At 40.4% G+C, this 141531-nt stretch overlaps 7 protein-coding genes across 21 annotated transcripts in view; 2 read left to right on the top strand and 5 right to left on the bottom strand.

Annotated features, from left to right (window-relative positions):
- lrp2b (low density lipoprotein receptor-related protein 2b) overlaps positions 1-30447 on the top strand; it is a 43481-nt gene extending 13034 nt beyond the window's left edge. Inside the window, exons 29-78 of the mRNA XM_085417324.1 lie at positions 1-23; positions 291-468; positions 1020-1148; positions 1330-1496; positions 1746-1889; positions 2388-2497; positions 2986-3163; positions 3250-3463; positions 4266-4502; positions 4622-4813; positions 4924-5396; positions 5802-6249; positions 6341-6506; positions 6631-6789; positions 6883-7172; positions 7305-7508; positions 7634-7876; positions 8183-8308; positions 8403-8522; positions 8718-8849; positions 8991-9192; positions 9296-9591; positions 10637-11153; positions 11478-11633; positions 11816-11986; positions 12120-12343; positions 12433-12610; positions 12702-12898; positions 13128-13373; positions 13820-13948; positions 14803-14922; positions 15072-15188; positions 15310-15426; positions 18209-18346; positions 18505-18627; positions 22336-22464; positions 24033-24164; positions 24272-24397; positions 24861-25004; positions 25247-25412; positions 25570-25698; positions 26233-26453; positions 26549-26731; positions 27081-27200; positions 28422-28509; positions 28670-28734; positions 28859-29021; positions 29654-29717; positions 29843-29974; positions 30292-30447. The exon at positions 1-23 is cut by the window's left edge and continues 206 nt beyond it. Of these exons, the coding sequence (XP_085273450.1) occupies positions 1-23; positions 291-468; positions 1020-1148; positions 1330-1496; positions 1746-1889; positions 2388-2497; positions 2986-3163; positions 3250-3463; positions 4266-4502; positions 4622-4813; positions 4924-5396; positions 5802-6249; positions 6341-6506; positions 6631-6789; positions 6883-7172; positions 7305-7508; positions 7634-7876; positions 8183-8308; positions 8403-8522; positions 8718-8849; positions 8991-9192; positions 9296-9591; positions 10637-11153; positions 11478-11633; positions 11816-11986; positions 12120-12343; positions 12433-12610; positions 12702-12898; positions 13128-13373; positions 13820-13948; positions 14803-14922; positions 15072-15188; positions 15310-15426; positions 18209-18346; positions 18505-18627; positions 22336-22464; positions 24033-24164; positions 24272-24397; positions 24861-25004; positions 25247-25412; positions 25570-25698; positions 26233-26453; positions 26549-26731; positions 27081-27200; positions 28422-28509; positions 28670-28734; positions 28859-29021; positions 29654-29717; positions 29843-29974; positions 30292-30447 (8882 nt within the window). The remainder of the gene's footprint in view (positions 24-290; positions 469-1019; positions 1149-1329; positions 1497-1745; positions 1890-2387; positions 2498-2985; positions 3164-3249; positions 3464-4265; positions 4503-4621; positions 4814-4923; positions 5397-5801; positions 6250-6340; positions 6507-6630; positions 6790-6882; positions 7173-7304; positions 7509-7633; positions 7877-8182; positions 8309-8402; positions 8523-8717; positions 8850-8990; positions 9193-9295; positions 9592-10636; positions 11154-11477; positions 11634-11815; positions 11987-12119; positions 12344-12432; positions 12611-12701; positions 12899-13127; positions 13374-13819; positions 13949-14802; positions 14923-15071; positions 15189-15309; positions 15427-18208; positions 18347-18504; positions 18628-22335; positions 22465-24032; positions 24165-24271; positions 24398-24860; positions 25005-25246; positions 25413-25569; positions 25699-26232; positions 26454-26548; positions 26732-27080; positions 27201-28421; positions 28510-28669; positions 28735-28858; positions 29022-29653; positions 29718-29842; positions 29975-30291) is intronic.
- Positions 30448-32795: 2348 nt separating this feature from the next.
- LOC146663580 (MAGUK p55 subfamily member 3-like) lies at positions 32796-61160 on the top strand. Of its 4 annotated transcripts, XM_085416406.1 has the most exons (20): positions 32796-33025; positions 48307-48468; positions 48757-48875; positions 49715-49792; positions 49888-49968; positions 50415-50552; positions 51997-52078; positions 52493-52578; positions 52669-52743; positions 53442-53638; positions 53747-53811; positions 54297-54314; positions 54600-54658; positions 56383-56437; positions 56660-56818; positions 57876-57956; positions 58719-58812; positions 58942-59050; positions 59622-59741; positions 60490-61160. In XM_085416406.1, the coding sequence occupies exons 2-20, from the start codon at positions 48432-48434 to the stop codon at positions 60667-60669; spliced, it is 1833 nt and encodes a 610-aa protein (XP_085272532.1). In that variant the 5' UTR covers positions 32796-33025; positions 48307-48431; the 3' UTR covers positions 60670-61160. The 4 variants fall into 4 exon arrangements, with proteins under 4 accessions (XP_085272532.1, XP_085272530.1, XP_085272529.1 ...); XM_085416404.1 differs by lacking the exon at positions 56383-56437 and having other exon boundaries at positions 48415-48468; positions 54600-54641; XM_085416403.1 differs by lacking the exon at positions 56383-56437 and having other exon boundaries at positions 54600-54641.
- Positions 61159-65710, bottom strand: psmc5 (proteasome 26S subunit, ATPase 5). 4 transcript variants are annotated; one of them, XM_085416407.1, is made up of 12 exons: positions 65634-65710; positions 63717-63791; positions 63566-63635; positions 63378-63475; positions 63235-63291; positions 62851-63081; positions 62493-62619; positions 62209-62399; positions 61766-61864; positions 61578-61688; positions 61405-61491; positions 61159-61327 (listed from the first exon to the last, which is right to left on the bottom strand). In XM_085416407.1, exons 1-12 carry the CDS (start codon positions 65655-65657, stop codon positions 61274-61276), a joined length of 1224 nt encoding a protein of 407 aa, XP_085272533.1. In that variant the 5' UTR covers positions 65658-65710; the 3' UTR covers positions 61159-61273. The 4 variants fall into 4 exon arrangements, with proteins under 4 accessions (XP_085272533.1, XP_085272534.1, XP_085272536.1 ...); XM_085416408.1 differs by having other exon boundaries at positions 63717-63788; positions 65634-65699; XM_085416410.1 differs by lacking the exon at positions 65634-65710 and adding an exon at positions 65403-65598.
- Positions 65711-66817: 1107 nt separating this feature from the next.
- On the bottom strand, positions 66818-77494 carry smarcd2 (SWI/SNF related BAF chromatin remodeling complex subunit D2). The gene is made up of 13 exons (XM_085416397.1): positions 76894-77494; positions 74311-74510; positions 72068-72110; positions 71861-71983; positions 71143-71262; positions 70356-70451; positions 69830-69931; positions 69570-69731; positions 69250-69347; positions 68899-69034; positions 68674-68796; positions 68023-68124; positions 66818-67818 (listed from the first exon to the last, which is right to left on the bottom strand). The coding sequence occupies exons 1-13, from the start codon at positions 77044-77046 to the stop codon at positions 67765-67767; spliced, it is 1512 nt and encodes a 503-aa protein (XP_085272523.1). The 5' UTR covers positions 77047-77494; the 3' UTR covers positions 66818-67764.
- Positions 77495-79630: 2136 nt separating this feature from the next.
- atxn7l3b (ataxin 7 like 3b) lies at positions 79631-86145 on the bottom strand. 3 transcript variants are annotated; one of them, XM_085416400.1, is made up of 9 exons: positions 86028-86145; positions 85351-85399; positions 85142-85265; positions 84873-85005; positions 84566-84737; positions 82891-82991; positions 82766-82788; positions 82591-82636; positions 79631-80549 (listed from the first exon to the last, which is right to left on the bottom strand). In XM_085416400.1, exons 3-9 carry the CDS (start codon positions 85190-85192, stop codon positions 80470-80472), a joined length of 606 nt encoding a protein of 201 aa, XP_085272526.1. In that variant the 5' UTR covers positions 85193-85265; positions 85351-85399; positions 86028-86145; the 3' UTR covers positions 79631-80469. The 3 variants fall into 3 exon arrangements, with proteins under 3 accessions (XP_085272526.1, XP_085272527.1, XP_085272528.1); XM_085416401.1 differs by lacking the exon at positions 86028-86145 and adding an exon at positions 85553-85875; XM_085416402.1 differs by lacking the exon at positions 86028-86145 and adding an exon at positions 85581-85875.
- Positions 86146-86532: 387 nt separating this feature from the next.
- LOC146663576 (nucleolar transcription factor 1-like) lies at positions 86533-95746 on the bottom strand. Its single transcript, XM_085416398.1, has 15 exons — positions 95475-95746; positions 95187-95362; positions 94927-95004; positions 91203-91358; positions 91046-91110; positions 90829-90936; positions 90195-90333; positions 90026-90067; positions 89868-89936; positions 89342-89397; positions 89054-89243; positions 88925-88972; positions 88776-88847; positions 88424-88492; positions 86533-88327 (listed from the first exon to the last, which is right to left on the bottom strand). The coding sequence occupies exons 1-15, from the start codon at positions 95506-95508 to the stop codon at positions 88277-88279; spliced, it is 1353 nt and encodes a 450-aa protein (XP_085272524.1). The 5' UTR covers positions 95509-95746; the 3' UTR covers positions 86533-88276.
- Positions 95747-96306: 560 nt separating this feature from the next.
- slc4a1b (solute carrier family 4 member 1b (Diego blood group)) lies at positions 96307-126285 on the bottom strand. Of its 7 annotated transcripts, none has more exons than XM_085416394.1 (18): positions 126147-126285; positions 106301-106347; positions 104077-104248; positions 103513-103648; positions 102617-102686; positions 102448-102490; positions 101411-101595; positions 100566-100770; positions 100218-100421; positions 99981-100129; positions 99657-99851; positions 99001-99249; positions 98776-98865; positions 98286-98452; positions 97947-98188; positions 97656-97825; positions 97106-97279; positions 96307-97013 (listed from the first exon to the last, which is right to left on the bottom strand). In XM_085416394.1, exons 3-18 carry the CDS (start codon positions 104231-104233, stop codon positions 96933-96935), a joined length of 2517 nt encoding a protein of 838 aa, XP_085272520.1. In that variant the 5' UTR covers positions 104234-104248; positions 106301-106347; positions 126147-126285; the 3' UTR covers positions 96307-96932. The 7 variants fall into 7 exon arrangements, with proteins under 7 accessions (XP_085272520.1, XP_085272519.1, XP_085272522.1 ...); XM_085416393.1 differs by having other exon boundaries at positions 104077-104245; XM_085416396.1 differs by lacking the exon at positions 126147-126285 and adding an exon at positions 120242-120341.
- Between the last annotated feature and the right edge of the window lie 15246 nt (positions 126286-141531).

Raw genomic sequence — 141531 nt, 5'->3', positions numbered from 1 at the left:
ATCAGGTTATGGCAAGCGATGTGGTAAGTTTAGTTTTTCCTGTTTTTCATTATAAGGAGGAAATATTTACTACTTGTTTAAAGTTTATACCCTTTTAATCATTTTTCAACACTGTTTAGAGAACTGAGACAATTTGGTGTCACTCCTCACCACATGCATTAAAGCCAGGGGTGTTATCATGTCTGTTATTGGAGGTTACTGGCATAAACCATTCAAATACAATGAGTGTTACGTTTAAAATATAATCATTGTTCACAAAAAGTTTTTATCCTTTGTGTGTCTAACACCAGGTTCTCCAGCACCCATATGGTATGACCATCTTTGAAGACACCATATACTGGTCAGAACATTATACCAGCAAGGTGATGAGTACCAACAAGTTCCATGGTGGCAACATCACTACTCACATGAACAATGTCTACCAGCCCATGGGCATTGTGATGGCTCATCCCATCAAACAACCCACAGGTAGTTTTCAAATAAAAAACAAATCTTACTTGGATACTTGTAGCTTTAAGAAGTGTATTAAAATGTGTTGATGTCTATAATAACTGAGTACATGAGTTTCACACACACACTACAGTGATGCTCTACTGTAATAGTTAAACAAAGTTTAACTCTTCACAGAGAATGTTCTTTTTTCCTTTCTATTGTGAACCCACTATAAAAGTAGAAATTTATATTGTAAATAGTGAATAAACAACAACTTTCTGTCATGTAAATGTTTATGTATTACTTGGTTACTTTGGGGTAGTATGAATGGATATGGAGGAGGTCCTTATCAGTTCTGGTCCCCTGGGGCACAATTTTGATACCCTAAAGAAAATAGGTGGATCAAATCATGCCAGCAAAATGCTCCCAGAGGCACCAGATCCCTTCACTGTGAGCGTGGAAGGCTCAGCTTGTTCCTTTCATTTGTCATCTGTTTGTTCACTAAATTCTTATTTTAATGATACCAGTGTGATAGTTTAATGAATCCGATTTCAAGGCTGAAAGTGACTCTGCGCTTTTGTGTTTAGCCATCAACCCATGCAGCGAACACCTGTGCACTCAGCTGTGCCTGCTGTCAACACTGAGACCCAGGTACTACACCTGCCACTGCCAATCAGGTTGGAAGCTGGATGCTGACAAGCGCACCTGTGTTAAAGGTAATTTTGGTTTTACACCTTTCTCTGACTCACTGTTCGCAGAATTTAACAGTGCTGAATACAAATCAGTGTCAGTAATGAGTTTTCTGCTCATGGTTAATATTCCTTTTGTAAATGTTTTGCTAAAAAACAATCTCTCCTACAACTGTGCATCTCTTTGTTCTTCTCCATTCATTTCTAGATGAGACTCCCTTCTTAATGGTGGTTAGGGATACTGTGATTTTTGGCATTCCCCTGGATCCCACAGACCCTTCCAACAATGCAATGACCCCAGTGTCTGGCATCAGCCAGGGGCAGGATATTGACTTTGATGATCAGGAGCAGTTTGTCTATTGGGTGCAGAGCACTGTGAGTGGAGGTCTTAAACTGAAGAGGCGGAAAGAGTTTTATAACATGCAATAGATTTGAGTGTGAAACATGCATAGATTCTAAGATGTCTTATTACAATCAATTCATTATATTAGGAAGGAAATTGTATTTCATTTTAAATTTGAATAAGTTTAAAACAGAAGAAAAATGAGATCAGTGCACATCAATAGTACCTGCAGATTCTGAATAATTATTTTAAATTAATTGACTCTTTTGTTCTCATGCTAGGATTCGATTTGGAGAGTGAAAACCGACGGAACAAACAAAACTCAGTTTGCTCCAGCTGCTTTCATGGGCTCACCGGCCGGTCTGGCTTTTGACTGGATAGGCCGAATAATGTATTACACCAATCCCACTGCCAAAACCATTGAAGTAAGCATAGTGAGACACAGAATCATTTGATTATCAATTACTGATAAGATGCTGTCATGCCTAGGCTCACTTGTACCTGCAAACAAGTAAACAACACTTGAATTAGAAGAGATCAGAAAACACCGTGGCAAAAAAGATTAAATACAGATGTCGTCATGATGTTGTGTTTAATTACCAAAAATACCCCAAATCAAATATACTCATTTCCTTTTTTTTCCTTTTTTGTTGGATATTATTGTGGTATATTACTATTTTATTTTATTTTTATTTTTATTATTTATTAAATTGATATATTTTCAAATTTTTGTTACTTGAAGAAGTTTAGTTTAGCAAATTATTACAACAACCTACAATTAAAAATGCTATGCATGGTTAACTCAGAGGTTTTGTATCTTTTTGATTGCAGGTTATGATTTGCCTTTTGTTCTTTTGCATTTATTATTTATTGGGGGATTTTTTTTTTTAGTAGACGTAAATAAAATACAATGTCGCACTTAGGTTATCCGTGTTGATGGAAGTGAGCATTACAGGAAGATCCTTATCACCTCTAACGGAAAACCAGAGGGAGTAGGAGAGCCCATTGGAATTGTGCTGGATCCAGCCCGAGGGTAAATCACATGTTCATAAAAATTAATAAATACATATAATTACCTTGATCAGCGCTATTTAGTTTTAGTTAGTGTAGATAGTACACAGCACACAGCACCCTCATTACCATTAAGAAGACAATAGTTGGCTGGTGAATATGTTGGCAATATATTCCCCTCACTTTTGCTTCCTGTGACATATATAACCCAATTAAAACAGTAACTTGGTCCAAGACGTCATTTAACTGAATGTCTACATGATTTTTTTATTTCATGATATTAGAATATTTTTCCATTTTAGTGAAACTAACCTAATGTAACTTTTTTAGCGTAAAATCTAAGAAATCTCTGTTTTTTGGACTTTAACATCCTGTTACCTATCAGCATTAGTGTGGCACCAGCAGCAAATCTTGCGCATAGGTGTGACGTTTGACTGAATGGGAGGAGAAGTTGGCGGTATGACTCGCTGAGATCACATCACTTGTCATGTTTAACCTTTCCATCCACAGAAAGTTATTTTGGTCAGACAAGGGGTCGGACAGTGGAGTTCCTCCAAAGGTCGCCAGCGCTGACATGGATGGCAGCAACCTTGTGAACCTCTACACAGGCAGCATGGCTAACATAGGGTTCATCACTGCTGACATCTCCACCATGAAACTGTACTGGGGCGTGGCTGGCACAGGGGTGGTGAGTACAAGTTACCTGTTTAATATGTAGACTTTAACTAGAAATGTGATCACTTTAATATTTTCAGTTCGTTCTTATTTTCCCAGATTGAGCGTGGCACTATGGACGGGGCAAGCCGTGTGACAGTGGTCAGCAGTCTGTCCCATCCATGGGGGCTGACTATTTACCAAAATTACCTCTACTACACTGACCTGGACTATGAGGTCATTGAGAGGGTGGAGAAGGACACTGGCGCCAATATGGTGGTGATGAGGAGCGGCATGTCTGGCCTCCATGGTCTCAAAGTGCATGCAAGAGACAGTATGTGAATCAAGTGTCTTTCAAATAACTACAGAAGTGTCCGTTCTTTGGGTTTTTGGTGTTCTCATGCAGACTGGTTAGATTATATAACAATTAATACCAGCCAGTGACTGAGGGAATGATATTTAGGGCTAATTTTATTTCTTTTTCTGAATCTAGCTTTTTGTGTTTTGCTCATAACATTTTCTTGTTTTTCACAAAAAGTAAATGATCTTTCATTTTGGGAGATTTCACTTGTGTGTGCATACTAGAATATACAATACTGTCTATGTTTGTGGGGTTTTTTTTATTGAACATATCTGTACGTAGTACTATATTTTGGCCTTTTTTCTATTCTCTTACTCATTTTTTTTTTTCACTTTTCACTTTTTCTAATATATCTCTAATTCACTTTTTGTTCCTGTTCTTTGTGCTGCTGGAACAAGTGAATTTCCCCACTGTGTAAATCAAGTCTACATCTATGTCTTTGTCTATGTTAAGATGCATTTAAGTCTAGGACTCCTGACAAAAAAGGGTGCGTCACCTCTGTGTTTGAGATAGATCGCAGAATACGAAGAAGACAAGTATGTGAGGATATTGGGAAGCAGGTTTAATTAAAAGAAAAAAAAAGTCCAAACTTAGTTTATATGATCAAAGATTTTCTCTTGCTGAAAGTCACAGATTCGGCACAACACAAAAATTACTTGTATAATATCAGTCAAACCCTTTTCATGTCAGGAGATCTGGTATAAATTCTTATTCTCCAGTCAAATATGGGCATCCAGTAACGCTGGCCTTCGCCACCCTGTCTTTTCCACCTCAGACTCAGCAGGAACCACTAATGCCTGCAGCTCCAACAACGGCGGCTGTCCGCACCTCTGTTTGCCCAAACCCGACAATAAGAAGACCTGTGCCTGCACTACAGGGTTTCACCCATCTCCAGATGGCTCCAGCTGCCAAGAGTATGAATCTTTCGCCGTTGTCTCCACTCGCTCATATATCCGTGGCTTCCACGTAAACAGCTCTGACCACTCTGAAGCTATGGTGCCTGTTGGCGGATGTATGTTGGCTTCTTATTGTTGTGAAATATGAAGTTCAAACCTGTTTTCATATTATATAGCATAGATTATAATCATCAACTTTCCGTTAACCCAAGTTCCTCTCTGATATTTTTCTCAGCATCATATGTCATTCATGATAAGGTGGATGCCCACATTAAATCTGGCTATGTGTACTGGACTGAGAACAGCACCTACTCCACATACAAGGGTATTTTCAAAGCCAGAACTGATGGAGGGCATTACACCAGAATTCTCCCTACAGGAGTTGGCGTAAGAGGCATTCAGGGTCTGGCTGTTGACTGGATTGCAAGTATGTGGCAACATCCACCAACAATTTTATCCATCCACCTCCACTAGCATTAATGTAAAATGTAAAGAATCTACAAAAATAATGTAGAATTTCTCTATTTACTTTTTCAGATAACTTGTATTTCACCAATGCTCATAAAACCGAAACCTACCTGGAGGTGATGGCCATCAACACGACCTTCCGAATGATTCTCATTAAGTCCTCTGAGGATCAGCCCCGGGATGTGGCTGTCAGCCCTAAACTTCGCTACCTCTTTTGGACTGATGCTGGTCAGACACCGAAGATTGAGCGGGCCTTGCTGGATGGCACAAACCGCACAGTGTTGGCATCAGAGAGCTTAGCGTCACCTCGTGGCCTAACAGTTGATTACAGTAATAACTTCCTCTACTGGACAGATGATGTTCTTGATATGATCTCACGCATGGCCATAGACGGCACAGAGAGGCAGATTATTCGGTATGGGAGCCGGTATCCATCTCCAATGGGACTAGCTATATTAGGAAACTACATTCTGTGGGTGGATAAAAGGCTTGGAAAGCTCTTCCAAGCCAGTAAGGACCCAGCCAATACCGACCAGCCAGAGGTGAACATTGAATTTGCCTAATTTAGCACACAGTTGTAGTTTTAGCTGTCATTCTCTCCAGTGATAGCTTACAATAATATAAAGTACAGGTAAACAGAAAATCCTCTTTTAAGAATCTGGAAATTAAATACATCTGATGTCAGTTTTTGGTTTACTTGCTTAATAGTTAAGCTATAATATAACATAATATAATATAATAGTGCTCGTCAAATTTAGCTTGGGTACATAAGAACCGTTTTTCTGTCTGTAGTATTGTAAGAGAAAGTTTGAGCTAACAGCGAGCAAAAAATTGGCATACTTTTTGTGATAGCAGTTGGAATTAGTTGTGGGCATTTAACAATCATTCTTCACTTGTGCTATGCCTATGCTATCTGACAAAGAAATAACAACTTTTGGTGTTACCAGGTAATCCGAGACAATCTCGATGAGCTGATGGACGTCACCATCTTTGACGCACATGTCCAGCCTACATCTGCCAATCTGGTAGGATTTAACCCATGCCACGAAGACAACGGACGCTGCCAGCAGCTCTGCTTTGCCATTCCAGACAAGCAAGGACCTAAATGCGCTTGTGCCCACGGGACACTTCTTGGTAATGGAGTATCATGTGGTTATGAACCGGATGAGTTCTTAGTTTTCTCCACAGGCTACACGCTAAATAGCCAGAGGTTAGACCCAACGGATCATAGTCTACCCTATCCAACTGTGACCTTGGGCAATGGCGTAATGGGCCTGGATTATGACTTCCGAGAGAAACAAATTTTCTTCATGCAGTATGTCGGGATAGGTCGGAGCAGGATTGGCTACATCACCACAACATCTGTCACCAGCCCCCCTGTCACTATCATCTCAAGTGAGTTAAGCATTATCACTCTTCACATTCATCATTTCATTTTTCTCATTTGTGACTTTATTTAATTTCAAATCCTCTAAATGCTGCTTAGATTTGGACAATCCAGAGGGTTTGGCATTTGACTGGATAAACAAGCGTCTTTACTTCACCGACTACTTTAAACGTAATGTCCAGTCGATCGGAGTAGATGGAGGTAACCGGTCAATCATAGCCCCTGCAAACTGGCCCAAAGGCATCGTTGTTGATCCATGCTATGGGTAAAAGCAAACTAATATTCTCAAATGTCCAAAGATTGAAGATGACTTTCAGATATTAAACATGCTATCAAGTATAGCTTTGAGCTCCCTCTTATTACTCTGTCTGATGCTTCTCACTTTCCAGTTACTTATATTGGACTGACTGGGGATCTCCAGCTAAGATTGAGAGGGCAACACTGGGTGGAAGCTTCCGGACTGTCATCATCAGCACGGGTCTGACATCACCCAACGGACTGTCTATAGACTATGAGGAGAGGATGCTCTACTGGGTCGATGTTTCACAGTATGTCTAGTTATTCTCATATAAATTAAAAATTAGGAGAGAGACAGATTATGCAGCAGATTTTCTTTTCTTTTTTTAAATTTCTTTCTACAGAGACAAGATTGAGCGGTCGACCCTGACTGGTGAGAATCGAGAAGTGATCATGCAAGGGCTCAGCTATCCATTTGGTATAACTGTCTACAAGCAGGATATCTTCTGGACCGACTGGACTGAAAGAGGTGTCTTCAGGGCTAGTAAGAATGATGGCTCTGGCTTTACAGTGCTAGCCCAGAATCTGGAGTACCTACCAAAAGACATTCACGTTCATGCTGAATCAAAGCAGGAGATTTGCTCCAGCTTCTGTCAGCAGTTCAACGGTGGCTGCAGTCATGTCTGTGTTTCTGGTAAGAGCAGGCTTTTTGATGCACAAAAAGGCACCAAATCCCACCTTAAGTTGTGTAATAGACAACAGGAAAAAGACAGCAAATATACAAGGAATCTTACCTCAGGTATCTGTGTTACCTGTGGTTTTTCAGGTCCCGTCGGCCCTGAGTGCCAGTGTCCTCATGAGGGGAACTGGTATCTGGCAAACAATGGCAAAGACTGTATACAAGACACGGGGAAACGCTGTCAGGCAGATCAGTTTACCTGTCTCAATGGTAACTGTATCTTAGCACGCTGGAAGTGTGATGGCTACAATGACTGCCACGATAACAGTGATGAGCTCGAGAGAGTTTGTGGTGAGAAATCCGGACATTTTTTTTTCAAATTGTCTTATTTAAACAGACAAACTTAGCCAGCCAAGAAGCAAACAGCTATACCAACATCTGCAAAAGCCTTCATGTTTCTTTTAACCCTTCCCCAGCCTTTCACACCTGCTCAGCCACAGACTTCACCTGCGACAATGGGCGCTGCGTCCCACTCAGCTACACCTGTGACTACACAAATGACTGTGGTGACAACAGTGATGAACAGGGCTGCCCCTTCCCCACATGTAACCCTGCTACCGAGTTCACCTGCGCTAACGGACGCTGCATCAGCGCCAGCTTTGTCTGTGATGGCTACAACGACTGTCGGGACAACGCTACCTCCGACGAAATCAACTGCCGTGAGTAATGACGAGACTAATTGTTGGGCTTAAGATTTGATTATGTTAAACAATGAGATGGTTACTGCAAACACAGAAAAAAATAAAAAAAAGATGAGATTGAAGTCACTGTTTTCTCCATCCGTTCCTCCCCAGAAACTAAAGTTGGACAATTTCAAGTCAAATACTGTGCCCGTACTCACACCTAAAATGATTCTATATTGCTAAATAATAATGTTATAAATAATGTTACGTATGTAGTGTCAAAGGGCTGCCAGTGGCCTTGGGTGAATGATCCGATCTGGTGTCTTTACAACATCTCTCCAGCTGATCGTACATGTCCCAATGGCCAGATCAAGTGTGACAACACCAACATCTGCATGTACCCTGGAAACCTATGTGACGGCTTTAACAACTGTGGAGACAACAGTGATGAGAATCCTCTCTTCTGTGGTGAGCTGAGTCAAAGAATGTAGCTTCAGCTGATTTGAACTGCACATCAATAAAGATGTAAATCTATGCAAACTTGCGCTTATGTGTGTTACAGCGGGGCGTACATGTGCTCCCGATCAGTTCCGTTGTGATGTAGGAAAGTGTATCCCTCAGACTTGGGTATGTGACTCCATCAAAGACTGCACTGATGGGACAGATGAACCTCCCTCTTGTGGTGAGTGCTCAACATTAGTGCAGCTAACTTAAATTCAAAGACTTTTATACTTTAGGTTTGATGTGAGTTTCCATAGTGACTCGTGTTTTGCATAAGGAAGACACACTTGTATGAAGCAAGCCAGCCCTTTTTTTCTCTTTCAGTTCACACTTCCCATCGTCATTAAAATGTGATTCTGTGTTTTCTACTGTGCAGAAGATATAATCAGAACATGCAGTCCAAACCATTTCACTTGTACCAATGGAAACTGCGTCCCTGAGTCACTGGTGTGCGATGGCAACAATGACTGCTGGGATAACAGTGACGAGGCTCCTGAGCTGGAGTGTGGTGAGACACCAGTTAGATATGTCGTCATTATTTGTGCAGCGTTAGGCTTCTCAATATTTTGATTCGTTTATATAATCTCAGGTTAGCATTCTCACACACTTTCATCAATTTTGCTTTTTAATATCATATTGTCACCTGGAGGCCAACGAACCTGTAGTTCTGACCAGTTCACCTGTCCGACCTGGTACCCGGGCCATCCACGCTGTGTGCCTTTAAGCTTTGTGTGTGATGGGGAGAAAGACTGTGCCAATGCAGCTGATGAGCTCCAGAACTGTCCCAACCGGACCTGCCACATGAATGAGTTTGCCTGCGCCAACGGGCTTTGCATCCTCATCCCCTTCCAGTAAGTGTGGCACATGTGTGATTGAATAAAAGTAGAGATGCGTTTACTGGTCTCGAGACAAATTCTATTGTCAGGCAAGTAATTAATCACTACTCTTCTGTAGCTGTGATCGCGTGAATGACTGCGGAGATGGCAGCGATGAGTTGCGCTGTACGTATGATACCTGCAGCAGCAACCAGTTCACCTGCAGTAACGGAGCCTGCATCTACTCTTTCTACATCTGCGACGGACAGAACGACTGTTTGGATGGTTCGGACGAGGCGGACAGCTTGTGCCTCACGCCTCAGCCCACCTGCTCTCCTCAACAGTACATGTGCAAGTCGGGAGAGTGCATCGATTCCAATAAGGTGTGCAATGGACAGAAGGACTGTCAGGACGACAGTGATGAAAAAGGCTGCGGTAAGAGGCAAACAAATATGGAAAACTGTGGGACATTTTTGATAGAATTTATGAACTGTATTTCCTTGTCATACAGCATCTAAAAGAAACTTTGGTTGCACAAATCTTCACATGCATATGGTTAAAGTATATTTAATGAAAAAAGATAAGGTGTCACAAAAAGTATATTTGTCAATCAGACCAAGCCTATGTGCTTTCATATTTTATGAAAATGTTTGCTTTTATAAATATATGTATATTTATACAGGTTTCTTTGTGCTACATATTATAAATACTGATGATTTATTCTGAAAAGATGGAGTATGTAATGAGACGTATTTGTCTGTCTGTCTGTTTGTTTGTTAGCAGTCCAACATCCACAGTTTTCAAGATACACATTTGCAGATTTTGTGACAGTAGACACAAAAAACAGCTCAGGATGATTTAATTTTGGTGAAAATCAGAGGTCACGTCAAATATGAATATCTGTGAAAATGTTTTATGGATTGTCCTTAAACTTGACAATAATATAGAGGGCCTTGGGGGACGTGAGTACCTGGGTTGGCTAAGCAGGCCAATCTTGACCTTCAATGTTTGCACCAAAAGTTAATTTAAATTGAATCGAATTTTTTTTACAGTTTATAGAAACCAAAGATTTCAGTCAATCACCTCCAATCACCTCCAATCATGTGGGCAAAGATAATAAAATACACAATTTTAGTACACAATACTTTAAAGTCATGAGTCAAAGGTCAGGGTGACACAAATGAGGAAAAAGGCTCATTTGAGATTCCATTGGTTAATCTCCACATTTTAAAGCAATATATTAGTCAGTGGAAAACATAAGCACTGTCATTGTTTGAGCTCTTTTAAAACATTCTTGTTTCAATACAAAATTATACAATTTCACTATGATAAACCATCAGAGTTTTAGTATAGCTCTTGCCCTTCATGCAGAGTTGTGCTCTTTGAGTGCTCTTGTTACCTGTATTTTTGCTGCAGGTCTTAAAACCTCATCCATATTCTGTCTTTGCTCAGCTTCTCACTTTTTCTTTATTCTCTTTAGGAATTAATGAGTGTCTCAACCCAGCAGTCCACAAGTGCGCCCAAATCTGCACTGACACCCTCACCGGTTATTACTGTTCCTGCAACCCAGGCTACCAGCTCATGCCAGATGGCAAAGCCTGCGAGGACCTCGACGAGTGTGTCAGCACACCCGCCGTCTGCAGCCAGATCTGCGAGAACAGTTTTGGCTCATACCACTGCAAATGCGCCCCAGGGTACATCCGCGAACCGGATGGACGCACCTGCCGTCAGAACAGCGGCATCAACCCATACCTCTTGTATACCAATCGCTACTACATCCGCAATTTGACCACTGACGGGTTACAGTTGAGCATAGTCCTGCAGGGCCTGACAAATGTGGTGGCATTAGAATTTGATCACTATGAGAAGAGGCTGTACTGGCTGGATGTAGGGGCAGGAAAAATTGAGAGGATGCGCTTCGATGGGAGCGACAGGGAGACGCTGGTGAGCAACGATATAGGAGGAGCTGAAGGCCTGGCGCTGGACTGGGTTGGCAGGTTTGTAAAACAGGAGAAACCTAATAGATAATAATCTGTTACATATAAGTATTTAGGTCATTAAGTAACAAGAAGTGATTCGCACAATTGGAAAACAATTGTTTGCACATGTACTCCTATTTTAGTTTTTATAACTAGCAAATCGCTCTCAGAGCACAAAATACATCCTGAGTAAACACACACACGCACACTTCCATATATAAAATAAAGAAAAAGAGAATATGAATGGGGTAATTTTTATTAACTTTGCATCTATGTGTTTCACAAACAACATCTTTTTAATTTATATATTTATTTAATTTTTCTCCTTCCTGTCTCCTGCAGGAAGTTGTACTGGGTGGACAGGTATTACAGCTCAGTTCATGTGATGGAGCTGGATGGGCGCTACCAGAAGAAACTGCTGTCGGGACACTTTACAGATAGAAATCACACCTACGTTATCACCAGACCTCGTGCTGTGGCTGTTAACCCTAAATATGGGTATTCACACACACACAGACACACACACACACACGCACACACACATACAGAGAAAATCTATGATTGACTCTAAAACCAAACGTGTGCAGTTGTTTCTGCCTCCCGGTTTTTAGTTGTTCCCATTCCTTTGCTTCGACTTTTCCTCATCCCTCATTCCTTCATTCCTGCCCTCTTTTGCCCAGATGGCTGTACTGGACCGACTGGGGTGACGCAGCATATATCGGCAGAGCTGGCATGGATGGAACAAATATCAGTGCAATTATCACAACCAAGCTGGAGTGGCCTAATGCTCTAACTATAGACTACACCAACAACAAGATCTTCTTTGCTGATTCCCACCTTAACTTTTTGGAGTGAGTTCATGAAGTATCCCACAGAACGTTTATTCTGTGTTGCACTGAATTATCTAAACATTGATTTCTCTTTATGTTTCTACATGTGAATTAATCACATTGTGTATAAACCTCCCTATTCTGTGCATCTTAGCTTTGCAGACATGGACGGCCAGAATCGGCACCGGGCCATCGCTGGCTCGCTTCCCCATGTATTTGCTGTTTCTCTATTTGAGGACTGGGTCTACTGGACAGACTGGAACACGCATACTGTGGAAAAAGCTCATAAGTACACTGGCGAGGAGCGTACAGTTATGGGAAACAACACCCATCGCCCCTATGACATTCACGTCTACCATCCCTACAGGCAGCCTCAAAGTAAGTATATGACAGCTGTGTGCTATTATATTCCCGGCATCACAATGGACGGCAGAAGATAATTTATATTTAATCGTCTTATTCCCCAGGTGAGAACCCTTGCTCGTCCCATGACCTGACCTGCAGTCATCTGTGTCTGATCGCGCCTGGAGGGCAGCGAGCTACCTGCGAGTGTCCCGATCACTTCATTGGTGTGGCTGTTGGATTTAAGATCCAGTGTGTTGCTGACTGCTCCAGTACCCAGTTCCGCTGTGGGGACAATGAGAAGTCAGTGTGACAGAAAGTCATGATACTTTACTGTACTGCTTATTAACCATCATTAGGGGTAAAAAAAATTTGTACATTTTCTTGTTCTTAGGTGCGTTCCGATATGGTGGAAGTGTGATGGTCAGTCGGACTGTGGTGATGGCTCGGATGAACCTCAGACCTGCCCACCTCGCTACTGTTCAGCTGGCCTGTTCCAGTGTCAAGATGGCAACTGCACCTACCCTGGCTTCCTCTGCGACGGCCACCAAAACTGCCCTGATGGCTCAGATGAGGATGCTGCTCTCTGCAGTATGACAGTTTCCTGAATCCTGAATACGAACTCTAAATAACTCAATCAAATAAAAATTGAACAGAAAAAAATACTTTACGTTTACCAGATTCAAGTTTTTAACTATGATTCTTTTAGGCCTTTATTTTTTCCTTTTTCTCTTTTTTTTTCTTTCTTTCTTTCTGCTGAAAATGAAAGCCTGTTTTCAGGAAGAGGGTTCAATGTTAAACCTGTTTCCTGTCCTCACAGGCGATCACCGCTGCGCTGGAAACCAGTTCCAGTGTAAAAACAAAAGGTGCATTCCTGTGTCCTGGCACTGCGATGGAATAGTTGACTGTACAGATGGCAGCGATGAGGATGCGGAGACTTGCTCCCAGAAGACCTGCAAACCGGGAGAGTTCACGTGTGCAAACGGCCGCTGTGTGCCGTCAATGTATGTGTGCGATGCCCAGGACGACTGTGGTGATGGATCTGATGAGCCGTATGAAGTCTGCAGTGAGTGTTACTGTCACGCGAATTAAATATGTGCCAACCATGATTTCCTTTTCTTTCCCCCATGTCTGTCTGTGATGAGCACAAAAGGAGCAGCTTAATTGATAATAGCCGTGCACTTTGCAGAACCGCACGACTGTTTAATCAAGCAACGACTTATCTGTTTCAGAGATATACAATCGATTCAGACACAGCGCAGGTGTAACCTGGGTGAATTAATGAAGCTGCACGTAGTGTTGATTTTTCTAAATTTAAGTTGCACAGTCAATCCCTCCTCCCCCTCTTCCGTCTGCTTCTAATTACTGTCTGTCTGGCTCTGTCTCAACTCATCCTCCCTCATTATTTCTCACCCTCTTGTCACCTTGCAGACTTTATTTTCGATCTTACTACTAATCTCACCACTTTCCTTCCATCCTTTGCCTGATGTCTCTGTCGCCTTGTCTCCACAGTGGGTCCAGACTACAAGTGCGATGAGGATACAGAGTTCTCCTGCAAGACAAACTACCGCTGTATTCCTCAGTGGGCCCACTGCGACGGCTCAAACGACTGCATCGACAACAGCGACGAGGAAGGCTGCGGTCAGTGCTCATGTGTCAGCAGACGTGTCGGGGCTGTCAGACCAGCTGTATACTGCACATGTGTCAAAATCTTAAATTAGTTCCTAAAGATCTGATGATATTGTGGTGTACTTTAAAAGTTCAAGCTCTGCAATGCTTGTAGTTTCTAATCCAGAAAAAGAAATCTGAATACCTTTACAGATCATTTGCACCACTCAATCATTAAATAACATATTTATTCGTTTCAGCCTTGGCTGTAGACGACTTTAAAGCTCCGGTTCCAAAGATTAAATAATAATGGGTGTAATGCAGAACAGTAGAAACAAATAGCAAAGATGCATCATCCTATATAGACAGAAATTACACTGTAAGAAGGTGGTCACACACAATTAGTATTTATTAGTGAAAATGTATCAAGCTGTGTTAAAAAGGCTAAAAACTCATGAAGTTAAAGCTACAGTGTATAAGATATCACCACCAGATGTCAGTAGAATACAGATTGCAGTCTACTGACAATGTCAGGAATAAATAAGCGTCCTTTTATTTATATTTCCATGTCTCAGAGCCCTGACCGCGATGACATCTTGGCCACTATTTGCAAGATTGTGGGGCTTCCACAAACTGGCGCCGACTTCTATGTATTTTTAATGGATTAATTCTAAGTTTATGAAAATGCATCAATCTGTTGGAAGCTGTAATAACACACTGATCAATTTATATTTATGAGTACAACCTTCTTTTATTCTATTAAGTAACCTAAAAATTGACACACTTTACCTTTAAGTCTTTGGTTTCAGCAGGTTAAAAATCTTATTTCCCAAAATGTTCTCATGACCACATGTTCAAACACCTTTTGTGCTGCTGCTTTATAACAGAGGAAGTGACCTGTGACCCTCTGGGAGATTTCCGTTGTGACAATCACCGCTGCATTCCCATCCGCTGGCAGTGCGATGGCTCTAATGACTGTGGCGACAGCTCAGACGAGAGAAACTGCCGTACGTTTTTCAGTGCAATCTGTTTCAAAAAATGTCTTCTTATTAAAAATGTTTCTTCTGACTGCTTTTTACTCATGTAGTTTGAAGCCTCATATCACAGCGGCCACACATCTCATACTGAACACGTGTGTGTGTGTGTCTCTCTCTAGAGCCAAGGCCGTGCTCTGAAAGTGAGTTTCGATGTGACAACGAGCAGTGCATTCCCGGAAGCTGGACGTGTAACCATGTCAACGACTGTGGGGACAACTCGGACGAGCGAGACTGCGGTGAGCAGACGCCTCCTCCTCATGCTAACTCCTCAGCCTCCTTAAAATTACATCCAGCCGTAAACAAAACACACACGGGCGCAAACACACACATCAACATAACATCTTGGCTCTCTTCCAGAGTTGCAGACATGTCGTCCAGGTTCTTTCCAATGTGACTCGGGTCACTGTATCCCCGCTATTCTGCAGTGCGACAACCGACCCGACTGTCTGGATCTGTCAGATGAGACCAGCTGTCGTAAGTTTACAGCGTGAAAATTAATGGCACTCTGGGCCCCCGCAGATTTATTTATTTATTTTTTTTCTGTTTATATGTGTGTGAGGTAATTATTCAGGCTTTAAGGCTTCAAAAGAATGAAAATGTGGCACAACAGTCTAACAGCAGACAGGGATATACAGTTTTTGCTTAAAGCTTAAATGAGGTGAGAAACACAATAAGATGGTTTAAAACTGCATATTAGTTTACCCCAGTAATTAAACCACAGAGTAGCTATACAAGATTTATCCTTTTTTCACATTTGAACACACATTGAATAATTTGGTGTGGTTGAACTTTGCACCTGTAGGGCTCTGGTCATCCAGGAAGTGAGATCAAACCATCAACTGCAGTCATTTCCCTGCATTCTTTCCTTTTCTCTCCAGTCATTTTGTTAACTATTATCCAATAAAGCCATAACATGCTTCCAAATTGATTGTAGACTGAAAACCAGTCTTTGTTATGTGCATCCTGTAAATGCCAATTTTCCCAGATATTAAGATTAAATCCAGAATACCTTAGATAAATTGTAACTGCTATTTGAATATATGAAAGTTGGACAATTATACAAGCATTCCATCCATCAGAACACCCTTTTGGGTGGAGCGTTAAGGTATTCTTTCAGCTAACAGTTTAAAGTCAGAGATACACTCAACAAAAATATAAACGCAACACCTTTGTTATTGCTCCCATTCCCCATGGGATGGACGTAGAGACCTAAAATTCATTCCAGATACACAATATAACCATCCCTCCCAAACAGTGGTCACAAATCAGTCCAAATGTGTGGTAGTGGGCACATCTGCTATATTGAGATAATCCATCCCACCTCACAGGTGTGCCACATCAGGATGCTGATCTGACATCATGAGTAGTGCACAGGTGTACCTCAGACTGCCCACAACAAAAGGCCACCTTGGAATGTGCAGTCTTTTGCGCTATTGGGGGTCTGGGGACCCAGAACCGGTCAGTATCTGGTGTGACCACCATTTGCCTCATGCAGTGCAACACATCGTCGCATGGAGTCTATCAGATTGTCAATTGTGGCCTGTGGAATGTTGGTCCACTCCACTTCAATGGCTGTGCGAGGTTGTTGGATATTCGTGGGAACTGGTACACGCTGTCGTATACGCCGGTCAAGCACATCCCGAACATGCTCAATGGGTGACATGTCCGGTGAGTATGCTGGCCATGCAAGAACTGGGACATTCTCAGCTCCCATCTGCCCTGAACAATGTGAACCATGATTCATCCGTGAAGCGCACACCTCTCCAACGTGCCAGACGCCATCGAATGTGAGCATTTGCCCACACAAGTCTGTTACGGCGACGAGCTGGAGTCAGGTCAAGACCCCGATGAGGATGACGGGCATGCAGTTGAGCGTCCCTGAGACGGTTTCTGACAGTTTGTGCAGAAATTGTTTGGTTGTGCAAACCAATTGTTCCAGCAGCTGTCTGGGTGGCTGGTCTCAGACGATCTTGGAGGTGAACCTGCTGGATGTGGAGGTCCTGGGCTGGTGTGGTTACACGAGGTCTGCGGTTGTGAGGCCGGTTGGATGTGCTGCCATATTCTCTGAAACGCCTGTAGAGACGGCTTATGGTTGAGAAATGAACATTCAATGCACGGGCGACAGATCTGGTTGACATTCCTGCTGTCAGCATGCCAATTGCACGCTCCCTCATTGCTTGTGGCATCTGTGGCATTTTGCTGTGAGACAAAACTGCACATTCCAGGGTGGCCTTTTGTTGTGGGCAGTCTGAGGTACACCTGTGCACTACTCATGATGTCAGATCAGCATCCTGATGTGGCACACCTGTGAGGTGGGATGGATTATCTCAATATAGCAGATGTGCCCACTACCACACATTTGGACTGATTTGTGACCACTGTTTGGGAGGGATGGTTATATTGTGTATCTGGAATGAATTTTAGGTCTCTACGTCCATCCCATGGGGAATGGGAGCAGTAACAAAGGTGTTGCGTTTATATTTTTGTTGAGTGTATGTCTGTTGATATGTTCCTCCAAGGTAATGTAACCAGAGTGGCTTCATTTGCTGTTGATGAAAGCTGCAAGCCATCCGTGTCTTCACTTTCCACACTTGGATTTATTCCTGTTTGCCCAAAGCGCCTCTGAAATGGTAACAGTGGGAATTCAGAGTAATTGCTGTATCCTTGTCTCTGTAAAATATGTAACCATACACTGAAAGAAAAAAAAGTCCCCTCAGCTCTTCTCGCATCCAGCAATCTCAGATTGTCTGTGATGATTGAAGAAAACTCTCTGCCGCTTGGACCCATCTGTTTTTGCCTCATCACTTGGTTCCCCTATGCTTTCTCTGCATGTCGTCCTTTGATTTCTGGGAACATGTCAGTTTTTGTTCTTCTGGTTGCCATGCAGCAGCAGCAGCAGCAACAGCAGCAGGGCTGTGGAAGGAAAGTGGTAATAACATATTTGTAGAAAATAGAAAAATCTACCCACCAGCATGTCCAAAGACGGCACAAATCAGAGAAAAGTTACCAGCGATAATTCAAATAACTGTGGCATTAAAAAGAAAGTTAAAAGAAGTGGACCAACTTTGAAAAGGGGCAGCTTTAAGAGAAACAGTGACCAGAATGGTGTGCAGTGCTGGTTGGTTTTATTTCTCCACTGATATATCTCTTTAAGAAAGACAGTTTAAAACACGACCTTGGTAAAGAAAGGAAAATAAATCAACTGATTTTAGTAATAATGTGCAAACTATCTCTCTTATTTTCCCGATCTTTCCAGCTACTCGATACCCTGGAGGCCGTTACTGCCCTGAGCACCAGTTCCAGTGTGCGAACCACATCTGTGTGAACCAAGGCTGGGTGTGTGATGGCATTGATGACTGTGGGGACAGATCTGATGAGCAACTCAACTTATGCTGTGAGAAGCTTGTTATTTATTTTTATGTATATCTATATAGATAGGTAGATAGATGTGTGAGTGTGTATATATATGTGACTTTCTTTTAAATGAAAGTCACACACACACACATAGATATAGACATTGGGCTCAAGTCGCATTTGCTTGTGTTTAACCAGTGAACATCACCTGTGAGATGCCATCTCGGTTCCGCTGTGACAACGGCTACTGTGTCTATGCTGGAGTGCTGTGTAATAAGAAGGACGACTGTGGAGACGGCAGTGATGAGAAAGAAGACCTCTGTATGACTCCCACTCACACATTCCTGCAATCTGCATATTTTAGCATGACTAAAAATTTACATTTAAATGCACAAATCTGATCAGTTATTGGACGTAATTGGACGTAGAGTAATGGAAAAGGACAGCTGAACATTTGGCAATATAGAGGGATAAACATTGATGTTTTGTAGTTGCCCTCTGCATAAACTATGTTTAGTGTACTGTGTAAATATATGGTGCCGTGAAAAAGTATATGTCCCCTTCTCAGTTTTGTGTTTTTGCATATTTTTCACATTTACATCTTACAGACAATCAAATTCATTTTAACGTTAGACCAGCCAGAGGAAGTACAGAATGCAGTTTATACTATCCTGGCCCTTTTCCTGTCTTCCTCCCCAACCCCAGCTGATTATGGCAGATGGTTGCCTCTTCCTGAGCCTGGTTCAGCTGGAGGTTTCTTCTTGTTAAAAGGGAGTTTTTCCGTCCCACTGTACCACAGTGCTTGCTCATAGGGTCACATGATTGTTGGGGTTTTCTCTGTTTTCTTTGTGTTATTTTAGGGTCTTTAGCGTGCAATATGAAGCATCTTCAGACAACTATTATTGTGATTTGGCACAATATAAATAAAACTGAATTGAACTGAAACTCAAGAGTACTGGGGTTATGTAAACACTCCAGCATAAAGAACAAACAACAACAAAAGAATAACGTTTTGGAGTGACCCAGTCAAAGTCCAGACTTAAATCTAAAGAAGCAACTTGAAAAACATATTGCCGCTTATCAGAATTTATCTCTCACTGCCAAGGGAATAATCACTTATTAGGTTTAAAAGAAGGGACAGAAGGTCATTTTTTTTCCCTTAACCATCATTTGAAAATAGCATTTTGTATTTATTGTGTAGTGTTAACATTTTTTTGTGATCTGAAACATGTAAGTGTGACAAATATGCAGAAAAAACAACAAAATAAATCAGAAAGGGGGGAAATACTATGTGTGTGTGTGTGTGTGTGTGTGTGTGTGTGTATATATATATATATATATATATATAGATATAGATATATAGATATATATATTAGGGTGCAACGATACACAAAATTCACGGTTCGGTTCGGTTCGATACTTTGGTGTCACGGTTCGATATTTTTTCGATACAAAAAAAAATGTTCATGCATTTTTAATTTGTCATTTATTAAAATTATAAATATATATTTTAACACAAAAGTACAGTTTTTAAATTTAACCCTAACCCTTGTGCGTGTTGTTTTTTAGCTCGTCATATTGCAGCCACAGAAATTCTTTTGTCCATGAAACCATAAAGCTGCACTTTCTTTTTGCCTTATAGTCTGATTTGTCATAACTTTTCTTTGGCTGTCACGTCTTCACCCTGACCTGTCTTATTTGGCTCAGCAGAACTAAAATATATATCTGTCTGTGAAGGTTCTCAATCATCCAGGTCATCGTAGTGAAATATATATCCTGCCGCACTCACATAAGCTCAGCGATTCTCTGCGCGATCAACCTCTCACATGTTTAAGCTGCGGGAGATTTCACTTGTCATGTTTGCATAGTAAGCTAACAATTAATAAGACGATGTCAGAGGAATTGGTGCACAAATTATCATCACTCACAGATCAGTGCTGTCGCTCTCTATACACAGTTCGCGCGATTGCAAAGTGAAAGCAAAAAAACAAGCGCAAATTCAAACACGATTTCAATATGTCACATATTGACAGTGGCTCACCCAATGACATAATTACCCAGCTACATTTCTGAAAGAATGCAAAAGCATTGACATATATTTTTCCTTCCTACAATAGCCCGACAGGCAGGGGAGAGATAGCCCCGGGACGTCGGGCTAGCGATATTGCGAGCCCTGTATCTGATTGAGGAATCACTCATCTTTGGAAAAGAGAGTTTATTACAGAGAAATGTCTCTTTCCAAAATAAAAGCTATACTATCCGCTTCTTCTGGGCTATATTCTCAGCAGCATATTAAACATATCAGGTCTCCATAAGGAGAATCCTGTGCTAACAGCTGTCTAAATGACTCGGCTAAAGTTTGTAGCATCCATGCTTGTTGTTTTTGTCTTTGCACTAGGATGATGTCGGTGTAAATGTGCAGTCATATTCGTTGTGTTCCCACTAGTGCTTTCAGGTTAATCTCGTTGAAATAACCTTAACGCCACAACACGGCAAATCTCCGTTAATGAGCTACCCTATACAGAGGGGCTAGACGGCCAACACGTTAACGAGCTAACTGCGCTAACACACTAGCTCCCACCCATGTAATTGAGCATTGCATGGCACATCCAACATACTGTTTTACTTTAGTCCATGACTCGCTTACCTTCAGGGTCATACGTCACATGAAAACCAAAATAATTCCAAACGCCAGATCTGAATGAGGGTGGGGAGGTCCACTTCTGTCTCGCTAGCTTGCCCTGCGCTCTTCCTTCTGACGATGCTGTCTGTGTTGAGCGCTCAGTGAATCTGCGTTCGACTACTCCGCCTAGGCTGCACTCTCGAGCCTAGGCGGAGTAGTCAAATGCAGATTCACTGAGCGCTCAACACAGACAGCATCGTCAGAAGGAAAGTTGATAAAATAAATTACAAATTTTGTATTGTTCTTTTTTTTTCTCCCCTTTGGTTTTCTTTCTTTCTCTCCCCCTCTTTCTTTCATTCTTTCCCCCTGTCCTATCCCACAGTCATGTCTGTCCCGTTTGCAACTGAAAATAAAATAAATTCATAATTATAATAAAGGTCAATCAAATGGACCAATATGATGATCCACTTAAAATAAATCCTCTTGGCATCTTTCTTGGCCTCAAGACAACAATTCTGATGGCTATAGATCCAAACGGGACACAAAAAAAAAAAAAAAAAAAAAAAAAATTGAAAAAAAAAAAAATTTGAAAAATTTTTTATTGTTCGATACATATGCGTACCGAACCGAAAGCACTGTATCGAACGGTTCAATATCGATACGAATATCGTTGCACCCCTAATATATATATATATATATATATATATATATATATAGATATATATATAGATATATATATATATATATATATATATATATATATATATATATAGATATAGATATATAGATATAGATATAGATATATATATCATTCCTTTTTGTATGTGAACATAATCAGATTGCATATTAGTTTCAGCAAATGCACCTCTTATCATGGGATTGTCAGGCATTAGTCCAAACAACAATGCTAATCCTGAACTTTCCTCTTTAAAGCCAGTCAAATGGGAAATCCCAAAATGACATCAGTGCCTGCACAGGACACAAAGCTGAAACATAACAAGGATAAGGAATAAGTCTGTTGTATGGAATTGTTACACAATCAGCTTAAACATCAATCAGAGCAAATTATTTTGAGAGGAGATTAAATAGTTTGGTTCAGAGCAGAGGTGGACATTGGCTTGCTCATCTAAATCCACTTGTTTGTTGGCAGGAGACAGTAAAGATGTGCAATTCTGTGATACACAAGCATGAGTGAAAGGCGTATATGTGCATCACGAAAGCATGTTTACGCTTTAATCTAGTGGGAGGAGTTGTGTTTGAAAATTTAGAAGTAAAGAGCTTCTAGAAAAAGCTCTGAATTTAATCTTAGATAAGTGGAGGTGACGCTTTCAGAGGTGGGCTGTATACCCACTCAACCATTTCTGAATACTTGTGCTGATGATTCATCTTGACTGTGTCCTTCACAGGCCGCGAGCCCACACTGGCCCCCTGCACACTGGAGGAGTTTAAATGCACCAACGGACACTGCGTGCCCCTGCAATATGTGTGTGACCACAATGACAACTGTGGAGACCGCACAGACGAAATGGGCTGCAGTAAGTGCCACAACAAAAGACTTCTTCAGCTTCCTGGCAGGAGGACAGCATCGTCTTTTCACTTTAACTCAATGGCTGGAATTAAATGTTCCTGGGAAAAAACAGCATGAATCCTTTAGGACGAGTGATGATGGTGTTTTCACGGAGCTTTAATAAAAGATTTACGGTGTTTTGGTTCAGGCAGAAAAACGAATCCAAGCATTATATTGACCAAAACAAAAACAAATGTATTGTGCAATCAGTAGGAAATATGGCATGGATCTATGTAAAATATTACATAATTGAGATTATGTGCTCTTCTACAGAAAGAGGAGATATATTCTCATAATCAGAGAGAATTATAGGATAACAGTATTATAACTGTTGTCAAATTAATGAGATTTTTGCACAGCACAAATATAGATAATTACTTCAATATTCTAATGAAATTTGCCACCCAGGACATAATAAAAATCATCTGGTCTTTACTGGGTCCTAAAATAACTTAAACATAACCAGACATGAACATCAACATGACATGGTCTCATTATTTATTTAGCAAAGGTTAAGCTAAAGAAGCAGTAAGAACTAAAGGCCATCATTTAACAGCTTTTAGACCCACTTTTATCAGCAATAGTAATCATTTTCTGTATGAGTTTATTAGTCTTTCACGCCACTGTGGAATTTTGTCCCACTCTTCGTTACAACATTGCTTCCCTTCATTGAGGTTTGTGGGCATTTGTTGATGCACAGCTATCTTAAGGTCCCACCACAGGATGTCAAACTGGCTGGACTTTGGAGTCTTTTCTTTTTCAGCCATTCTGTTGTAGATTTGCTTCATATCATTGTCCTGTTACACAACCCAATTTCAGCCAAGCTTTATCTGTCAGACAGAGGAGTTTGTGGCTCAATGACTGCAACATGCCCAGGTTGTGTGGCTGCAAAATGAGCCCAGATCATGACCTCTCCACCACCGTGTTTAACAGCTGATATGCTGTGTTTGTTTGTCCATGGAAAAACATCTTGTATGTCAAAAGGACATTGTTCCTGAAATCTTGTAGTTTATTCAGTTGTAACTTTGCAAACTTGCAATGTCCTTTTTGTAGAGGAGACTGTTTTTCGGGCACTTCCATAGAAGACATACTTGTTCAGTCTGTTTCTAATTGTGCTGTCATGAACTTTAACATTTAACGTGTTAACTGAGGCCTGGAAAGTCTGAGAGGAACCTCTTGGGTTCTTTTGTAGTTTCTCTGAGCACTGCAAAGTCTGACCTTGGGGTGAATTTCCTTGGATGTCACCCTTTTAAAACACTGGCAACTGTTTAGCTCTTTTAGTGCTTTTTTTAGATTGACGGGCAGCAGCAGTTCCTACTCTGAGCTGATGTCTTTCTTCCTAGCAGTGCTCCCAGCCAGTAAACTGTAAAAACATCTGCTTCTATCGAGGTGCTTACACATATGTTCAGTGATGGTGAATACATTTAACCAGATTACTGGGTTATATCTGAATTAATCTGCCTGTGTAAACTAAGCCTATAAGTAGCTCTTGCGTGTGGCTCAAAAGCTGTTTTTTGCACGTTGTCTGTCCTCCAGATTTTGGCCTCGATCGCAACTGTGACGAGAATCTGTGCCAGCATGAGTGCACGAACCTCGATGGCACAGGCTTCATCTGCTCCTGCAGGCCCGGATACACAGTGGACCCAGACAGCACCTACACCTGCCTGGGTACACACACTCATACATACATGTTTATGATAAATATACATGTCTAGTTAAATATCTGTTGGGTAAAACTCACACTCCTTCTGATCCTGGCTGGTGATTTTTTTCAGACATCAATGAGTGCGAGGTGTACAGCACCTGTCCTCAGGTCTGTAAGAACACCAAAGGCAGCTACGACTGTGAGTGTGCCCCCGGCTACAGGAAAGTGGGCAATGGCAAAATGTGCGAGGCTGTGGGTAAGAAACCGCTGGGTTTTCTTTGGAGCTGAGAAGACTTCACAGCTACTGAAATATATTTTTGGCCTCATTACAGTCTTCTTTCTCATCTAAGTGTGAAAAACAGATTCATCAATGATTTAATGGTGGGTCTAGTTAGCAGGCATGCCTTTTCTCTTGCTAGATTTGAAACAGCAAGAATGCTGTTGTAAGTAATAACTGTTGTTTCTATTGCTGTTAAAAACTACCTACATCATTTATACATTTCATATATTTTACAATGTATATTTTATAAAAAGACAAGTAGATGCAGGCCATACTGATTATTTTATTGGTGGAGAGACTCTTAGAAACTCTTAAAGACCTCAGAGACCAGCCTGTGCACCTTAATGAAATGTCTTTAAACAATAAGAATACACTTTTGATTGGTTTTTATATTTTTCAGTGACAAAAACATGTAAACATGTATGTGTGTGTCCAACAGGAGCAGCTCCCATGCTGCTTCTACCGGAGAACATTCGTATCCGGAGGTTCAACTTGCAGACAGAGGGCTACCATGACTTCATCGAAGAACAGGAGCACATCATGGCTCTGGACTACGACTGGGACCACAACAACACAGGATTCAGTAAGATATCCATTGATTAACATCAGTGCTGTGTGATACTATCGATCTGATACCAAGTAAATAAAGTGCCAGTATTGATGATATCAATACTTTTGACCTATAAAGACAACTTGTGTTGGTATTCAGGTCAGTATTAGCATTGGTATCGATAGTTTGACCATAATTAAGACTACCTACTATAAAAACCACATAGTACACCTGGGTGCACACAAATTACACCAACAACAAATGTGTTTTGTCAGGTATGGTGTATTTCACTGTTGCTGGTAAAGACGCTATGCCAGGCGCCATAAAGAGAGCATACATACCATCAGTGGACGATGGCAGTAATAACATCGGTGCTGCTGTTGATCTCGGCGTCAAATACATCACCAGCCCAGACGGCATCGCTGTGGATTGGGTCGCCAGGTGAGTTTACCTGATTACAGTAGTTCAGTGCTCTAATGCCTTAATCCTAATCCAAATTTATTAAAATATATTTTATTTACATTAAAGTTTTAGGGGGTTTGCCCATAAAGCACCAGAATGTTTTTCAGCTCTCTGATAATTTTGTTCCTTTTTTAAGAAACCTTTACTGGGCAGACTCCAAGCTGCAGAGGTTAGAAGTGGCCTTCTTGGATGGACGCTACAGGAAGCACCTTGTCAAGACTGACCTGGGTCACCCATCTGCTGTGGCTGTGAACCCACGACTGGGGTAAGATTGCACCTGTGTTTAGATTTTCTAAACACAGGCACACAGTCTGTTAATTTATATATCAAGCACAAAAACATAAGAGAGGAGCTCCCAGAAACACACATGAGTCAGTGCATATACAACAGAGTCACATAAAATCACAGAGTTCTCACCTCTTACACGCTAAATAACGACAGTATCTTTTATGCCAGAACCCAGTTTGCACTGGCCCATATTAGATGTTATTAGCGATTCAATGATATACCTTCAAGAGCAACATATGAAGACTGTACAAATATGAAACATCACAGGACTTCTGTGTTTGCCAAGATGACTGTGATTTTGTATTTGTGGACATAAGCAGAGATATCAGCTGAACATGCCGAGGTGGAGGGTCAACTTAGCATAGGGGGACTGGTTAGAAACCCTGCATCAGTATCAGTGTTGGCCAAGATTTTCAAAATACTTGTAGTTTCAGAATTTGTAGCTGTCCTGGGAAATCTCAATGAAACGGTCTTAATGAGCCGTTATTTCATGTCCGTCATGTTGCTGCAGAATGCTGTACTGGGCAGATCGTGGGACCACAGCCAAAATTGAGTGTTCCTGGCTTGATGGTCAGGAGAGAAAAGTTCTTGTGTCTGATGGTCTTGGGTGGCCCACTGGCTTGTCAGTCGACTTCACCAACAATGACAGAATCTACTGGTCAGACTCCAAGGAGAGCCGCATAGAGTCTATTCTGCCATCAGGAGAGCAGCGTAAAACGGCCGTGTACATAGGTGATCCTAATTTCCTAATCCATCGTTCATATTCCAAACGGTTGCTGTTACTGGAGCTGAGTAAAACTATTCAAACATTTCTGCATCTCTCCCAGATGTAAGGAACCCCTTCAGTGTGAGTGTATTCGAAGACCATGTTTACTGGAGCACTCAGGAAAAGGGCGAGGTGTTTCGACAGGACAAGTTTGGCCAGGGTGACAAGATCAAGCTGCTGACTGCTGGACCCTGGCTCACCCAGGTCTCTGTGTACCAGCAGCAGAGATACAACACCATAGCCAGTAAGCTGCACACTCTCTCACATGTCCACAAATTGTGCATGCAGGGTTTGTTTGTTTACAGTGTGCAAAGCCTCTTCATTTGTATCCATTTTATTTCTGTGTGATATTACGTTAATAGTCCATTAAACGTCGTGAACATTGAGTGCTTTGACCCAGAAGAGCTCTTTTATGTTTTTTTGTGTGTTCAGCATTAGCAGTAATGTGCAGGAAAGTGGAAGAAGGCAACCATGAATAACAGAGGAACACATTATTATTCTATTAGCCACAACTGTAAAGAGAGGAGATTGCCTGGACAATGATGGTGATGATGATGAAACATGAAATATATGTTATTTATTTGTTTTTGCAGTGAAGAATCCATGCAAGGGAACCTGCAGCCACCTGTGTTTGCTCCGACCGGGAGGGTACAGCTGTGCCTGCCCCGAGGGCACCAGCTTCATCCCAGGCAGTAAAACTGAATGTGATGCAGGTGAGAAGAGGAGTTTTTTTTAAATTTCCTCTGTCCTTTTTAATAAAATAGTAGGCATCATGTCTTAGCTGGGAGTGCCAGCAGCTCAAGAGACAGATCATCTGTCAGTCGGAAGGTTGGCGGTAAGACTCCTGCCTTTTTTTGTCGAAGTATCATAGGGCAAGGCACTGAGTCCTGAGTTAAAAGTTCTTAGGCATAGGAAAAAGAACTTGTGTGATTGGATGACTGAGTTCTTAGACTGCTCAAATTAAGTAGAAAAGGATTAGAAGTATTAATGCATCAATTCATCATCAGTTGTTTGTTTTATTCTGTGATCTTTCCTGCAGCAATATTGACAACCTTTTATCACTTTCACTGTTATCTACACAGCATCAAATTAACACAGAGTTCAGTGAAGCTGGTGGGACTAAATAGAATAGATTAAATAGATTTAGTAAACATGTGTACTGTCATAAAATCAAGGGCAGTGTTAACTCAGGCAGGCTGTGAAGTCGAGCTCAACCTCATTCGCAGCAGATCAGCCAATTTCTGCTGGGGTTCACATCAGCTGGTAGCTAATAGTGAGGATAATATTATTTCACCATATTGATGTGACATTTTTACTGTAAATGTATTCAGACTTTTATTTTGTGACATTACTGTAACACGTCCTTCCACAGCATGTCTTTTATCCTGTCTTCCTTCTCACTTCCTGTTAAAAGGGAGTTTTTCCTTCCCACCGTTGCCAAAGTGCTTGCTCATAGGAGGTCGTATCCTTGTTGGGTTTTCTTTGTATGTATTATTGTAGAGTCCACCTTACAATATAAAGAGCCTTGATGTGAGTGTTGTTGTGATTCAGCACTGTATAAATAAATTTGATTTGAATTGAATTTTTATATTAGTGTTACATGAACTGAAATTTTGAGCAGGTGTGAGAGACCAACAGTAAATGGGAGAAAGGATAAAGGCCACTGTTCTGCCTGGTTCTGCTTGTAGTTTCTTCCCACTGTCACCAAGTGTTTGCTTAGAAGGGATTGTGGCTTGGGGCTTCTTTCTAATATTGTAGTCTTTACCTTACAATATAAAGCACCTTGAAGGGCCTGTTTTTTGAATTAGTGTTACATAAATAACTAAATAAAGTGACTAAATTAAGCTACACCGTATCATCAGTACTGATGTCTCAGTAATGATTGTTTTCCTGCCATAGCACAGTAAAAACCTCTCAATGTTATGATTGTTCAGGGTTTGATCCACCACCCACCATGCCGCCTCCCTGCCAGTGTCAAAACGGAGGCACCTGCTACTTTGATGACAACAAGGCTCTCTGCATGTAAGATTGTCTTTCCTTTTTTTTTTCCCTGCCAGCTGTCAAAATAAAACATTGGATTAAATTGCTGTGTTAATGCTGGTGTTAATGTAATGTCAGTGAGATAAAGTTAAACCATTGGCAGTGTTGGAACTGTTATGTTAGTGGTTTGCTTTTTGTACAGATGTCCTTCAGAATGGAAAGGAGATTTCTGCGAGATAAGCGTGTTCCATGTGATTGCATCATCAGGTATGTTCGATTTTAATTAAAGAAAAATAAGATAATAACAAAATAAAAATGTCCTTCTAATTCTAACGAGCTTCTTCATACGTCACTTCTTGCCTGCTTGCCTGCCTCTGTCCCTCCCTGGCAGTTGGAATAGCCATTGGGGTAACGGTGGCGGTTGTGGCTCTGCTGGTTGCTCTGGTCTATGCTGCCAAGAAGAAGTCGAATCTGGCCGAGAGTTTGCGGAACAACTTGCCAAGCATGCCCAAAATGCCCAGTATGCCATCAATGGCTAATTTTCCAAACTTCAGGTAAGATCGGAAAAGTCAGAAATTAATGAAGTGTAACATTCAAACACTAAAACTGGTTTTGTGTTCAGGAATGAAAGTAAAAAAAAACCTCTAATCTGACAAAAATAATAATATGGTTTATAATTTTTTTCTGCTTTTTGGTGGGGAGAAACAATACAATTGAAAATTCACAGATAAAAACAAAACCTATTTTAGTATCATTTTAATCAGAACTTGTGCATACTGTTGGATTAACTGTTACAAAAACATTAAAAAAAATATTTGGTAATTACCGGTACTGTTAATTTTGAGCACCAGTTCCACAAACCTTACACTGCGTGATGGTCTAACAACAAAGAAGAAATTCATAAGTAAACTTAAAATCAAATGGGAAAGTAAATAAACAGTAAAATCACAACAATGATAAATACGCACTTTTTTTTTACAAAATTTTATTACAAATATTAAAATAATAAGAATAAGAATTCATATTTCATTTTGATATATTTTAACATTTTTATTCAATATTCAATAGCACTCTGAATAAAAATGAATATAAAAGCAGATCCATTCATTGTATTTAAAGGTTGTTGACAGAGCATTATCAGAATATGCTAGTATGATATTTACATCCAAATAATAATACTTTGCAGGAATGGTTCAACCCAAAATGGCATGAAAAGAGAAGACAATGAAGGCCTGCAGAATGGAGAGGCGGTCAGTAGCAAAACAAAATATATTCGTTAACTGTTTAAAAATGCTTTGTGAGATTTAATACAGATTATACTTTCTTATCCTGTCTATGGTGATCCATAACGCTAATGTGTGCTGTGTGATGTCAGGTCCCCTGTACGTCCGTATTCACGGTGGAGACATCAGGGAAGAATTTTGAGAACCCAGCGTATGAAGGTGGAGAACCGCTACCCTCCAACAACTTGCCTAAAGCCACCTCCGCTCCTATGGCAACAAATGAGGTGAGTAAACAACAACACTGCTCTCCTGTGGACTTTGATTCCTCTCTATTCCTTTTTATTTCATGTCTGCGTCTAACAATTCCCCTATGAATTATGCTCTTGTGCTCAGACTTTGTGTATAAATTACATTTCAAGGCTTTAATATAAACGTAGTGCAAATCTTGTATGTGCTGTTTATTGTGTTACGTAACTGCATGAAAAAAGTAAAGTACCTTTCCTCAGCATCATATTCTTGTATTAAAACACTGCTCTGTGATCTGGTGGGTTTTATATTTTGATGAGCTCTGTCTCATGACCCTATTTTTTTCCTCCCTCAGGAGTTTGTTGAGAATCCCTTATATGGGAAAGAGGCTCAAGCTGTGATTGAACGCATAGGAAGTGATTCCAAGCCTGAAGTTTCCATCGAGGTTGCCATCACATTCATCACAAATCTTCGCAGATTAGTTTCATTTGAGCGAGTCGTAACACATTGAACCCTTACAAAAATTGCTTTCAAATCTCGCTCTGATAGTCTTATTTGTTTTATTGTGTGGTGATCATTTATTTGTTTATTTAAATCTCTAAACTTCTTCTACTTCTTGCATTTTTTAGGAGGATTTTGGGATCCCAGCATATGGCTCTGGCGTACCAGCTGTTTCGAGCACGCAGGTATCCACAAAGACAGATGTCAGAATAGTATTCAAGCATTAGAAGCTGAAAGCAAATAATGACGGGATCTGAATCTGCAATCATCTGCATACACATGGGCCTGCTTTTAAAAAAAAAAATCCTTTGCATATGTTTCAGCCAAATGGAGATGAGAGTTCTGCATCTTTCCAAAACCCTGCATACACGGTGAGCACAGGATGCACAAAGGGTGAATGTGGGCATTTTTGCTCTTATTTGATGGGACAGTTGAGAGAGATTAGACAGGATAGCACACAAACCCAGGACACTGCATCACCTTTAGTACTTAGTGGGAGCTATAATACTGTAATGGAAAACCAGTCGATCCAAGTCAACTTGATCCGAGTAGGTACTAATGGTAAACGGGCTTTAGTGAGCTGTATGTTTATGCTTCAAGTAAAAAGCTGCAGTCTAAATGACAGACATTACGGGTTGTTTTTTTTTTGTTGCTGTTGTTTCTGTGATTAAAAATTGTGATTAAAAATTTGGGTACTTGAAATGTAATTTCTCCATTTAAAATAATCATTTTGATCTTCCAGGAGGACCCGTAACACATTACCGATTCTGAGACTAGACTGGACCTTGTTTCAGGACTAAAACCCTCACTTTCTTCTGTAAAACAGCGGCACCGTTTCAACAAACTCAACAAATCAGAGAAAGTCAAAAACTAACCGGCTTTAAATTCATGGTAGCTATTTGTGTAAAAAAATAAATAAATAAAAAAGCACTATTATAAACATGATTTAATATAACTGATAAGAAACTTGTTCAATGATTTTTAAGAAACTCAGTAAAAACTTATATTATATTAATAATTAAAAGTTTGTATTTCTTTTTGTAAATTGTGAGAAAGTTATGTAATAAAACTGCCATTATCATCAGTGTGTGTTTTCAGTACTCGCTGCATTCTGGATGCACAGTATGCTTTTCTCTGGCAATTATATCACAGGAGGATCCCGCTGGTGTCATCCGCTCCCTCATCTCCAACAGAACTCCGTTTCCCAGCTACTGTATCTGGCCCAGTGAACCAGGATGAAACGCTTTGTCATCTCTTTAATCAAAGAGACAGTTTTGAGAGTGATGACAGAGCAACTGTGATAACTCTGCTCGTCTTCTGCCCCACTGTCATGAGTGTCTGAACACATCAAGGTCTATGAGCTTGCAACAACTAGGCCGGCCACATGAGCACTGGGACAAAAGAAAAGTGAAAGAGAGGGGAAAACAAGTGGGCAGAAAGAGTGGAGAACAGAGAAAGCACAATGGGGAGGTACGAACAGAGAGCTGTGACCAGTGTGTTTGTGATGATTCACAATCCCTGTTTTCATAATACTGATTCCCCACAAGGCATCTGCCAGAGTCAGCCAAAGTGTGTAGTCTGTACTGCTCAGTGAGAGACGGAGGCACAGAGGGAGGGGATGAATAGCTATGGATGGAGGGGCAAACCAAAGGGGCATGCAGCTAACAGCATGTGTGCAAACAGTGCTGCCTTCATGGGCTGTCAGAAATAATAAACCCACTTGTGGTAAATAGCAAGAAAGAAGTTGGTGTGTAAAATTGAAACAAAAACCATTTAAAAGGGAGTTTGTTGATTTTGTCTGTTTTTCCCTGTTGGACTGAGGTGAAAAAAAAAAAAAATATATATATATATATATATACACACATACATATATATACATACATATATATATATATGCCAGCTTTTTTACACTGGCATGATTCATAGTTCTGTGTTAAGTGTCTTAACAAATAACAAAAATATCCCTCTGAGAATGGTCGAGTACAAGAACTAGACTGAAAATTAGTGAAAAAAGCAATTAATGTCAAAAGAAAACCTTTGAAAAAATATTTGAAAAGCCTGGAGAACTAATACTCAAGACCACTTTAAAAACACACACACACACACACACACACACACACACACACACACACACACACACACACACAATAAAGTCTGGCTACATTAATGATCACAGACCTCAGATTTATTGATCAGAGTGGCTTAGGGCGCGTACAGGTGGGTGAATCCCCTCATAGACACGTCAAATTAGTAGCTCAGCGTTTGAGTCTTTGCGAATAGCGGTGGAGTTTAGCGTTTACCAGGATCACCTGAAGGCAGCAGAGAGAGAGAGAGAGAAGAAGAGAGGGCTGATGAGAGCAAACTGACTGACAGAGGGGGAAGGGGAGGCTCACTGAGCGATATATTGGGTGTAGCAGAGAAATAAAAGCAAATGTGTGCCAGTCAGCTGGAGACGGAGTGAGCAGAGAGAAATACAGAGAGAGGGAGCAAGAGGGAAACAGGAAAGCGGGGCAGGCTGGTATTATAAGCGCTGTCGAGATAGAAGGAGGGGAGCTGTGCACGCTGAGGCTGTGAGGAGCCTCAAGCAGGTAAGAATGTTTTCTAATGTGGACTGACTTACCTCTGCGCGCGTGTGGAGCGACACAGACATCTGTAGCTCCAGGGATGGTTTATACAACTCTCTGCGTTAACCATCATTAAAACCTTAGCGCGTTTAGTGCCAAAAGCTCAGTGAAACTCGTGTTTGTTTGGGTTTCTTTCTTTGGTTTTTTTGTTTTTTTGTTAAAAAAAAAAAGAGCTTTAGGTTTGCAAGCACATGTCTGAGTAACACCATGTGGATTGCCTGGCTGTACCGCATGTTAATGAGGGGTGTGTATCACCTGTCATTGATTGACCGCTCCGCTTTTAGAGGAAAGTGGCCTGAAGTGCTTCCAGTCTCTCTTCAGACTAAATCACCTCCCAGATTTATTTATTAGTTTATTTTTCTCAAATTTGATTTAATTAAAAACGGGACGCGACGGCTCGGTGTGATTGGTGACCTCAGCCTTTATGCGTGGTCTGGTCACGCTTTGCTGCAGGGCAGGACAGAATCTATTGCGTGCCTTTATTGGCTTTCGGGACAAGCCGAAGCACCAGGAGACTTAATGAAGGTCGGAGTCATAGATGGTGGTTTTGGTAAACAAGGACTGAAGGGGGGAAACTGCGCATCAGTTTATGAAATCCATGTAGGGGCTTAAATGATTTCTTTTTCTGTTTACAGCGATGTTGCCATTCCTTCAGGTAAAAAATAAATAAATCATTTTTTAATATGAAAGACCTGAATTTATTGGTAAGGCTACCTTTTTAAAAAAAATAAAATAAAATAAAATAAAAATGTTGTAGGCGTACATGCTGCACTTGGTGTCCCCATGGAAGGATTACTGAACAGGATGATCCCTTGGGTCCCTTAAGCCTGAGCTGTTTGAAGTGAATGACTACACAAGACTACAAAGTGACACAATGTTATGCAAAAAGGCCACAAAATGAACAAAAATGAGCGAAACTTACACAAATCGAGGCCAAAGAGGTGTGACTTGCCTAAACCTTTTCCGCATATGCAACGACCACAGAGAGGGGGAAAAGATGAATACAGTGACAGGCTGTAAAATTACCACAATACAAAAAGGAGACCCAAAGGGATCACAAACGGGCCTTTTCAGCTGGTGTGTAGGTTGTGGTGGCTGTTATGGAGGGCTTTTTGCATGTTTGTGCCCAGAGGCCTATTGTCTTATAATCCGCTCATGTGTGTCCCCTTTCACAGCCTTCTATTCCACTGCATTTACACAAATCATTATGCTTCAGTCATCAGTCGCAACTCTGACTTTTTGGCTCCCCACCAAATAACCACATCATCGGGGTCCTGTGCTGCTCCCAGCACCCACTCTGCTGTTGAAACTGCTAAAGTGTCAAGTGTTGGGCTTCCCTGCCCGGGCGAGGAGCCAGATTTGCTCTCCTGTTGCTGCGAGGGCAGGACAGCCTGATCCTTGATCCTGCTGCGTCTCAGAGTGGGCGTGTTGAAGGTGTTTTGAGGTGATGTTCTTCTCATAAGCCTATTAAGAGCCGTCTGGCCGCTGACCTTCTCTGCACTACGTTTTATTTTGTTTCCAGCATCTTCGCTTTTTTTTCCTGTACCAGCACAAGTAAAATCTAAACTAGATTTCGAGGTTAGTTGTGTAGTTAGGAAGGGAATAAGGAATCCCAGACTGCATTTACATTCTACAAATCGATATGGGGCAAAATAAAGCATTTTTATAGTGTGAATTAGCCTTTTTAGGAATGCAGAACTATAATACTTGTTTTCCTCAAATGGATATTGGAATGAAATCTGTCAAATCCAGACATGTCAGGTCAGCCGTGTGTGTGTGTGTGTGTGTGTGTGTGTGTGTGTGTGTGTGTGTGTGTGTGTGTGTGTGTGTGTGTGTGTGTGTGGTGTTTTAGGTGGTGGATGGGCTGCCCACACACAGAGGGGTGGGCAGATGGCATCAGCAGTGTACTGGTGACCTCACCAGCTCTCTCGAGACCCATCCAATGGCAAATGATTCTGGCAAGCAGGTGGCATGCATACATGTTTGTGTGTGAGTGGAGAGGACAGAGACATGAGGTTAAGCTCTCCTAGCACAATGGCAGCATAATGAAGTAACTCCACTACTCAGCTGGAGGTTGTTCTGGTGTTTTAGTTCAGTAGCAGCGTGAACCATCCATGTAAATACAAATCAGATGAGCAAGGACTCAACTGGTGTGGTTGGACAAAACTCACAAGCTAAACATTGACATTTTGGAAAACATTTGTATTCAATGTTTGATAGTTTAGTATCTGCTACAGTCGGGGTAAACAATGATTTGTTCTGACTCTGTGCAATGAACTTCCAATCTCACTCTCTTTCAAATGGTGTGTTAGAAAATGGAAATCAGGTCTGCGACCGCTCCCAGTCAGGAGGTGTTTTCAAAACAACTTTAGGGAGATAAAATGGCAATAAGATGTAGTTACTATTACATCAATCTGTGATTGAATGTGTCAACTTGGAAATTACATGCAATTTGTTTGTGATAAATCTGTGGAAATCTGTCATCTGCTGCAAATGTGTTGCCATCTACATGCACAGAACTTCATATTATCTGTGTACGCTTATTCCAACCAGATTTTGTTAGATTTGAAGCAGAAATTCCAACATAAATAGTGACATAGTTGGTGCAGATTGGTGACTTAACTGCAAAATGACACAGGTGCTCGGCAACCTTTAAGTTTTTAAATGAAAGTAAAACCAGGGTTCAAGCAGTTTGCAACTAGTTAAGTCATCTGCTGCAAAAACAGGATTTCAATTTAGCCAAGATTTATTGCAGAGTGTTTGGAAGCCCCGTTTAGTCTGAAATTATTTGCAAACTTTCAGAAACCCATATGAGAGTGACTGCGTCAGTGTGAGTTGGACTGTGATTGTTTGGAGACTGGTTGCTGCCTACTGAGCAGGTGTGCAGTTGAAAGTCAGGGGGTTGAGTTAAGTTGAGGGTTTGCATGCTCAGTTTCTGGACAGTCTGTTTGCTGCAACTATTTACAATTCTGTCTCTGAAAGAATTCAGCGCAGTCACCTGTCTTTACTCAACTGTTACTGAGCAGGATGATTGGAAGACAGGAAAACTGCTTAGTCTAATGGCACTGATCACCAACAGTGCATGTATAGAGCCTTGAAGTGACTGTTGTTATGATGTGGTGCTGTATAAATATAATGGAATTGAATTGTATCATGTCTTGGTAGTTTATTAGTTTGAAGTTTGTGTTCAGCAAAGATGGCTGTTTATGTTAAGTTTCCAGGCTGCCAGGTGTTGATTCATATTGTTGCTGATCATCTTAAACCCCACTAAATAAATGTAGATATCAAAAATCTAACATAAAAAGGGCTTTTTGAGGCTTTTTCCCATTTATAACTTGACAGTTTCAAACCTTTATTATAAATTTAGCTAAAATTGACTTATGGCGAGGGGGTGGCCTAAAAAACAGAAACGCACCATCCTCAGCTCTGCTCCTCGGCCTGAAGGCTATTTGAATTAGCTCCTCTGGGTTTCACTTTTGTAAAGATAATTTTTGGGGCATTTTTCTTTTATTGGACACTGTAGCTGTGAAGATTAGACAGGAAGGAGGAGAAACCGAGCCAGAGAACCCAAGCCTCTGTATTTCAACCATGTGGCATATAGTCACCTGCTCAAAGGCATTTTTGTTTTAAACCTAATTTAATTTAAATCACAGAATTTGTTTCAGCAGCTTTTTGTTTGAAGTGTCAGAAAATAAGTGCAAATACATAGCATGTTGCTTCCAAGGGACTATTTTGAATAAAGAAGCCAAAGCTCTGTATGGAGAGACATAAAATGGAGTAAAACAGCTTTAGAAACTAGAACCCATCAAAATACTGTTAATTAATTTAGGTTAATTGTTTTGGGGTTTTTTTCCCTGAAACATCCCTGCTGCTGTTGAATTTTCCTTTTCAGTGCTTCATTGTATTCACCAAAATCCTCTGCGATGCACACAGCTGTCAGCACTGCCAACTTCAATCAAAGAGGCTAGATTATACCACCATATGGCCAGTGGGAACCCTTCGTATTTAGAAGACAGTCAGTGAATGAAAGGCACAGAAAGATGTCGGCTTTAAGCTCTCGCCAGCCTTTCATAACTGAAGAGAGAGAGTTCAGTGGAGCATAGGCCTGAAGAAAAGCGGGAAACCCCAGAGGAAGTGAGGTGATGTATTAAGGTTAATTATTAAGTTGGTCATCAAATTGAGCAGGACACTGTGTTTTGAACCATCAAACAACAGATGCATAGGACAGAGTTGGGCTGTGCAGGCATGTGAGTGTTCTGCAGTTTATTGATCCACAAAATGAACAGTTGTACATGAGCTGTGTCAGAGTACAGTGGTACAAAAACACTTAACCACAATATAGGCGTATGGATGTTAACCTGGGAGGGAAGAAAGCTGCTGGTGGCACTGCTCAGTCTGGCAAACTAATCCGACGTTGTGTCCGTGCAGTTCGATGCACGGTGAGTGCCATTTAAAATGCAATTCTTGTTTTTGGGGAAAGTTTCAAATGCATCTTAAACACGGTCTACATTTTGTGCAGATAATGTTTTCCTTGTTCATTGTTTTTTTTTTTTTTTTTTTTTTTTAAATCCCATCTAATTGACTTGGAAATTCCCATGTCAAGTTTCATTACGGGGAAAACAAACAATGACGGCCGATTAGGGTATCTGCCCAACTGCTCCAGTCTGCTGCCAACCTGCTATGGCTCAACCCTGAATGAGGGACAATCATAGGAGTGATCTAGGGGCATGTCAGGCTTGAGCAGTGCTTCAGCTTAGGTGCTGTGTATTTGCACTCTTCTGGATACTTGGAGATTTACTCAGATAGGGAGCGATATCACATCTCTTGTAAATGGGCTGGTACTTTAATATCTTTCTATTTGAGAACTTGGATCACTTTCTACTTTTACTAGGATTAAAAAAAAAAACAACCCAAATCCAGTTATCAGCAGTTGTCTGGGTGAAAATGTATCGTTGATGCTAGAGGACAGGGAAGAATGGGCAGACTGCTTTGAGCTGATGGCAACAGTAATTCAAATACTCACTTGTTAAAACCATGGTATGCAGAAGAGCATCTCTAAACACGTCAAACCTTGAAGCAGACAAATTACTGCAGCAGAAGACCACACCAGGGCCATCAAAGCTCGTCAAAATTAGGCAATGGTGATTGGACAACACTGCCTGGTCTGACAATGATTTCTGCTGCAACACTGAATTGGTCAGGGTCAGAATTTGGCATAAACATGAAAGCATGGATCCAGCCTGCCTTGGAGCAACAGTTAAGCACCCGCACATCATTTAAACATTGCTGACCATGCCATCTATTTGGGACCACAGTGTACGTGTCTTCTGATGGCGTCTGGATCATGAAATTGAGTTCACTGCACTCAAATGGCCTCCACAGTCACCAAATCTGAACCAACAGATGTAGTAGAAGCGGTGATTCACGTCATAGATGTGTGTCCAACAAATTTGCAGCAGCTGTGTGATGTTATCTTGTCAATTCGGATCAGAATCTCAGAGGAATGTTTCCAGCACCTATGAGGATTTCTGAAAGTGAAGGGGTTTCAGCCCAGTAATAGTAAGGTGTAACAAACAAAGTCTCCAGTGCGTTTATCTTTAGCCAGAGCTAGACCACCTCTCTCATATGAGCAATAATGACTTACTGTGGCCTATGTGGCAGATTAAAATATCCTTTTTTTTTTTCTTTTTTTTTTTATTTGTTTTGAGACATTAAACCTAAAGTTACTCCCAAACACAGGTGACCATTGTGTGATTGAGTGTGTTACTGTGGTAGAAAATGCACCGTGGTTACCATTAGTAATGCCATTCATTTTCAGCTGATCACAGCAAAATAAGAGGGTCACTTTACAATATTTACTAACGCTTTTCAAAGCAGATTGTTTTCAACAACACTCAGCAGTCCAATTAAATCTTATATTTTAAACACTTCAAATATAGCCCCAGCCTGGCTGCCTTGGGCACTTGTCACCAGCCAAATGAAGGATTGTTTGTGCTGTGGCGGTTCATTCTAATTGCCACTCTGGCATAGCGCCATCCTGTCTTCAATCAACATTTTCCAAAAAAGACATTTCCTTGGCAGCGAGTATGTTTTCATCAGCCTATCAGGGGGGAATGTGACAAAGAATTGACAGAACGTGACAAATAATGAACCCAAGACTATTGTTAATTTGTCAGAATATGAGACTCAAGATGACAAAAAACAATTGGTTATTGTTTTTAAAAACTCTACCAGAAGTAGAAATGATCCCCCAATAGCTGTAAGTGATTTGTGTAATTATAATCTGCAGTAACGAGGCAAATTCCCGAGCGTGATAGATCTCAGTCCTGCATCTTAACCGTAATGAAATTGGAGGAGAGCTTGATGGCTTGCTTCACTGTCATTGTGCTGATCAGGCGGTTCTGTCTTTTGTTGTCGAACGTCAGGGGTGTGTTTGTCGATGTGAGGCGGGTTGATTTGCCAGCCTTCAAAACCACAAGAAACTGCTGCAGGATTACTTTGTCATTTCCAACTCGAAGGAAATGTTGCTGCTGAAAGGAAAAATAGAATAGAATAGAATTCAACTTTAGTGTCATTGCACATGTCACAAGTACAAGGCAATGGAATGCAGTTTGCATCCATCCAGAAAGTGCTTTAGCAATAATATAGATATATTACAAAATATATATTAAAAAAATGGGTCTATTATAGGTATGAGGGTACAAAATATGGGTCTATGATGGGTATGTTATAATCAGAGGTGGGACCAAGTCATTGTTTTGCAAGTCTCAAGTAAGTCTCAAGTCTTTATCCTCAAGTCTCAAGTAAGTCTCAAGTCTTTATCCTCAAGTCTCAAGTCAAGTCTCAAGTAATGTCAGGCAAGTCAGAGTCGAGTCTCAAGTCACTGGTGTAAAAGTCCGAGTCAAGTCACAAGTCTGAAACTTTGAATTTCAAGTCCTTTCGAGTCTTTAAAAAAAAACAACGAAAAAATAATGTTGCAGTTATATGCTAAATGTAAATATTAGACCATGTAATTTTAAAATCTGTGTTTTTCTCAACACATGACAAAATAGTGAACTTAGAAAATATACACAAATTGTGAAATTGCACCTCTTTAAAATGCAGCTCAATTAAACCTAGCTCCAAGAATAATTTTCACCGACAGTTCTGAGATAAGCTGCATGTTATTCTTGGATGCGGTTGTAGGACCGGCTTTAAAATCGCATGACAAAAATATCATACACATTTAAAAAAAACTGCATCACCAACGTAGCCTGGACAACATTTGCTAGTTAGATGAAGTCAGCTATCTCATTGTAGCATATTTATATGCATATTTATAATCATACGGTTCTTGGAGTGAGTGCATACACTCATGAAGTTTAGTAACTTCAGGTCACTGCAACAAGCCCAGGTACAGTTTACCGACGGATGGGTACAGGACCTTGAAATGCACCGTGTAGAACGAAAGACCATCGTACGTATCATAAGTTTACCAGTCTCACAAATTGTTGTCATAAATACACATTCATTAACCGTTTATTAATAGGACCTTTGAGCTCAACGGTAATTAATTAGCAGTGGAAATAATTTCTGGTGTAAAAGTCATTGGTGTAAAAGTCCAATCACAGAAATGTAGCAGTGACAATAATATTGTATGCTGTAATCGTACTGGGCAATTAGTGATACAAAAAACCTGTTTTATCCTGTGAATAAAAGTATATGTTTTTGTCAATGTACCATAATAACAGAAGCGAAACACAATATTGTGTCAGGACAATTCACTATTTATGCACAATAAATAAAGGAGCATAGCGCGACAATTTCTGTTCAGCGCCAGACTTGCTTGTAACCTATATCACTAATTATGTTATGAAAATGACGTATTAACTACCAAAAAACACTGACCTTTGTGTAAATGCTTGGAGCAGACTAACCTGTGAGCTGGAGTGTTCTGGGACGTTATATTTGGTCTTAGAATGGCTGCAATCCAGGCCATCCGTCGCCTCTTTGTTACTTCGGAAACATGGCTGAACAATTTCTCTTCAACGACGTAATCCAATAACAACCGATCTCTTTACCCGTCGGCTTCCCGTGGCTGTCATGCGACCGGCTATTGCAGTTAATGATACAACAGCTTCTTGCCATTTTTGTGTTTCTTTTTATCGCTGTATAACTGATTTTAATTGAAAGCCTGCGTGCGCTAGTACCGCTTGCCACAAGTTCCCAGAATCCTTTGCGGTTCTACCCGTGAATGACGTCACATTTTCAATCTCTATATAATATGCATGTTAAATTTTATATTTGGGGTAAAATATCAAGTCTTTTCAAGTAAACCGGTTCAAGTCCAATTCAAGTCCCAAGTCATTGGTGTAAAAGTCCAAGTCAAGTCACAAGTCTTAGAACATTTTTTCAAGTCAAGTCTAAAGTCATAAAATTTCTGACTCGAGTCCAAGTCATGTGACTCGAGTCCACACCTCTGGTTATAATGTACATAGTATGAAGTTATGTTATGAATATGCTATAATTATAAGTATGTACAGGCTGTAGTGAGTGTACAAATTATGAACAGGATAGAAATATGAAACTATACAAGTTATAAACAGTTGTAGAACTATAATTATTATTTTACAGAATGATTGTCTGTACAGAATTTACAGTAGTGCAGTTTAGATCAGTGAGATATGTGACTAATTTCTACATAGGTTATATAAAGTGCTAGCAGTTGTGAGTGGTGGTTCGGTCTATCTTATTATTGTCTGTATGATGGTACAGTTGGCCGTGTGTGTGTGTGTGTGTGTGTGTGTGTGTGGTGTGTGTGTGTGTGTGTGTTCAGTTATGGGTGGTTGTGGGTGTGTGTATGTTCAGTCCATGAGTTTAATGTGGGTCAGATGTCAGGAGGCAGAGTTCAGGAGTCTGACAGCTGTGGGGAAGAAGCTGTTCCGGTACCCGGTGGTCTTAGTCCAGAGGCTCCTGTAGCGCCTCCCAGAGGGCAGGAGGGTGAAGAGGCCATGTGATGGGTGACTGGGGTCTTTGATGATTTTCCGAGCTCTTTTCAGACACCGCTTCCTGTAGATGTCATTTATGGCAGGATGTGGTGCTCCGGCAATGCGCTGGGCGGTTTTCACGACCCTCTGCAATGCCTTCCGGTCCGAGGCAGAGCAGTTCCTGTACCAGACTGTTATACAGTTGGTCAGAATGCTCTCGATGGTGCAGCGGTAGAAGTTCACCAGGATGTCTGAGGACAGGTGGTTCTTCCTCAGAGTCCTCAAGAAGAAGAGGCGCTGGTGAGCCTTCTTGACCAGCTTGGAGCAGTTGGTCGTCCAGATGAGATCCTCGGAGATGTGGACTCCCAGGAACTTGAAGCTGCTCACACGCTCCACAGCCGTCCCCTTAATGTGGATGGGTGGATGTGGGTCAGCATTCCTCCTGTAGTCCACGATGAGCTCCTTGGTCTTCTCAGTGTTGAGCAGCAGGTTGTTGGTGTCGCAGCACTCAGCCAGACGATCCACCTCCTCTCTGTAGGCGGCCTCATCGTTGTCACTGATGAGGCCAATCACCGTGGTGTCATCTGCAAACTTAATGATGGTGTTGGAACCATCGGCAGGTCTGCAGTCGTGGGTGAAGAGGGAGTAGAGGAAAGGGCTCATCACACAGCCTTGTGGTACAAAGGTGTTAATTGTGATGGTAGATGAGCAGCGGTTATCCAGCTGGACATGTTGGGGCCGGCTGGTCAGGAAGTCCAGTAACCATTTACACATCAGTTCCCACTGATGCCTAGGTTTGTCAGTTTCCTGATGAGTTGTGAGGGGAGGATTGTATTGAACGCTGAACTGAAGTCTATAAACGGTATCCTGGCGTAAGTGTTTTTATTGTCCAGGTGTGAGAGGACAGTGCAGTGCGATGGAGACTGCATCCCCTGTGCTCCTGTTTTGACGGTATGCGAATTGGTGGGGGTCCAGGGTGAGGGGGAGTCAGGATTTGAAGTGTGCTAGGACCAGCCGATTTAAGCACTTTGTAGTGATGGGGGTGAGGGCTACTGGGTGGTAGTCATGGAGGCTTGATGGTTTGGAGTTTTTGGGAATCGGGACGGAGGTGGAGGTAGATTTGAAACAGGCCGGTACTACAGCGTGGACCAAGGACAGGTTGAATATATCTGTCAGCGCTCCTGCAAGCTCCCCAGAACACGCTCTGAGAACACGCCTGGGGATGCCATCAGGACCTGCAGCCTTGTGGACATCAATCCTGCTCAGCACCGCTCCTACATTGGTGAGGGAGAGAGTCAGTGGTTGGTGGTCCGGAGTCCCCTCTGCTTTAGTTGCAGTTGTTGGATTCCCTTGCGCAAAACAAGCATAAAAGTTGAGCTCGTTGAGGAAGGAGACATCAGAGGATGTGGGGAAGGGTGCGATGGTCCTGTAGTCTGTAATGGTCTGGAGTCCTCTCCACATACGTTGGGGATTGAAGTCGGAGAAGTGTTCTTCTACCTTAAAAAAAATGATTCTTTTTGTTTTAAATGTGGCCCAATAGACTTCTGATGATGTTTTTCTAATGTTGCACAAAGTCATCGACTTGTTTTTCAGCTTCTGGAATAAGTAGTGGAATAGAAGTGAAGTAGAGCATAAATTTTAGACTTAACTGTATTTTCTAAAGTTGTACAGCTTTTCCTCCATTCATACTGCATCAAAGTAACAGGAAAGCAAATAAATAACAGAAACTATGCTACTTTTTCTTATATTAAGATAAGTGTGGCGTTAGGCTTCTTTATTAGCAGAAAAGGCAGTTTTTGTTCTGCTGGCTGTCATAAAGAAAGCAAGTTGAGCTTTGAATTAGCTTACTTTTCAGACCTGGGCCGCATGCCACAAAGCACATTCGACATAGCCAGGGTATCTTTCCATTATCTGGATTCACTTATACCAATGTAAACGGTCACACAAAGCTGCTTATCCACATGCTAAATTAACGCAGGGTTTCTCATTCTAGCTATGAGCAGGTTCATGTGAAAGGGAAGACATTGGCAGCAGTTAACCAATCACAGTGGCTGATTTTACACAAGAAGAAACGCATAACGCAGATTGAAAGCAACACAGATGCTCCAGACAAACAGTGTGTGTGAAAGGAAAAGGTACTGAACATTAGTTTAGAATCAAATCTCTGTATGAATGCTCGACCTTTAAGTGCTTTGGTCAGCAAGACTGGAAAAGACCTGCTGTATTACAGAATTTTAGTCTATTTGAAGCCTACAAGCAAAGCCAGATAAGAGGCTAACTGTGAAAATAACAGGCGTATCAGAATCACAGCTGAATCATTAAGGGAAATCTGATGATAAGAGTATTTTATTAAGTTAATTGGTGTTTAACAGTCTGAGAGCAAGCAATGAGTATATTCTTTAAGAATATACTCAGAATTTAAATACAGGCTTGGTCTACATGTGAATTTAATTGAAGATCAGCAAGTAGAAACAGGTGCACTGTTTTTCAGATCCTGTATTAATCCTGTTGTGAAATTGTTTTTAGCAGTTCTGCTGTTGATTTCTAACATGACGGCTGCACATCAGAGCTCTGAAACTAAACTGGATCTATTTAGACATTTAATGTTATATTAAATGTTATAGATAAGGTAGGTGCAGGATCATATATTAATGTTTATATAATAATACAATGTTTTTGTTTGTTTTACTGGTGACAGGAGGGGGGGGGTTAAGGAATAAAGTTGCATCCAAGAATCTGTCCTATCCTGCTCATCAGGATAACATGAAGACTTTAGACACTACTGGAAAATTCCCTCCTATCCTCCGACAGAGGTCTCAGGAATCTTCTCAAGATGGTCACGCTGTTTCTGGAGAATCGATTGGTCAGTAGGCAGTGATTTCACACCTCTGATCTCTAATCTGAAACATAACCTTCTGCAGGGCAGGTTGAGTTCAGTGCATGAGTTACCATGGTGATTTACCGTGGTAAGAAGTGAACCACCTTTGTAGTACAGAAAACCCAGAGTTAGATTTAGACTTATCCAAAGGTTGACTTTGAAGTTTGGGCTCTGTCTCTTGTACGGTCTGTGGTGTAAAGTGATGCGGAGAGGTGAAAGTTTGTGTCGTGCTTGGTTGACATTTTTCTAAACACTGCTTTGGATGACTGGAATAAATTTTAGTCCAGTGTAGATGGGAAAATATGCATTATACAACAAAGAAATGTCTTTTATACATGTGGAGAGCTGGCAGAGATTCTTTCAAGCTGTGAAGAAAATGTGCAGAGATTTAAAAAAAGACAGCCCTTTGTTTAACTAACATCCTTATTCATCTCCATAGAGATGCTGGTTTACTCATATACGTTTATGTGATGGGAATGAGTTGATTGTAACAGAATCGGCTGCATGGCCTCTCAGCACTGTCGGTAATGAAGGAATGTGTGTAGGATGAGACTGTGAAGACTCTGCATACACACTGTGCGCTCTGCTCACCTGGTATTTTATGAGTCTCTCCCACAGCTGTGAGCTAAGCTCAGAGGGGAGATTTAGCCTCCCACCTACATAGCCAGCAATTCCAGGAGCAGTTATGAGGGTGAGCAGGTATGTAGCAGCTGGTCTGTGGGAATAGCTGCTCCACCTGCTGCACTAATATAGGGACTGTTAATTAAAATAAATAACAGATGCCAACAGCTCTAGAGGAAAAGGCATAGTCCAGTATTAAGAGACATACAGTTTTCTTCTTGTATTAAAGGTTTTACCAGCATGGTCGTGGTTGACCATCATTAGGTTTATATCGACAGTTTTTGCCCTTTTAAGTGACAAGAATGCGAGGGTTCGTGATTGGATGTGAGTCAGGTGAGATTGATTTTTAGATTAAGGGAGAGTTTTCTGGGTATCAAAGGCTGGTTTTCTAAAATAATCGATTTTTTATTTTTCCTTTTAAGGAAAACTAGAACATGACAGTGGTAATGAAAACTGCTTTCATTGTCAGAATTAATGACTGGACTTCCCCCCTGACTCTCTGCCGCAAACTCCTGGAAAACATCAAAAACAAAAAGGTCAGGATGCAGGTTGAAAAATGAATGAAGTGGAAAAACTAAAAAGGAATGGTTGTTTCGCAGAACTATTGTTTTTTAAGTCTCTCAAAAGGATTACCTGTCAAGTCTGTAACCTCATCTGACTCAGCAGGATTCATCCCCCTGACGGTCAAGCTAAAGGCAGAATGTGCTCACAGCAAGCTGCTTTAGGGATTGCATGGCCACTCTCTGGTCATTCATTACCAGTATTTATAACAGCCAGTAATTTAAAAGCAAAGAGAAACACCCTTCAGTCATGTCATCTGTGCCATTGCATAGTTTGTCCACCAGAGGGCACTATACAACCTCCTTATTGGCAACAACCAGCTGATCTGAGCAGGCTTGGGCAGAGTAAATGATGAAACACAACAAATTTTAGAGAAATCTGTTTGTTTTGTGTGTCAGAAAGAGGAAAAAACACATCTGCCAATATGTCTGTGTATTAATTTTGATCTTAAAAATCTGTTTTTATTACCTACTGAACATTATGATTTACCTGGCCTGTGAAGTAACTGTCAAACTTAACTTGGGCATCTTGTTGGAAACAAACAGCCAGTTTGATCAGACTTGGTTAGAGTTTTTTCTCGGAATAAAACAATAAAAAATAACAACTCTGGGCCTATATCTTAAAAGTTCATCCTCTCCTACAGAGTCCTGTGATAAATTGGTCTGTCCAGGGTGCACTATGACAGCCTGGATAGGTTCTAGCACCCCACAATCCTGAACTGGATAAATGTGAGGAAAAGAGGGATGCATTACAACTGAGATCTGGCACTTGAATGTCACATCTGCAATGCTATTTCAAATTGAATGCCCATAGCTTGCAGTTTCTCAGCTGTGTTGGTAACTGTCCTGTTGGAGGATGAACATTGGGCCAAATCTAAGCTACTGGGCTCTCTAAAACAAGATTCATTAATGACATCTTAACTCGTCTTAACTCTTTACTTACACTTCAAAATCAGTCAATGAGGACCAATCTAAACATTTAAACATAAGGCTTCATTCATTTTCTTCCACTTTATCCAGGACAGCAGGTGGCGTGGTTAGCACCATCACCTCACAACTAGAGGGTCCTGGGTTCGAATCCATCCATGTTCTGCCAGCGTTTGAGTGAGTTCTCTTGAGGTGCTTTAGCTTCATCCCCCATTCCAAAGACATGCATGTTAGATTATTCCACACTGGCTGTAGATGTGAATGTGAGTGCGGCTGGTTGATAGATTGGCAGCCTCCAGAGTGTGTTCTTTCTTGGCCTGTGACAGCCAGGATATTCAGCCCAAGGACAATTTTCTGAATGCCCTGCAAATAAAGTAGAAGCTCTCCATCTAAACACGTATTCTGTTTAGTCTGCAACCTTGATCAGGATTATCCAAAAATAGCTGGTTTTGCAGGTGAAGCTTGCACCACTTCAGCCACATGTGTTCATTGGCAGTTAATGAGGAGTGTGGTTAAAAATGTATCTGGCAGTGAGAAGGGAAGCCATGTATGATGATTGCACATGAATGATTGTGACAAAAGTATTCTAATATACAAAAGACCTGAATGCAACATTATTAAAGACTTTCATTACTCAATGTGAAACAGCTCTGTTTAACTGCAAAAAGCTTATCAGTCACTGATACTATAGTGTTGTCATGGTGACAAGGTAAAGAATCCTATTGGACAAAAGTGCCTGGTATCATTATCTGACCTTGCTTCTCTTCAAATGAGCAGTCGCACAGTTTGAAATGAAATTAATGCTTTATGCCTCGGTAATGAGAGCAAATATTAATTATACTGGAACTTGAGTGCAGTAATGGGTCTATTCATCACTGTCAAAGCAGGACTGCCCTTTGAAAAATGTATTCAGATTTGGGTATTGGTTTTAAATGACCAATTATGTGCTGCGTGGAGTTCGCTGTCCTCTCTGTAAGCTTCGCAATCAACCAGACGTTTGTTGCCAGGGACGTTTTTTAAAAGAAGCATATCTGTTTGTTTTTTTTTCTCTTGTTTAATCTTACAGTGAGTTAAAAATAATGACATTCTGATAATAACACAGTAAAAGATCCAGAACCAGTGCGTTTAGTCACATGCACATGACTGCCAAATATCAGGTGCTGGATGCAGAAATAGTACATGAAGTTGCAGTGCACAGAGACAAATCTCACAATGAGTCCTGGGTTTCTTAATGGCGCTCTGAGGCGTCCTCACTGATATGGCCGTATGTTGTGTTCTTTGTTTTCATCCCAGGTTGTTCTCTGTGATTCTGTCTCGGCCTCATGTGAGGAACAAAACAAAACAGAAGAGGGAATTATTTGAGAGAACTGTTTCCTCTCTCCCCCTCCAACCTCTCCGCAGCCTCCTGCCGCCTCTGAATGATTGAAGCCATGCCCATCGTATCTGCAAGCACAGGTATATGTGCTCAGGCTCGTTCATGGTCTGAAGCTTTTTATGTAGTTATGAATAAATTATGTGCTGGAATAAAGCATTATTACATTAATGTGGATAAACTGTTGGAATTTGAAAGGGGGGTGATATGGAAAAGCATATTATTATAAACATCGGTGAGCTAAAGAGAGAATCCATACAGTCTCTTTGTTGATGAAGGTGGTTATTATGTACGATGCATTTCTAGATAGAAATTGTTCTTTGACTCAGTCATAAATATACAGCGTGATTTCTTTTTTTTAAATACTCAAGGGCTGCATGAGATCCTGGCTCTGCTCACGTCTCAGCTTCACCCTGATGCCAACCACAAAGAAGACCTGGTCTTCCTCAAAGATGTCTTCAGCGAGAAAAGCATTGGATACCTCATGAAGGTATAGTGGATACATCAGAGTAGAAGTGACTACTGTATTTGTGATTCAGACATTTTATTTTATTTTTATTTTTTTTCACACATGCTGGATTACTGTACATGCACATTAAGTTTAATTGCTACGGTGTAGATGACATCTACTCATGGGTCACCGCTGAACCATGAGTTGTTCCAAAACCGTCCATCTACAATTGGATGTTGGACACAAAGCACAGAAAAAAACTCTGAAAGTGTGTGAATAGGTGAATCAGACATGTTGTGTAGAGCACTCAAAGTGCTTTACACAAGTATAGTCAAAAGAGAGCTATATAAAAACCGAACCATTAAATGAGTGGTTGCGTGACTTACTTTTTCCTTCCTGTCAGCTTGAAGCAGTTTGATTCTTCTCCTCTGACATCAACAAGTCATTTTCACCCAGTGAACTGCCTCTCAGTGGATATTTTCTCTTTTTCTGACTATTCCCTGTAAACCCTAGAGATGGTTGTGTGGGAAAATCCCGGTAGATCAGTAGAAATACTCAGACCAGCCTGTCTGACACAAACAATCATGCCCTGTTCAAAGTCACTTAAATCGCATTTCCTTCTCGATGTGATGCTCAGTTTGGACCTGAGCGGGTTGTCTTGACCTTGTCTACATGTCTGCATTGAGCTGCTGCTATGTGATTGGCTGATTGGATATTTGTGTTAACAAACAGTTGAACAACTTTACCTAACATAGTGGCTGGTTATAAAATGGTACACATCATATATGATGGGTTTTTTTTGTTGTTGTTGTTGTTGTTTTTCATTAAAAATTTATGATCTGCATTTGTGGTTTTGTTGCTTCTTGCTTTACATCCAGATCCATGAAAAACTGAAGCAGTATGAGAAACACAGCCCCACTCCAGTCCTGCACAGTGCCTCCTGTTTGGCAGAGGATGTAAGTGCAATTAGAAGTGAATATATATTTTCTCTGGTGACTAGAAGAATACTTTGAAATACTTAAAGCAGTAATTTTCTGATTTCAATCACCAGCTAGCAGAAGAGCTTCAGAATGGGCCACTGGAGGATGATGAGCAAGAACTGTTGCTCCTCTTGAGCACTCCTCATCTCAAGGTGTACACGCGCACACACACACTCAGCCTTTTTCAGCCTGCGTAAAGAAGCTGTTAAATGCTAGACCATACCTCTCCCTTGCTCTCTTTCCTTCTGAGGTTTGATCTCTTTAATAATGCTGCTTCACAGTATTTTTGCCCTGCACACCTCTGATTTTTCCACATTTATTACATAACACCACCGTCAGAGCTGTCTGCACCCCTTCCCCATCCCCTAGACACACACAAGACTGCCTAATTACTCTGATCAAGTGATTATGCTCAGGTTATTGGCTGTCTGGGAAGCATTCTGGGAATTGATGATAGCTGTGGAATCAGAACGTTCATTTTATTCTCTCAGTTTTCTTTTCCCCAGAAATCGGGTATGTTTCCTACGTGCTGTAACCTTCTTTTCTGGATCCTTTTATCTCTGTTGATCAAGCTCCTAAATCTTGGCTTGTGATTCAGGCAGTGCTATTGGCTCATGACACAGTGGCTCAAAAAAAATTTGACCCTGTGCTGCCACCACTCCCAGACGATCTGGACGATGACCTGGAGGAAGAGTCTGTGAAGATCGTTCGGCTGGTGAAGAACAAGGAGCCACTGGTAAGTGTCTAAGGGTGCAGTTTGGCTTTTCATTAAACTAGTACCTGCTTTTTGAAAACTACTGCTAATGAAATAAAAGAGAAATGAAACAGATTCAGTAAATCAGATTATAAGAAACGCGCACAAAAAAGCAAAGAAATATTCCTTCTGAGTATCAAATATGTGCTGATGATTGATATTAGATTTTCCTATGAAGGTGAAATCAACATCTTTATTTGAACCTGTTCAATTGGAGTTTGAAACAACTTTATTAAGGGCATCGATAAAGAGGAGCAGTCATACTCGTATGTGGAAAAGATCAACCCCAACCTGCCGGCACCCACTGCTTCATTCACAAGTTAGAACCTGTGTACAGGAGGCTGTAGAAGACATTACAGAGCCGGGTCATTTTCAGATATTTATTGACTCTTAAACTGGTTGCCTCCTTCTCCGTCCAGAGGTTTTCAAACGTTGGTAAAAGAGGGCGATGTGCTGCAAATGACGCTCTGCAGTATAGCAGAAAAAAAATCATCAAAGCAGACTATTTTTAAGGAAGTTGTTGTAGTGGGGTATTAAACCAACAGCTGTCTCTTATATAAGTTGTATAACTTACTAATACTTTGATTTGTCGGTAAGAAGAACAAAGTGCTACGTAAATGCAAGAATGTTACACTGTACAACTTGAAAACCTCATCCTGTCCTCAAGAATTTTACTTTAATGAACTTCAATGAACAGTCTTGGATAAATCTGAAGTATGAATGAGTGTCTACGAAATCCACAGAAAAAATATATACGGCTAATGCGATCCTACTTTTTATATCAACAAGCAGCTAGCTGTAGATTAGACTTTGGCTGAGTGTAAAATATAACCTTCAGAAGTTTTGTCAAAGCCTCACAGACCACTTGGTCCATAGGGGAGGAACTGTTAGCTTGGCTGTTTCCAGATTTAAGACTGTTAAGCTAAGCTAACTGTCTGCTGACTGCACCTTCATGCTGTGAGTACACAGACATGAGATTAGTGTTTATCTCTTCATCCAGCTCTCAGTAGGAAAGGAAATAAGTACATCACATTTTCTAAAGTGTCAAACTAACACATGATTTACTTAAAGCTAAAAATGTAACCCAGAGTAGCAAACAGTGATTGAAGCTAAAGTGGGCTGCAAATTTTTTGCTTGATGCAGCAATTAGAAAACCTGTAATTACAGCATTTAAATGTCATTAAATTGCATGAACTTTAAGTAGAAGCACAAACAAGTAGGCAATATTGATGATGGGGTATCAGACTCTTCATTCACGTACCATTTTGACATTTAGCTTCAGTCAGTTATTGATCTTTCCAATTACAACTAGCTGCAAATTGGGAGCCTCTTCCTCCAGTCGGAGGATTAGGCCAGCTTAGTGACTTTGGGATGAGATTTGCTATGAATACATCTTATTTATTAATGTGCATGCTTGTATAAACAGGGAGCGACTATTCGGAGAGATGAAGCAACAGGAGCTGTAATTGTGGCCCGAATCATGAGGGGAGGCGCAGCTGACCGGAGTGGTGAGACTGAGTTTGCAAAACATTTCTACTGAACTTTAAATGCCAGATATTTTTTATGTGGAAAATCAAATGCGTAATGGAACAGCACTATTGTATTATAATATCTCTATTACCGTGGATGCTAACGCTACCCAGTGGGACCTTCTTAGCACTACTGATATACTGAGAGAGATGTCAGTAGATTACATTGCGTAACCCTGTGAACTGTAACAGAAATCAAATCCATGAGATTAGTGCCACGAGATTGCATATTTTGAGAATATAAACTAGGTTTGCGTCTGGATGTTGCCATAGTAATGTTATCAACATACTGGCAACACAAAATCGTCTTTTGTTCACATTTCAGGTTTGTATTCTAAGAATTGGGCATTTCTTTAGCTGTATTCCCCCTGCGTGCTGTGCTTGTGTTTCCAGGTCTGGTGCATGTAGGGGATGAGCTTCGAGAGGTCAACGGAAACCTGATAACCCACAAAAGGCCAGATGAAATTAGTCAGATACTGGTAATAAATGTGGAATCGGACTAGTTCAGATACTATGATTCTTGTAGCTGGCAGCCGATCATTGTGGTGCTCTGTTGTTGTTTTTTTTAGTCCCAATCACAAGGCTCCATCACACTGAAAATCATCCCAGCTGTTGCAGATGACGATAAAATGAAAGAAAGCAAGGTTAGGAATGCTTGCTGCGTGAGTACGCAGGCTTTTCTTATGGACGGTCACAACCACTCAGCCCTTCATCAAGGTTTATTCACATGTATCCACTTTACTTTTCTTTACCTTGCCCTTTAGTGTTGCGTATGAGCAAATGTTTGATTGTGCAACTTGCAGAATTACAGAACTGTGGAAAAAAAAAAAAATAAATGTCATGATCCACCCCTCATTTAAAAAATAAAATAAATACCCCAAACCATGACAGAGCCTCCACTCACTGTTGTATCTCTCCTGGTCTCTTTTGTGCAAACTGATAACGATTGGAATCAAAAATGTAATTAGGGTTCATTACTCCATATGACCTGTTGCCACAGATTTTCTTTTTCTCCAGTCCATTTTCAGCTTTCTTTCCTTGGAATAAAAGCCTGATGAGGCTTCAGCGACCAGTTGTTGCTTCAGCCTGTGTCAGATCTCAGCTGGATCTTGGATCTGTGTCAGGCTGATAGTAACAAAGTGTCTAAAGATACAGTTTAAAATTGTTATTGGCTTAGTCGTCTGTTAGGTGTAGACACACTGACAAGTGGCTCAAGACTTTTGCACAGCGCTATATGTGTATTCACCAAAGTATCTTACACTTTTCTGTATATAATGAATAAAGTTAAATAAATACAGAGATGATAAAGTTTTTAACAGAATATTCCTCCTTCTTTTTAAAGGTCTACATCCGAGCTTTATTTGATTACACACCTTTTGAGGACAAAGCAACCCCGTGCCAAGAGGCAGGACTCCCCTTTAAACGGGGTGACGTTCTTCAGGTTGTTAGCCAGGAAGACCCCACCTGGTGGCAGGCCAAGAGGGTGGGCGACTGTAACCTGCGTGCTGCCCTCATCCCTTCAGTGCAGTTTCAGGAGAGGTAGCTTGCATCAAGTCTGTGTATCAGATGTTAAAAAGCTGCCTTTTTTTTTTTTTTTTTTTTTAAATCAGTAATACATTTTTGAAAATGTTTGGTTTTTCTTCCCAGGCGACTGAGATACAGGATGAAAATGGGTTCCGTATCTGCTCCCATTTCCCCAAAAGCTCCCACATGTAAGCATTACTTACTATATACAAGCGCAAATGTTTTAGACTCTTAGATCTCAACACACATCTTCTGTTGTGGGTCTAATCTATCCAAGGAGGTCCTAAAAGAGAGATTATAAAGAGAAGGAGGGGATCAAAGATTAATCTCTGAGGGGGGGAAATGCATAATCCATCACTTTAATTTCCTAAATCCAATTTAAAAGATGAAATGATGCAAGTCCTTTTCTTGCATCTACAAAAAGATGCAGTAGTAAAATGGTTTCTCTCCTTTAAAAATCTGATTATCCAGTTATTCTTAATTTAAAAAAAAAAATTAAAGTCTTTCCAGTAGAGAAAGAAGATGGTTGAGGATCTCCAAGCATGGATACAGTGACAGTTATGAGACTGCATTGTGAATTTGAGAGAGCTGAATGTACACTAGGGGTCGCTGAATAGTCTATGTCACACTCTACAGTGATACTGTGTATTATTCCTTGCTTTGCTAACTTCAGATGAACGGGCCGATAGAGGTACGTAGAAAACCCCTCATTTTAGCAACCATCTCTCATCCCCAGTTTGGACTGGCTCCATGTTTTTCTTGCCTGAATTTCTGTATGAAATTCTCATCGACCCATCTGAAACACAAATTTTGGTCACTTTCCTCCTCCCCATCCACACTGTGTCATGTTTTGCCTTTACAGTTTCTTTAATTGCCACAAATCCTCTCCTAACCTGCTGTGTTCTCACGTTAAAGTACCCCCAACACCTCCTCCCTCCTCTTACCCTGTCTTCTCTTCCCGATTGCCATCCAACAGAAGACTGTGACAATAAGAGTGCTGTGAATGGAAAGGACATAGGTGAGCAAGCACAATCAGTGAGTTTATGTTAATCACTGCAACATCACATCTTTCGCTCAGTCTGTGTGCTAAGCTTTTTCTTTTCGAGTGTGTATATTATTCCTCAGATTGTGTGAGACTGGATTGCTTTGGTTGCTTCATTGATTATTGAGGGTTAGGCCAGATAACCGTCAAACAGAAAACAGTCCACGTGTGTGACCACTACACAAGAAATTCTCACCAGTAGGTTGGCCAGGCTTCCAGGATGTGACTGTGCTTCAGTGGGTGTTTGTTCACACCATTTTGACCTCCTTTTTTTTTTTCTTTTTTTTTTCCTTCCTCCCCTAAACCATGTCCACACCCATCTGTCCGCTAGAGCTGAATTATCTCTACAGCTGCCTTAATGTAGTGTGATTTCATTTAGACATTCCTGTAGTGGCAACTAGGGTGACCAGTTTCCAACAAACTAAACATGGGGCAAAAGTGTGTTTGTATGAGATAATATGGGATACTAATGCTGAGAGGTAGTGTAAAATGTTCATGTATCAAACTCATTGCAGTCATTGAGTCGACCATAAACTCCTCCGTGTGTATTCCAGAGTCAAATGTGAGGCTGTCTGTCCAGCAGCAAAAGCTTGGCACAAATTTGGTCACACAACAGGACACTGAAGTCCAGCAGCAAAACTACAGCAGAATGGCTGAAAAAGAAGAGTCGATGTACTGAATTATGGGGTGTATTTAGTTTTTTCACAGATTGCATTGAGTCCTATTTAAAAACTTTGTTTCACCGTAAAGAATATCATTTTTATGGTCCAATAGTGGAGTCTTAAAGTTGTTTATTCCACTTTTCTAATTGATCCTTTTTAGTTCACCTAATGAACTAAAACTACCCAACTTTTCTTTGATTATCAGCAGGGATCAGCATTTTTTGAGCAAACATTTCTACTGATTCTCACTTGTACTGTGGTACTTAACATCATATTCTTGTCTGTGCAGAACTGAACAGTAACCAGAAACTGCATAAAAGCTCAGTGTTTCAGTCTCTCATATCACTGTAGTGTAATTGTAGTTGTAGTTACGCAGTTTTTATGTGTTTTTTGTTTTTTCGTGGTCTTTTCCATCATATTGTGCCAATAACTGAAGTGAGTTTCTCATTGAGTGTGGCATTGATGGTAATACAGTGACATGTGAAACTGCACTTGGGCAGTGTTGACTTTTGGAAATTGGAGCCAGAGAAGAAAATGATTGATGAGCAGTAACACATGAATGGGGAAACCTGGTCACCCAGTACTATAACCATTTTTTGTGGTTTTTAAATGAAACACCTCAGCAACTTCCTGATGGATTGCCATCGGGTTTACTGCACATCCCCATGTTCCGCTTTGGATAGGATGTAAACAACTTTAGGAACTCAAGTTTCTGTAGTGCCACCATGAGCTTAGATTTTTTTTTTCCTCTGTAAAAACAAACAAATTTTAATATAAATATAGCCTGTCAGGGTATGATTAGACTGGCAGGCTTTTTGCCCTGTGTGCTACAGCCATCGAGCTTCTCAGTGTTCGTGTGGCGCCTCATGCCATCTCAATGTGTGGCAAATGGCCCGTCATCATGCGTCATGCTGACAGTGATTACCCTGTGCTTTAAGAAGTTAGACACAGCATGCATGGCTTCTGATCGTTTTATTCTGTTTGAAAAGAAATAATAAAATAAAACTTAAGTTGCTTTACTCAATGGTCTAATATAAGTTGTAGTTTCTCCCAAGAGTAAGGCAGCCCCTGCCTTCTGTGGCCATGCTTTCTCATGGGATTTTTACTCAGGTACTCTTACTGATATCTAATGTTGTTGTCCACTGTGTGTGTCTTGTGTGATACTGTTTTGACATGCGATTTTTCAGCTACCTCAAACCTGTTTCTTAATATCAAAGTGGCAGAGCGATCTGCAATACATGGGCAGGATTTTGGTGTATTTATTGGATTTGTATAAGTGTGGATCAGTGCAGTAGCATATGTACCCTAAGGCTACCTTCATGTCTCTAACAGCTAGCCTACGCAGAAGTTTCCGCTACAGGAAAGATCGCCAGGGTTCTCCTGGTGAAGCGCACACTCCTGACGCCAATCACACAGAGTTCCTGATTTACGAGGAAGTCGCACAATATTTTCCACGTCCTGGAGAGAGACCTCGCCTTATAACACTCATAGGTTCGTCAATTGGAGTGAATTTTAACAGCGATGAAACTACAGTTGTGATGAGAAATTCAGATACAGGCATCACTGGTTATGAATGTCATGGTACTTTTGGGATTTTAATTTAACTGTTCTATATGTGCATAAACTCAAATCTGTGTTTACAATGTTAAAATAGTATTTTAACTTGACACGGTGAAGTCATCCTCAAAATTCTTTAGGATGTTCAGGAACCACCAGGAGTCAAACCTGTCATGAAGTGGAAACTGCTGGAATAGCAGCGTCACAGTGGAGTGAGTTTTACATCACTATGAACTGAGAGCGCCGACCAAGGACGAAGCCTCTGTTCCAAAATTGACTTCATCAAACTCTTTGTGGACTTTATGGATAAAGCAAATGCCTTATGGACAAGAGTTTCATGGTTAGATGAGACCAATATTGAGCTTTATGGCAGTAATGACCGTTGGTATGTTTGGACAAGTAATGCTGAGGTTTTCAAACCTGAGAACACTGGTGGAGGTAGCATCATGCTCTGGGGCTGTTTGTTTGTAATGTTGGTACGTTACACAAAGCGTATGGAATCGTGGAGGAAGACTACCTTCGAATTAGAATCAGAAAAACAGCTAGACAACTGAAACTTGGGCACAACTGGATGTTTTGGAATGGATAAAGCAGGCTAATATGATTGTGAACCGGCCGTCGAAAAAAACACGACCTTAACCCCATTGAAAGTACGCTCAAAACCAGCCAATTTAAATCAACTTTAGCCTTTCAAATTTAAAAATCCAAATATTAGTGTGTATATCAATGTATAAATTTTGCCCTGTGAGAAAATCCAAAAAGATTCAAACTTGTGCACAAACTTCTTGGGATTTTCTTTAAGAGATTACAGATGTATGCTGTACAATCATTTCATCCTGGAAAAAGAACAGTTCAAAGAAATCATTAAAAACTCCAAACTACCATGTTATTCATGCCCACAATGAGTGAACTTTTGGCCAGATCTATACACACATGTTCCAAGTTCATGATCATCTTATATAAACTAGCTATGCTGTTTGTATGGTCATAGGTTCACTTGGAGCACGGATCGCTGAGCTCAAACAGAAGGTGATTGCTGAGAATCTGCGGCGGTACGGTTTGGCTGTGCCTCGTAAGTGTTGTTTATCTTTTCTAATTGACTGTAAGTGTTTGCACTGAATTCATAAGAGTGAAGTAAAAGAGCTTTCGAGTGAGTATAAGGCACTTTGTTCTTTGGCACTTCGTACCTGCAAACGCACTCAACCTTTACATTTCTCTCAGGAAACTCCCATAATTTGCGTGACCCTCAAAATATTACATGAGTTTCCAGATTATTAAACAAACAATCCACACACCACATACCATTCCAATTCAGTTTTGTTAGTTATGACGCCATTTCACAACAGCTGTTCCTTCAATGCTTCCAAACCCGTCTGTCGCACCAACCTAGCAACCCACTGCCTAATTCAAGGGAGGTGTGTGCATCTAATCTCTGCACAGGCAGACTGTGAGACGGTGAATCATTTAACGTCACCATCATAGCTGCTGTTTTCCCCAGTTTAACTACTGTGACGATTCAGTACGAGAGACTTTAAAACACGCCAAAATAAACGAGTCATACATGGAGCTTGTTGATGTCTGTGACAGGGAGTTGCAGACTTTGGTGTAGTTGGAAAGATGTTCACCTTTTAATAACTCACTGGCAAAACATAAAAAATAGGATTGGTACCGACTGAGACAAGTATCTCTTTGCAAGTTGATTTTACAGTAAACGCACTGCTTTTTAATGTAATCAGTATCGAGCTTAATGAGATATCCAGAAACATACAAGCATCCAGTATCTTGTGTCTTATTTTCCAACTTGCGCTTTCTGCTGACCAACGGCGCCCTGAAGACACCACTCGAGCCAGGAAGAGTCATGAGAGAGAAGGAGTGGAGTACCACTTCATCAGTAAAGCTGCTTTTGAGGCAGACATCCAGAATGGCAAGTGAGTGCTGGGAACAATGTTTTCTGATGAAGTGCAAAAAAATTTTAGAACACAAAAGGGTTAATTGAAGCGTTTCAGCATTTTAGTTAATTTAATTAACTTGTTAGTGGTGATGATGTGTTTCTGCAGGTTTATTGAGTACGGCGAGTATAAAGAGAATCTCTATGGCACCAGTTTGGACTCCATTCACAGAGTTTTGGATCAGAACAAGGTCTGTCTGGTGGATGTGCAGCCAGAGGTAAGTGTTTTTAAAAATTACGGTAGGTGGCACTGCCAACCAAATACACTTCTCATTTAAATCGAATTTCCTCTGTGTCAATGTAAAAGTGCCTTCTTCTTTAAAAGAAGTAAAGACAGCAGGTTGCATATTGGCCACATCGTGCCATATACATGTGTAATATGTGCAATATTGGAATACATTTCATATTATGGTATTTTCAAATGAAATTGGATTGATCTGTTGCCTGCGTCCAGACCTGTGAAGCTTTCCGGAGCCTATACAGGAGATAGAAATGCATATCAGGCAATCTGACTTTTCACCTTATTTTGTGCAACTGTCTGCCAACATAAAACCAATAATAAATCATCAAAAATGTGTTTATTTTAACATTTTTAGTGGCTCACAGGCTGTTTCTGTTTGCTTCAAAAAGAATATCCTCTCTGATAATTGTGCAGTCTTTTATACTTAGACATTGATTTGACTTTATATGGTCTTCTGTTTGTGCAGTATATCTTCTCAGCATAGAAAAAGCTCTGTGGGATTTTTATATGGGAGTTTGTAAATGGCTGATTGGTCTTATCACATTCAGGCATTGAAGACTCTCCGCACCGCTGAGTTCAAACCATATGTCATCTTTGTAAGGCCTCGCATCGGTGATGGTCAGGGAAAGCAGTTTGGCTCCTCTTCCTCACTCAGCGTAGCGGTCACGGTGAGTGATCCCACATCAAACCTGCCAGACGTGCAGTACACTTTCTGGGCTTATTAATTGATGATGGAATATAAATGAAGCTTAAAAAGGTTTAGTTCAGGTTAAGGTAATCTTGCATTGTTTGTTTTGTTGAGAAAGGAACCATATCAAAAGGCTGATTGAACCTCAGTAAATAAAGCTTTTCTTCACATGGCATGCATTTAAACTCAGTGTGTGAGTATTTTATGTTTAATATAAACTGCTTAAAAAGTTAAAGTTACTTAGTTGTACAAACACACAGCCAAATATGTTGGTGTCTGTGAAGGTCATTTGAATACAGTGAAGTGAATGAGCTGTGTCATAGTATGGTATGCTATCCTGTTGGAAGCAGCCAACAAAAGATGATGACACTGTGGTCTTTAACAGATGGACGTGGTCAGCAACAATACTCAGGTGGGCTGTGGCATTTAAAGATGCCAAGATAATATCCCCCCCACACCAACAACAGCCTGAAGATGGGCTGGATCCATGCTTTCATGTTGTTTATGCCAAATTCTGAGAGATGGTTTCAGTAGATCAGCAGTTTCCCAGCTTGTCTGGTACCAAAAATCGTGCCACGTTCAAAAGGTCACATTTTGACAATATCTGCATGTCAGCTCTGAAGGGTACTGAGTAAGAATAGAGAAATTCCATATGGTCATTAGTTTAACTTCGGCTGTTCTCTAGCAGAGTGTATTAGCAGCTAAACACTTGTCTCTCTTCCTCTCAGGACGATGACTTGCAGGAAATGAAGCAGTCGGCAGAGCAAATGGACGAATGCTACGGCCACTGGGTCGACTACGTGTTGGTAAAGGAAGATCCAGCTAGTGCCTTAGCAGAGCTCCAGGTTGTATTGGAAAAAGTACAGATGGAGCCACAGTGGGTGCCTGCGTCCTGGGTGAGGCGCTAGCCAGCTGACCTTCCAAATAGAAGAGGACAGAACTGTGGCGTGCCTCTGAAGGTGCTGAGCATTTGGACTGATCCAGTGTTTTACTGCCGTGTAACCATTCCACAAATGAGTATGTGAGTCACTGTAAAAGAACATCCAACAGGCCTGTTGCAGAGTGGTCAGCATAGAATGACCACAGTAGTCAGTGCTGGTGTACATACCGTATATCCTGATAGTGCAGTGGCTTTATGAGAAAGGTATGTAGTACAAGCATGCAGGACAAAGTTCCTACAGCAACTTATTGTCAAAAACATCTGCACTCAGTGTGGTCAGCTATGTAAGCCCCCTATTATAACAGCAGCTATAATGTGAAGTGCCATATTGAATGTTAACTGTAAAGCAGAAATCTGAAGACCATATGACTGATTTTGCTTTGACAAAAGTTTGAGTTTAGTGAAGTGGGTTGAATTTGTCTACATTTGCTTGAGAAATAAAACAAGACCAACTCTGTTTATTGGGGAAACTATTTTACTGACTGATCACACTCATGAAACAATTATAAACCATAAACAAAAGGGAAATATACATATGTGGTTGCATTGTGTGCTAGAATACACAAGGCCTTTTACTTCCAAAGCTTCTTGATGGACATGTTCTTCTCACTGTCTTTCTGCATGACCTGATAAAGTAAAACTGCGTTAGTATAGTGCAAGACGTGAACACTGCATTCAAAAATTAGCTTTAGGTTATACTGACCTTTGCCACCGCCATCTCAAAGTCCTCCTGAGTGACGTGCACTCTCCGTTCTCTCAGAGCATACATCCCTGCCTCTGTGCAGACGCCCTATATAATACACAAATGCAGTAGGGGAAATTTAATGATGTAGTTCCTCATCTAACGCAGCTTCCATTTAGCAGGTTAATTCTTACCTTAACCTCAGCACCAGAAGCTCCGGGCATCAACTCTGCAATCTTCCTCAGGTTAATGCCGCGAGTCAGATTCATCTTCCTGGAGTGGATCTTCAGGATATCCAGACGGGCCTGTGGGTGCATAATTAAGTGTGCTTAGATACAAAAAACTCAGCATGTTTGAGTAAACACGCTAAACGATTAACTACCTCTTCATTGGGAGGCGGAAACTCGATCTTCCTGTCAATCCTGCCTGGCCGGAGCAGAGCTGAGTCCAAGATGTCAATACGGTTAGTGGCCATGATGACCTGCAGAGATGGACGACATACTATTAAGTATATTTGAATAATTGGGGTTATTTAATACTTTAACTCCCATGTTTGGCACTCATGAGCATTTATTTAACAAATGCAGCATTACTTGTTTCAAAATATTATAAAGGTCTTCTGTAGTCATCAGCAACTTTAGGTGATGCTGGTATATAAATAAATACCAGTTGTACCACAAAATGTCATTTATGAATAAAGAACCTATACAGCAAGCCGAAACGTCATCAGTGACGCATGTATTAAGAGGCTGTCCTGTGCACATAACACTACACCTCAGTGTTCATAGTAAGGATATGAGACTACACAGTGATCCTCTGCAGTACCTTGATGTTCTTGGTTGCCTCGAAGCCATCCAGCTGATTGAGCAGCTCCAGCATCGTCCTCTGCACCTCACTGTCCCCGCCTGAGCCTCCCTCCAGCCGAGATGAGCCGATGGAGTCTATCTCATCCATGAAGATGATGGACGGAGCATGCTCTCTTGCCATGACAAAGAGTTCTCGCACCATACGGGCACCTGCGGAAAGCCAGGGAGAGATCAACCAAAACCAGTTATTAAAAACATGGGGATCAATTCGATCCCAGTGTACAGGAAAGAAAAGGCACGCACCCTCTCCGATAAATTTCTGGACCAGCTCTGATCCAGACACCCTGATGAAGGTGCAGTCAGTGTGATGGGCCACAGCTCTGGCAAGGAGGGTCTTCCCTGTACCTGGGGGGCCATAGAGCAGCACACCCTGCAAGCACAAAGGAAAATCTGAACCACCTACACAGATGCAACAAGTGTAGCTTTAGTTAACCAATTTAATCAAATTATCTTTTCCCCCCTCTCTTTGCTTTTCATGTTTTAGGACTGAAATGAATGATGGGCAGGCAACAAGACGAGAAAATGTGTCAAAGATATAAATATAAAACCCTAAGAGAAACTTCTGAAATTCGTACCATCGGCTCTCTTGTCAAATACCCACCTTGGGCTGGGCAATGCCTAAAGCCTCGAACAGCTCAGGGTGTTTGACGGGCAGCTCAATCACTTCTTTGATCTCCTTGATCTGCTTATCCAGGCCGCCGATCATTTCATAGGTGGAGTCCGGCACCTTCTCCACCATCATGAGGGACACCAGAGGGTCCACCTTGTTAGGAAGGATCTTGTGCAAGGTGTAGCTGTCATTACGCAGAGCTACACGACAGTTTGGAGTCACCTAGTGGCAATTTGACAGAAATAATAACAGAACAGTTTAGGTTTCCTGATTCCTTGTACTTATTTTAATGAGTAAAATGCATTTTTTTCTCGTTTAGCTCCATCATACTTTACAGTAAATATTACAAATGGACTCAGCTTTTATAATACTCACATCATTGATGTCAATGTTTTTGTCCACATCCACCACAAACTTTCCCTCTGGATGCACCTGAAAATGATGAACAGACATAAATTTAAACTGTCCACGACTGATTCAAAAAGAAGGATGCTGCATGGTGAATGTACACAGCATACCTTAACTAGCACTTTCTTTTTGTCCATGACCCTCACCACCTCTCCCACATAGGATCCCTGTTCCTGTAGTAGCTGCAGCTCCTCACGAAGGAGACGCACTGAGACCAAAGTAACAAAGGAAATGTCTGACTGTGTACATCAGAATGACACAATTCCATGTAATGTGGCAGGAAGATAAAGCACCATACCTTTGGCATTGAGCTCATTTCTCTGTGCCTGCAGACGTCTGAGATTCTGACTCTTCTCGTTCACAGTCAACTATGAAGTAAAAAAAAAAAAAAGCAGGTCAGGCATGCGTTAAAAAGCAACAAAAACAAAAATGATTTTTCATTTCCTCACCTGCAACTCTTCTATCTTAGATAAGTAGTACTGCCGCAGACCTGATCCACCTTTACTCTCCCCCATCTCCATCTGCTAAAGAAACACATTGCAACATGGTGCAACTTCTTCACAGTGAGCTCTTGAACATTTAAATATGGCATATTTAATCTCCTAGGACCTGGCATCCACATATGTGGACATCACATTTTGGGTTATTTAGACCAAAATAGTCAATTTTGCTCCACAAGGGCCTGATATCCACTTACGAGGACATAATACTGCCACTGTTCTATTGAAATTTTAAAGGAATATCCTCATATGTGGCTCTCATTTTTCTTAGAAACAAAAATTAGGTAAAAAAAAAAAAATTCTGGTAATTCTTTATTTTTACATCCATCGGGTCCCAATCAGCCCAAATATCAAAAAGAAATTAAAAATGCATGCTGTGGAAGAGTTCGGGTCTTAGGAGGTTAAATATGCATTAATCAATGACTGCGTTCATAAGCCATCAATTTTGTTTCATTCTTATTTTAAGATAAGAAAGTATGTTGGCCAGTTGATTGCTATGCTGCCTGCCAATTTGTGTTAGTGATGATGATTTTGATAGCAAAAAAACAGCAAACTGGGTCAAATGAATTCTCACTGATGAGAAGTGCTTTTCCTTTAGTCCCCATTTCCAACTTAAAAGTCGTCCATCAAGTGTGGTATGGTGGTTAACACTGCTGTATCACAGCAGGAAGGTTCTGGGTTTGAATCCAGTCCAAGGTGGTGTAAGATTAATTGGTGACGGTGTGAATGTGAGCACGAATAGTTGTATATATGAATTAGCCCTGCAAAAGACTGGCGACCTGTCCATGATGTACCCTGCCACTGGCCCTATGACAGCTGGAATAGGCTCCAGCCAAAACGCAATGCAGAGACGTCACTGTGTACTCTGTATACCCTCAATATGAAGCAGCCTCTATGCATACAGTTTTAGTTAGGCAGATATCTCCTGAAGGATGCAAACTACGTCTCTTTTTCTTACTATAGCATTTACGCCACTACATTTAAAATTAAAGATTAAGATACCAATTATATAGCAGCCTACAGACTTATGCTGTAAAAATACTGAAGAACTGTAAAAATTTTCCCGCGAACATTATTTTAGATTAACCCAGCAGCATATAAATCATCTACATTAGCTTTTTGTGGTCCCGAAAAGTCCAACGTACATGCCCGATGAGAGGATCTTATGTTGGACAATGCAAAGTACACAACATTTATCAGTAAATAGTGTATGTCGAGCTTGCCATTATCTAATATTATAGAAGAAGAATAGAAATGCACATTTGTCCAATTTTCATTGATTAAATTGGTGGACTGAACTGGCTGAAATTGACCACTGTTTACATTAGCCATTAGGCCTAACCTGTAGCACCAACACAGGAAATATCTTTTAGGAAAGGAATTAAAAACACAAACAAAAAAAAACAACCTATGTAACAATAAGCGTTAAAGTGTGTGATGCTAACTTTCTCCCAACAATTACAGTTCATTAGCAAACTAACATCAGTTAGCTTACGTACAGACGTGCACGTATATTAATAAAGTAACGCTTGGCGTTTCCCATATAATAAACTCAGATATATCTCTCTCATAATATGCTGAAATAAGCACCCCTGTGTGGTCAAAAAAGCTAAGAATAGAATAAACTGTCCGCACCTCGCTGCCAGTCATCGTGAGAAGCTAGCTGGGTTAGCTACAATGAGACAGCAAACCGGCACAATCGCTGCTTTCAATGAAGTGACGTTTCCGTTTTTACACTGAAGTCCCGCATCCTTCCCTCAAACAACCGATTTTGAATAATCTATTAGACCCACAGCAAAACAGAAACGTTTCCTTCGCATGGCAGTCATAAAAGCAACAAAGCGGCAGGGAAAAAAATACACCTACATGATCAATTCCGTCCACCTCCATCTTGAAATTTCTACATCCGGTTAAAGCCACTGCAGACCAGGCGCTATTTCCGGTACAGCGTCTTCGTGGTATTTCTTTGATGTATAATATATACAAATGCAGACACCGCCACCTACAGTCCATTTTAAAAAACTACACCTTTAAAAAAATAATTCCAGGACGTGTGAGGACAGCGAGACGGTGGTGAGGTGCGCAGTAGGAGTGGCAGATGGGTTCAAGGTGGGGGTGGGATTACATCAGGAATCTGCTCTGAGACCCTTAATGTTTGCAGTGGAAAGATTAACAGATGAGTTCACTCAGGCGAATCCATGGACTATCATGTTCACAGATGACGGTGTAATCTATAGTGAGAGCAGGGAGGAGGTAGAAGACTGGGGAGGAAAGGAATGAAGATGGTAGAAGCGAGGCGAAGAATACGTCTGTGAATAAAGGGCAGGCTAGTGTGACAGTAAAGATGTGAGGTAGTGAAGGTACAGGCATTTAAATGCCTGGGATCAAACATCCAAAGCAAACTGCATAGGAGAGGTGAAAGAGACGGTGCAGGCAGGGTGTAGTGGGTGGAGAGGGTGGAGAAAAAAAAATCCAATATTCTCTTTAACTTTAAAAATAATTTCTATGTAACCAATATGAATTCTTGGAATACTAAGGAATTGTGTCTGTTAATATTGGGTCCACCTTACGATATAAAGCACCTTCAGCTGGCCCTTGTTGTGATTTGGTGCTAGATAAATAAAATGTAATTAAATTGAAAATAAGAGACCATATTCAAAGCATAATTAAGTCAGTAAACACATGCAAAAACGATCAAAGAATCTAATTCAGTTTTAAACGTTAGTCTGGCCTTTTCTTTGAACCAGTGTCACAATACAAGCCGAGACAGAGCTCTGTTAGTGAAGGGTGTTTTAGGGTTGGCTGTTATTTGAGGAGTGGTAAACAGAAGCTGTTTGAGTAAGACCAGACATACCTGTTGAAACGGCTGCTCTCAGAGGCACCTAAGCTTTGCAACCAGCCCCAACATGCACCTCACGGCATATCTGCAGCTCTCTAAGCATGCAATCGAGGGTGTGCGGTAGACGACATTATTACAACGGACAATATTCTATATAAATTCTTACCCCTCTGTAACAGGCTGAATGTTGTTAAAGAACACACAGTACGTGAACATTTGTAAGTATATTTATTGTAAAAAATACTCCAAATGTATAAAAGATAAAGGCTTTTGATTGATACACAACATGCAAACATTTAACAAAGAGAAGCTGTACAAAAATAACATTTGTACACAACGTTTTTACCTCATCTTAAATTTTATGTGCCTTCTTCACCAAAGACATTTTGGCACAATGATATCTGTCAAAAAGGAATGTTTCAAGAACTTTAAGACTGATGTACAAAAAGTCAACAAAACAGCCAAGCTTTAACTCATGAAACTATAAACTGTACACAATATTTTGGCGCTTTTTTTTCCTTTTTTAGCTGACATACTGCAGTTACATTCCTATCAAATTATTAATAGCAGTTAACTTTCTTTGAAGGTATGGATCCGTCCAATCTAAAGAGCCTCAGCTCCTCTTCCCCTCGAATCACCCCACTAACAAATAAAAACGGCATGTAAACATTCACAAAATCAGAATGTTTCATTTCAACTTTCAAAAATGCTGCAAAAGCATTAAACGTATTATACACACTGGAATGAAATGCTTACTTCTACCATGCCTCCAGGAAGATCAGGCATTACTCTTATCTAAAAATTATGGCTTTTCAATGTAAGGGTAAACACATACCTCTTTCAAAACAGCACTCAAAGTGACAGTGAAAACACCCAAACAGCACCAGTGCTTAAACAGCATTTTGTACCAGAGACAAAACATATTACAAAAATAAAAAAGGATAAAGGTTATTTAAACAGGTTCAATATATCAGATACTACAAGGCAAAGATATTATTAAAGGTCATATAAGCATCACTTTGGTCCCCGAACTTTGCGTCAGTGACGATGGCTTTCTGAACATTTGAAGGTGAAAGAATTCTTTCCAGTTTCAGCTGAGTGGAACATTAACAACTCATGAGTAAACCTAAGGTGGCTGTGCCTCCTTTAGAATTGTACTTAGGTGAGTCGGATACCCAACACCTGCTCCAGCTCTTGCCTTCTCTGCTGCACCTATAGCAAAGAAGAGGTTAGACTCAATGGCAAAACCACAAACTGTATAGAAAAAATGGACGCTGTGACATCACACATTGGTTTTGAAATTTTGAGTTATCTTTCTAATTTTATTTTGTTGTAATGTTTTGACTTACCACATCTTGACATGTATAAGCTAACACTAGTTAGCACTAAAAAGTGTATTATTCACTGTCTACTTACTTTGGAGTAAACATATCTGCCCACTGCCTCTGGCACCCAGGGCTCATGGTAGAACTCGGTCCTCCTCTCCTCTTCTGGGTTTCCAGTCACATCTGTCATCAACTGAAAGAACAGAAATGCATCACTGAACACAGGGAACCAAAATTGAATGATTAAAGAAAAGGGGTTTCTATTCCCACATGCTAAGACGGTACTGTAAAGACTGATTCATGCACTGCCAAGTGACTGTAGTAGTACTGAGAGTCTGATGGATCAATGATTCACTGAGTCTGGTTCCTAAAGGCCTACATCTTAATCCAGGTGCTAACGTCTCTCCAGATGAGGAATGCAGCACAAACAGCTAACTGGTGTTTTTCTTTCAACTGAATACCAATGCTATGTTTGGACACAGTCCTGTGAACCAATGGTGCCTTTGTGTGCCCAGCAGTTAATTGTCTATGAAAGCTGGAAACATACTACCACTGCTCACAAAATAACTGCAGCTTTTTTTAATTAAATACAGGGAAAGCTTTGCAGGCAACTGTACAAATATGAGAAAAGCTCAAAGTGAGTGAAGATGATACAAATATCGTGTTACTAAACTATAACATGTTTTGCTGTTGTGTAGACAAGCACGTATGAGCATTTTAGAAGCTGGGGCATAGCGTCTACCTTCAGATCCCTGGACTGAGACTTCAGCCAATCCTTGATGAACTCCTGTGGATTATTGCTGAAGCTCAGCATGAAATCTCTCTCGGTCTTCAGCTGGTTAATGTACTCAATGGTTTCATGAATCTGTAGCGAATACAAACACCAGCAGCACATTTTCAGAATTAAATGGAGTATGCAATTTCTTTCCCCCTCCACGACTCTGATGAAGTGCAGATGAAGCCTTACCTTCATCTCGAGGGCAGCGATTTCTTGCTGGTTGGTTGTAGAAGACAGGAAGCTGTTCATTTGACCCTTAAGTGGGTCGTCCACTTCCACGTCAATGTCATAGCATGCGGTCTTCTTCTGATCGTTGGGATCCACGCTGCTCGGGGGAGACACAATGACAGTTTGGAGAGAAGGAGTGATGCTGACAGCACACTTGTGTAAGCACACTAAGAAATAACAGGCCAAAGCATAAAGCTAAGGAAACTATCGTTCAGTATGAGCCTCACACACAGGGCTTTCTAATATTCACTGAGAGGCTGATGTAGCTCTTTTTTCAGACAGAAAGAGGTAACATGATCCAGGCTCCCCTACCTAATGACGTGATTGATAATAATGGGGTCAGGGTGCTGCAGCAGGCTCGCCAGTTTCATGGGAATCTCAGAGAACCTCATGCGTGGACAGCCGAAGATCTGGACAGGATTTAGTTAAAGAACAGGGCAAGTTAGACAACATAAGGGGAAAAACTTTTTTTCCTATTTGAGGTCTTGCAAAGGGCTACAAAACAACACCTCACAAAAATCATAATTGCTTGAATGCAAATCATTTAGCTGTGAAATTAAATACATGCAAAATGATGTTTCAGTGCCAAAATATCAAAGCGCCACGAGCCATTTCTAGCCATTTGCCATTACCTGTCTGAAATAGCGGTTGCAGTTGATGTACTCTTTCTCATGACTGTCCTGCAGCTTGTTGTTCTTGATGTAAAGCCAGAGAGCTTGCATGATGCTGGCTCGTGTCTGTGTGTGTACACCCAGAAGGCGAGCCAACCGTGGATCCAGTTTGTACTGAGGGGGCTGATCAAAGAAAAGTATCGGGACAAAGCAAATGTTGGTGGAAAAAAAGAAATATCATCAGGAAAAAATTTAGTGACGGTTGAGAAAGTAAGTGGCACCTGGTGGTCGAGCATGAGCAGAAGGGTGCATTTAACATTCACGTCTCCTGGCCTTTTGACCTGGAAACCATCCGTCTCCTGAGTGGTGGGCATTCTGTGCCACTGGAAGATGAAGACGTGATTTTTTTAAAGCAGATAAGCAGATTTTATTAACATGAAATTTACAAAACTACTTTACAACAATAATGACTCAGTGCCAGGTTAAATAAACCGTTCCATCGGCAGATCCCTAAGACTGGAAATTCTCACTTTCACCACTGTTAACCACAATTTTTCAGTTTAAAAAAAAAGAAGAAGAGAGAATCTGGTTTATGTGTGGGATGAGTTCACACACAATAAGCCCGCCTACAGTCAAAAAAAAGAAAGAAGGATTGGCTCCAAACTTCTAGTGTTTCAATCTGAGCTCAGCTTCTTGACCACAGCTAAACAAGGTCGGTGCTGGCGAACTATTATCACTCTCTGAACTTCTGGTGTCAATGTGCCTACGATGTTCTGAATGGAACTGCAACCAAGGTTTATGTCATACCTCTACTAAGTGGTTATCAGGCCCGTAGAGCTCCTTATCAAGCTCAATCACCAGGCTTTTGAAGAAAGATGAAAACTTCCTCTTCTGCTTGCCAGCCTGGGAAGACAGAAAGCACGAAACAAAAGTGTCAGAAGGACGGAGCAGCAAGAAAGCAGTGTATTCTTATTGTGCTGTGTCAGTGTGCAGCTGCATTGTTTAGCTCTGACCGCATTGGGGGTGGTGGTGAAGCGCAAAACTGTAGACTAGAAAAAGCTGTCTTCACCCCCCCCCCCCCCCCCCCCTTGTCTGCCCGCTCCCCAGCCCTGTCAGAGTCTGTTTGCTCAACACGACCCCTTCACTCCTTTCCCTCACATCCCTTTTTCTGTTGCTCCATGCAATACTCCTCCACATGCCTAAACCCATGAGACTGAGGAGAAATTTTAACAGACAAAAAAAAAAGAAAAAAAAGAAAAAAAAGACCTCCTTCTCCTTCATGTGGCCCCAGATGACACAATGAGTCGAGCTAGAATTGATGTCGGGAAGGGAGGCTAGTCAGCTCATGGTATGCAACGGCCAGTGGTTTCAATTCCGTATTTCAAATGAGATCCTGAGTGTGTGTGTGTGTCAGCAGTTGTGGGGTGGAATGAGAAAAGCTGTAAACACACATCTGGCTGCGTAGTCTGAGCCAAGAACACTGGCCAACTCAAGTTTGAAGAAACACAATGAGAGAGACTGAAATACTTGCAGTCAGACCACACCGGGACAATAGCGAGAACACTCGAATGTGTTTTGTTTTTTTTAAACTTACTTCCTCCAGGAGTTTGCCCTCGACTCTCAGCTCCCAGGAGGACACCTTCTCCGCCTCCTCACCCTCGGGTTTGCTGGGAGTGTACGTGTTGGAAATGTAGATCCTGAGCTTGCGCTTTTGCTGTGTAATTTCAGAGGGACAAGCAGATGTATCAGGAATTCTGGCAACAATTGAGCCTCTCAAGCTCACTTGCCAAATTCACTCTCCAACAAAGACAAACGCTTCATTTCAGGCTATTAAGGGTGTTTACAATAACTTCATCCTTATGTATAAGTTCACATTATTAAGACCGGAAAACACTGCAACCTAACGAGGGATTCACAGGAAAAAGTTGTGACCGTTTTAACTTCACACCAGTCACACCGTTTGCTCTTCTCTGTGGCCGTGTCACAGTTGGATTAATTTACTGCTAATGCAGATTTTCCTGCTGCTAGAGTTGTTTTTGTTGTGACACATCTCAGCAGACCGAGTGTTTCTGCCACTAAGGTTAACGCTAACAGTTAAAATTGTAGCAAGAAAACACAAAGGTCGGATTTCAGTGTGGGAACCAACTGTCCTGCTGTTCTGTGGAAACTGCTTACACTGTGCTCCGCAGGAACTCGGATTACAGCTGAGATCATGTTTTACTGACTTCTCATTTGTTTCAGTGGACAAAGCCTAAAAATAATCTTCTCAAGGTATACTTTTAACTGCATGACAATGGATCAAGGACACATACCATAATGGGCTTTTTGATGGCTTCCTGAATCTCCATACGCTTTCGAGCGATGGTCTGGTCCAGCTTCCTCTCAAAGGCCAGGAGGTCCATGTAGGCCTGGGACTCCGGGACCAGATCTCGGATCTAGAAGACAGTAGCAGGTGAAGATTGAGGAAATACAGCCAACTGGGACAGCAGTGTGATTCAAGGGGGTCGAGGTTTTCCTACCCTCTGTGGCAGAACCTTGTCAGCCATCTTGCGCCTTTTTGCTCTGAATCATAGAGAAAAAACAAGGAAAATTATTCAGTTTGGAAAGAAGACATTAAATGACCGCTTTAACAGTCTCTACGATGTGAAGGAGCGGATTTCTAAGAATATCTCAAACTGAGCTGTTGTTTTCCAGTGTGTGTGTCATCATTTTGCTTTCGGCCTCATAAGTATGACTTCAGTCAACCAATTTCACAGAAACTGGCCACACACCAACACATGATATAGGATCAAATAAAAGATCCCTTTCATTTAACCCGATTACCGGTAATTGGAAGACTTCACAGTGCGATAATATAATCTTGGCCAATGCGATATGTTAATCAAGTCCCCTGAAAGAGTGCTTCAGGTTTTTACTTACCGACTTCATTAAATTGATTTCGTTTCCTTAATTATACACTTCACCTTGGCAATGACTGAATTTAATTTCCATGTGATTAAATGAGAATTTAGGATGGTGGCACCATGACTCACTAATCTTCCTAGACTGAGATTATGCTAAGATACTGACTTTTTTTTATGAAATTAACCTTAAAAACACAACAGAATCATTGTGGACGAAGCATTACGGATGGCCGCATTTATGAGCGTGGCGTCACGGAGCAGTCTGAAGTCAAAAATACCCACTTGTGTCTGCTGCTTTGAAAGCAAAGGCCAGTCATGAGACGCTGGTATCCTCGTGTCTGTGTGATCTGAGCCGTGCTTTTAACAGTACAGCCACTTTACAAACAGACGGGAGAACAAATCATGAATGAAACGTTCTGTTGAGACAATGTAAATAAACCACAAAAGGGGAAAAAGTAAAAAAGATTTACTGCATTTTTATAGCTGGATGACTCCACGCATTTTGTCAGAGAAAATATTAATGGAAAACTCCCTATAGTGACCGTGTTTTCCTGTACACTCAGATTCATATCAGTACTCTTATTTTCACACAAAAATTACTTTATTCTAGTGAACTCTTTCCTGGAGTCATTAAGTCACAAATAATCCTAAAACGAATGTTAATGTTGGACTTGGCAGTGGGGTTGAACCTGGCTTTTGAAAACCTGTATTTACCTTTTTTTCTCCCTATGATGTCAGCAAGAGCAGATACCTTTATTATAGTCATCTCAGCCACACAGCTCTGGCTATGAGCCACTTCTGTTACAAGGGACAGCCAATTATCAGAAAGTTGGCTTTGAGAGAGGTGTTAGAAACAGACTAGTGTTTATACAGACCTTTCAGTTTCCAGCTGAAGGACTAAAGCAAAGTATAAGATGAGGTACTTTTTGGATGCTCTTTAAGGGGTGGATGGATCTGCGTGTTTGCTTTGGCACAGATGCCATTCCTGACACAGCCCTCACATCTATCCAGTGTTGGGCCAGGAACTAGGAATGCACAAGTTTGTGACCCCTGAGGGTGCATTTGTGCATCTCCTCCCCATATAGAAGCAGGAATCTTGTAAGGGGAATGTGTAAACCACTACACCCATGGAGCCAGTATGCACAGTATAAGATGAGTAAGATTAAACTGTAAATCATCCAGAGCTACTCTAGAAAAGTACAAGACCAACAATATGGAGCTGGAAATGAGCACAAAAGTTTCTCAATAAAAAAGGGGGACATGTGACAAGCAGTCAAGTGCTAAAAAGAAAAATGGTTGCTGTTGCTTGATATTAAAATTAGGCTTGGCAAAAACTTTAGAGCTGAACCTATTTTATATCATTTCTAAGTTACTGGAAAAAAATACCTGGTAACAGTTTTAATTCTTTGAACAAGTGATTTAACTCTTTCCCCTATAAAGGCGACATCTGATGACCTCCCCAGCACCCGTAATCACAAACCTCAGTATTTATCAATAAAGATGTGCTTTGACAACCATTAGAACAGTTTCTGGGTTTTTCTAAGGGTCGCTACATAGGCAGAGACCACCCTCACTAACACTCCATCACTTGTGTAGCAAACCCAGTGATTTTCATCTATAAGCAGCAGTTCTGAAAAGAGTTTCAGCAGGTCACTACTAGCAGCTTTCAAGTGGTAAAGAGTTAATGATAAGAGGAAAAAAAGAAAACATTTTTGGATTTCATTTACTTAATGAATAATCAATAATAGATTTAATTGTTTTAAAGTCATGAAGGAGTAATAGCTAGTTATTTTAGATGGCAGTGAGGTCCAAACACTGGCAGTACCATCCCCTACATTTTGTCCCGTCTCCTCTCTTACCCTCGTCTGAGGCCTCCCAGCGCCTCTTGTTGCTGTTGGTGGTGCTGATGATGAAGAAACCGTTTCCTAGAGGCGTCCATGCTTGGGGGTCCCATGCCTGCCCGCATGGGAATGCTACTGCTACCATAAGAGGGACCAGGCAGCTGACCCCCCATTGACCCCATGGGGCCCCCCACTCTGCTGGATGGCATCCCAGGGCGCTAGAGAAAAGGAGGGAAACTGATTTCACAGAACAATTTCTCCATATCTACACAAAAAATTTAATATTTCATCTAGGACTAAAGGAAATCAAGGATCTGATTTATTAAAGAGATACAAAAAAGTACCTATTTAAAATAATAATAATGAAAACCAATGATGTGTGAAGCTGTTTGCAAATAAATTTCATATTGTATGATCAACTTATATCAAATTCTAGCTTTTTGGATCGGGTGGGTAAAAAGAATGCTCAGTGACATACAGTACTGTCACTTACACTGTTTGCTTTTGGTTGTACCACAAATATTATGAGTCATAATATCCCCGTTAAAAACATGCCAAAAACATAACCCCACCTGCAGAAACAGTGCATTTATGTTTTTAAGCTCTGAGGTTTAATTATGAAGTTGTGCATATAAATACTGTTATGGTACTGCAGTGTTTATCTCCATCTACACAAAGCACAACCTCTTTCAACTTTAAGGTTTCACATATCAGGATATAATGAAAAGAAATCAGGTGCTTAGTAAGCTTTATAATTTACTAAATATAACCTCAGATGAAATACAACACATGACATAATACACTGTGGTTTTATTTAGTGTTAAACAAAAATAATAAATAGAAATGCAGAAGCAGTAAAGTAACAGCCAGATGCTGCTAATCAAATGCATTTCATCAATTTATTAGTTTCAGGAAGTGTGAACACTTCTGTAACAGCAGAGGTTTTGACAGTTTGCTGGTTTGGAGGATTCAGGTGTGTTAACACAAAGACATCAATGATAATCCTTGAGAAGCAACTGCTGCCCATCAATCTGGAAAACCTTATAAGGTCATTTACAAACAATATGAATCCATCTGTCTAGAGTGAGAACTATTTTCTACAAATGGAAAGCATTCATGACAGTTGCCAATCTTCCCAGGAGTGAACGTCCCAGCAAATTCACTCCAAGTTCAAGCATTGCAAGAGCTACTTCTCAGGCCTCAGTTAGCATGCTAAATGTTAAAGTTCATGGCAGCACAATTAGGAAAAAAATAAACAAGTACGGCTTGTTTGGAACGGCTTCCAGAAGAAAGGCTCTCACATTTGAACAAACCACAAAACCTCTGGCGCAATGTTCTTTGGACAAGTGAGACCAAACTGGGGATATTTGGCCATAATGCTCAGCACTACATTTTGTGAAAACTAAACACAGCATAACAGCACAAACACCTCATACCAGCTGTCAAGCACGGTGATGAAGTCAAATGCAAGGCCATATACTTGACAGCTAAAGCTTGAGTGCAATGATCACAAGCACACAAACAAATCTACAACAAAATAGCTGAAGAAGACAAGAATCAACGCGGTGTAATCACACAAACTCCTCAACGCGTAAAATGCTTTGGCAGGATCTTAAGAGAGCTGAGCATAAACAAATGCCTGCAAATGCCGATGAACTGAAGCAATGTTGTAAAGAAGAGTGCACCAAAATTCCTCCTGATGTGAAGGGCTGATAAAGTCATACAGAAAATGATTACTTCACACTGTTGCTGCTAAAAGCAGTTGAACAAGCTCCTGAATCTTGAGGCGTGCTTAGTTTTTCACACACTGCTTCTGCATTTCGGCTCAGGTTTTTTTTATATAAATAATAACACAGTGTAATATGGCGTATTTTGTTACACATCTGAGGGTGTACTTATTTTAAGACCTGTTACTGACTAGATTTTTTTTCTTTTTAATTAGGTCTTTATATGTAACACATCAGTACTGTAAATAATGTATCAACAAATTGTGAGAATTCTCACACTTTGTCCAGTTTGTAAACATAAAAACAAAGTCTAAACCCAAATGGCTCCAACTGTCAAAACGGGGGGAACTGCGATGGTGTCTGTTAACTACAGGGGAAGCTGCAGATGGTGACAATACTGGCACGATATATGCAGGCTTGCCTCTGGGCAGATGGTGCTGATAAACTTTTGCTTTCACGCTAACTGACAGGAGGCGAAGCGGGCAACCACGTGATTTTCTTTTTCACACGCGCACAAAACGCTAAACGATATCAATTTGAATTAAACGTCCCACTACTTTTGTGAACCACTTTAAATGCCATAAAAGAAAAAAAAAGGTTACACTTAATTATTGCGGTAGTTAATAAATAATTACACCCACTTCGAAGGCGGAAGTAGTGTCCACGCGGTGATATATAATGAGCTTTATGTTTGTTTGTTTTTATTTCCATGTCTCTCTGGCGACTATTTCAATTAGCTACTTTTATTTAAACACGAATTTAAAAAAAAGTAACGAAAAGCTTAAACAGACATGGGGGTGATCGGACAAATACCGTCACCCTCACCTTTCACTCAGTTTCTTTATTCGACACGGAGAAATCAAGCAGAACCAACCTGGGGGTATTGGGGAACGCTGCTCATGCTTCTGGGATATCCCCCCGGAGGCTGGGGCATTCCTTGCATCCTCATGCCCGCGGCAAGCCCAACGTTCATGGGGCTCATACTCGGATTCATCGGAGGACCCGTGAAGCTTCCCCTCGATGCCATCTTCTAGAGCCACAAGTGGTTAAAAGTGACGGGAACTTCAAACCAAATTCGGCCCAAATAAAAGTGCGACAGGCTGAAGTCTCCAAGTAGGTAGCTAACTAACTCCGGGTACTTCTGCTTAGGTCGGTTTCTGGTTTGACAGCAAGCACACTGTCAACAAAAAGCTAGCTAACGTTAGCTCACTTCCTACCGTTTCAAGTTCCGGGATTTGCTTCTACCTAGTGACTGCTCGTTTTGTGAACACACCAAGTGGGAGCTGTTGTGATCTCCCACTCGCGCCTTTACGACTGAACGACGCCACATAAACGATAACTAACAGCTATTACACCGTGAGGCGAATGAAAAACATGATAACGTCGTACTAAAGACAAACTGAGTATCTTGAGCAGATAGCTTGTCTGCACTCTAAAGCAAAACCAAGTACTCTCAACTACATGCTGCGTTCACAAACATCGGAAATCATGAAGTTCCAAATTTCAGCGCGCAATAATCTCAATTTTTTTCTTTTCGAACACCTTTAAACACATGCTAGTCCGAAGTCTTTATTTCTTTTGTATTTTGTAAAAGTATATATTTTCAATTATGTTTTATTTTCAATGCTTGATTTCAAATGTGACTTACAGAAACTTGCGCTTGGTTTTGTAATAGTGTAATTTTGTTTCTTGATCAGAAGTTCGAGACTTTTCTCAGTAGTGCCAAACTATAACCTGGAGTAATACTCTGCCTCCTGAACACAAATTTTTGGTAAACAGTAATGTGCTGAATCTAGAAGTCTTATGCCGCCCATCCTTATATTTTCCTGGGGGAAATGACAGAGTAAGGCAAGGCAAGTTTATTTATATAGCACAATTCAACAGCAAGGTGATTCAAAGTGTTTTACAGAGACATTAAAAAACAAAAACAACTAAAAAGCATGATTTAAAATGGGGAAAAAAATAAAGGAACAGTAGATAAAATCAGTAGTTAAAATGTACGTTTTGAAATTTAGTAAAACATTGCGAATTTGGTGCTTTATTCAAATGCAGCTGAGAACAGGAGTCTTCAACCTGGATTTAAATAAACTGAGTGTTTCAGCTGATCTGAGGCTTTCTGGGAGTTTGTTCCAGATATATGGAGCATAAAAGCTGAATGCAGCTTCTCCATGTCTGGTTCTGACTCTGGGAACTGATAAAAAGCTGGATCCAGATGACCTGAGGGATCTGGAAGGTTCATACTGGGAGTAGGCAATTTACTGAGACATATAGGGAAATGCAGGATAAAAGAAAAGGGGAAAAAAACAGAGGCTGTACAATTCTAGCGAGCTTGAAAGCCAACATGGTATGGCTACATTTATTCATCAGCACAGCATGAACTCTCTTAAGCAACTTAAATGCTCTTCAGGAATAGTTCTCTTAGCTATATGTCCCTCCAGTCTTCTTGAGGGACATTCAAAGCTCTTCTTTGTTTGGGATTACCTTCCTGCTAAAAAATGATGTCACTGCCAGTCAGACACTTCTCAGATTGCATTGCATGGTGGATCTAAATATGATGGTACTTTTCCATTAATTTTAAAGCGATCCCCAACACCATTTGCTGAAACACAGCCCCAAACCTCGAGAGAGCCTCCACCATGTTATACAGATGACTGTAGACACCCACTGTTCTACCACTCCCCTAACCTCCTCTGTACTGTCCAATTCTTGTGAAGTTTTGCATACCTCAGGCATTTCTCTCCATTTCCCTTCCTTAAGAATGGCTTGTTGATGGCCAACCTTCCTCTGAGGTTACTTCTGATGAGCCTTCAGTAAACGGTACATAGATCCTCTGTCAGTTTTTCTGGATTTTTTCTGTTTACTGTTCATCTGTTGTAGATATTTGTTTTAGGCTTGGCACTCCCCCCCTCTATTTGTCCAGTTTTTCTTGCACCTAATACCAAATTATGCCAAGTCTTCAGCTAGTAGCTCTTTAGAAACCAGCTTGTTGCTGTAACATACTCAAACTGTGTTATCTTTGGAATTATTTGTGTCTAAAAAAGTGCCACTTTAAAACTGGTCCTGTGCTAAGCTATCTGGTATATGCAGACATAAAACTGGTTCCTCCCGTGAGTTAAATGCCCCCTTTTATGCTTGAATTTAAAGAGAAAAAAAAACATTCTCCCAAAGATGGTCAGGTACAAGGACTGAATATGAATATGAGTGACAAAGCAGCCCACATTTAAAGAAAAACTTTGAAAGACTTTCAGAAAGCCTTGAGAACTATTGCTCATCAAAATCTTTTAACCTATGGGCTACATTAATGCCTGTACTGCAGAGTTTAGGAAGGCTACACAAAACAACATTATCAGCTCCCCCTTGGCACAATGAACTCTGAATAAGAAGCTTGAACTGTATGAACATGGCTGTGTTTACAACATGACAGTTTTCTGAGAATATGACCTACAACCACACTAACCAAGATAATATTTAGCCCCACATCTAGCAACAGAAGCATGTGTACATCATCTGATCAACAGCACCCCCTGTTGATCAGTTAGACATTAATTCCATGTACTTGGTTGCTGTTTTATACATTTTATACTTTTGTTAAAATGAATGTGAAAACACAGGACAGATAACAAATCATTTATTTTGCTAGACAGATGAAACAAACTGAGCCATGATAGCAGCAATTCAACTATTAGAATATTTACACTATCACATCACACCAAGGACACATGTAACCCTTTACAATGTAAACACATGATACAAAGACATATTTCAATGCTAGAAAACAAGCAACTCTATCCCACCAAAAAAGAAAAAAAAATGAAAAATGAAGAAACCTGCTTTCTGCACCAAATACCTGCTTCTACACTTAAGGAGTTCGTGTCCTGAACATTGTGAAACAAGTTTCCACAGGTGAACGACAGAGATGCTTGTCTTTAAATTCTGTTTGAGAAATTCAGACAGTGAAAGGTGAAAATAAGACAAACCATTAGCAAGGATTGTCTTTGACATTATTGTTTTTTTTCAAAGAATGAGATTGTAAAATGTGAGGTAATATAAGGACATCCACTGTGTAATCATTTCTGTATTTTATGAAAAGAAAATACTGTAAGCGTACACCGTCTCTGAATGAATTACACTGCAGTTTACATCTGTGCAGTGAAATCATATTTGGTGACAAGTATCAGTCGAAAATGATAACTACATAAAATTATTAAAAAAAAACAAAACAAGTGTTGGTACAATGATTTTCTGAATAAAAATAAATTTGTCAAGTATAAGGTTGGGAGTTCTGAACTGCTTCTGCAGAGCAGCAAACACCACAAACGTTGCCTTTAACCATCAACGTCCATTCATTTCACAACATAAAGAACCAAAGGTGAAGTGTTGTTGGTCGTCCCGTGAGCGTGTCTCTGTGTGCATCTCCGCACACACGATGGTGAGAGAATGTGTGTTTGTGTTATTGAGAGAATGCCTCGTCTTTCATCAGCATGCGTGGGCTCTCCTGGTTGTCCATGCGACGTCTGGGACCCATCATGCCTAGAGGAACACACGCGCCATTTATTTATTCAATCCAGACACATAATTGATTTCAACTGGTGTTTAGTGTCTCAATCACTACACTATTACTGGTTCTAAATTATATGTGCACCAGACAATTTATTAAGTACAGCTGTTCAACTGCTCATTAAGGCAGATATCTAACCAGCCAATCACATGGCAGCAACTCAGTGCATTTAGATATGTAGAGATGCTCAAGACAGCCTGCTGAAATTAAAATTGAGCCTCAGAATAGGAAAAAAAAGATGATTTAAGTGTGGTTTAAAGAAAACAGAAAATATCCAATGAGCAGCAGTCCTATGGGTGAAAGTGCCTCATTGATGCCAGACATCTGGAGTATGGTAATAACCACAATACAGTTAAGGTACACAGAAGAGCATCTCTGAACGCACATGTTTAGCCTCGAAGCAGAAGACCACAGCGGATGCCCTTCCTGTTAGCTAAGAACAGGAACCTAAGACACATTTCCTGACCAAATTTGGACAATAGAAGGTTGGAAAAACATTGCCTGGTATGGTGAGGCTTAGTTTTTGCTGCAACATGCGTAAAAAAAACAAAAACAAGAAACCATTGATCCATTCTACCTTGTCTCAACTGTTCAGACTTCTGGTGGCAGTGTAAGAGTGTGGGGAAATATCTCCTTGGCACAATTTGGCCATTATCAATGTGGACCAGAATCTCTGAGGAATGTTTCCAGCACTGTGTTGACCCTGTGCCATGAAACATGAGGGCACTTCTGTGCACAAATGGGGTTCCAACCCAGCACAAGAAAGATGTATTTAATAAAGTGGCCAGTGAGTGTATTTTGAATTATTTTTATAATATGCTAGCTAGCAGAAATTGTTAAGTTTTTTTTTTTAAATATTTCTTTTTAGTTGTACACTTGGTTTATACCAGTAGGTGCCTGGGGGTAGCTGTAGCTCAGGTGGTAGAGCAGGTCGGCTACTAACTGGAAGGTTAGATCCCAGTCTGCTCTAGTCTGCATGCCAAATATCCTTGGGCAAGATACTAACCCAACATTAATAAAACATGGCATCACACGTCCATCAGAGTGTGAATGTGTATGAATGTTAGATAGGGAGCAATTAACAACTTAGAAAGTGCTTGGGTGTGATTGGGTAAATGTACAAGTTGTATAAAGAGCTTTGAATGTTCAGAGTAGAAAAGCGCTATATAAGAACCTCATGTTGCTACACTGTGAAGTTTCTTTATTCTACAGAACCAAACGTTCTACCGCATCATACTTTGGTGTGGTAGAAATCTTATGAAGTCAGGGATGTGACACATATAGAGAAAGCAAAACAGGATATCTTTATAGCCACCACAGTCTGAAGCCAAACACCTTTAACACTTCATTATGCGACCAAATATATGGTCATAGTTTCCTGTTGAATTACACTCATTAATAGTGGCTAATAAAATCAGCTGACGTTACCACGTAGTTGACATTTGGGACAATAAAATTCACCACTTCACTTTATTCTATTAGACATAGATTATTAGGGAATTCTTGTGTAATTTTGCCCTTGAAATCACTTACATGGGGATAGACTGGTAGAAGCAGCAGCTACTTTTGGCTGCTCCCTTATTTTTAAAGGGTTGCCAAGCGGGCAGCTCTGCATGCTTGGTTTGGCAGATTTCTTTTTTCTTTTTGATGCAACCTCAAAGGGATTTGTGTCTCCTCCTGCGATCGGGCTGAGGAGTTTTCATTTGTTAGGCGAATGTGTAAACCACTACAGTATGGACTGTACTGACAGATAGGCGTAACCTGGAAACATAATACCTTCAGCCAGACCAATATAAGGACAGAACAAAACATGTTTCATACACTGTAATGTGAAAATGATTCTATATGCTGACTCTGCTATGCTTCACTCTGGTATCCACTGTTATAAAGTGATCTGTGGGTAATTTAACTAATAGTATACATATGACAGCATATAGCAAAGCTGCACTGTTTTAAGATCTGATTACATACAGACAAGCTCCAGCAGGAAGTTAAAATCTTGTTTTCACTCACTGTTCTTATGCTTGAATGATTTGGATCTTCTTGGTGAGTTTGGATTCTGAGGTGGAAAGACAAAATATTTTATTTTTGAGTTTTTACATGCAGACAAATGCTGGGGCTATTAAAGCAGCAATGCCCAACATGTTTGTTTAGTTAAAGTATAAGGTTTGATGAAAAAAAAAAGTACCTTATCAGATTTCCTTTTCTTGGCTGTAAAAGAAAGATTTGTTTTAGAGATTTAACTCAGAGTTAACAAATATTAGTCACATTTAAATTTCACGCATGCGCAGCCCAAGACTACGAGAGCGTCACCTTTCTTTTCTGCCCCATAAGACCAGTCGTTATCATTGACGTCATCATTATCCTCTTGGTCACTCTCTGACTTGTTGTTGGTGTTGTTACCAGTGACTATTCTGTAAAAGAGGAACAAGCAAGGTATTGCGCGCGCACACACACACACACACACACACGGAGTGAGTCAGCATTATTCACTGCAAATAACAGTTTGATTATGAAACAAACCGACTTCAGGCTGAAACTGATTTTTTTTGTTTTCTTGTTTCTGGAGTTCATAAGATTATCATTATTCACTATGCTGCAGGCAGCATAACGCCTGCAGCATATTTAGCTTATATAGAATACTGTGCAAAAGTCTTGAGCCCCCCCTTTCCATTTATGTTTATTTTGCTAGGAAGATGAGGGATAGGTGCGGTGATTTAATGAAACATGGAAACAGAGTATATAAGGTATATATAGAGAATATGGGCAATTCTAATGAGTTTCAAGTTTATGATATGCCTTTTTGTTCTGTTCTCTCTCAAGATGATCGCACACTGCCTCGACATTGAGGTCCTGGCTCTGGGAAGGCCAATCCATGACTTACCGGTATGGTGTTCCGTTGTGTGTTTTTATATCCGGGTATGCTTTACCTGCACTAGCAGTGTGATTGGGATCATTGGCTTGCTGTTGCCAATTATTTTCCAGATATTATTGCATGATGAATCAATATCTGGGTTTTTTTTTTTCCCCACAGTGGTGACAGGGCCTCCAATGTGTTTCACAGATGGCTGTAGAAACTCACTGCTGTGCCTCTTTCCTGACCTCCACAGCGCATACTCACAATTTCACTTATGTATATATTACTCCATCAGACGTGTTTCAGTGGATTTTCAGTCCAGTTCTTGTGTAATTTTGCATGTCTCAGCCTTTCCTCTCTGTTTCCCTTCATTAAGAATGTCTTCTTGACAGACAGCCTTCCACTGAGTTCATTTCTGAAGAGGCTTGGATGAACAGGTCCTGTTTCATCTCTTTGGTGTACATAGTTTTTTTTTGTTTTTTTAAAGGTCTGCCACTACTTCTTTTGTCCTCCACTTGTCCAGTTTCTTTGACACAATGCACATCACCCCAAGATATCCCAAGTTTTTGGATAATAGCGCTGTGGGAATCACTGTGTTTGTGCCAAAAAAATAAATAAATTTTGGTTTGTCAAACTGTGTTTTCTTTGGTGTTTTTGTAGATTCAAAAAGTAAAACTGGAACAAACTGCAAATTGTTGTTACAGGTTGCCGGTTGCAAAAAGTAAGAAATTAAAATTAGTTCATTGCCAAGTTGTCTTTTATGTGTAGACACAACACTGGTTCTGTCCTTGAGTTCGGCACCTTTTATATGCTTGAATGATTCACAGGTCAGTGTTAAGTAACTTAGCAAACAAAACTAACATTCCTTTAAAAATGGTCTAGTTAAAGCAGCCAATGTACAAAGAAAACCTTTGAAAGACCTTCAGAAAGCCTGGAGTTTCAAATATATGAACCATCTCTCAAAACCACTTAAAAAAATGCCAAGAACATGTGGCTCCTTGGAAGCCATAGTCAAACACCTTGGTTTTCAGATTCATAAGACAACACGGTGAAAACATTTGAGATTACCACAGCCTCTACTCACACAGAGTCTCAAATCAGCTGTGTTGGCTGCTTTTTTAATGCCCATACCTGCGGTTGGCTATACGGCTGCTGTTACGTCCCATCCCCAGACATTTCTCCAGGTGTGGAGCAAAGCGTGAGGCAGCAATACTCCGGCTACAGTTGGGACATACACACTCCTTGTTTTTCCACTGGTTGTACACTTGGCCAAACACATCCAGTCCTGGCTGGTCCACAATTTCTGGAAGTCGAAATAAAGTCATTTGATTTATACGTTAATTATTCTCTGGTGTACACTGGCTGATATTGAAGAAACAACTCAGCTTTACTTGGCTGAAGAAGAAAAGAAAGAAAAAAGAAAAAAGTCTGTGCTCACCGAAGTCCCTCATACTTTCTTGGTCCGTGTCATCCAGGAAAAAATAGCCCTGCTTTACTGCCCGGTGGACCTCAAAGCAAAGTCCCAGGCAAGCATCCTCCACTAGGTCAGACAGGATGTCCTGAGCTAGGGCCTGGCAGGGAAGAGAAAGACACACAGTGTTGCCTGATTGCTTTATTGTGTTTTTGTTCTGAAGCAATTCAGCCACACGTGTCTGCAGATACAATGTGCATTTCCAAGTCTACCAGAAGGCTTCCACGCCATTGTACCTCCAGCTTGCTGTTGTCCAGGCTGGACACTGAAACCTCCTCCATTTTCATTTGCCAGAACTACCAGATGAGCAGACACTGCTGTGGTCATGCTGTAGCTCAGCAAGCATTGGCCAAAACAGGGCTGCAGCGGGAGGGATACACAAGTAAGCAACACGGTGGCAAACAATGAATGCAAATCAGTCTGTGGGTGAGATGCGTGGACTTACAACTGCACGTTGAACACTGCCAGGGAGTCACTTCCCAACGTTTTAAAACCTGGGGAAAAAATGACATTAACTTGGCGTTGGTGGGTGTTTTTCCCCTTTTAAGCACTGCAACAACTCAAAAAACCAAACAAACAAACAAACAAACAACAACAACAGACGAAAGAAGGAAAACGTGACGCTACAGCGGTGCTCCGAGTATTACCGTGTAACGAAAGTAGCTTAGCCCTAACCTTGGAGAAGAAAACAAAGAGCTTGGCTGTGAATGGGCTGCTTGCGAGATGAATTCAAAATGCCAAGAGGTTAAAGGAGAGGCGGTATCGTACTCACGACCCCCCTCAACAGCACAACTACACAACACGCACAGCTACTAGCCAAACATGCTAATCCTGTCACATTAATTAGAAGCTATGCAACACATTTAGTTGTGACTGGCTGTGTTATTTTATTATGTTGCTGTTTTTTTCTTCGACGCTGGAGAAACAGAGTAACAACGAGGCTCTTCCCCGAACCCCGACACCGCTGCTGCACTGCGGCTGTGCGCCTTTCAACTCCCCGTACAAACACCCAGCAAGGGTGGGAGTGAAGGGACAAAGCGACGCCCCAACCCTCACATAAAGCTCACCGACGGATAATAAAGCAGCCTCAACCCAAATCCCCTATTAATTGTGTTTATTTACCTGTTTCGGCAGGCACCCATCTTTACATCAGAGATCAGGCAGGAGCAATCGATCGCTACACGAGTTCCCACCAGCGATTGCTTCCTCTGCTCTTCTAAACCAACTCCAACAGAGTAGTGATGGGATTTCCGACTCTTTTTAGAGAACCGGCTCTTTCGCCTAAACTCACTAAAAAGAGCCGGCTCTTCAAGTTTATTTGTTGCTTTAATTAATTTATTATTAACAATAATATAAAATTATGCACAAAATGAATTACTAATGTAAAAAAAGTGGTTTATTTATATATGTTTATATAAAAATATATGTAGTGGCCTCTAGAGACAAAGCACATACAAATTCCAAAGCAGGTACAAATTCCAAAACACATTTCTAGCGTTAACTGAACTTCCAAGACAGAGCTACCATAGATCACTTAACACAAACACTGATATATATTCAAATAATAATAAAAAAAAAAAAGATTGTTTACCTGAAGCGGAAAAAAGTGAGAGAGAGAGGGTCAGAGAAAGAAAAAGAAAAAAAAACAACAACCCACGGCTCGCATCCTGCACGTCAAAGATCCGGCTCTAAGAGCCATTTCGTTCGCGACACATCACTACAACCGAGTGTTTACCTCCCAGGGCAGCATGTGACTGTGTTTCCCCCACGCCGCTTACCAAAGAGCTACACTGTGCCTTTATTTCACTTTTTTCCCCACCACCCCTCCTAGTTTTTGCCCGGTTATTTGAATTTTACAGCCAAGATTAAACAAATCTTTAGGCAGACTTACAGCATTTATCGCAAAAACACGTGGGACGTAATAAAAAAAAAAAAGGCCATCAAAAATCCAGAAAATCACACCATTTTATCTCAAATAGGTGTCTACTGATAATAAACCTCCCAGTCATGTTTGATAACAAGATGAACCTTCTTAACTGGGACGTCCCCCCCTTTTTTCTTTAATAGTCAAATGAAGATAAGCCTGTTTTCATTTTAGTAAGAAATACCTTTTGTCCTTTTTTTGCTAGTTATTTTTCCCCATTTCATACCAACCTATGGATCCATCCCGACTGAAATCCAAAGATTGTTACCAGACAGTATAATTGCTGGATTAACAGGATACAGGCAAATACAGACTATCAAGAACATACTACTACTACTACTACTACTAATAATAATAATAATAATAATAATAATAATAATCTTCAGCTTCCATTTATTCTTATTTTATTAACTTTGCAAATATAATTGTCTGTTTTGGTCCCACATTTCTTTTGTAGGGATCTAGCCACCCTAATTCACAATGGCTTCTCTATGAAACCACATGACACACACACACATATCATCACATTACAAAAATAGCTAAATATAGGTGCTGTCAGTATATTTATCTTTCTTTCAGCACCACCTCTGTGTGCAGCATAAACAGCATTCAAATGGACTATAAAACAGACCAGAAATTACAGGAGACACAGATTTGAGACACTGAATCCTGAATTCAAACCTGCAGGAAAAATCAGTATGTAACTGCAAAAAAGGTGGAAGTAGTACCAGAACTTCCACGGGTGAAGAAAAAAAAAAAAGCTAGTGAAACGATTTAAGCTGTTTTTAATCAGACTATACATTTAGAGACACAAGGCAGCTCAGTGGCCCAGTGGTTGGCACAGTACATCACAACATGAATGTTTAGGCTCGACTCCTCCGTGGTCAGCAAGAATCACCTCCAGATTTCTCCCACAGTCCAAAGACACACATTGTAGGCGAACTAGTGATTTTAAACTGGCAGTCGGCGTGAATACATCTGTATTAGCCCCATCACAGACAGGCAACATTCCCAAATGAAATTTATGGATCGACGATATGCACGGCGTTTTTACTCCCCAGTGTTCACTGAGAGTAAAGTTAAATAATTGGACACGTAAGTGCCAGGAGGCATTGCCAAGAAGGCTGCAAACTGGCAAAACTTCCTTCTGTAAGGAATCTGAAAACACCCCAGTGTGTTTTGTGTGTTTCATCATTTGAATGCATTAACTTGCAAAAAATGATTCACAACACAACAGACAGATTAAAATTCCAAGCATCGCTGCAGCGTCCATGTAAATATAAACCATCTTGCTTCAGTGTGGAAGTCAGAACAAACCCTTAGACGGTGAAGAATGTGAGGTTGTGAGGTTGTTGTCACCCACTCGAGGGCTTTTCCCTCTCTTCAAATTCAGAACAGCATCTGAATTTTCTGCATTTGGTTTTTCAGCTGTCCATCTCATCACCAATTAATACATGTCAAACATTATATCATCTTCTTCCTCCTCGTCGTCATCATCCTGCAGATTAACGGGGGACATTTCATATTTAGATGGACTGAATCATTTTTAATAACAAGGAACATGAAGGAAAAAAGGGTCTAATATTTCACAAACCTCATCAAAGTCCAGTATGTTGTCGTCTTCATCATCACTGCTGCTCTCGATGATTTCGTCTTCTGAGTCCTGCGTGACATACAAAAAAATTAGAAGAGTGCAGCTTAAAGAACATTTTCTTCATCATACAAATTATACTATTCCCATTATCACTTATTCTCATTCCCCCTGAATATACATTGCTATATTACATTGACTTCTCCGACATTTACCTGAAGCTCTTCAAGCATGATGTAAAAATGTGAGTCATAAGTAAACCCTGTGAATAACTTGACTGCATTCATATCACGAGCATGAACTTGAACATGTGGGTGTATTACTTGGCGCTTGCTGTATAAATATTCAGACTTACTGATGGCTGCTTCAAAAATAGTTCGTCCTTGTCAGAATATTTTGGTAAGGTGTCCTCAAGATATTTTAATTTCTGCAATAATGGATAGGAATGTTATTATATTAGAAAACAAAAGACAAAAACAGGAGACTGAATTTTGAGGTACTCACACGAGGGTTCTGTTTTTGATACTCATTCTGCTCATCTGGAGTCAGTGTCTTTAAAACAAAAGTGTGAAAATTTAAATACTAATTAAAACTTTAAAAAAAAATGAAAATTATAAATAAATATTTTCCTACCTTAAACCACTCCTGCAGCTCGATGGAGTATTTCCTCAGCTTTTCATTTACTTTTAATTGGTACCGGGACTTGTCCTTTATGGAGAGTTCATGCCATTTTTTGTTGGCCGCAGCAAAGCGGTCTTTTGCATTTGGGATTTTTTCTTTTAGAATTTTCATCTGATCCTGGCAGAAAGCCACGTTGACAGACCTATAAAAATAAATAAAATTAAAAATTGTCTTTCAGGATTTCATTTGTCGAGTTAAAATTAATCCTTGAAGGTGAGTGAGTTTGACAACTATGCTCACATGGATGGCATCTTGGGCTCGCCGGGTATTTTCTCCTTGGTTTTCCTTTTGAAAATCTGCAGATTTATAACAAACGTGTTGATTTCAATGCCACGCAGTTAATACTTACATGAATGAAAAGAGAGCTCAGAAAACAGAAAGCTCTTAGAGGCAATTGCCAACAGATAGCTGAAAAGGTGACAAATTCCAAATTCCCCAAAAGTATCAAAGAAAAATGTTTGTTCTGTTAAATGAAAGTGGCAAAGTGTTGGCACCTTAACAGGACAATGTGTCATTCCTTCACTCTGGTAGTGGATTTGAACCATGAATATTCTTGCATCAGTGCTGAACACAGGACCAAGCCATACTCAGCTAGCTCTCCTGCCCCTTTGGTCTTTTGCTTTTTCTTCCCAGTGGAAAGGAACCAACACTTTTGCACATGTCTGTACATTTGTTATTATTTATAATAAAGAGCAAAGCATGAGGTCCAAACGCCCTTCCAGATTAAACGAATTTTCCATTTACTTGCAATGAACAGTCCTCTCACCTTACGCTTTGTAGGCAAACTGATCTTTGTTTTGCGGAGGACCTTGTTCCGCTTCTCCTCATCTAAACTCTGAAGATGAGAATACAACATAAAGTCAGCATTCACACAAAGCCCGTGAGATTTGTTAGCAATGCTGCACCTATGATCTTAGAACTTACCATTAGATACGTATGCATCTCACTTTCATACCGCATCTTCAGCTGAAATGAATGAACTACATGTTCAACTCTGCTTCAAGACATTATTAACATAACCCAACAAGATCACCTTGATTTCAAAACTTTGTTTTGCATCACAAAATAAAAAAAGTAATTTATGCTGCTATACCTCTTTGGAGCGTGTGTTGTAGGCTTTTCTCTCCTTTTCACTTAAATTTCGCCACCTCTGGGACCACTCTTTTATGTAGGCTCTTGTTGGGACACTCATACTACCAATCAGCTCTTTGCAGAATAAATTGTAGCCACTTCTACAGATATACACACAGAAAACAAACAAACATGCTCAGTAGCCTCTTCACAGAAGACTAGATGTGATTTTAAACTACATTAAATCAAAGTTAGCATTAAACACAGGCCGCACAATCACACAGGCAGTCAGAAATGCAGTTTTCCAGCATGTTTGTTCAAGAAACTCAACACTTAGAACACCAACAACAAAATATTGTCTTAAACTAATGCACCATTACTGTGCCCATGTATAATCTTTATTCTTAATACGCTAAACATACGCACTGAACACAAACATAAAATTTGAATAGAAAACCAGAGCTATGCAATACACCAATTTCTGGTATCAATACCAAGTAAATAAAGGGCCTGTGTTGCAGAAACAAATACACATATCAAAACTTAACCTATAAAAGACAGCTTATGTAATGGAGAGAACTGATTAAATGTGCCATAGGCTATAAATAAAATGAACATGACAGTTGCCAAGCCAAGTGTGTGTATGTATGGCTTACATAGGTGGCTTGACAGGCAGACCCTCAAAGTCCTCCTCTGACTCACTGGTGCTTTCAGGGACCACCTTCTTCCTTTTGCTCTTCTGAAGGGATTTGCCATATTTTTCCCTGAAAGACAAAAACATTTGTTTGGCTTTCCCCCCCCTTCTTCTTGTACAGGCAGCCTACTGGGCCAATCCCACACATACACAGCTGGGAACGTATGTTTGTCTTTTACCTCAACTCCACCCTCTTATTCGTGAATTCTTTATATGCGTTCCTGTATTTCTCCAGATAAAATGCCTGAAAAAGTAAATAATTCATGACTTAAAATGTGAGCTTTTCTGACGATGGGAACAGGCAGTGTTGTAGTGACAGCTCCTGATATACTTTACCTTCTTTTTGTCAGGGAGCAGACTGAATTCTTTGCTTGCGATTTTCATCAAACCTGCACAGCTCATCCCTGGATTCTTCTTCTTAATCTTGGAAAAGACTTCCTTGTAATACCAGGTATTTACGGGCATGGGTCTCTTCGGGTACTCTGGATGGAGCTAATTTTTCGGAAATGTGAATACTCAGTAGAGGGCAAGTACAAGCAACAAAGGAATACACATTTAACGCTATGCACCTGACCAGCAGTGTGTAATCCATGTGGCCAAGGAGATACTGCCCAGAGCCATGGCATGTTCCAATGCTATAACAGTCAGCTGTTGTTCTGCAGTACACATACATGGCTTGCTGTGTAAACATTTCAAGCATAATCTTTTACTAGGTAAAAAATTAAATGGTACAAACGGTCTATTTGGCTGAAACAGTCTTTTTGGAACAGGAAGGGGACGTCCCCAAACTGTTCTTAAAAAGCTGGGACCATGAAATTGTGCAAATTGCTTTGGTATGCTAAAGCACTAAACTTTTCTGTCACTGAGATTAAGGGCCAGAGAACAACCCCACACTGAACGCCTAACCCAGACTCATCCATCAGATTGTCACACAGAGAAAAATGATTGCACTTGGTGGTGTGAGGCTTGGATGCAGCTGCTAAGCCATGGAAATGCACTCTTCAAAGCTCTCTACCCTCTTTTTTTGATCTAATCTGAATAAGAAGTTTGGAGATGTCTAGAGAGTGACTCTGCAAAAAAAATAAATAAATAATAGCGACAAAATTTCACAACTGCACTTGTTGCATGGGTGGCATCCTATCACAGAACCACACTGGAATTCACTGAGAGCTTTAAAGCAGCCCATTACTTTTGGATTTTGGTCCTGCGTAAGACTGAGGAGGCGCTTTTGATAAAAAACATTTTTTTTTTTTGTAAATAAAGCGATTCACATGACATTTAAAAGACAGCTTTCCACAGGCCATTTTTATTCACAAACTGGAGGTATAGAAATTGTTATGATTCTGTACCTACTAGAGATGGACCGATCCGATATTACGTATCGGTCCGATACTGACGTAAATTACTGGATCGGATATCGGAGAGAAATAAAAAATGTAATCCGATCCATTAAATATCAAAAAAGCACCTCACAAAACTTGCGACACAGCGTAACTCGGCTCATAACCGTAGCACGTCGGAGCAGTGTGCTCACGTGATAGAGCGGCTGTGTGTACCAGCATTTCATCTCCGAGGAAGTGATCCCAGAGAGAAGTAAAGCAAGTGTGTAAGTTCATCTCTAAATGTTTGTAAAGCATTCCCACGTTAAGCTTAACAACCGATATATGGAGCGACTTCCTCTTTTCTCTCCCTCCCTGTCCTGCTGCTATTAATCGTGAAACTGATTAATGATCAGCTGATCGGCATTTCTGTCTCGAGTCCGTCTCTCTTGTTTGTTTTTGGCCCACTTTGCACCAAAAAGAGGAAACCAGCGGCTGAACAACAGCAGCACGTTTAAGTTTGATAAGCTGTTGTTAGAATTTATTTAATATTACTTTCTACACCAGGATCTTTTTCTATGTAGCTGACAGCTGGTAACTGTGTAGGGGCGGATCTAGCAAAGTTTAGCCAGGGGGGCCGATAGGGCATGAACAGGGAAAAGGGGGCACAAAGACATACTTTTCTTTCTTATTCTCATTTAAAATGTCTAGCTTTTAATAAATAATTATCCGAAGCTTACACCCAGAGTTTTAATCTGATGTAAAATGTATATCAGTCCATTACTGTATACAGTAACTATTAAGTCTAATATACCCTAGTAAGCTATAGTACTTTTTCCTTTGGGAAGATACCATCTGTGCAGTGTGCAATTCTGTTGAAGAAAGATGTTGAATCTATTTAATTATTCTTGAAAAATAATTTATTTCTGTGCATTTTTTCCCCACACTGCATCAAATTAAAGTTGATTACGTCGAAAGCTAAATTGGCTAGTCATTCATATGTATATTAGGTTGTTACCTGGGAATTCTGGAGGGAGGGGAGTGGGGGTGTGTGATTGAGGGGGTGGGGGAGCTGCTAAAAGCTGTGAACTTCCTTTTGTGTTTCATCTTGATGCATTCTCAATCATCCAGGGAAATAAATCTCCAAAAGTCACCAACTTGGAGTGTTTCAGTTTGCCATCTTAGGGAGAAATCAACACACATGGGTGTATGTCCTTTGTTGCTGAGATTTATTGATAAAAACAGTACAAAAAACCAACCATTTGTACACATATTTACAAATAATAATAAAAAGTGAGTGAGTACATTTCAACATTTTCAGCAATCACTCACAATCCTGGCACTGCCATGGTATCTGTAGTCTGCATTTACCACATGTGTATCTGTAGCAGTGAACACATCGCACAGTGGCATGATTGTTCTTGCATTTGTGTTTGACCTGACACATGGCTCTTTTTCCAGGGCTAGGTGTGGAGGGTTGTGTCCAAAGCAACTGTTCTTTTCTTGCCTTCTTCGCAGCTACATGAGAGTGAGCCAACTCTCTTGCAAGCTCCACCAGGAAGTCCACCCGTCTTTCCTTCGTCCCGGTGCATGCTTGATACAGCACATGTGCATTCAGTGCTGCCATGTCGATCATGTTCGCTGCAATTTCCAGTGTGTGGGGATCATTTGTCACCAACTGCATCACGTGCTACAACCCTGGTCTACATATCACCGTTGATGAACAGCTTTTCCCATCAAAGACTCGGTGCTGTTTCCTGCAGTATATTGCAAGTAAACCTGACAAGTTTGGGATCAAGTTTTGGGTGGCTTGCGACCTAAAATCCAAGTACATTTGCAATGTCTTCCCATATCTTGGCAATGACCCCAATCGTCCCACTGGGGAGAGACTTTCTGAAAATGTAGTAATGAGGCTGATGGAACCATTCCTAGACAAGGGCAGAAATGTTACCACGGACAATTTTTTTCACATCGCTTTCACTCGCGCAAAAACTTCTTAGACGGTGTGTTGATTTCTCCCTAAGATGGCAAACTGAAACACTCCAAGTTGGTGACTTTTGGAGATTTATTTCCCTGGATGATTGAGAATGCATCAAGATGAAACATAAAAGGAAGTGCACAGCTTTTAGCAGCTCCCCCACCCCCTCAATCACACACCCCCACTCCCCTCCCTCCAGAATTCCCAGGTAACAACCTAATATACATATGAATGACTAGCCAATTTAGCTTCCACTTGGCTGAAGCTAAAGCTTAGCTAAAAGCCTACCAGCCATTTGGCTGCTCTCCAGGTTTTATAGGTAGAAAAGCCAAATGGCTGCTCTCTGGGAGTTTAAGTGTTTTAAGCATCATGAGGTGGAGGGTGGTTCCCTATTTTTTTTCGCTGGGAGTTTGCAACCCTATTAGTTAAGTTGCTTAATATTTCTACTAAGTACTCTTTAAAATACCAGAATAGGAAGGATGGAGTAGGTTTAAGGTCATTAGATTGATCAGTATTGCTGAACTATGAAATATTTTGGGTGCAGTGTATTTTTTACATACAGGTATAACAGAATAGCATTACTGTTGTTGTTTATTTAAACTTGAGTATGAACTTATACAAAATGCAGCACGATATTAAAACAAAAACAGTTTTATTGATTAAAAAACACACTATATCGGATTCATATCGGTATCGGCAGATATCCAAATTTATGATATCGGTATCGGACTTAAAGTGGTATCGTGCCATCTCTAGTACCTACCTTTGCGTTATTGAGGGGATCAGAAAGGACACTTTCAGCTTCCACAATGAGCTCTGTGAGGTTGCGAACCTTCCGCATCTGAGAAACAACAAGGATATGTACAGTGTAAATCATATATTTGCTCAAGTCTGGCTCTTAGCAGTGAAACAGGCAATGCTGAAGTGAAACTGAAGATTTGAACATCTGCTAAAGAATAGTTAGGGATACTGAACTAGTAAATGCAAGCTAAGTTACTAAGTTAAAGTTAGAATTTGACCCACCTTCTGAATAACCTCTTTCCACTTTTGTTTGCATTCCTCCGGAGAAAAAGGAGGGAAGGCCACTTTCTCCCAGTCTAGAGTTCTCTCTCCATGGGTATAACTGAGCTCTTTCTTGTCATCCAGGATGTTGGCTTTCATTGCAGCGAGAAGTTTCTGGAGGTTTTTCTTGCACCATCCTGCACACGTACAGAAAGCACAGTCAACCACGACAAAGGATCCAACGGCCATTAACGAGATGTGAGCTTGCAAAGGCACTCTCATGCTGGGAAGAAAACTGCATATACCCACCAGACTCTTCTGCATTCTTTCCAGCGAGGCTCATGTTTCAAACAGAGCTTGTTTCATTCACACAAGTCCTTGGATGTACCGGCTGCACACAAACTACCCAGACATTTAAACTAAACCACGTTATTCTGCGTGGCAAAGTTAGCTAGTTCGCTAAGCTATCAGACTGATCTAGCTTAAGTTAAAAAGTTTTTACTTTACTGCTGCTGCTCACCCAACAGTACGAAACAAGGCGTAAAACACACGCTGCTCTGTTGGGCAGGAAGTAAACGCGTGCCAACTAGCCAATGAAAAGTGACATTCTTCTTCTTCTACGGGTTTCCCCGCCCTTCTTCTTCGTCGTCTTCACGAATAATTGCACAAATTGGCGCAACACTGCCTTTATCTGGTGGATTGTTGATCAGACGGTAGATTAATGGGAACTCTTTTTTTTTTTGTCATTTTATACGATCACAAAAAATGAGTTACCCTAAACCATTTTGTAGCTTATAAATCAAATAAACTACAAAATGTTCTTTCAGCTGTTTCTTCTTAGTACCACTAATAAGATTTGCAAATCACTGCATTCTGTTTTTCCAGTTACATTTTACACAATTTTCAGATTTTCTTGAATTGGGGTTGTATCTCCTTCCGCTACAGCTAAAACACAAACATCCCAAACTTGAGCCGCTAACACTAATATAAATAAATATTAATACACAGCAGTACTTGGAGAATTGGCGACGCCTCCTTTTCTGGTGTCTCGGACAAAGTGTTTATCCGGAATTCAGAGAATCTAAAGAGAACTGTCTCCAGCAAAAGTTAATAACACTTAGTAAAAATGAAAGCGGAGAGGTTTTTTTTACAGAAGATAGTTTTTTAATTACAGAGATATGAAAAGAAGAAAGCCGAACACACAATATAATTACTTTATACACAATATTATATCTCTCCTCGTATTGCCACACACTCCTTTTTTCTTTCCAGCATAAGCTCTTCTATCATTCCAGCAACAGTGTATACACATCATTTATCATCATATATTACACAATATTCATACAGATTTTAGCTCTTAGATAATAACTTAAGCGTCCATTTTTTACATTCAGTGTGCAGTTGTTTGGGGAAAAAAACAAACTTTTATAGCTTTTATACCTACAATTTTACACTCAGCTTTCAAGCTCTCTGCTTCTGGACAAAAGGCACATGTAGAATTGCTTCTCTGACATCTTGCACATCCTTTTTTTCTCTTTTTTTGTAAAAACATGTAAATGAGAATATTTCCAGGTTCAGTTATGCAAATGATTTACCTGAGTGGCAGTTTACAACAGCTAAATTTACAGTTTAGCAGTTGGCTTTAACAGTTTTACAGGTATGTGGAAAACCCCCAACATTTTAAGTATTTTTGCGCTAAGAGAAAAAAAATTAAGCCACTTATAAAATAAATATCCATTCATTAAAAAAGTCTGTCATGAAAAACATCTACAATGGCATCTGAGATTCACAGTACACGTCCTTCCCAGGCTCCTCCTCAAATGTCACTTTGGCATCATCAGCATCCAACTGAAACACAAGCACAGAAAGAACCGTTTTAAACACACTGCAACACACATACCATCTAAAAAGGTCTGAACTTTCCACAGCGTTCAGCTTACGCATTTCATTTCCAGTTTGGTGAAGAGATGCCCGGTCATAAGCATGCGCAGAGGAATGGTGAGGATGAGAATGAAGGGAAGCGCCAGAGACATCTGACTGGACTTCACAAGCCACAAAACTCCTAGACACACAACCTGGATGGCCGTGTACAGGTGCATTCGTCCTGTGCTCACCTGTAACCAAGACAGACAGACGTCAGCCAAACACAAGTAACTGACGATTTTAAGTAGCTTTGGAAACCTGCCAACACATGCCTAATTCAAGGACAAATTAAAAGCATAATAAAATTTAAATCATAGAAATAGCCTTAGGTATATAAATGTGCATCTGGCAAATACCTCCCAGCAGTTTTACACAGAACATGATTTTATCACTACAGTCTCAAGCTGGGTAAAAATTAATAAATATAATAGGTAACACAGTAACATCTCATTGTGTTTAGTCTTGCAAAACCACAACTTCATTATTTTCCCCATGAGAAACCTTCTGTTTGCCCCGCTTATGCTAGCGCCATGGACCTCATGTATCATGCAGTGATGAGAAGCTTACTCTGGTAGCATAGGGTTCATTAGGATGGTATTTCTTTGGAATGAGAAGAAGCTGCACACGATCCCACAGCTGAATGCCATTTAACGACGTGATTCCCATGTAGAGGAAGATCCCAAACAAGGCTGCCATGGGAATCATCTTTAGGATGGGCTCCATGAGAACTGACAGACCTTGATACAAGCATACATTCAGATAAATGATAAAGGATCGTACACACACATCAGTTTGAATGCAAAGTATAAGTCTAGCAATGCTTTTGTAGACAGAACTGGGTGATTAGACAGCACCTACCAACAAGCAAGGCCACCACAATGCCGCTTATTCTCTGCTCCATCACTTTCTCTATCACCGGTTTTGGTCCTTTGCTCATGACAGTGAGAGCGTTGGCATGTGTGACAGACCGCACTGTGGCAGCGCTGAGCCACGGCACACCGAATATCGCGCTGAGGCCTCCCATGCCAACTAAAACCAGCAAGTCAAAGTGAAACCCGGAGCCTTTGACCATCTTCCTCTCAGGTTTACTCACTATCAGACTGTTTAGAGCCATAAAGAAGGGAGACGCTCATTAAAGTCATGAATTGTCACTTTTTCTATGGTTCGTGTCAGCTAATAAGACCAACGATGACTCACGTTGTGATCTGAGACTCCAGAAAGATGAGAATAAACACAAGCACGGCTGGGATGCAGGAAGCAAACATCAGCCACACAGGGAAAGGTTTGTGCTCTCCGAAAGGATTGATGAGCCAGCCTCTTTTTTCAGGATTGGACACCGTCAGACCTCTGGGAACGATTAGTTTCTATAAAGAAAAAAAACAACAACATTTTCAAATATGTTACACTGCAACATGTATAAAAAAGTTAATGGTTCGAGCTGCTTCCTAAATCCACTTTAAATTTTCCATGTAATTTTGTTACAATGTAAACATTAAATTTAATGGAATCTGGTCAAATTAAATTTAGTTAATTGGTAAACATTGAGTTTATACCAAGCTTCTTTTCCGTAAAGATGAATCATTTGAACAAATAAACCTTTGATTTTCATATATTTCGATGCATTTTACTTTAAATTATTGCTTCATGTTTATGAGTGTGCCTTTGTAGTTTGGAGTCACACGCTAACCTGAGTGTACGTATCCTGAACGTTGTAGTCCACAAGCGTCATGAGGACAATGGCAATAGGAACACCAAAGTCACCGATCAAACGCCTGATCTGTTAAACACACATCACCGACATCAAGTCTACTATTTGAATTTCATTTCATTTCATTTGGTTTCTTTTAATCCTATTATTTTAAAGTAAAGGTGACCTCATAAATGGAGTGAAACCTTCTGGGCATGAGCTCACCTTTCCAGGAAGGAATGTCCCGTTCTTGAACTGACGCAGGAAGTAAGCAATAAAGAAACAGCCCATCATGAGGCACATAGAGAGCAGGGCTGTGTTGGGGTAAGATGGCTTGATGGTGTTGACAATTAGAGTTTTGTTGCCGGTAGAATTGTCATACGTGACAATCTCTTCGACCTTTGGGTGCCAGGGATACTCGGCACTTGCATTCACGTGTTCGTAATTTAGAATTAGTGGATGCGCCTTGAAGATCTAAAGAAAAGTTCAAGAGCATAGGTGAAAATGACGGCTTATGTTCAACAAATAAATCGCAGATGAGAAATGTTTCAGATTTTATTACAACATGTGACACACACTTTTTAGCCACAATAAATAAAACCACTGAAAGATCAGTTGAACAGCACTGCACCAATGATGTAAAAAGTCATGTGTTAAATCCAATACTCTAGGCCTACAACCAATAAGACCAAAAGGACCTGATGCCAAACACCCAGTGCCAGACACCACAGGGTCCCCAGAGGTCTTGTTTCTTTGCCCCGGTAAGTCAGAGCTATTTTTGTGGAATGAGAGTAACTTGCGCAATATTTGGCTTGAAGTTTTAAAATTGTGGCTGATTGGTGTGTGTGTGTGTGTGTGTGTAATGAATAAAGATTGTTTACCCTCCCAAGTTTGGCAAAAGTTTCATAGATGAAAATGAGGGAGATGAGGATGGAGAAGATTTCCTGGGTGAATCGTGAAATGAAGCGAACCAGGAAGCTGCCCTCAAGGGCCACAATGATCACCACAATGACGACCAGCCACGCTCCCACCCAAACTCTCCCAACAATATACTCAATGCCCTGGGACTTGCAGAACTGAATGATGGAAATGAATGATGATTTGAATGTAGTATTAATGAATGAAAAAATATTAATTGAATTAAAAAAAGACAATAATGGAGTTGTAATGTTTGTTAGGGTTAATAAAAAGGCTTTTTAACTCACTGCATAGAAGGCCTCCTCAAATACCAACAGTGGACCAGAAAACCCAATAACCAGGACGGGCTGCGCGGCAACAAAGCAGAATATAATTCCCTGAATGCTGGTGGAAATGAGGAGCTCTGGCACACCCATCATGTTGTCCACCTTATAAGCTACAGGCAAAGATAAAAAAACAATTTATAGGATCTCCAAAAATACAAAAAACAGAAGAAAAAAAAATGGTACCACAGTCATACACACCCAGGAGGCCTCCAAATGTGATGGCAGGAGACAGGGCAGCAAAGTAGATGAAAATGATGGCAGCAAGGACCTGTGCGTTTAGAGCATCGGTGATGTCACTCTTGTAGTACTGGTAGCGCCTTTTTATGTCTCGAATCATCCCCCCAAACGGTCGACCAGTACGAGAAAGGGGATCTTCAATAGGAGGTCTGGAAACGATTGAATCTGGGGAAAATGTGAAATCTGAGCTTAAGCCACTATCAGATCCCAAATAGTTATCCAAATAAGAAACTAAAAGCTGGCAAACAAATAATCTGTTTATCTTATTAGTTAAAATGTCAGCCAACATGGTAAATGCGTATGACTCACCACTGCAAACTTTGGCGTTGTTGACGAGGTCATAGCTTTGCAGTTTGTCCTGTAGCAGTTTCTTCTGAAAGTTGATGACTGAGCTGAGCATCGCCTCACTCTTGATCTCGGTGGGTGGGATCACGATGCTGCAGTCCATGAACTTGGACACAGCGTTGATCAGCTCTCGAGCACTCTTTGCCTGAAGGGCTGTCTGATTAAACACCTAGCACAGATTGAGCAGAGACAGATATGAAATCTGAAGATTGCAGGATTCTTTCTTAAAAATGAATTTTCCAATAGAAACTGTTAATCAAATATTATTTCACGGGATGATAAATAAATAGAAAAAAATATTAAAACCTTTGTTCAATTAACTTTATTTAGTGTTGGCTCATTTAAATTGCATTTTGAACTTGGACTTGCAACCTGCAATAACTCCTTTTGCCACTTGGGGGCAGTGGAAACAATCTAAAACAAGATAAAGCCATCCATAGGCAATTGCCTCTGGATGTGCCTCGGTATAATTAAAGAAAAAAAGATAATTGTCGATGTCCTTTGATGTGACGGAGTAATACGTTTCCTGAAAAATGATACCACTGGTAATTGCCTGTTACAGTTGCAACAAAAAAACCTAGATTGGAATGAAATTGCTTTAGAGCACAAATGTGAGTAAAAAAAAGTCACAAAAGAGGAAAAATATTTCTTAAGCTTTCTGCTTTCTTCTCAGTAATGTCACCGTTAAGCCACATTAACCCTTGCTACTTTCTCTTTTGCTGAAAGAGCCTGAACAGAGAGCGAAGACTTGAATGCTGTTTTTGCACTGAGTAGTATTTTTTGTCTTTTAAAAGCCTCAGTCAACTCACTTTATTAGCCATTAGTGCTGCCATAGCACGCCCAGTCTCATAGTAGTCCATGTTGCTGCTGCTGGGGCCAATCAGAAGAAAGACAAAGCGTACAGGCTCTGGGGCTTCCAACGCTGAGTCCAGTGCTACTGCTTCCTTCAGACGCACAAAGACAGCTGTGGGCTTCTCCAGAAAATCCAGGGTTCCTGGTCAAAAGAGGACCCTGCATTAGTTAACTTGCGTTTAACTGCATATTAATCACAGATTTTTTTTTCATCTGTTCTAAATGTACCTTAACAGGACATTTTTCATGTTTCTTATATTCTTATGGACAAATCCATTTTCTTTATTCACATTTATGTTTATACTAAGGCCCAGAATATTCTCCAGAAGAACCTCAGAGATGCTGCATGGTCATAAAATACACCAAAAGTGTACTTAACCATGTACTCCCACACAATCTAACTGCCTGCAAGCTAAAGCCACCCATGTACTTATTCACTGTTGAAAGTTTTTTTTTTTTTCAATTTAGATTCTCAGCTGAAAGCTATCCAGCATGCTTTTCCTTTGGTGTGGGGGAGGAAGGCTCTCTGCATCAGCTGTGTGCTTGAGACTCAATGTACTATGGTGGTAACTTAGTTCAGATCAACTCAAATAACCTTGGTCCTATCAAGGAAACCATCTGGAAAAGCTTTAAAGCTGAACCTGCCATTCAGAATACCATTTCTTTATCCATTTGTTTACCATCCACAATGTCACTGCCAGGGATACTGAACTATGGGGGCGGGCCAAAGGTCACAGTCTATGCATGTGTGCATTAACTGCTTGGTTGTGCTGGAGGTTCCTCCCTCTTAAAAGAGAGTTCTTCCTTCTCACTCTTGCCGGTTGCTTGCTCATAGGTGTTTGTCTGATTTTTGTGGATTTCTCCCTAATATTGTTGCGCCTTGAGGTTGCTGTTGTTGTAATTTGACACTTTTTGCATTAGGTACACGTGTGCAGCAATCAGAATGTAAACACCAACACTGTACTCCACATCAAACATGAAAAAAGCAGCTTACCCACTAGCACCATGGAGGCCTCAACATGCTCAGATTCATCAGTCTAAGGTAAGGCAGAAAGGAAAAAAGACTTTTCTATTCAAGACTTTGTGCAACAGAACCAACTTTTAAACATGCTGCTTTTGTCAGTTATGCTTAAATAAATGATAATACCAGTGGGACAACTTACTCTCTCCTTGACAGAAAACTTTTGCAGGTCAGTCCCAGTCAACATTTGGCTTTCTGGGTCAGTTGTTTGGCTGAAATGAGAGCAGCACGTCACTGTCATTGTCTCTGTGACCCATAACTGAAACTACAGCGGCAAACTACAAACAGTAAACTATTCATTGGTAGTTCTCTGTTCATTGAATAGTTTACAAAAAAAAAGAAAAGAAAACAAGACTGAAAAGTGGTAGAAATGTCATATTTGATTGAAACTTTTTTTGTAATATTGTTAAGTTTATTTAGAAAAAACAGGAGTTTTCAAATGCACAAAATGACCTATTCAATATTTGAAAAACTTTAAGAGAAATTGCTAGAAATGTAATAAATGAGTCCTTAAGTTGAAATTTTGACATAATAACCTAACTGTGTTGACTTATGGATATCAAGAATGTTTTTTTCACATTGTATTTTGTTTATTCTGCACAAAAAATATCAAAGTATAAAAACAACAATCCATAGCTTTAAATGAATAAAGCTATGGTCCAGACCTATTTTGAGGTTGGGACCACAAGCTTTCTGACTTGTTACCCAGTGGGTGTTCTCACAATCAGAGGGTTTGTTATGCTTATTTTGTTATCTTTGTGATTTAACTCTCAGACTGCACCGCACAAAACAGTTATGACAGTGTCCATTGTCTGTGTATAATAAAGGATTCAACAGGCAGACAAAAGGGTTTGATGGTCAGGGATGATGATTCATAATTATAGTTTGGATTCCACAACAGCTACAATAGTGTCAACCACTCTGAGCAAGCTAATGCAGTCTTTTCCTTTTGGAGTCTTGGATAATAGCCGGCTGAATGCCTGAGTGTATTTCATTTGTATTTGTGTTTGTATTTGTGGATGGTGTCTCAGACGATACCTGTGGTTTTGCAGCAGAGAGTTCAGCACTCCTTCCCGATCTCCTGACCTGATTTCCTTCTTGTTAACCATCTCACTGACCATCTTCTCTGTGATGGTATCCAGGGTCTTCTCCTCACAGTCTAAAATGGTCACACCTTGGCAAACACAATTTAGAAACATATGTGGTCATGTTCAATAAAAGGGAAAGAACTGCTGCTGTGGTTTAAGAAGGGACTTTAGAAGTAAAAGCCACTAAAGAAGCACTAGAACTAAAGCTATATGTGTCAGGTTGGCTAAGACTGAATTTTACAGATGCTAATCTAAAATAGCTTTTTTGATAATGATATTTTGCAACAACAATCTAAATCAGCAAAGCATTTAGTAAACTGGAATATAAGTATAGACTGCAGCACAGTTTTCCTTTGATCACACTGTAACAGGGAGGAGTGTGACACAGCATGGATTTACATAAAATATCAGTACCTTTAAATCCTATAAAAGTAAAGCACTTCAGAAAATTGAAAATAATTATAAATAGTGTAAAAAAAAAAAACCTGTAAATGCTCATGTTTTGCTCACTGACCTGGGCTCATGGTGTGTCTGAGCTGGATAAGGCTCCTGAAGGTGAGGCAAGAGATGGGAGTGGGCACCCACACCTGCGCTTGAGGGTCAAAGCTCTCCTCATAACCCACCCATCGGCCCTTCTCCTGCCAGTAGCCCTGCTGCTCCTGCTCCTTCATTTGTTCCTTCAGCTTCTTGTAGACAGAGAGAAACATAAGCACAGGACAAAGGTGCAAGGATAATTTGTGTCTGTGAGGCAAGTGAATTTTAGACAGGGCAGGTGGATGATATAGAGCTGCTCACCACCCCCACCCCCACCCCCACTCCCTCACCCCCACCCCCCTCCTTGCAGTGCAACATGTGAGCATGAGGTGTAGGCCTACAACTGCACAACTGTGGTTTCAGTAATCTCTTACATTTAAAGTCGTCTACAAATTTAGGACATGTCTTTTTGTAGCAAATAGTAATAGTAAAAAAAATAAATAAAAGATGGTTTATCCGAGGTGATTGTTTCCAGCTACTATGACTTGTTACTGCTTGCCTTTTTTAATTCCAGGTTTTAAAATCTTACCTCATTCATTTTTTGACTTTACATACAGTTCCAAAAATGATTTTAAACAAACCAAAACGAATAAATAATAAAAAACCTTTATCTGCAAATTTTACTTCAAGGTTAAGAAAACAATATTTTTCATGCCATATGATTCCCAAGTGTGCTTTACTCTCTTCAGGCAGAATCAGATAAATCCTGGTCATGCTTCATTACAAAACAAAAACATTAAAGACATTATGAGTGTTGTTTTCCAGTGACTGCCACTGTAAGAAGGCTAATTTCAACATCATCATCATTATTTATTTTAATTTGGTTGAGTTAATGTTTTACTTACTGTTACTGCATCAATGAATAGTGTAGTTAAAAGAGCAATATAGCAGTAAGCAAAGGTCTAACTAAGGTCATTGCACATACATGGGCGTAGGTTCAGAAGGCTTAGGAGCAATGTTCCCTCTAAGCTGCGCACGTGCGCAATTGCGCACTGCTGGCACGGTCTCTGCGCACAGAAAATCTGCGTTGCACACAAAAAATAAAATCTAACCTGAATTGAAATTAAAATTAAAACTTTAACAATTCTGTTTTGTAGTGTTAGTCAGTAAGTGACTGGCTGCTCCCCTATGGGATTAGAACGATGCCACCTTATCCCATAGTCCAGCCAATAATGCGATTCACATTCGTATATACGCAGCTAATCAATGTCGTTGACAGGCTATGACAGCGTCCTTATGTGCTGACACCGGTGCTTTAGCTAGCAAAGCGGCGTGGCTGATGTGGAGTGAAGCCACACAACGTGTACAACCATTGGAGATGTGAGCAGGACAGACGGAACAATTGACAGAAAAAGTGTGCACTTTATATAAGTTTTTAAATTGTGTTGATAGGCCACGTAAAACCAGAGTTATGATAAAAATATCTGCAATGTTCGGTTTTCTTCCTGAATACTATCGTTGTTTATATTTACTGTGGGAAGAAACGGTAAAAACGGCGTTTTATAAGGAAAACGCTTGAAAGCGCTCTCCGCCTGTGAGCAAAAACAAAACCAAAAAAACCCCACCCTTTCCTATTGGTCGAAAAAAGTACCATGTCGACCAATCAAAAAAATATGGCAACATTGCATTTAGTTGTTTAGGAAGGGGGAAGTTTTAGGAGTGACGTGGTGTTTTGAGATGTGAGAGATTTGCAAAGTTTAGCGCAAATCTTGTGTAGTTAGTGTGTAGTGTAGTCAAATTTTTTTATGTGTGTGTCAGAACAATGAGGCGACTGCTGACTGTTACAGCTGTTACAGTTCAAACAGGAGTTCAAACACAGAAGTTCTACTGAATGATAATCCTAAATAGAACAACACCTTGTTTTGTCTTGATAAATCACACTGTTACTCAGCTGAGTAAAGACATAAAGGCTTTACAGCTTTTTTCCCGATTTTTATTATTTTTATTTTAATATTGCGAGGGAAGTGGACACGGATCATGAAAATGTGGGAAGGTGATGTCCAGCTGACACTTTCATGTCTAAAAGGTAAACACGGTTTTCTCGCCTCAACAACCGCCAGGCTCCAGACCTCTGAGTCAAAATGAGTTTCCGGTGTGTACACGACTGGACACCCATGTTTTGAGTGTCAATACATGTCGAGCATCTAGAGTGGGTATACAGTGTGTGTGTGTGTGTGTGTGTGTGTGGGGGGGGTGACCCTTACCTGACACTTTGCAATGAGGTTACTGTCAATGTTTCAGTTCTAGGCAGCTGGAAAAGACGGAAAATACATTATTTACAAAACAGAACTGAGCAAAAGGGCAGAATTCAGCTTAGCCTGACTAGACAGTGTTTAAAGTGCATGGGTGTGTACTTATAAAACAAAATATGTGGTGTGCTAAATAAGTAACAGTGTGCATCCTCTCTTTTCTTTTGAGGACAAAATGCTAGTCACCAGAATGTAAATCAATGCATTTAACAGTGAAGACAGTCAAGTTTAAGGTCTGGCTGTAACAGTAGGGTTACAGAGGCAGAGGTAGAAGTTAAGATAAGTATGAGGCTGAATCAAAGTGTAGCGTCACCTGTTCAACCTTGTGTGTATGTGTGTGCATATATGTGAATCATTAAGTGTTTATGTGCAGATTCTTTATATGTACAAGGAGCAAATGTTAGATGGGTAGCTGTAGGTGCATAACAGGTGCATTTTTCTGCAAATATACAGTATTCTGTGAAAGTCATGAGTCACTCCTCTTTTTTTTTTTAATTTTGCTTCCAAGTTGCCAGACTTTCTTATAAATTTTTGAAATTGGTCTTGAGCGACTCATGGAATGAACCCGTGTTGTGTCTACACATAACAGAAAACTTAGCAAAGAACCAATATGAAATTGTGTCTTTAGGCGTTTTGTTACCGGTGGCCTGTCGCAAAAACATGAAATTTCCTCCAATTTCCTAAATCTACAAAAAAAAAATTATAAAATAAAAAAATCTAAAGATAATGCAGTCTGACAGAACTACAATTGTATTTTGGCACCAAAACGGTTATTCCCATATCTTGGCATGGTGTACAGTGTGCCCTTAAAGAAACTTGACACACGGAAGACAAAAAAAAAGACAAAAAAAACCTACAGCAGGTGAACAGTATTGAAAAGTCATGCCCTATCTATGCAATGATGAATATTCTTTTGTTCAAATCATTTTAAGGATGTACAGAGAAGTTCAGGAGCTAGATAAAGCAATGAGTGTCCACAGCATCTGCAAAACACAGTGGAGCCTCTGTCATGGTTTGCTGCTACATTTCAGCCAGTGGTGTTGAGCTCTTGTCAAAATTGATGAAATTATAAAAGCAGAAATGTCAGCTTTTGTTCCATTTTGATTGGAAGCAGCTTCATGTTTTTAGCATGACAATGACACAAACACACTGCCTGCCAATGTATTAAAAGCATACCTGGATAGAAAACACACATAGTGGTACACTACCAGTCATGGATTGGCCTCCCAAGAGTCTGAAGCTAAAGATGAAGCAGTGTGGGATCATCTTGCATAAAGACATCTAAAGAAGCGCCTTAAATGTCCATTATAAACCTGGAGAACTATTCCTGGAGACTACTCAAAGAAATGACAAGAACGCTTCTCTAAGAGTGTTCAGGCTGTGCTGACGAATAAATATGGTCATACCAATTATACACTCTCAAGCTCTGGAATCATATATTTCTGTTTTGGCTTTATATATAGTATCTCCATTTATTTTGACACTTTTATATAAATTGCTGCACCATTTTTTTGCAAAAAAAAAATCTGCATCTTTGCAAGTGTCTCAAAGATCATTAAAATTGCAGATGAGAAAAGCATTCTTATCTTATTGTTTGTGCATACTTAATCATGTGGGCATGTATTCCATAAAAAGTGACTTGTTGTTTTACACAACATGACTGATATTGCCACATTCTGTTTTGCAATGACTGTTAAATTTCTTCAATTAACCAATAAAGATTATTCCACTGCAGCAGTGACTCTAACACACATCACAACAACATTAAGTGTGCAACTTCAATGAAGTGCTCCATTCCCATATTTTCATGCTTCAAAGCAACAGCTTAACTTAATTTTTGGACAAATACCATTCATAGCTGTAGCAGAAAAGCTGACACTTACCTCCTGCAGTCACTGCTTAAACTGACAGCAGTGGCAAGTGACTGACCCCAGAATGGCAAAAAAATTGTGACTTCATACGCACCACCTATTTAAAGCTTCTTCGGTGCCGATGTGTGTGTGCATGCTTCTCGATAATGGGTGGGACTAATACATGCATGCACACACACATGGACACGTGCACTCTAATTCTCTCGAAGCGCAAATCCAGCAGAGCAATGTGTTCCGGTCTCACCCATAATATTGATAGTGAATACAGTGGCTTGGTATGGAAGAAAACTAGTCAAACTGTGTCATTATCCAGCCCGCATCTTATCATATTTAATGTCTGTGTTTAGAGGACAACAAGGGCTTAGACTTCTCTGCTGGGCCTGGTCACCTTCAGTCTTGCTGGAGTAAAACATTTGCTTAAAGCTGGCTTTCATCTGCTTTTCTTCCTCCCACCTTAAGACGATCAGCATAAAACTGAGGTGTATTAATCACATTTCTGATTGCATATATAGCGGAAACTGCTGCCCGACTGTCATTTTGGGCTGACTTTTCTTCTGAACTAGACACACAAACAACAAATTCAAAACAATTCCACTCATTAACTGCAAACATTAGGTGACATTTAACTCTTCTAGTCATTAGAGGGTGATTTTAAGAAGTCATTAGAGACTAATTCTTATTCCCCAAATTGTTTTAATCTTTAAAAAAGTGTGATATTACATTTCCTGTAATGCAACTTTCTGCTTTTTGAAAGATTTATGTTTCTTGAGCTCACTTTAATGACTCGGCTGGATTATGTAAAAAAAATGAGTGGTTCTGCACAGGGCAATTCCTGGAAGCTTATGCTTGTTAGTTTTTTAATAACATAATAATCAAGTTGTAAAGCATATCATAACAGAGGTGTGCTGTGTTTAATAAACTTTAATGTAAAGAAAAGAAATATTTGCATACCTTCTGTTGACGGTAAATGTTATCATCCTGCATCTTGTTTCTGTCACTGTACCTCATTATGTAACTGTCTGGAATCCATTGAGACTATTTTTTTCTTGACACTGGGTTGTCAGTCACCAACATGAGTGACGAAATACGAGAAGTCCTCTTCCTATATGCAAATCTGAAAGCATTGTTTCTCTGCACGCTGATATATTTAATAGTGTCTGCATGTGTTTGTCCTGAACAGAAGCTCAGAGGCCTCTGCATCCCAAATCCTCTGATGTATCTCCCATTACAAGTATAAAGAATCTATAAGCAAAATAATTTTTTTAATGTATGTTTTACTATCTTTTCTGTTTCATGCATCAAGCAAAACTGACATTCACTAAAGTGTAATTCTGCAACAGCAGCAATCTCCTAATGTAATTCTAAAAACCAATATGGATGTAAATCTATCAAATTACTCTTTGCAAAAGCAAGAAAACTAGGAATTAGCAATGTATACTACTATATAGCATTACTGGATTATTATTGTTATTATGGTTGCATTTATGTGCTGTTAAGCAGTTTCATCTGCACAAATGTGTCATACTTTGTATGAAAGTGTAAATGCAACCTGGCTGATATCCTTCATTATATCCGTTAACATAACATTTCATTCCTCCAAGAAATGTTTAGCAGTGACATCAGTCTCCAAGAAAGGCATCGGTGTGAATACTTGATAGACATTAATACATGTATACACTATACATAACAGTTGATGCAAGCACAGGCTTTTGAGTTTTCATGCAATATTAAATTACAAAGCAGAGACTGCTTTTTTTGAGCCTTTTCTGTAGTGTTGTGGTTAACACATTTGCCTTAAAGGTGGAAAACATCCAGTTCAAGACCAGAAGGAGACACAAGCCCAGCCTCAGAGGTCATAATTTTCATTGCTGGTCCCAAGCCTGGATAAATGGAACGGTTGTGTCAGGAAGGGCGTTTAGAAAAAAAAAAATCAACATGTGGTATCATGTGCCATTGAAACCCCTGGGAAATAAGGGAGTAGCTGAAAGTAGTTGTCGGTTGTGAAGGACACACAAAGGGAGTTTTTTACCCTCATGTAAATATCTCATTTATGAATGAAAGGTAGCCAACTAATGCAGCTAGTGTTCAATCAGTACAGTTTAATTAAATTTTATTTATATAGTACCAATTCATAACAGAACAAGCTTCGATTAGAAAGAAACTCAGCAATCACACAATCTCTTATGAGCAAGCACTTGGCAACAGTAGGAAGGAAAAACTCCCTTTTAACAGGAAGAAACCTTTGTCAGAACTAGGCTCAGGGAAGGAGCAATCTGCCGCAACCGGCCTGATAGAGGGTGAATAATGTGAAAAGTATTGTTCCCAGCATGGAACCCTGTGGAACTCCATGACAAACCTTTGTGTGTGAGAAAGATTCACCATTTACATACAAAAATTGGAATTCATAAGATTGATATGATTCAAGCAAGTGGAGCACAGTGCTACCACAGTACAGTCAACATCTGGCTCTCAAGTAATTGAAATAAATTACAATTCAATAGTATTTCAACAATGTTTATTATTCATTTTCAGTTAGTAAGAAAATAAATTTTAAAAATTATTTATTTTCTCATTTCAAGTAAAATAAGGCTTCGATTTTAGATTTGCTTAATTTTAATAAAGGTGTTGTTTGAATCACCCCATTTCTGTAAACCATCTCAACTTTGAATATTATTTTCTCCCTATGTGTTTCCCCCATGAGTTTTCTGTTTTCACACATGCCCTGAATAAAGCATTTGATTTGCTAAGTAATGTTATGTGGGATGAGTTACAAAGCATGTGACTCGTCTGTGTGTTGCCTTTGTATATACATTGACCACCAAAGACAAAGGAAAAGGCTGCACAGATTAAAATAACCTTACCGTAAATACAAGAAATGCTGTGCAGAGTAAATTAGAAACAGTCCATCAAAATCTAGTAATAGATGTGTTAGAATGGAGAAACATCTAGATGCAGATCCAGCCCGCACTCTGTCTATTGGTGACCTAGGGTTTAGATGAAGACATTAACTCAGAGAGGCTGATCGAAGTGAAGGGGTCCAAGTAAACATCAATCAAATATCAGTTATTAAAGTTGCTGTACTTTAAGGCACATCTGTGGGATAGCTGTAAATAATTTTTTCTCTAATTATTACAGTTTCATCTGGGAAGAAATTCCTAAAGTCATTGCTAGTTAAGGTTAACAGACTTAGCTCATTAAAAATTGGACTTTTTCTCAGCCTGGCTACAGTGCTGAAGTTAATTTGTCACGAATAGTAAGATGTCCTAGCTTTACTGAGGGCTTTTGTAGAATAACAAACTATTTTTTTAGGCCAAAAGTGTAACACCAATTCTTCTTCAGCCTATCCATTATCTACTTCAAGGTGGAAGTTTGTGAGTTACCAGGGAGTCAAGCAATCAAGCATCTGTAATGTACTGCCTTCTTTTTCAGAGAAAACACAGAATCCAGGGTCATACGCAGTGCAGATGCTACAATATTAATAAGATATAATCGATTTCTGTGGGATAAAAAAATGCAGAGAAACATATAAGATTGCAACTGGTCCCAAGTCTGGATAGTCATGTTTTGGGGTGTTTAATAAATTCAGCCAGATTTCAGGAAAAAAGAGAGCTTCTCTATCTAACATCTCCTAACAAGACCAGGTTTCCCCAAAAAGTTTCCTAGTTAAGGTTGGTGGAGTACTGGAGGTCACCCAATGCAGCCTGATTTCCTGGCTGCTCGGGAGGACCAGCCAAGGGAGCGCTAACTGGGGCTAAGCTACTTTGGCCCACACTGACTACCAGTTGGGCTGGTTATAGGACTGTGGAGGCTCTCAGGTCATCGTACTCTAAGGAGCTTGGAAAGAAAAGCATCTGGACTTTTTAAAGTTTCTTGAAGACTTTTCATCTCTCATCCAAGAAGTTTCTTCAGTTCTAAGAGCAGTTGGTGGAGTCCCAGATGGTCTTCTACTCTTTCTGTCGTATTTGAGGTTTGTAAAACAATGACCAAACAATGCACTTTGACGTGCAAATAGATACAGAAATGGTGCAAAAATGCTGGTAGCAAAATCCCATTTAAAAATTCACCAAATCAGCAATTCAATACCAGCAGAAGTGATTCCAGCCCAGTTGCTACAGCTGTCACTAATATGCTTGGTATGTGTGCAGGGCAACTGAGACTATGCTAAACAAACTCAGGGAGGGAAATCCTTACTGTGTGTTTGGCAGCATGCCAGCATCCAGATCATGGTACAGCTGAATAAATTCATTCCATAAATATTATTATATATACAGTAGTTTTATCTGTTACCATAACACTTCAGAGTTCAGAAATAAATAGGTGACATGATGGTGGCTACATCCATCTTTTATATAAAGTTATAGTTAAAAAATGAACGAAAATTTAGTAAACAATTCTAATATTAAGGAAACCTTTTATTAGCCGATATGCTTGGATACTTTATGGCACCTTGCTTATACTGTAATCTTTAAAAAAAAAAAAGACAGTTTCTTTACTTGTACTGCTTTCCACATTTCGCATTCTTTATAATGCTGACAAGTGATAACAGAAGTATAGCACAGCCCTTGAGCACTGTTTCTACTATAAAGTACCATCACAGAAAGTGGTCACAGGGTGGAAAAGTCATCATGCAAGGATGGAAAAAGACAAGAAATGCCCAAATTCTTTTCAATGAGCATTTAAAGCGTTAAAAGGAAGTTCACTGCTTTAACAATGATCTTACAGCTGATAATAGGTGGGCAGGCAAGACATCAGCCACGCTCGGTCAGATGAGGAAGCAAGTAGGAAGCAGGAAGGAAAGACTTTAGCCAGACAACATTCTGGCCAAAAGCATCAGAAAAACAGCTTTCTGCTTTCTACACGCTAAAGCTGAGCAGCATATGTGTAGGCAGCAGACTGATGACAGGAGACAACAGATGATCAGCAGATGGTCAGGTGGAGTCTGACACTGTCTGAAAGTAAAAATGCAAAAGAAGAGGCATTTGTTCTTATATATTGTTACTTACAAACTTCATTCAGTGTGTCCTATTAAATTAACTAACTTTAGGTTAAGAAAATAACTGGCACTACTTCAAAAAAGTAGGGGCAGGAGACAAAAAAATGATACAACATAGTAATGCAATATCAATACAGGGACACCACATATAGACATGTTGTTAAAATACTTTGGGAATACTATGATCAAGAGGGCTATCCCATGCACCACCATCCTGAGATAATAGGAAAATACACTGAATTAATCCATCCATTCACTTCTGCTTATATGTCGCGGGGGGGAAGGGGGGGGGGGGGGCTGGCGCCTACCCAGCTGTCTTAGGGCGAGAGGCAGGGTACACCCTGGACAGGTCGCCAGTCTGTCACAGGGCTAACACATAGACAACCATTCGTGCTCACATTCACACCTATGGGCAATTTAGTGTTTCCAATTAACTTATCCCCACTAACTGCATGTCTTTGGACTGTGGGAGGAAACCGGAGTACCCGGGGATGACCCAAGCAAACAATCAACAGTGCTAAACAGCGTGCCACTGCACTGTTGAATTAATTCATCTGTGAAACCATCCAACACTGGACTTCCTAATGCAGAGCAAGCTAATGGCTCAGTCACACAGGTACAAATAGGACAGCAGGCTCTGTGCATCTACATAAAATAAAAATGACAATAATAACGATAAATGCTGTCTTATTTATAAATACAGACAGACTGCTAGGACGTTGCCATCAGTCTAAATTAGTTTTTGTCAATGAGCACAACTTGAGGGGACTCGAGGTCACTGTAATTTTTAGTAGATACACTAATGGTATCAATTTCAAACTCCTACGTTGCCCACCTGCTCACCCAGCGGGACAAATACACATCCTCAGCCTTTTATGAGGGGTAATAATAAACTGGATTATATGTATGGCAAGTGCTTTAATACTTCAGGAACACTTCCTTAAAGTTAAAACTGACTCCACTGAATGGGAACAGTCCCATGGAGAATAATCATCTTTAGCACAGCAGGGGGCAGCATTCTTTAAAGGATTATTGAAAGTGACTGTGATAAAATCGCTGAGGTTCTTCAGGTTCATGTGCAACCAGAACTCATTTCTCTGTGTACATATCACTAAGCACATTTAAGCAGAAATCTTTAAAACAGGAGATTCTTTGAACCTTCCTCATGTATAATTGTAGCGACTGGAACCACTACTGTAAATTCAGATGTGTGAATTGTAGATTAAATTATATTACATACATATAGATTATGTTACCTGGCAAACTTTGACTTGAGTAGTTACTAGTTAACTTTGGTTAACCATCACCCAGGGATGCTACATTTAAAGTTTAAATTGGTGACACATTGGACATCTGGATATATTTTTTTCTTCCAAAACCATGAAGTGGATTACATAATCAAACAAGCAGATTTGTTTGGCTACATTTAAAACAAAGACCCCAAACTGCAATGTTAATGGTATACAAGTCAGGGCACACTTTCTTTTAAAAATATCTGCATAACTGAGGATTTCTGAGGAACTCAACTGAGGATTTACACTCTGCTCAATATTTTTAAATGATCTCTATGTCCAACTCCCCAAAAAACAACAACAAAAAATTCCCTCTGGACATGGAGGTTCAGTCACAGGTTAAAATATTGAAACGATGAACTTATAAAAAAAGCATAGACAAAAAGCAAAGTGTTCCTCGACAACAAAAGACAAACTGCCCCGAACCCTTGGGGGCTCTCGCTTTTATACAAAAAAGCCCCTCATCCTCTCTGTAAATTTCCACTCCACGATCTCAACCCTGTAGGGGTGCAGATTCTGGACAAAACTGGAATTTTTCAGCCCTCATTTACTATCATTAAGGGGTCACTGTGACCTGCAACACTTCACTATTTCTCACCACAGGTGCTCTGATGATGTGCAACATGTAATATCCAAACACAGTAAACACATAATATATCACTTTGGCAAATACTCAAATATAATATGCTGATTACTTGAGCTCAGAGCAACCAATATGTTATGAGATAAAATGCCATACTTCTAAAATATGTCAGGCAAGGAGAAAAGGCTCATACTGAAAAAACCCCACAAGTGTTCAACGGTCTCTCTGCCATGACACGTGTAGAGACAAATGAGTATGGCCATGGAGTTGGTAACGAGGGTCACTCACTTTAATCAGCTGCTTCAAACCAACATTTTTGACTGTGATCGTGGGCTCTGTTCCAAAAGCACCTCCTGTCTCCTTTTCCTAACCTCTTCTTTGACCTTGGTGACCTTTTTATCAAGGTCAAAGAAATGTGAGAAGGAGCAATGATAAGGAAGATAAAGAGAACAGCAGTCCGTTGAGAATCAGAATCACCTAACACTAGTCTCCTTATATGTTGAAACTAGTGTGTGCAGAAGAAAGATTACAGAATGCATCTTAATACACCAAGGTTGGAATTTTAGAGAAAAAGCATTTTTTCTCAAATTTACTACTACTTGTGTCTGCGGCAGAGTAAAGCCATCTTTTGATGTTTATAAGCTTACTTAAATAGGCACAGTGTTTGTGACTGAAAGTTGTGAACGGGAGTATTTTTGCTGCTGGCCTTAGCATCTCAGCATATGTATTTGTAGGAGCTTTCCTTTCAGGAGAAAAATGTTTACACGACTCACGAAAATGTGAATTATAAAATCTGAGGGACACAATTTACTGCATTTTTACAAATCTAGTCCTGAAAAAAATCAAGAAACAAGAAGTGCTTACTCAGTATTTTGGGTGGATGGCTTAAGGCTGCCCAAACTGTCTCTGTCCTAAAACTCTTCACTCAGTCCGGATGAGAGGTAAGCTCCGCTTATTGGTCATAAGTAATACTGGGATTGTCATGAAAAAGAGCAGAAATCATCAGAGCCGAGCTGTCTTTTTTTCAGCAGTGTGCACAAAGCAAGTTACCGTCACTGCTGAATCTGTAACACAATTAATTTATCTCAACCGGATTACTGTTTTCAGAGAAAAACACATGCGTGAAACCTGAGCTTACGCTGGATAATTTTGGTAAATTTCTACCCACATCTTTGTACACAAAGGATAGCATACAGTTAGTAGATCACCCTGGAACTGTAACATCACAATAAATCGCCTCACTAATTAAATCCGTTCCATAGCAGACAAAAGTAAATACCTGATCATTTCTTATATTTAACTACTCTGAACTTCTTTTCTCCTCCCTGTTTAGCATTTCTGTGACTGCAGTAAAATTTGTTCAATCCATCACTTATCCCATTTGACCCGAAGTAAAAATTACTTCACAATAATCCTAAAAGCAGCAATATAGCAAAGGACATAACCGATACAACCTGATTGTAAAGAACTTAAAATACACTTTGATGGGTTATTATAGCTCATAATCTTTAGAGAACTAATATAAATCTATGATCTTCAAGGCAACAACTCAACCAGTAGTTTTATTACAGTAGTGTGATGTTCAGAGTTCACACTACTGTGGACACTGTTTCCATGAAACCGATGTGGACTAACATTTACATAATCTGCACTGCTTTATTATGCCGATTTTTTTTTCATAACTGCTCAGACGGTCTGAATTATGGGACTGTGAGGTGCGTTCCAAAAGTCCCTTCTATCTCCTTTTCCTAACCTCTTAAACTTGAGCTTGATGAAAATATCACTTATGAAATAGGCACAATGTAATGTGTGGACAGATGTATTTTTTGCGGATGTGATGTGTAATGCATTTGTAATATAAAAATATTTACATGAGTCACGCAAATCTGAATTACAAAGTCTGTGGGACACAATTTACTGTGTACCGCACAAAATCGAATGCGAAAAAAGCACGTCTTATGTCTGTGGTGCTTGTGATACTTGCTACTAGGATTGTTTATTTTTAGAACAGTTAGATGCGTGGATGACTCAAAACTATGCGCCCAGGGCCCAAACCTTGGCTCTATCCTAAAACTGATTCATCATGCTGGGTGTTTAGAACTGAGCCTTATTTATTGCTCCTCAGCTATCCTGGGATTTTCCTGGCTCTATATGAGAACTACAGTAACATGTCATGCTAAACTATGTAACATTCAAGGGCTTGATAACGTTTGCACACACACATGAACTGATTTCTCCCTGCTGAATCTGTATTGAATACAAGTAAAACGTGTGTCCATTTCACACCTTAGACAGGGAAAGTGTGAAATGAACGACTGCCTATTACACACTTTGAAGTGATACTGGGTTAATTCGTGTGTTAGAATATTGCCTTTGTGTTGCAATGTGTTTAGTAATGATGTAGCTCTCCTTTGGATAAATCCTGTGCACCACCTGAATGTTAATCCTCAGAACCCTCTTCAGTGAGTTCTATCAGAAAAGTTTGATTCTCCTTCATCCATTCTCCTCCATGATCTGAACAGCCTCCTTGCTTTCAGAGAGAAACACATGCTAAACCTGACTAGTTGATTACTTCAGTTAGTAAGCCTGCCACTCTCAGTCATGTTCCCTCATCGGGTTTGCTGCTCTTGGCTGAATGCTGGTTATTAATGAAGTGAACTGGCTCCATTTTTGTAAACAAATGATGCCACATATTAGTAGAGGACCCTGCAATTGTGGCATCACAGTAACTTGCTCAGCCTAATAAACTGTCCTATAGCTTATAATTTATTTACATTGCCCTGTTGTAAAGTGATTCAGTGATCCATTTCCTCCTATACAACAACAACAACAATAATAAAAATAATAATAAAAATTAAATTTCATGATAATCATAAAGGCTGCAACACAACAGACATTAGGAATGTAAACTGAATTATACAGAATCTTGAGTGCACTTTGATCAATTAATATAAACCAGAATCTGTTTAGAGAGCTTAAATGAATTTATGTTTATGTAAGGCAGCAGATAGACAAGAAGCAGATTTTCTTCCAGCAGCCTGATGTCTAACAGGCTTATGAATAGACTTCAAAACCTTTTTAGCAGGTTATTGCACAAAATGGAAAATGCACTTCTAATTAATATGTGCTTGATGTGCTCAACATTTTTGTGATTGTTTTCATAGATGGTCGGATGGCCCAATGCGAAGAATTATAGGACGGTATTTGCTCCTCTCCTTTCATAAAGGATGCTTTCTGTGCTAAACGGGACAATAAAGGAGGCATTTACGCTCTTTTTCCTAGTATTTGGAGATGTGGAGTGGCTCTTATTATGTGCTATGCGGATACTTCCTTGTCATTTTCCTCAGTTAGGGCTATTCCAAAGCAAAACTGAATATTGGAACACACCGTGTGACGAGCTTCCAAAGCGCAGGTGTTTTGAAAAACACTGCTCCAAAGTGGGGGTGAAAACACCCACATGACATGACCATGGGTGATTAAGGTTTTTGTGTATCATCCCAGTTTCAACAGGTGGATTATCTGCTGCATTTAGGCAGGTGAGATGCCCAGATTTCCATCTCTTTACAAACTAATAATAATGGATTGGATTTATATAGCACTTTTCAAGTCACCCAAAGCGCTTTACAATGCCACTATTCACACACTGGTGGAGGCAAGCTACCACAGCTGCCCTGGGGCAGACTGACAGAAGCGAGGCTGCCATATCGTGCCCCTCTGGCCAACACCAGTAGGTGGTAGGGTAAAGTGTCTTGCCCAAGGACACAACGACCAGGACAGAGAGCCCGGGGATCGAACCGGCAACCTTCCGGTTACAGATGTGCTTCCCAAACCTCTGAGCCACGGTCGCCATCGCTAGAGCCATCTGGGCTATGCCTTGTAATTACTGAATTTATACTCATACTATTCTACTATATTTATGTCCTTTCTGTCATTATTATTTTTGCTGCAGTCTGTGCTGCCCAACAAGGCTTATCCATTCACTTTAACACCAGGGTCCAAAGTATAACTACATAAATATTAGGGGTGCAACAATACTCGTATCGGTATTGAACCGTTCGATACAGTGCTTTCGGTTGTATCAAACAATACAAAATTTTTAATTTATTTTATCAACTTTTCTTCTGACGATGCTGTCTGTGTTGAGAGCTCAGTGGATCTGCGTTCGACTACTCCGCCTAGGCTGCACTGTCGAGTGCAGATGTGTGTGTGTGTGGGGGCAAGCTAGCGAGACAGAAGTTAAGCTCGTTGCAACATGGCAACTGCCTCAACACTACCCGAAATTGAACCTCCCCCACCCTCATTCACATCTGGCGTTTGGAACTATTTAGGTTTTCATGTGAAGCATGACCCTGAAGGTAAGCACGTCATGGACAAAAGTAAAACAGTATGTCGGATGTGCCACGCAATGCTCAATTACATTGGTGGGAACTAGTGCGTTAGTGGCAATAGCTCGTTAACATGTTGACGTCGTCCAGCCCCACGCATCCAAAGATGAGTGATTCCTCAATCAGATAGATTTAAAAAAAAAAAATTTTCTTGTTTCAGCAACATTAAATTTAAAAACTGTACTTTTGAGTTAAAATATATATTTATAATTTTAACAAATGACAAATTAAAAAGGCATGAACATTCTTTTGTATCGAAAAAATATCGAACCGTGACACCAAAGTATCGAACCGTATCGTTGCACCCCTAATAAATATTGTCATATTCAGATGATTACTGTCATATAGATGGGAGAAAGAGAAAGCTATACTGACTTACATAAGAAGAGAGAGAGCGATACAGTGAGAGAGAGAATAGCACACTGCGTTTGAAATTCATTAAATCATCGCAATTGAAACAACCTTTGCTTTCAATGAGAAACTAAAATATGTAAAAATTTGAATCTCCAACTCTTGTCTGTTCTCTGGTTTTTTCTATTACTCTACCAAAACTCCTACTACTACTTTCAACAGAAAATGACTGCTAAAAAATTGCTGCATGAAATGCCTTCATCTTCAGTGTAACCTGAACAGCCAGAAACTCAAGTAGTCACAAAACTGTATAACAAAAAAATTAAAAAAAAACAACAACCCAAAAAACGCAAGAAAGCACATCATTACATGTGATGTATTTCTTGACAATGCTTATGATAAATGAGATTTCTTTTCTTACCTTGTTTTAAATTCTGAATGCCACGTCTGGTGCAACTATTCCATTAACACCAGGAGAGAGGCAAGCAGGTTCTGGGTAACCAAAACTTCAGTCACAATATCTGACATCCACAGTACAGTAAATGTTGATAATAAAGTTAAGGACAGTTCTTTTATCCTCCGCTGAGTCACCTCTGAACTGCTGCTTGTTTGCTCAGATTTAAAAGGTATTGGTCAATGTGAGTTGTGATTGGTCAGAATTTGCCTCCAATAACGTAATAAATGTTACACTGTTACCTTTTAGATTTTTGTTTTTTTAAGATTAGCACAGTTAGACTGTGAAAATAAAACACTGAAATAAAACCTAAAACATCTTTGATAGCGTGAAGAATAAACCCGATCGCATTAACTGTCACAAAGCTTAAAAGTCAGCCAAACACAACCAAACATTGTGATCTTTTTTCCACGGCTCCAGGCAAGGCTGGAAAAACTCAGCCCCAAAACAGCCAAAAACCTGTGTCCTTATAATAGTTAACATGGCAGCCTTTTCTCAATATATTTCATTTTATGAACAGTTGTCAGTTGTTTGTTTTTTTTGTCAGTTGCTTAGCACTGAGTGTACAGGGATCCAAATTTAAATTTCAGATCATTTTAACTCTCTGGTGCTAACTACTGTCAAGTGTTCTTCTTTGGTGTATCTGAGGTGTAGCATAAAGAAACACACTGATTATTGAGCAAACAATGGTTATAGTTTTCACATATAGAGTTTCAAAACAGAATGGGTCAAAAGGTCAAAGATCAAAGTAATTATATCCATTATACTCAACCGTGTATTGGTCTCGCACAAATCTGAGGACAGATGTGAGTCTATTTCTGTTTCTCAACCTTCAGCTTAAAATAAAACTACTATTAATGGATTCACACTAAGATATGTGCTAGGTCAATAAATATTTTATACTTTTCTCTTGTGTAACTGTTTAAGTGTGTTTGGGATGATTGTCTTTAGACACGGAGTTGTATTTTTATTCATTATTTGCGTAGACAAGCATTTACAGACCAATCTATAAATGTCAACTCCTTTGCAGCCGCTTATCAGCTCACACTATGTTACACAAAGAGCATTTACAGTGATGGTTCAGCTCCAAGCCAAACACGCTGAACCCTATCTGATCCAAACATTCCTTCTGAAAGTCTGCATATGTGTTTCCATACATTTTGGGGAAGTTTGATCTTGCAGCTCTTGCAGATCTTCTTAGCTGTCAGTGAAATAGCAGTTCTAGAGATAATCCCTACACCAAGTGAGAAAAGCTTATTTTTTCATAATACACAGTTGTGTAAATAGTGATTAGTGCCATTTCTTTAAAGGGGTTGAGTAACACTGTTGAGTTTTGCACGGTTCTTATCAGACACCCTAACCAGCTTTTGCTTATGTTGAGTAATCTCACAATCTTGTACTTGTTTGCACATATTTTCCAGGGAGAACCTATAGGGCATTAGAAGGAAACAAAGGCAGAAACTGACTTTCTTAATAGCTTATTTATTCTTGGTCAAAAACACGATTGAAATTTCCAATGAAGTAGTTTACCTGTAAAATACATTGTATATCTTGCATTAGCTGTTTAGGAGTTAAGACCATTTTTATGCACAGCTACCTATTTCCAGAGGGTCAAAATAAATTTCACAGACTAGCAGAATTTTAAACATAATGATTGATTTTCAATACTTGAATGAAATCCCTTCACAGTCAATGATTACCTGAAGTCTAGAACCAATGGATATCACTAATGCTGTATTTCCTAGTGGTGTGCGGATCGATACTGAAATATCGATTCTTCCGATACCAGCAATTTATGTTCTAGAAACGATTCTCATATTATAATATCGATATTTTAGTACTCTGGGGTAAATTTGTAGTTTTTCCATTAAAATGAACGCAGTGGAAAGAAACTATACAATTCGGATCGTCTAATTTGGAAGGAACTACTTCCTCTTACGCCTTTCATAGTCATATGCAGAATACGGCTGTATAAATGTGTTGCAGCCCCTGGCGTGCACACTCACAACAATGGCTGAGCGCAAACAGAGTCCTGTGTGGACACGTTGTTGTGGCAACACCACTGACCTCGTCAAACACCTCGGAGTAAATCACATCACAGAATATGATAAGCTTATGTTGAGGCAAACTGAAGAGGAGGACAGGGACAGGTGCTGTTAGGGCGAGACAGACGTCTCTCGCAGAGTCCTTTTGTGCTGCAGGCAGGCAACATGCTCAAATAGCGCACAACGTCAGTTTTTTTTATTTCTATATGATTATTCTGCATTATTAAGCAATAAAAAAAGTTGTCTGATGTCCTCTAATCATTATGAAGCAATATGGTTATGTTATTATTACAATTACATAATACAATTATATATTGTATTATGAAATGCAATGAAACATTAAGTTTTTGTACAGAGTATCGGTATCGGATCAGTATCGCCGATACCACCCTGAATTTTACTTGGTATCGGATCGGAAAGGAAATCAGTGGTATCGCACATCACTTTGCAAGCAGTTTGCTTTGGGTAATTATGCATTTGCACCATGATCACAGTTCATCTGTTCTTCAGCATTTGACTGAATCTGAGCAGAGAGTACAGCCTCGTGCACTTCAGAATTCATGCAGTTACTTCAGTCATATCATCATTAAACACTGTTGAGCCTGTTTCACTGGCAGCCATGCATACTCATGCCATAAGATAACAAGTTAGTAAGTTAATGTTGGCTTCATCCGTCCAAAGACATTTCGAGAACTGTGCAGGGTCTTTTAGATTCTTCCTGTCAAAGGCTAATTTTTTAATTTTTTATGCACTGAATTAGAGTTTATTACAAAACCATAAAGCAGGGTTATATAGACGAGTGTGCAATTGTGCCTTCTGACAAATGAATGCTTTTTTTTTTTTTTTTTTTACAAAAACTGGATGGAGAAAGGAATTTGAAAATTATTTAAGTTTCTTGTTTTCAATCCAGGATTTTTTAAGGTTGCTAAAGCTTCTGTTGCATTTAAAAATGATTTTAAAAAAAAATTGTTCCATTCTGACTGGGAAAAGAAGAATGCCTTAATACGTACTAGCTGTACATATAAAATAAACCCTTCTAAAGTTAATCGAGTTAATTTAAGATACTTGTTTATAGGGCTGGGCCATATCATACCGTTCACAGTAATACCGGTATAATGGTAAATGGCCTGTATTTATATAGCGCTTTACTAGTCCCTACGGACCCCAAAGCGCTTTACATATCCAGTCATCCACCCATTCACACACACATTCACACACTGGGTCGGGCAATGATAAGAAAATGAAATATCGCAATAGAATATGGGTAAAACGCGCATGTGCAGTGCCTTTGTTTTCATACGCACATGGCGGAAAAAGCATGCCGGCGACAGAGAATGAGAAGAGCGAAAGTGGATCGTTGAATGAAACGGATGAACCAGAATTGGTTTGTAAAAATGCTGCAACTTCAGTGGTGTGGAACTGGTTTAGCTTTCGTCCGTCAGATACACAACAAAGCACTATTTTTGGTAGCGCGTGCTAGCGGGCCGTCGTTATTACCGTGTTTTTTGGAAAATACGGCACACTTAAAATCAATCCTTTGATTTTTCTGAAAATCGGCTTGATGGATTGTCGGAGCACAGCCCGGAGCATTACTGAGGATATTTTGGCCAATTTCCACTGGAAATGCCTTTTGGTTAAACTGTCAGCAAGGAATTTGCATTTGCACTGTTACATTTTTATATAACTTTAATGCACATAAAAAACAGCTGCTTGTTTAAGTGAAAACACATTGATGTTTTTGGGGGGTTTTTTTGCACTAATAAAGTCGTGGAGTTAGGGCTGTGCGATATGACCAAAATCTCATATCCCGATATAAAACATCTATCGTCCGATAACGATATAAATCACAAAAATTTAACATTATCTGTAAATTCTGTAAATCTCGGGCAGCTGAAGTGTTTCCAGCTGGGCGTCGTGTATCTGGTGTCCAGTGTTTTACCGATGCAGGAAACTACACATTTTTAGACATAGGTTGTAACAGCCGCCGTTTTCTTTGCGAGTATTTATTACACAGCGTGCTGCAGTTTTGGAAAAGCCTGTTCTAACGTTTGAGTCTAAGGTTTATTTTTTAGCACCTGACGGCTCTTTTTTGCTTCTCATCGGTAAATACTCTGCATACTCTTTCATGTGATTCTGTTTATTTTGAAAAGTCTCAACAGGATCTTGAGCTTTATTGTGAAAGGTTTATGTAGAAAATAAACAAGCGGACACGTGATGGTTTTACCATCGTTGTTGCTAACAACAATGCATAAAAACAGGCGCTTGTCCGTCTGTAGTGTGGTTATATAAAATATAAGACAAAGAGAGAACTTTAAGAAATTAATATAGCCACTACAGTGACCATCAAAACGATGAAAAAATATTGCCGTAAACAGTTTATTTTGCAACACCACAAAACAAACGATAGCGTAAAATGAAACAATAGACGTTTTTATATCGTCATCCGATATATATCTTATATCGAACAGCCCTATGTGGAGTTGTAAAGTATTTTGTCTAGTGTCAATTATATCGTCAGTTATATCGTTATCGCAAATTTTCAAATGCATATCGTGATAAATATTTTTGGTCATATTGTCCTGCTCTACTTGTTTATGTTTTCTTTTTCTCCTGACATGATTGTGCTTGTAATTGTGCCTAATCACATTTTATTTATGTTATTACAGACAAGCCTTAGCACACCTTATAGGTTACTTTCAATTTAAAGCTCATACATCTTTCAAATCATATATGACCATATGTACATATATATCTTCATTATCTCTTCTCATTATATTTTTCTCTTCCTCCACCACTGCTCTGTCTCCTCCTTCATTTTCACCTCACCCTCTTCCTTCTTACTTCAAGCCTCATCTCCTGAACTGAAGCCATGAAACACATGAAAACCTGAATAAACATGCTCATTTATTCCCGATATTGTCAGAATTAATTACTGTCAGCAGATTAGACATATGACTCCTGTCTCCAGACAGCTGACAATGAACCGGCTAAACAACAACAGCTGGTTATAAGCTGGTGTAACTGCTGGTGTAAAGCGTGTCAAAGCAAGATGTTACTGTAATCCCGTTACATTTGTCAATAACACAGTAAGCTAACCATACTCTGCTATGTTCGGTAATTACATCACTGTTAACTGTATGAGTTACAAAGGTTCTTCAGTTATCTGCACGGGGTGGAGGAAAGAAAACAAACAAACAAATAAATGTGCCTTTTTGTTTCCTGCATGCTACCTACAATCAGCTGATTTCAGTCCATGTGCAGATGAAGGAGGGAAATGGTGGAGCTTACATTACAGTTATTTTAATTGCATGAAAGGACAAACTGAAAACTGCCTCCAAGACAGAAACAGCTGCATTATACTGCTGCTCTCTGCAAGCATCTAGCTAGCTAGAGATTTGTGTTGACACTGGCACTGTAGCCTAAGGTTAATACTGTTAACTAGTAATTGCGAGACAATGCGTGTCAATTCATTGCGAAGTGTGAAAGTAATGCAACGAGCAGTGTAACGAATTACGCAAAGTACTGCATTACTTTTAAGAAAAATAACACGTGATGTGTAAAGCATTAAGTTTTTAGACTGTGGTTATTAGCGGACATTATGACAGATATGTTAGGTTCTAAAAATCACAATTTTCTTCTGACAAACACTTTGATTAAATTCTCACATAGCATCCGAGTCCAACAGTCCACTTCACTAACAGCAGCAAAAATATCACACACACACAAAAAATCCTCCACAAAAAGCAAAACAAAACCCCCCCAAAGCAAACAAAGCAGTCTTACCCTCTGAAAAGTGGGTAAGGATAAAGATATCCTTAAAAACTCACCTCAGTGTCGCCGTCATCCGACAGAAGTGAGCTTCACTGGTTCATCCTTTCCTTTTACAAAGTTTTACACCCTCCTTCAGAGTAAATAGATGTGGAAACATATTGACAGCAGAGGTGAACTGCAGACTTGCAGCCTACACGCTCTTCAGATCAACGGCGGCAACAGTTGTTTGTCCTACAGCGGCCACCATCCTGTTATTTCCACACTCTCACATCAGGGGTCGCTGAAATTTGGCAACGGGACTTCCTGTCATATAGCAACTAGTTCTGTGTCATACAGCAGATTTTGGTGTCGATCGGATACCAAATAAATTAAGGGCTGTATTGCCAATACCAATACTGATACTAATACTTTTAAGTATCTTTTAGGGGAGCTTATGTAGAAGCTTATGTGGAAGAGCAGTGTGTCATGAAATGTACGAGCTAAGTCATCCTACATTTACCAAATTCTGAACACATTTTAATGACCATAAAATGACAGTGTTGTGATTTTACTATCCACATTAAAAATACCTTACCAGTAAAAGAAATACCTTTCAGCTTTTGTTACTGTGTTTTTGGAAATGTGCCTGTCTTTAAAGGACTTTGGGTCAGCTTCTGCTGTTTTAGTGTGCTATAGACTATAAAGAGTTGATGTGACAGACAACAAAGTTTTTTTCATAGTGCTTGTTTGAGGTACATTTTTTCATTTAAAAAATGATAATAAATATGTATTAAACACAGTTCAGTGGGATTCATACTGGACTTTGACGACAGAAGCAAAAAAATTGATCCAGATGCGTTTGTATCGATCTGATACTGATACCAGCATTGATATCGATACTATCAATATTTGAATCGATCATTTGAAATTTTTAATTTTAAATAATTCCTTTGAGGTGAAGTGGTTTACCAACTTATTCAATGACAAAGGCACGATTTGGAATACCTTTTCAAACAATCTTTTTGTAATTTTTAATTGATTGATTTATTTTTACCTGAATGTAGTTACAAGATTAAAAAAAAAACCTTTAAAGTTATCTAGTTCTCATAAACAAGCTCTTTTGGCTTGGAAGCTTGCATGCAAACCTAACTTCTCTCCAAAAAGTTATTAATGTATATAATAATGGAAATATACTTTATAAGAACAAGTCACTTTATTATTAAAATCGAGTTGAAAATGATATTGTGCTACTTAAACATTTCTTTGGCGCCGAGGGAAATCTTTAAGTTTATCCAGGTTTATCCAAGATTAACATACCTGTTATAATCAAAGTATATGCAGTGGTGTTTGAGGCTCTGTCAAGACGTGTGCTGTAAGTTTTTTGAGGCACAATAGCCAACATTCTAATTAGTGATACATTTTGGCTACATAGAGGAAAATTCTGCTTAACCAATAATGTTATGAAGGTTTCTTTTAAAATACTACGAAATGCCGGAGGACACCGTAAAGAACATCAACTTCGATAGAGTACATTGCTTGGGGGGCGTGCGGTCGCGGACCGGGAGACCACGGCCTATTGTGGCCAAATTCGGTCAATTCAAACAGAAGGAACAGGTGAAGAGTCGCGGCAGAGAGCTGAAAGGAACGGACTTCAGCGTGAACGACCAGTTCCCCAAAGAGATCCTGGAACGACGCAAGGTCCTGTTCCCAGTTCGACGTAGCTTCATCCAGAAAGGCTCCCGTGCTGTCATCGCCGTGGACCGGCTCTACGTGGACGGACAGCTCTACCGCGACCCCGGCACCACACCGTGGTTGTATTGACTGCACTCCAGATAAGAACCCGCTACACTCTTTTCTTATTCATTCACACTTTCTCTTTTAACATGGGTTTAACCTAGTAATATCAATATGATGTCATAGCAGATATAACACCGCCACCCTCCGTCATTGCTTTAATTGGAATGTTTCCGTTTCGTTTCTTTTTTGTTGTTGTTGCTCACAGTTCATGTGGTTTCTTTCTTTCTCTTGTCTTTCACTGCTGTGATCACCTACTTCCCCACTCACCTACAAACAACACCCTCTATTTCTCCATATTTTCACACCACGATCACGCAAACACATCAGCTCAACGGCAGCACATTCACAACAGCCTCACAGCACGCACAGACTTGCAGGACACATAAGCAAGCCACGCTTGTTCATATTAGTGAATATTCACACACATAGTCAGACTTATGGAGCCTCTCACCACACTTCTTTTTCTCTTTCTATTTACAAACAAGGGATGTTTCCACATTCTCTCCACCTGTCTAAACGAAACACCCAGCATACTTCATTAGACATACACACACAATTATGGGCATGCTGAGGTTTGTCACATGGAATGTAAATGGAGCTGGCTCCAGAGGAAAGAGGTTAAAGATATTTAACCAGCTTAAAAAACTACAGGCAGATGTTGTTTTATTACAAGAAACTCACAGACCTGTCGCAGGTTTAAACGAACTTAAAACACCTGAGTTTCCTAACGTGTTTGCAGCCTGTTATAATTCTAGACAACGGGGAGTAGCAATTTTAATACATAAAAATGTTAATTTTACAGTACTCGATACAGTTATAGATCCAGAGGGTAGATTTCTAATTATTAAACTATCAATATTGAACAAAAAACTATGTATTGTAAGTATATACGGTCCAAATGTTGATGAACCCTCATTCTTCCACGGATTTTTTAGTGCACTCTCTGAACACCTTGATTGCACACTCATTCTTGGCGGTGACCTCAACCTTGGACTAAATGAAGACATGGATAGGCTCAACACAACAGGAACTCAGCGCAATTGGCAGTCCACAAATATAATCAAACAGTATATGAGCGACTTTGGTCTTTGCGATGCATGGCGCTCTCTTCACCCCACCAGTAAGGAATATACTTTTTTCTCGCATGTTCATCACTCTTACTCTCGTCTGGATTATTTTTTGGTCAGCAGCTCACTGCTGTGTGACATTTCAGACACTGAGATTCATCCTATAGCTGTCAGCGATCATGCTCCTGTATCTTTAACACTAATGCACAAGAATAACACTACGCCAAGAAAAAACTGGAGATTTAATATATCACTACTTAAAGATGAAGACTTTATTAAATATTTTAAAAAGGAATGGACTTCATATTTAGACTTTAATGACACTCCCGGAATATCTGCTTCTGTTCTATGGGAAGCAGGGAAAGCTGTGATGAGAGGTAAAATAATTTCTTTCTCATCACACAAAAAGAAAGAAGAAAACAAAAATATTCAGGAATTAGAAAAAAACATCAAATCACTAGAAGAAGCCTACGTGTGCGACCAAGATCAGGAAACATTGAACAAAATACGCAAAACAAAACTAGAATTAAATGAAATTATTAATAAAAAAACACAATTCCTTATACAAAGACTTCGCTTGCAGAATTTTGAACACAGTAACAAATCAGGTCGATTTCTAGCTAACCAGCTAAAAATAAATAAATAAAAAACAACTATATGTGCTGCTAAAGATTTATCGGGGAACATAATATATGATCCTGGAAGAATAAACAACATTTTTAGGGATTTCTATGAAACTTTATACTCACCACAAATAAACCCATCTAAAAATGAAATTGATCTGTTTCTTGACAACGTAACTCTTCCAAAATTACTAGATAGTCAAGCAATGGAACTGGATTCGCCACTGACGCCAAGTGAACTCCAGGAAGCCCTGATAACCCTGATAAGTATGCCCAATAATAAGGCTCCAGGTCCAGACGGCTTCCCTGCAGAATTCTACAAAGAATTCTGGATAATTTTGGCACCAGTATTCCACGGCATGTTGCAGGAAATCGAGGAAAATGGCAGACTACCACCAAATATGAATTCTGCCAACATTAGTCTCCTGCTAAAACCAGGCAAAGACCCTTTATTTCCCTCAAGCTATCGTCCAATTTCTCTTTTAAATGTAGACCTTAAAATAATCTGCAAAGCTCTCTCAAAGAGATTAGAGAAAATGACCCCCCTCTTAATTCATCCTGACCAAACTGGTTTCATAAAAGGTCGGCACCAGACAGGGATGCCCACTCTCCCCTTCACTTTTTGCAATTTTTATCGAACCTCTAGCAGCAGCATTTAGACAGGCTACAACAATTAAGGGCATAAAATGTAAGAACATAGAACATAAAATCAGTCTCTATGCGGACGATGTGTTGCTTTTTCTGCAAAACACACAAACCAACCTCTCTGAGGTAATTACTTTAATAAACTGGTTTTCAAGAGTTTCAGATTATTCAATTAACTGGCCTACAGTTCTCCCCATTAACTGCTCCTTCCATAACTCTTCCTCTGCCCCACTGCAATCCGGAAATATTAAATATTTAGGTATTAATGTCTCTCCTAAGCTTTCAGACTTAACTAAATTAAACCACATCCCACTTCTAAAGAAAGTAGAAGGCGATCTGACTAGATGGAAATCTTTACCCATATCACTCATGGGAAGGGTCGCCACTATAAAAATGAGGATCTTGCCAAAAATAAATTACTTATTTTTGATGATCCCTAACAAACCATCACAAGATTGGTTCAGATCTCTGGATTCACATATTTCCAAATTCCTTTGGAAAGATAAACCCCCGCGTATCAGCTTAAAAACGCTACAAAGAACCAAGGATAGAGGAGGATTAGACCTGCCTAATTTTCACCAATACTTCTTAGCCAACAGGCTTCAGTTCATCTCAGAATGGTTAAAACATACCTTCTTAGTTGAGCCCTGGCTAGATGTTGAACAGGCACTATGCAAGGATCTAGAGATTTCAGACCTACCATTTATTAGCTCAAACGTCAAAAGACATGAATGCTTTAAAAGTATCAACATCAGCTTTTCTCTGACAGCATGGTGGGAGTTTCTAAAAGTAACGGAGTCTTCATTAATCCCATGCAAACGTACACCTATCTGGAATAACCCTGACATATTACAAAACAATAATATGATTAATTTCCCAGAATGGAGTTGTAAAGGAATTAAATACTTAGAACATATATTAGAGGGAACAGAATTTATTCCATTTGACAGACTAGTTGCACAATATGGGATCAACAAGACAAGATTTTTAGAATATCAACAAATTAAATCCATAGTAAAAAAGAAATTTAACCTCAGTCAAGTTGAATTACAAACACCACTAAGTGCGGCACATTTTCTTACTCTTAAATCCCCCAAATTATTATCTAAAATATACAGAACACTTTCTAAATTAGATGAATCAATATCCCTTCCTATTGCAAAGTGGGAAGCAGATTTATCAGTCAACCTAGACCAAAACTTCTGGTCTCAGATTTGCTTAAAAACCTTTAAATTAATTAAAAATCCCAGTCTGCAATTAATACAATACAAAATACTACATAGAGTGCACTATACAGGTCATCGGATGTTCAAGATGGGCTTTACATCTTCCAGCAACTGCTCACACTGTCAAGGCAATACACCAGACAATTACATCCACGCTCTTTGGTTCTGTCCACCAGTGCAAAAGTTTTGGCGCGAGATATGTGAAGACTTATCAAAGTGTCTGAAATGTAACATTCCAACCTCCCCCTTAGTGTGTTTACTGGGCAGCTTAGATAATGTCACTTCAGAAAAGAATATAGCCCATATGATTTTCACTGCCCTATGCATAGCCAAGAAAACAGTCCTCATGAACTGGAAAAATAAAAATAATCTTAATTCTAACCAATATAGAAATTATCTATTAGATTACATTAGTCTCGATACAGCCTCTGCCACCACATCAGATCAATTGCTCTGGACTCCTTTTATCAGCTCCATCACCTAGTGGGGGTGGGGGGTCATAATTTGGTCCCACCTTCACTGTTGTGATTGGTGTGGGGGTAGGGACAGGCTTAGGGTGTCGGGGGGTTCCCCGGAGGCATCTTCCTTGGGGGGCTCAACCCGGGGTAGCGGTGATGTCCGGTTGGGGGCTCTGTTGGCTCTCAGGTGACTGTTTCCTCGCGGCTGCGTGCAGCGGGGCTAGGGGAGGGTCTGTGCTGACGGACGTGGGTTACTGACCTGGTAGCCTGGCTGGCCCTGGGTGGGTCCGGGATGGGCGTGAGGTTCTGGGGGCGCTCCGTCTCTGGGCTGGGGCCCGGGCCGGGCCTCGGGGGCTTGGATCCTGGTTGGTGTGTTGCCGGGGTTGTGGGCGGGCGGGTGCATGGGGGCCCGGCCCTGGAGCAGGGTGCCGCCGGTGCGTCGAACCGCCTGGGGGGCTCTTCAACTGGTGGGGGAGATGGTCACATCTTGCAGGAGCTTTCCTCTCTTCAGGAACTCTCTCTGCAGGAGGGGGAGATACAGGAGAGGTGGAGGAAGATCTCAGCCTGGGCGTTTACTGTCTTATGTAGTCTGGAAGATGAGTGGATGGTGGGGTGGGTGCAGTTTTCTCTGTGGTGGGGTTGGGTGGACTGTCCCGGGCTCTGTGGGGCCGGGAGGCGCTGCTGCACTGGGCCCCGGTCTGGATGGGCCTGGGCCCCCTTTCCCTGGCGGGTCGCGGAGTGTGGGAGTGCCTACTGGGGTCAGCGGGGGAGCTGGCCCCAGGGAGGGGTTACCTGCCCCTCCCTTCCTTCCCTCCCCATCTCCAGCTGCCTCTCTCTTCCCGCTCCACCACAACCACCCACACATGCAGGGCCTTGGAGTAGGGGTATGTCACCAGGGTGCAGAGGAGGCTACCCCCCCCCCCCCCCCCCTCTGTCTCCTTCTGGCTGCCTCTGCCTCAATTTTATCCCACAACTTAGACATTCACATTATTCACACTCTCATTACACATACATATAGGATCTTGGGGGTGGGCACGATACACGGAGTCCAAAGTACCATCAGGGTGTACACCCCACCCCTGGCGTCGTTGCCCACCTCTCAATTTTAAATACACTTAGACATTGAGGGCTATCAGGAGGGACTATGCGCTTACCTGCTACTCCTTGGCAGGTAGCTCCATGCCCTCCTGGGTTTTAATTGCACCTTAGAACACACATGCATCAACACTACAATGAGCGGGTGGAGGGAGGTTTGGAGTCTTCTCCCACCCCCATTCTCTGCGGCCTGCTGGAGCGGGAGGGGTAGGTGGAGTTGGCCATCCGACTGCGGTCTGGAGTGTGGGGCCTCCCTGCTGCTACGGAGTCGGGGTGGTCTGCCTCTCCCCACTGCAGGGAAAAGGGTAACACCACCTGGGTCTGGGTGCAGTTCCCCCCTCCAGGGGCAAGGGTACCTAGACCCGGTTTGTAGAGTACGCTTGGGGAGTGTGATCGTGTGTACAGCGTCTCTTTATGTCTGTCTCCACGTTGGTTGAGTGTGGAGTAAGTGTATATGAGAGCATGAGGGGGGGGGAATGGATGTTTGTGTCTGTGTGTGCCTGTATGTCTGTGTCTATATGTCAGGTTGGGTATCAGACGCCACCTCTCTGGGGACACCTCAGGCCCTCCAAGGTTTGGAGGCCTATCTCCACCTACCACCACTTCCCCTGCCGGTGGCGGACTCCCTCAGGTGTCGGTGCGTTGGTGGTTCCTTGTGTCTGGGGGTGGGCGTCCAGGTACACACCGGCTCACTCCTTGGCGGCCGCTTATCGGGGCCTGGAGCCTGGGGCTCGCTCGGGCCCCTTCGGGGGTGGGGTGCCCCCGGCCTCTCGGCCTGGGGCTCGGTCACTCAGGCACAGCTGGCGGCCGGCGGAGCTCACGGGCGCGTCACTGCAACTCCCCCTGGCTTCTGCTCCGCGGCTGCTGAGTGAACCCTCATCTGGGACTCTCCTCAGCTCTTACTGGAACAGTGGCGCGGCTGCCCCTCTGTTGGTCTTCCATGGTTTCTTGTGTTCTGGGGGCCTCTGGATGTCTGGAGTTTTGATCTCCTCCATACCTGCTTCACACCCTGGAGGACGGGGCTGTGGCCCCCCCACACTCCCTAGCAGATCGTTACATGGAGAAACCTTTGGAATACAAGCGCGCTGATCCACACAGGTATGCACATGGGTGTTCACTGCTCGTAGACCCAAATTACACCTTTCTTGGCTGCTACTTCGAAGCACATCTGTCCTGCGTGCTGCACAACAACATTGAATATTTAGTATTTACTGCTGTTTACACTTAGCTAGATTAATGCGATGGTGTTGTGTTTAGTATGTTGCTTTGTTTTGTTTTGTTTTTTGCCTTTTTTTGCTTGTTTTCTATTCTTCTCTCAACAGGTGATCCAGGAGATTTTTATTTTTTTTCTCCCCCCCTTTCTCACTGTCCCTCTCCCCTTCTGTTTTTCCTTTCCTTCCTCTTTCTTTCTCCCTTTCCTATCTCTCACTCATGTCTGTCCCGTCTGTAACATCTGAAAATAAAATATAATAAATAATAAAAACAAAGATCGACCAAATGGACCAATACGGCAATGCCACGATGATCCATTTGGCAAAGTAAATCCATTGGGTATCCTTGTTGGTCTTCAGACAACAATTCTGATGGCTAAAGAACCAAATGGGACAGGCGAGACAAAAAAACAAACAAAAAAACAAACAAACTACGAAATGGGTATATACCCAGTTAAAAAGACATTGGATGGGTTTACGCTTGATATGAATTATTGTTGTTCTTTGTGTAAGTTATACATTGAAAGTATGATCTCTGTTACATAACCTGGTGACAGAAATTATAAATGTAGCAATGTGCTTGTCTTTTGTTTTTCAGTCACAGAGTTCAGTCACTAGATACATATGTTTTAGTGAGGTCAACTTGACAAGTACTGTAAATATATCAACAGGTTCATCAGCACATGGTATTGTAATAGAGTTAGGCTGTTGTGGTTTTCTAGCTGTGGAAAACAGAAACCGGAATCTGCAGTGATGTTGTTAGAGATGTTTTGCATATCATTATTGTTATGGGATGTGTAGATAAGCAGTAATAAATATGTCAAGACGATCACCTTATTTTCTTTAGTCTTTTTATCTCTACAGGTGCCCTGGATGAGGCTGTGGACTACATCCAAGACCTGGAAGCCAGGTTGGAAGAAGAAGCCCTGCCATCTCCTGTCCTCTTCCGCAGATATCGGTCATCTGATGACCTAACAGGATTCTACACTAAATTTCCATCTGACAGTGTCTTCGGGAGGTTTTAGGAGTCCATCTGCTTATTGACAGTGGGCTAGACTAAACAAAGAAAACTGGTGAGGAAGCCTGCCTAGAACCCTCACTCCACGCCATTAATAGATGAGTTTCTGATGGACTCTTTGAGGGGTGTTCATGGAGCTGCTGACATGTTTATTGTGAGCAATGCCAAATTGCCATCACCTGGACCAATTATCTATTCATTCATCATGCTGTCCTTCCTTCCTATCTGGATCGGCAGGGAAAAGGTCAAGGCCACTATGCCCCTCAAATTCCAGAGATGCTGCCAGAATGTGACTGTCATGCTAGACTGCCTGGCGATCGCACAGGAGACATCCTCTTCTCTGACCTTAAAGTCACAAACATTCTCCAATTGCAAGATCAGGATGACTCTGAAAGGGCTGATGGGTGTTTCTCCCAGTGGGTTGGAATTCATCTCACCTCTGTATACTGTCTGCATCTCTGATAAGGAGATGACAAGCATCAGTGGAGTGCTTCCCTGGCTGGAGCCAGGAGACCAAGACGTGGCAGACAAAGGACTCCTTATTCAAGACCTCCTTGCTGATGTTGGAGCTAAACTTTTCATTCCACTTTTTAAACGTTCAGGGCATTTCAGCAAGCTTCACACACTTACAGTGATTGAAAATATTAATCAGATCCTCCTTTTTTTTATGAATTAATGAATGTTATGTAAATAAGTCAGGGTTCTGTAAACATCAAATCCAAAGACTTCCTGAGCCCTATTTGCAATTGTTATATATTATATGAATATTATATTGAATCCCACGTTTTTCTCCTTGAACATTTCACTTCAAGAACTCATTTGACTTCAAGGATTTGATTAGCAAAACAATTCTGGATCCAACTCTTTGCCCTTTTACAGTGGGATCAAAGGTTTGGTCAACCTTTTTAATAGTCATTATTTTCCTGTATAAATCGTTGGTTGTTACAATAAAAGATGTCAGTTAAATATATCATATAGGAGACAAACAGTGATATTTGAGAAGTGAAATGAAGTTTATTGGATTTACAGAAAGTGTGCAATAATTGTTTAAACAAAATCAGGCAGCTGCATAAATTTGGGCACTGTTGTCATTTTATTGATTCCAAAACCTTTAGAACTAATTATTGGAACTCAAATTGGCTTGGTAAGCTCAGTGACCCCTGACCTACATACACAGGTGAATCCAATAATAAGAAAGAGTATTTAAGGGGGTTAGTTGTAAGTTTCCCTCCTCTTTTAATTTTCTCTGAAGAGTAGCAACATGGGGGTCTCAAAACAACTCTCAAATGACCTGAAGACAAAGATTGTTCACCATCATGGTTTAGGGGAAGGACACAGAAAGTTGTCTCAGAGATTTAAGCTGTCTGTTTCCACAGTTAGGATCATATTGAGAAAATTGAAGACCACAGGCTCAGTCAAGTTAAGGCTCGAAGTGGCAGACCAAGAAAAATCTCAGATAGACAGAAGCAACGAATGGTGAGAACAGTCAGAGTCAACCCACAGACCAGCACCAAAGACCTACAACATCATCTTGCAGCAGATGGAGTCACTGTGCATCGTTCAAGCATTCGGCACACTTTACACAAGGAGATGCTGTACGTGAGAGTGATGCAGAGGAAGCCTTTTCTCTGCCCACAGCGCAAACAGAGTCGCTTGAGGTTTGCTAAAGCACATTTGGACAAGCCAGCTTCATTCTGGAATAAGGTGCTGTGGACTGATGAAACTAAAATTGAGCTATTTGAGCATAACAAGGGGCGTTATACATGGAGGAAAAAGAACACAGCATTCCAAGAAAAACATCTGCTACCTACAGTAAAATATGGTGGTGGTTCCATCATGCTGTGGGGCTCTGTGGCCAGTGCAGGGACTGGGAATCTTGTCAAAGTTGAGGGACACATGGATTCTACTCAGTATCAGCAGATTCTGGAGACCAATGTCCAGGAATCAGTGACAAAGCTGAAGCTGCGCCGGGGCTGGATCTTTCAACAAGACAACGACCCGAAACACTGCTCAAAATCCACTAAGGCATTCATGCAGAGGAACAAGTACAACGTTCTGGAACGGCCATCTCAGTCCCCAGACCTGAATATTATTGAAAATCTGTGGTGTGAGTTAAAGAGAGCTGTCCATGCTCGGAAGCCATCAAACCTGAATGAACTAGAGATGTTTTGTAAAGAGGAATGGTCCAAAATACCGTCAACCACAATCCAGACTCTCATTGGAACCTACAGGAAGCATTTAGAGGCTGTAATTTCTGCAAAAGGCGGATCTACTAAATATTGATTTCATTTCTTTTTTTGTGGTGCCCAAATTTATGCAGCTGCCTGATTTTGTTTAAACAATTATTGCACACTTTCTGTAAATCCAATAAACTTCATTTCACTTCTCAAATATAACTGTATGTGTCTCCTATATGATATATTTAACTGACATTTTTTTATTGTAACAACCAACAATTTATACAGGAAAATAATGACTATTAACAAGGTTGCCCAAACTTTTGCATCCCACTGTATTTCACCCTGTGGTTCATTTTGAAGCTGTTTACTCATTTTAGTATTTATATCAAACAATTAAATAATATCCAAATTTTTAACAGCAACTGATTCACAGTTAACCAACAGTAAGTTGTATTTCTGGAAATATCACCTAAAGCACCTGAAAAAGTTAAAAACTGATAAACAGATAAATAAAACATGTATAAAAGCATAGCAAGATACAAATCCATGTAACTTATTCTTCATCTCAGCAATGAATGTGTCCTCATGCCACACTTTCCACAGTTAAATCTGTATATCAGTATGCAGTCCTGTATCTGAACCTGTCACCTTGAGGTGAACCCCCTTGGAAACAACATATTTTGATGCTGCTCTTTACCTCAACAAGTCCAAATTTAGTTGACCCGTACATCTAGAGTGGCCCCAAGAATCTATGAATCGTACGAGCAGCACATTAACCCACATCAGTTTGTCACAGTCTTTATGTCAGACACCACAAGCCCACCGCGCTTCATGGCTGCAGTTTGCTTTGTGGAGCAATCAAAATTGGTTAGTGTAGTTATGCCCACACTGGACATAACTGCAGACTGCTGCCTCATTCCATTCTCAACCTCTCAGAACATTTGTGGCGATAATTGCAGGCTCTGGAGATTCTTAAGCTGATGGAAATTTGGGCCAAAGTGGAGCTTAGAAAAACTGTGTTGCATTGAAGGAAGTGGTGGAGGAGGAGGTCACAGGACTTATGGGTGGGTGAGCTACTTTGGACAGGCCGATTCCATCTCAGACAACCCATCTAACACAACCACGATGAGACGCCAGGGCTGAACCTGGCTTAATCTGGCTCCAGATGCCATCATATCAGGCTCAGGTAGTGGTCCTAGACATAAGGAGAGCATAAATACACAAGGCATTCATAATTCATAACTCAGTTACTAATAACATAAAAGTTCTATACACACAAGTGATTCGTTTTTACAGCGTTACGTTATTTTGTACTCTAGTGTAATGCCTTCCAGCTCTGCTCTAACAAACACTGTTTTGTAGCTAATAATAATCTTTTTATGAGTGTTAAACTGTACTGGATGGCTGTTCATAAGCATTTAAATCTTAGCAATTGAAATTTGAATTTACCAATAATGTTAGTCGCAACCAGAAACCTGAAAACCTCTTGAAGTAGGAACACTCTCACAAAGCAACATTCACACAGTCAAAGAGCTCAGAGAGCTCTTGCTTGCTGATTTTAGTCTTTGCTTTACAAGCTCACAGACGAGTTCAGGATGGCTTCCCTTAAAAGTTAAAATAAAAAGGCAGTTAGTCTCTAATCTGAACTGAAGGTATGTGATTATAATTTATAGCACGTCTGTTCTTCAATCATGCAGAAATACTAACTCTAAACTTTAACTAGCGTTGTTATAATCCAGCCATAATCTGATTTAACCTAAAACCACCTCTATTTTTGGTGTTTGCCATCTGTGTAAGCCACTCGTGACGAGCCAGAAAAGGAGGAACAGCCGACATACAGAGCTGTGAATAGTGTGAGGTCTGGTACGGGAATGCAGAACATGCATGTGGTTTCAGAACCCTTTACCGGCTGCATAAAAAGGCTGTTTTTATGTTTCAGGTTAAATTCAAGTCGTACTTGTGCTGTTGCATCACTTTCCAACACGTTCTCGTCACACGTTTGACGAGTTGGGAGTGAGAACGTGTTGCAACCACTTTCAGGAATAACGTGACACTGTAACTGCCCCTGTTGTCTAATACCTTTGCTTATAGTATGTACGGCAGCTCAAGACTTATTCTTATGGATTGCTTTTAACCAGTAGATATTACTATGTTTTAATTTTATGTTTATTACTTCTGACTGTTGTTGTGAAATACTTTGTGATCCTTATCCAAAAAGGCTCTGAAAGCAGGTTTTTTGTTTTGTTTTGTTTTTTAAACTTTGATGTCTGTAGAGAGCAGGTTTACTTTTGCGTCTATGAGAACATCATTCAATTCATATCTGAATGCATAATGGACTGCACTGACAGTCATCAGCCCGAGGCTCAGCTCTGTGCAAACCCGATCAATACAAAGGCCAATTCAACCCCCCAAAAGTCCCCACATCGCCTGCTCTCTTCAGTGCATCAGCAGGGAAGCGAATAATGCTCTTATTAATGGGGATGAGCAAACACGTTTTACAAAAATGTAAATGCACAGACATTGTGCCAGACTGAACTGTGGCCATCAGAGCACACGTATGGACAAAATTTTGACATAGATGTATGTATACCTTTAATGTGTCACTGACAAGGTGGAATTCCTGCTTGAATACTTGTTTTGGTTCAAAAATTCACAATGAATGAACTTCATTCACTGTGGATGTTGTAGCAATGTGGGTAAACCTCGTGATAAGACATATTTAGTCATAATAGTTTTCAGATGAATGTCTAATGAAGGAAGTAAGCAGGCTGGAAATGTTAAAAAGAAAAAAATCATGCGTGTTTTGGTTATTTTTTACACGAGGAGTGTGGTGTGGAGATGTTTATTGACTTTTTTTCTATGAGATGTGGCAGCTAGTGAACAGGGGCTTGATTGAGGGTGTACAATCAAGACAGAGCAGAGTACCCAGATCAGATCAATACTGTGCAGATGAGGGAGTCTCGTGGGAAGAAGCTGGGTTTGTTGCCATCTGGGCTCCCTAAAAAGATCCACTTTAACACAAGTTTAATCATTTGATCCCCACAGAAGGCACACAATGAAATTAAGAGTATCTGCACAGGCTCAATTCATGCTTCACACGATGATGGTGTTTTGTTGATTTAGACTGAAAAGCATGATGTAACAGGGAAGTACTGCAGTGCTCTGAAGGTCTCCTCACAAAACACAACTTGATATCACTCCCATATTGGTGTGAGTGCTCTCAGAGTAATTCGAGGGCTTGCTTGGCTCATCATATGATGCCTCTCCAGCTATTACAGTACATTAGAAGGAAAGCTTGCAACCAGACTGTGGAGCTCATCTCCAGGATGTTTGTACTTCTGTGCTGCTGCTAATGTAGGAATGACAGGTGCTCTCCTCTTCTCAGGTGGTGCTGGTGGAGAAAAACAGCGAATGTGTAGTTAGTTAGCGTGTGTTTGGGAGCTGGAGGAAGACGCACGGGTGTCCTGGACGGGTGGTCCAGGAGACATTTGCTGTCCCGTCTCAGGTTCCAAAAAGAGCATTCTGTTCCTGGCCCTGCAGAAAAACTGTGCATCGTTGTGTATCTGAATCTAGATCTTTGTCTCTGTTCATGTCACAAACTGAAAGCATTTTCTTTTCTTTTTCTTTTTTTTTTTCCACACAAGCACATTTCATAATCCTCTATTTTTTTTACACCAAAAATAACACAGACAACCAAATTTTAACTTGACTGGTTACAGTTCTCTCTAACTCATTATGATGTACATTTCTGCAAAAATGAAAAAGACGTGTACTGGGCAAGAAGTATTAAAAAAACATGGATGATTACTCGTTGGATGCAAAACGAGGCCCAAATGTACAAGAACTGGCAGCTGGTGGTCCAAAACCAGAAAAAGAACCAGAACACCCAAAAAATGAGATGAAAAAAAAGAAAGAAACTAAAGCAAAGAAAGGAGGAGGTAAGGAGGGAACTGTGAACTAACCGAACACGTGTAAAACTAAGCTGAGAAGTAAAGAAATCAATGAAAAACTGCATAGAAAACAAACACGGACCCACAATGCAAGTGAACCTTTCGGAACAAAACAGGCGATATAAAGAATAATCAAAAATGTAACAGCAACACAATTAAAATGATCATAAATGAACTAAGCACAGCTTCTAT

This window comes from Rhamphochromis longiceps, linkage group LG8 (assembly GCF_057381845.1).
Source record: "Rhamphochromis longiceps isolate RC_006_pf linkage group LG8, R_longiceps_female_GT1.1, whole genome shotgun sequence".
Classification (NCBI taxonomy): Eukaryota; Metazoa; Chordata; class Actinopteri; order Cichliformes; family Cichlidae; genus Rhamphochromis; species Rhamphochromis longiceps.
This window is presented reverse-complemented; position numbering and strand designations above follow the sequence as displayed.

Coding starts and splice junctions, on each gene's coding strand:
- smarcd2 (XM_085416397.1), bottom strand. CDS start 77,046: ATGGCATCGAGGGGAAGCTTCACGGGTCCTCCGATGAATCCGAGTATG. Junction 72,111..74,310: donor CTGGGAGGCCTCAGACGAGG/GTAAGAGAGGAG, acceptor TCTATGATTCAG/AGCAAAAAGGCGCAAGATGG. Junction 69,348..69,569: donor GCAACCGCTATTTCAGACAG/GTAATGGCAAAT, acceptor AATCCTGTCCAG/ATCTTCGGCTGTCCACGCAT.
- slc4a1b (XM_085416389.1), bottom strand. CDS start 104,269: ATGTTTCTCTCTGTCTACAAGAAGCTGAAGGAACAAATGAAGGAGCAG. Junction 101,596..102,447: donor GGCCTCCATGGTGCTAGTGG/GTAAGCTGCTTT, acceptor TCTTTTGACCAG/GAACCCTGGATTTTCTGGAG. Junction 99,852..99,980: donor TTGAGGAGGCCTTCTATGCA/GTGAGTTAAAAA, acceptor TCCATCATTCAG/TTCTGCAAGTCCCAGGGCAT.
- atxn7l3b (XM_085416400.1), bottom strand. CDS start 85,192: ATGAAAATGGAGGAGGTTTCAGTGTCCAGCCTGGACAACAGCAAGCTG. Junction 85,006..85,141: donor TGGACAACAGCAAGCTGGAG/GTACAATGGCGT, acceptor CTTCCCTGCCAG/GCCCTAGCTCAGGACATCCT. Junction 84,738..84,872: donor AGAAAGTATGAGGGACTTCG/GTGAGCACAGAC, acceptor TTCGACTTCCAG/AAATTGTGGACCAGCCAGGA.
- LOC146663576 (XM_085416398.1), bottom strand. CDS start 95,508: ATGAGCCTCGCTGGAAAGAATGCAGAAGAGTCTG. Junction 90,334..90,828: donor CTGCCTGTCAAGCCACCTAT/GTAAGCCATACA, acceptor GTATATCTGTAG/AAGTGGCTACAATTTATTCT. Junction 89,244..89,341: donor GAGCCCAAGATGCCATCCAT/GTGAGCATAGTT, acceptor TTATTTTTATAG/GTCTGTCAACGTGGCTTTCT.
- psmc5 (XM_085416407.1), bottom strand. CDS start 65,657: ATGGAGGTGGACGGAATTGATCAT. Junction 61,865..62,208: donor AGGCAACCAAGAACATCAAG/GTACTGCAGAGG, acceptor CCATCTCTGCAG/GTCATCATGGCCACTAACCG. Junction 61,492..61,577: donor CTTCTGGTGCTGAGGTTAAG/GTAAGAATTAAC, acceptor TGTATTATATAG/GGCGTCTGCACAGAGGCAGG.
- LOC146663580 (XM_085416406.1), top strand. CDS start 48,432: ATGATTGAAGCCATGCCCATCGTATCTGCAAGCACAG. Junction 49,793..49,887: donor CCTCCTGTTTGGCAGAGGAT/GTAAGTGCAATT, acceptor TTCAATCACCAG/CTAGCAGAAGAGCTTCAGAA. Junction 59,742..60,489: donor CACTCAGCGTAGCGGTCACG/GTGAGTGATCCC, acceptor TCTTCCTCTCAG/GACGATGACTTGCAGGAAAT.